The sequence below is a fragment of the Somniosus microcephalus genome, chromosome 16 (assembly GCF_052327205.1).
Source record: "Somniosus microcephalus isolate GS21.2 chromosome 16, FLI_Smic_1.0, whole genome shotgun sequence".
NCBI classification, from domain to species: Eukaryota; Metazoa; Chordata; class Chondrichthyes; order Squaliformes; family Somniosidae; genus Somniosus; species Somniosus microcephalus.
The window spans coordinates 71,104,431-71,248,609 of NC_141002.1; the positions used below are offsets into that span (position 1 = coordinate 71,104,431).

Below are 144,179 nucleotides of genomic sequence, written 5' to 3' on the forward strand. Positions count from 1 at the left end.
CTGAACTGGTTGACGCAAGAGCATTTGGCAAGTCAAACTCAGGTGTGGACTAGGTGGTACACTAACAGTTCCTTGATAAGGAGTTGAAGTGAGGGATTAAAGATATTTCTCATCAGGGTATCAATCTCAGTGTTCCCACATCACTGGCTCTTTGTGCTCTCTGAATTGGCCTAACAACCCATGCCGTTGTATACAATCGCTACAGAACACAAGAGAAATATCAAATGGAACTATTGACAACTCAGGCATCAGATCATGACACGATTATACCAACCCCAAGTCCTCTCAGTAACATCTGGGGATTGGTGCCCAAGTTGGGACGGCTGTCCGTCAGACGAGTCAAACAGCCTTAGTTGTACGCCGAATCAGATTAGCTAACATTTCAGATTCCTCCATCACCATCTATGGGTGTGTCGTGTCTCACTAGCAGGATAGAGCTACAGTCAGGTCGGCTTGGCCGTGGAAACCCTCAACATTGACTAGATTCCATGAAAGCGCATGGCTTCCGGTCAAATAAGGCTAACAAAACTTCCTGCTGATTACTACCTACCATTTCCCTCAATTGATAAATCACTACGCTTTCATGCTGACCTTACTTGAAGGAAGCACAGAGGGAAGAAAAATACTTGCTGGGTTGGGGGGGGGGGGGGAATTCAACATCCATCAAGAGTAGCTCAGTAAAATCACAAATGATTGAGCTTGCCAAATCCAGAAGGGCACAGCTTCCAGCCTGGTCACGTCAGGTGAGGGAAGAGAGAAATCTACTTGACCTTGCCCTTGCCAACCTGCTGGTCATAGACACATCCATTAATAGCATTAGCAGAACTGACCAATTACCACACAGTCCTCAAAGACAAAGCCTTGTTTTCAGTGGTAAAGACACTTATAATTAACATTTCACTTGGTAGATTAGAATATTTCCAGGAACCAAGGGATTAGCAGTAAAGTTACCCCAGCCGATATCTTTTCTCAGCAATTCCTTTTGTGTAGTTGGAATGTACGCACAAACAAAGCTGAAAATAAACTTAATTGGATATACATCATAGAGCCTTTACACTAACACAAAATATACGACCTGCTCTAAATAAATGGGCTTTGGATGGTCATTGGTCCGGATTTTGCGGTCAGTAGCGTAACTAAGGATTACGCCGCCAGCATCTGAACGGAATGTACACTTGCCTGCAGAGAACCCTCCTTCGAGAAGTTGTCAGACACTGCAGAGTTGAGCGCAGCTCAGTGGCCCATGGTTTCTTGGGCGCACCGTGTGCTTAAGCATTCCTGGGATCATGTGGGCCATTGCTCCAATCAGCAGACAGAAGGTCTCTCATTCAGCCCCAGTCTCTCACTCACGAGCCAAGAGGATATAATTTATCAGGAGAAAATCTGAGATTTGTCTCCAGAATCATCATCTGCACATTTCCGGGAGAATGAACGATTAATACTATTAGCGATCATTTTTGTGTGCTGTGCAGAAACACTATTCTGTCCGATTTCCACTTTTTCCTCTTGTCTTGCAATAAAGAAGTGCCGATCCGATACGTAGTTCGTGATGCCGATTTATTAGTACAGTATTCCTTCCAAAGCGTTAGGAATTATGGGGCTAGGCAACGAAATGATTTAGCTGCACTTTTGGTGCCACAGTCCATAACGTTGTCAAAATAAAGTTTGTAAGTATGAAAAGCCAGAACCCGTGGAGGTACAGGAAACTTTGTGCTATCCGGCACCCACGGGACCGAGCTGCTGCCGTTGCCTAAAAAGTGCCGTACTCTCCAGAGTTAATGTTGAGAGATACGGAGATTCTTATCTCCGTATTTGACAACAAACTCTGTTGCTTAGCAACAGCTTCTAAACACTCGGGTGTGGCCCTGAAGTTCTGTAGCTGAAGCTGTTGCTATAGCTACAGACCTTGCACAGCTTGACTGTTCAAACAAAGCAAAAAAAAACAAAGAGAATAAAAAACGGCTGCTGATTTTTGCCGGTGGCTCCAGATTGCCGGATAGCTCACCTCCAGATAGCACAAAGTTTCCTGTACTTGGTTTTAGTTTGAGCCCAGGCATGGAAATTCTGTCTAGTAAACTGCCAGTCCAACACATTGTCAGAAGTAAATGTGGTGAGCAATATATTACCAAAAGGTACCTCCTTACACTGTGCAAACAGGCTCCTGTGCCAGTTTGCACCAGCTGTAAATTTTTTATGCGTAATTGCTGGGCAGTTGGCTGGCAATTAGCCCAACTCTGCGCTGGCAATTAGGATTTCAATGTCTGAGCGGAACTTGACAGGTCGCAAGTTCGGGATTTAGCGCACATGGAAATCCACATGCTGTCCATTTCAAAGGCGGTATGAGGGTGTACTCCGACCGTCATACCGACCACAAATTCTGCCCAATTATAACTGCACTTCAAAGTTGTAACAATCACCAGCACAACACACAGTAGCACATGGTACTCAATGTACACAAAATGTTACATTTACAAAAGTTAAAACGAATACTTTATTTACTTGCAGTTAAAACATGACAAAACATTCAAGTGGCAGATAATCATAATGCAAGCCCTTGCATGGCAATCCAAATTTATTGAACTGATGCGAGGTTATACAAAAAAATTGCACCACTTTATGGAAATTAAGGCTTTTTAAGTTTACATTTGGCCACCTTAAAGCACTTGCAGCATTAAGTTGGTCATTTCAAATACTGTGGCTCAATTCCATACACAATCTTCTTCCCAAAAGTTAATGCGTACAAAGCATCAAGGCATTGTTAAATAAATCAGCTGAACTTAGGCCATGTGACCAATTACACTCGAATAAAAATTATTTCTCACATTCACCATCAATACCCACAGTACTCTTCCACCAGGAAACATTTCAATAAAACATTACACATGTGAAACATAACCACTAACAGGCAATGTCTAATTTAATGTATATTTGGTACTGATAATTACAAATATGCATAAGCAAGCAGAATTACAGTGAGAATCTACAGCTGCAGGAGCATTAAGAGTGATCTCCAAGCAAACTTGTAAAGTCTTAAAATAAGTATCTTAAAATATATACTTCCTGTTGTAGACCCGCACTGTACAATCCTTTATAAACATTGTCCCCCATGTAAACAAAAAGGAAACATACAATGAAAGACTTGACATTTTTTCTGAAAATGTTAACAGCTATTTGAAGGCAATTGTAGACCAAAGACAAAAGGATTGAAACAAAAACACACACTTCCTATACAGAGAAATCACCGTTTCCACAGGTTGTACTAAAATAAAAACTTAATTATTTTAATAGCTGTTGCAATTATCAGAGCGCAGTTATACACTGAAACAATGATGATCTTGCATCTCCATTTTAAAGAAGCTACAAATATCAAAGAAGCAGAGTTAGCTGTGAGAAATCATCTAGTCTAAAGAAATCTTTGGACTTCCATTTTTATTAGGCTAAAATAGTGGTGCTTTCAGGAAATTACATAACTTTATTTGCCAAAAAAGGGAATTACCAATAAGTTTATTTACCAGTTAATACAACATTGGTGAAAGGAGTACTTCCTCCAATAGGTGATCAGCATTAACACTGAATGTAGGTCCTAGTTTTAACAGTTGCCTACTATTAGAATGTTTAGAAGTAAAAAATAGCTTTCTGTTCTTGCAATGCTGAAAACATAGTTACTTTATGTGCAAAATGACTTGGGAGTTTTCATCCATTTGTTGAAGGGTACCACCACAGGAAAGTCCATTTCTCAGATGTCAATAGGTTTAGTAAAGTGGAATGCTGGCACTGTCAAAATGGGAAATAGTTCATCATATCTGCAAGTTAAAAAATGTAGTTAAATTCGTACCATCTTAAGTCTCAGACAGCTTTTAAATTTCTACTATACATATAGTTAACTATCTGTGAAGGTAATTAAGAAGTATCTTTACGAAAAAGGACATGGAGGCCCAAAAGCCCATCCCTTTGTTGACTGATCCGAATCCCACCAACTTTCTTAACATACACCTCAATCCCTTTTCTTTCTCCAGAAAGCCATCTAGTTGAACCCATTTATGCTGTACGCTCCAGTAGACTTAGCTGGCAATTTATTTTCCACCTTAAAGAATGTGTTCTCTGGGTTTATAATGTAAAACAATTTAAACTTTACTTTTCAATCTTAATACATAATTCCAGAGTTTCCAAAAACTTTTCAAGTGACAAGACAAATAAAAAAATAGAAGTCCTACCAAAACTAAGTTTACTATTCTGGCTAATTAACTTGACAAACGTAGTAGGCTGTATCCCCTCTTGCATTAGGAGTGGTATTTCATCAGATCATTTTTTTCCCCCCCACTGAACAATTCAGCTAGACTGTTACAGAAACTGCAATTTGTTTTTAAAGACAGAAATGACAATACATAGGCACATAGAAACATAGAAGATAGGAGCAGTAGGCCATTCGGCCCCTCGAGCCTGCTCTGCCATTCAATGCGATCACGGCTGATCATCCAAATTCAGTACCCGGTCCCTGCTTTCTCCCCATATCCCTTTAGCCTCAAGAAATATATCCAACTCCTTCTTGAATATATTTAATGAATTGGCCTCCACTGTCTTCTGTGGTAGAGAAGGCCACAGGTTCACCACTCTCGGTGAAGAAATTCCTCATTTCTGTCCTAAATGGCTTACCCCTTATCCTTAGACTGTGACCTCTGGTTCTGGACTCCCCGACCATTGGGAACATCCTTCCTGCATCTAGTCTGTCCAGTCCTGTCAGAATTTTATAAGTTTCAATGAGATCCCCTCTCATTCTTCTAAACTCCAGCGAGTATAAGCCCAATCAACCCAATCTCTCCTCATAAGTCATTCCTGCCGTCCCAGGTATCCGCCTGGTGAATCCACTTTGGTGGCAAAAACAGGAAGGCAGATTATTATTTGAATGGCAATAGATTGGGAGAAGGGGAAGTGCAAAGAGACCTGGGTGTTCTTGTGCACCAGTTTCTGAAGGTAAGCATGTAGGTGCAGCAGGCGATTAAGAAGGCAAATGGTATGTTGGCCTGCATATCAAGAGGGTTCGAGTACAGGAACAAGGACGTCTTGCTGCAGTTGTACAGGGCCTTGGTGAGACCGCACCTTGAGTTTTGTGTGCAGTTTTGGTCGCCTTATCTGAGGAAGGATGTTCTTGCCATGGAAGGAGTGCAGCGAAGATTCACCAGGCTGATAGCTGGGATGGCAGGAATGACGTATGAGGAGAGATTGTGTCGATTGGGCTTGTACTCAAGTTTAGAAGATTGAGAGGGGATCTCATCGAAACCTATAAAATTCTGTCAGGCCTGGACAGACAAGATGCAGGAAGGACGTTCCCGATGGCCGGGGAGTCCAGAACTAGGGGTCATAGTCTAAGGATAAGGGGTAAGCCATTTAGGACTGAGATGAGGAGGAATTTCTTCACCCAGAGAGTGGTGAACCTGTGGAATTCTCTGCCACAGAGGGCGGTGAAGGCCAGTTCATTAAATATATTCAAGAAGGAGTCGGATATATTTCTTAAGGCTAAAGGGATCAAGGTATATGGGGAGAAGGCAGGGACAGGGTACTGAATTTGGATGATCAGCCATGATCTTATTGAATGGCGGAGCAGGCTCGAGGGGCCGAATGGCCTACTCCTGCTCCTATCTTCTATGTTTCTATGTAATCTTCGCTGAACTCCCTCCATGGCAAGAACATCCTTCCTCAGACAAGGTGACCAAAACTACACACAATACTCAAAATGTGGTCTCACCAAGGCCCTGTACAACTGCAGCAAGACATCCTTGTTCCTGTACTCAAACCCTCTCGCTACGAAGGCCAACATACCATTTGCCTTCTTAACCGCCTGCTGCACCTGCATGCGTACCTTCAGCAACTGGTGCACAAGGACACCCAGGTCTCGTTGCACTTCCCCCTGCTCCCAATCTACTGCCATTCAGATAATAATCTGCCTTCCTGCTTTTGGATACCAAAGTGGATAACCTCGCATTTATCCACGTTCTATTGCAGCTGCCATGCTTCTGCCCAATCACCCAACCTGTCCAAATCATCCTGAAGTTTCTCTGCATCCTCCTCACAGCACACATGCCCACCCAGCTTTGTGTTGTCTGCAAACTTGGAGATATTACATCTAGTTCCCTTGTCTAGATCATTAATATATATTGTGAAACAGCTGGAGACCAAGGACCGATCCCTGCGGTACCCCACTAGTCACTGCCTGCCACTCGGAAAAAGACCTGTTTATTCCAACTCTTTGCTTTCTGTCTGCCAACCAGTTCTCTACCCAAGTCAATACCTTGCCCCCAATCCCATGCGCCTTAACTTTACATGCTAATCTCTTATGCGGGACCTTATCGAAAGCCTTTTGAAAGTCCAAATACACCACATCCACTGGTTCTCCCTTATCTATTTTACCAGTTACATCCTCAAAAAATTCCAGTAGATTAGTCAAGCATGATTTACCTTTTGTAAATCCATGTTGACTTTGTCCAATCCTGTCACTGTTTTCCAAGTGCTCTGCTATTACATCTTTTATAATGGATTCTAGCATTTTCCCCACTACCGATGTCAGGCTTACTGGTCTGTAATTCCCCGTTTTCTCTCTACCACCTTTTTTGAATAGTGGGGTAACATTAGCTACCCTCCAATCCATGGATACTGTTCCAGATCCCATCGAATGTTGGAAGATGATCAGCAATGCATCTACTATTTCTAGGGCCACTTCCTTAAGTACCCTAGGATGTAGATTATCAGGCCCTGGGGATTTATCGGCCTTCAATCCTGTCAATTTCCCGAACACCATTTCCCTACAAATACTGATTTCTTTCAGTTCCTCCCTTTCATCAGACCCTATGTTCCCCGACATCTCTGGGAGGTTATTTGTGTCCTCCTTTGTGAAGGCAGAACCAAAATATGTATTTAATTGGTATGCCATTTCTTTGTTCCCCATTATAAATTCTCCTGATTCTGACTGCAAGGGACCTACGCTTGACTTCACCAATCTTTTTCTCTTTACATATCTATAAAAGCTTTGAGTCAGTTTTTATGTTCCTTCAAGCTTACTCTCATATTCTATTTTCCCCTTCTTAATTAAACCCTTTGTCCTCCTTTGTTGAATCCTAAACTGCTCCCAATCCTCAGGTTTACTGCTTTTTCTGGCCAATTTATATGTCCTCTCCTTGGATCTTATGCTATCCCTAATTTCCCTTGTTAGCCACGGTTGAGTCACTTTTTTTTAATGCCAAACTGGGATGAACAAATTCTGTAGTTCACTTATAAGAAGTGTTCAAAATACAGTCAAGTTTTATGAGGCTCCTCCGATTGCTCACGGAATAAATGCTCACGTGGTATGGCACTGAGCCATGCAGACAACAAAGGTGCCATATTCGATCCCAAGTTTGACCCAGTTATCTGATTTCAGCAGGGCAGTACCATGAGCACTAATTGGTCTCAGTGTCCTGAATCTTAGGTAAGGATGGGGGCATAAGAGAAATCAACCAGGGCCACTGTTCATCATCACAATCTAGTGATGCTCTGCTTTCTGCTCCCTCTGCCAGCCTGAAAATCACCATCTAAGGTCATCTATTGAATTGTACCTCAACACGAGTCAATGCTTTAGGAACAGGCAGCGGGGAGAATTTGGGAAAATTGAAGCGTGCAGAAGTACATTGCAAGTAAAGAGAGCTGTAACTTTACACATTTTCAAACATTTAACGCTTAATGCGCCATGGGATCAATTTTATGCTTGCATGCAACTTTAAAAAGATTTCTGTATTAACACCAGCAAAGGTTCCCAGCATTCTAATTTAGTTTAATCAGCATCCAATGATAAAAGAGTTGTCAAATTTGGTTAAAATTGAATAGAAGTCTTCAGCATATTGGTAGATTGAGTCCTTTGTCTCCTCGCATAAAAAATGCATGCCTGCATAATTTCCGAAAGAGAATGTTTGAGTTTATTAAGAGGAAGACAAGTTAATATTCAAATATATGTAGCTAACACCATAGTCCAAAGTACTTCCTCTTTTCTCTCCTCCTTCCCCAAAACCAACAGGCTGCGTGCAATCATTTTTACCTGGCTCGGAGTTAGAATAGGTCTGTATTAAAGCAGTTGGCATTTTGAGGTTTTTGGAGGCCTTCCAGAAACTGGAGATTTTCTGTTGATTTGTCGGACCAGATCATAAAAAATCTGTAATATACAATATTTCAATAATAAATGTTAAGTTTTGAAATGAGATCGAATTTTCAGTGTCCTTGTAAAATGAATTAAAAAAAAAAAACACTTCAGGCTATGAAAAACAGATCTAATCCATAGTAAGATTTCTGTAAATAAGGCTTTCCCTCATTTACAGGATGGTCAGGTTACAGATTTCATCTGTGTGATTACAAACTTCTCAACTCATCAAATTTACTAACGACAGTTTGCTATATTAATCCAGTCTCTATGTTGGTGTTAAATTGGCCACAGGACCAAAGCACTGGTTGCATCATCCAAGTCTGAAATCCTTTAATCCATCCAACAGCTGAATTTACAGCAGCAGTATTGTTTGATTTGTATTTTAATAAAGTCTTTGGTATTAAACTTTTTACCTATTTAGGAGAATAAAAGACCAAAATCTTTCACAATGTCCTAATAAAGGGCTTCCATTGGAAGACACGTCACTTAAAAAACGGGTATCTTCGCAGTATAAACAGTGGCTATAATAGAATTTAAGGGGCAATCAATCCAAGCCTTGCATAATCATTGACTCCACCCATAACAATTCACATAACCTTTTGCTCTGTGCTATAAATTACTCAATTTAAATGAATCAAGTTGAATGGAGGTGGCAGAATAAATTGATAAGGCTGTTTAAAAGCATACGGGATCCTTGACTATAAATAAAGGCGTAGAGTACAAAAGTAAGGAAGTTATGGTAAATCTTTATAAATCACTGGTTAGGCCTCAGCTAGAGTATAATGTCCAATTCTGGGCACCACACTTTAGGACGGATGTAAAGGCCTTAGAGAACATAAGAACCAGGAGCAAGAGTAGGCCATTTGGCCCTTCGAGCCTGCTCCGCCATTCAATAAAATCATAGCTGATCTTCTACCTCAACTCCACTTTCCTGCCCGATCCCCATATCCCTTGATTCCTTTAATGTCCAAAAATCTATCAATCTCTGACTTGAATATACTCAACGACTGAGCCTCCACAGCCCTCTGGGGTAGAGAATTCCAAAGATTCACCACCCTCTGAGTGAAGATATTTCTCCTCATATCAGTCCTAAATGGTCGACCCTTTATTCTGAGGCTGTGACCCCATGTTCTAGATTCCCCAGCCAGGGGGAAGCATGTTCCCTGCATCTACCCTGTCAAGCCCTGTAAGAATTGTGTGTGTTTCAATGAGATCACCTCTCATTCTTCTAAACTCTAGAGAATATAGGCCTAGTCTACTCAATCTCTCCTCATAGGACAATCCTCCCATCCCAGGAACCAGTCTGGTGAACCTTCATTGCACTTCCTCTATGACAAGTATATCCTTCCTTAGGTAAGGAGACCAAAACTGTACACAATACTCCAGGTGTGGTCTCACCAGGGCCCTATATAATTGCATTAAGACGTCTTTACTCTGTGGTAAACCACAGTTTGTATTCCACTGTACATGCCTGGACATGCCTCGGCTGACTCCTCCCACAAGTCCTAGTATAAAGGTGACTGCTCCCCAGCCCCTTTGTATTCTGGACCGGTCGACCACTCGAGGCAGACCTTCATTCTTTTGTTAATAAAAGCCTTTAGTTACTCTCTTAACTCTCAGTCTTTTATGAGTAATTGATAGCGCATCACTCTTCTACTCAAATCCTCTTGCAATAATGGCTAACATACTATTTTGCTTTCCTAATTGCTTGCTGTACCTGCATGTTAACTTTGTGATTCATGTACAAGGACGATGTAGACATAGAAATAGGGCGGGGGGACTGTGATATGCTCGAACATATTAACATCGAGCGGGGGGAGGTATTGGCGGTTTTAGCTGGCCTAAAAATGGATAAATCCCCAGGCCCGGATGAAATGTATCCCAGGCTGCTGTGTGAGGCAAAGGAGGAGATTGCGGGGGCTCTAACACATATATTCAGGACCTCTCTGGCCACAGGGGATGTGCCAGAGGACTGGAGAACCGCTAATGTAGTACCATTATTCAAGAAGGGTAGTAGGGAAAAACCGGGGAACTACAGGCCAGTGAGCCTAACATCAGTGGTAGGAAAATTATTGGAAAAAATCCTGAGGGACAAAATTTGTCTCCACTTGGAGAGGCAAGGATTAATCAGGGATAGTCAACATGGCTTTGTCAAGGGAAGATCATGTCTGACTAATTTGATTGAATTTTTTGAGGGGGTGACTAGGTGTGTGGATGAGGGTAACGCAGTGGATGTGGTATACATGGATTTCAGTAAGGCCTTCGATAAAGTCCCGCACAGGAGACTGGTCAAGAAGGTAAGAGCCCATGGAATCCAGGGTGCCTTGGCACATTGGATACAAAACTGGCTTAGTGGCAGAAGGCAGAGGGTGATGGTCGAAGGTTGTTTTTGTGACTGGAAGCCTGTGGCCAGTGGGGTACCACAGGGATCGGTGCTGGGTCCCTTGCTGTTTGTGGTCTACATTAATGACTTGGATATGAATGTAAAGGGTATGATCAGTAAGTTCGCGGATGATACAAAAATTGGTAGGGTGGTAAATAGCGAGGAGGGTAGCCTCAGTCTGCAGGACGATATAGATGGGTTGGTCAGATGGGCGGAACAGTGGCAAATGGAATTTAACCCGGAAAAGTGCGAGGTGATGCACTTTGGGGGGACTAACAAGGCAAAGGAATACACAATGAATGGAAAGACCCTAGGCAAGACGGAGGGTCAGAGGGATCTGGGTGTGCAAGTACACAGATCCCTGAAGGCGGCGGAACAGGTGGATAAGGTGGTAAAAAAGGCATATGGGATACTTGCCTTCATTAGCCGAGGCATTGAATATAAGAGCAAGGAGGTTATGATGGAGCTGTATAAAACACTGGTTAGGCCACAGCTGGAATATTGTGTGCAGTTCTGGTCGCCACACTACAGGAAGGATGTGATCGCGTTAGAGAGGGTGCAGAGGAGGTTCACCAGGATGTTACCAGGGCTGGAGCGCTTCAGCTATGAAGAGAGACTGGGCAGGTTGGGTTTGTTTTCCTTGGAGCTGAGGAGGCTGAGGGGGGACATGATTGAGGTGTACAAAATTATGAGGGGCATAGATAGGATGGATGCTGAGGAGCTTTTTCCCTTAGTAGAGGGGTCGATAACTAGGGGGCATAGATTCAAGGTAAAGGGCGGGAGGTTTAGAGGGGATTTGAGAAAGAACTTTTTCACCCAGAGGGTGGTTGGAGTCTGGAACTCACTGCCTGAAAGGGTTGTGGAGGCAGAAACCCTCACAACATTTAAGAAGCATTTGGATGTGCACTTGAAATGCCATTGCATACAAGGCTACGGACCAAATGCTGGAATATGGGATTAGATTAGACAGGGCTTGATGGCCGGCGCGGACACGATGGGCCGAAGGGCCTCTATCCGTGCTGTATTACTCTATGACTCTATACCCAGGTCCCTCTGCACATCAACATTTCCCAATCTCTCACCATTTAAAAAACTTTGCTTTTCTATTTTTCCTACCAAAGTGGGTAACTTCGCATTTCTCCACATTATATTCCATTTGCCATGTTTTTGCCCACTCACTTAGCCTGTCTATATCCCCTTTTAGCCTCCTTGCATAGAGAGGGTGCAGAGATTTACCAGAATGGTACCAGGGATAAGGGACTTCAGTTATGTGGGGAGACTAGAAAAGCTGGGATTGTTCTCCTTAGAGCAGAGAAGGTTAAGGGGAGATTTAATAGAGGTGTTCAAAATTAGGAAAGGTTTTGATAGAGTAGATAGTGAGAAACCTTCCACTGACAGGAGGGTCAGTAACCAGAGGACACCGATTCAAGGTAATTGGTAAAAAATCCAGGGGGGGAAAATGAGAATTTAAAAAAAAAACGCAGCAACTTGCTATGATCTGGGATGCCTTACTGGAAAGGATGGTGGAAGCAGATTCAATAGTAACTTTCAAAAGGATATATACTTGAAAAATATAAATCTGCAGGGATATAGGGAAAGAGCAGGGGAGTGGGACTAATTCGATAGCTCTTTCAAAGAGCTGGCATAGACATGATAGAATCATTCAGCACAGGAGGAGGCTATTCGGCCTAAGTTCATTAAGCAATAAACTTGATGAATCAAAATTGAATGAAAAAAATTAAAGTTCCTCGAAGTTAAATTGATATATCGCAACAATCTCGGATATCAACATTAAAAAATATAAATGATCACAAGATAATTAGAAAGAAGAAAGGACAATCAGCCCTTCTCAATTCATCCAAATACCCAACATTTTAGCATCCAATTGCTTCTGATAAGATTCTAGGGTTTTCACCTCCACTACTCTTCCTGGATGTCTTCTATACATGGTTCACTCTTTGCATGAAGAATGCACAAAGTTTCAAATTAGATAGAACACACCACCTGAGTAAGGGTTGCAGTGCCGTATAAAATGCATACATGTTGCAGAGACCAGGAAAACACTGGGACGGGTGGTAAAAAGACTCTTAAAACTAGCAAATAGATTGACATGTTTGGATAAAGAAAACAAGGGAGATTCAGAAAATAGGGAGAAAGACTACAAAAACATGCCACTATTGAAAAAAAGTTGATTTTTCAATACTTATCTAAATATAATAAAAATGTTAGCAAATTAGATTCATTTATTCTTAGTTGGGCGTTCTGGACACAAATTATCAGTTTACTGAGACCAGATGCTAAAGACTTTAGGGTAGAATTTGGTACAGGAAACACTTTTTTTATCCGGCACCGACGGGACCGGCGTGGTGCCGGTTTATCAAAAAGTCCGGATTACAGAGAGTTATAGTTAAAAGGTACGAGAGCTCCGTACACAGCAACAAATTCAGGCTTCCCTGTTGCTTAGCAACAGCTGCAGGAACCCTGGCCACAGACCAAGCATCCCTGTTGCTTAGCAACAAGTGCAGAAACCCCCGATTACACAGCCAAGAATCAAGAAACGGCCACTAATATGAAGAAAAACTTAACTGAACCTACTCCTGAATTTTGCCGGTTAACCGAGATTTCCAGTTGTTTGGGTGCTGGTAAATCGAGAGTTTCCTGTATGTGCTGTGCCCATTTTTTGGATGCAAAACAGCCGCAATACGGACAAATTTAAGGAGTGGGACGGCCCACACCCAATCTGTCACTACTAAATTCGTCATTCATTTTTTAAGGCATCCCAGGTGACTGCCGAAAACAGGTGCTTGAACTCTGTTAATTTGGGGCCTACAGCCTGTTTAAGGACCGTTCGGGGAAATTTGTTTCCGATGAGCAGACAAAGTGCCAGACCTGTCCTGCTGAAGAATCTGTCAACGAAAGGCAAGTTAAAACCTCCTTGATGGGCCAAGAGGAGTGGTGCGCCTCCAACTCCGTTTTCGCAATCAGCCAACCTTGCTCACTCCAAACCCCCACCCTCCCAGGACTTGCCTTCAGGCCGCTGCCGGTAAGGCAAAAGGCCCTACATTCATCATTTTCAATGCGCAAGCTGGCTGTGGAGGTACAACAGGGACTAGCAACTCGTGCATAAAATGTTATAGCGGCCAGAGCCCCAATTTTGGGCAGGCCTTGGGATGCGCGCTGCCTACGTATTGCCGAGTCTGGGCCCAAAAATGAAGTAGCAGGTGGATTTAAATGTCCAAAAATGAGGTAATGTATATCGGAATAGAAAACAGCAATCACATACTTAATAGAAAGGTGGAATTATCTGGATGCATAGGCAACACTGCATTTTTTCTGGTCTAAAATCTATGGTGGCGAACAATGTTCCCTCTAATTTTTTACTTCCCTGTGCGGGCCTTGTAAATCTGTTGCAGCGGCTGCGCATGCGCAGTATCTCGTCCAGCGACAGCGCTGGTGAGCGGTTTGCGCAGGACCTCGGTGATTGGTGCGCGGCTGCGTACCTTAGGGGAAACATTGGTGGAGAAGACTTTGGATGGGATTACTGGTCATTCACTGTACTTTTCCAGTCAATATGAAACAATCAACAAAGCTGATCAAACAAGGATGCATCAAGGCATTTGGCTAGAAATTCAGACTGAGTTAACGAATCAGCATATGCATTGCTACTCCCAAGGTGCCCACCCACAGTCACCTCATCCTCTACCTGATCTATTTCATTATTCAAAGAAATACCAAAATGCATTTACAGTAACAGGGCACAAGTATAATGTATCTACACACACATACATACATTTCCCAGTGAAAAATGACCACCCACTGCTTCCCACAGGACATTCTATTTCAAGGCTAATATGCAAATAAGCTAATTGTGCCAGATATTACCAGCGGAGGTGGATAACATAAATCACAAAATGCAAGAGTCATGTATAACCTCATTTAATTTATTTTTAATAAAAAGACCTGCAATTCAACCAGCTTGTGTCTCAGTGCTGCACATATAATGAATTACTTTGAAGTGCAGAGCAAATGTGGCACCCATTTAATACACAGCAAGGAGATGAGTGGTTTCGGTGGTATTGCTTGAGGAAGGAGTTTTGGTCAGAAGTACTCCTTGCTCATCTTCAAATAGTGCCAGGGATCTTTACCATCAACCCGACTCTTCAAAATCTCTACCATCTACAAGATTCAAGCTAGGATTGCAATGGAATACGCGCCACTTTCCTGGGTGGATGCATCCAAAAGAGAAACCAAGAAGTGTGACACCATGAAAGGCAGAGCAGTCTGTTTGACTGGAACCACTGGACTCAATATCCACCCTCTGCAGCAGCAACGTACTGTGGCTGCAGTATGTACTATCTACAGGATGCATTGCAGCAACTCACCAAGGTTAATTTAACAGCATCTCCCAGCTCTGCGACCTTCACCACCGAGAAGGATAAGAGTGGGGAACACCATTACCTCCAAGTTGCACACCATCTTACCATTCCTAACACTATCATGAGTACGATCACAAGGACTGGAACAGTTCTAGAAGGTGGCCCACCAACACCTTCTCAGCACACTTTGGAATGGGCAACAAATGCAGCCCTGTAGATGTCACCCACAGCCTGAGATTGGCCCAGAAATTCGGGTCGGGGGCTTCCCGCGGGTGCAAGCCCCCGACCTGCACTTACCTTGCGCGCCGGCAGTTGAGCTGTAGGGCCCCGTGGGCCTGGTCCAGCTGCCGGCATGCTGTGCTTGCGTGTCCCAGGGGCGCAGTTAGTGCGATGCATCCCCTGGGATCACGTGAGCCATGGGCAGCCAATCGGAGGAGGGAAAAGCCCATTCATAAGATTGACAGGATGACCTATCAAGACTTATAAATACTACGGGCCCCAAAATAGCAGTAAACCTTCATATACTTTTTTTTTTTTTTTTAAATCACACTTTTTAAATAAACTATAAATTACATTAAATAACTATTTTAAACAATAATTTAAATTTTTGAAAAAGATAATTTTATATTTTACGGGGCTAAAAATAAACTTACCTTGCTTTAAAGTATTTAAAAATAATAAACCTGTGGAAAAAATGTTTTAATTTTAATTAATTGACCACTTACCTTGTAAAAAGCAGGCCTTACGCCTGCTTTTTACATTTCTAAATACTGCAGGCTTACGATCCCGGGAAAACCTGCAAAAAAAACCTAAGTTCAAAGCGCACGCGCAGCCTCTCCTGCGCGCGCGTTCGACCTCTGAACCCCTTCGTTCAGAGGATCGGAATTGCCGGTTTCCCACGCATGCGCAATGCATGCAGAAAACTGGCACTTCCATTCGGCCTACGGGTGAGTACCCCGTGCGTACTCACCCATGGAGACCCGAATTTCTGGGCCAATATTTTAAAATAAAATCCAAGTCAAACTAGTACAAAATATTGTTCTGCAAACAATAGAGCCAGAAATTAATTTCACACTTTCCGAATGTTTTTAATTCTTCAATCAGTGTGAGCTAAACTGAAGGTATTGATGCAATTTTGACATGTACAATTTGTCTGATCTCTAATCAAAAGACTGAAGATTTTCCCAACAGTATGAAATGAATAGGTAAATCCATTTAGTGCAACAAATGGCACTAATGATCAATCAGAATACTGCCTGTGTTTCTGCACATTAGTCTCACCTCATTAACGTTAATCTTCGACTTTGCAGAGGATTCTAGAAAGGCACAGTTACACCACTGCCTTGCTAGATTCTGTCCTTGCTCCTTTCCAACCACGCGCTCTTCCTCCAAGTCGCACTTATTACCAACCAAAATCATTGGCACCTGCCAGAAAAGTGAAAAGTTGAATTTATACTAGAAGCTAAAAACATTTGTGCAAATATAAAATTACAAATTCACATCCATTTCTTTAGTCTCTTTCTATAATTACTAAAATGTAGCAACTGGTAATACACAAATTAATTACATTTATGGTTATGACCAGAGGATGATATGCCAGTTACCAATATGCTACGGGGAGAGAGTGGGAACCACACATTAGCCAATACACTTGAACCATGTACAATTCTCTTAATCCATTGCCTCAAAATGGTCCCAAACACCACAATGACAGACCTGCGATAACAATGTTTCACCCAAGCAATCTCTAGCTTGAAATGTTCTGCTTGGAGACAATCTAAGTTTGAAATGGCAAAATCTAGAATTGCAGTGGTGGGCATTTTAGTAGGTCAAGTGGGCATGACACCAATCACTACTATACTTTAGAATCCTAATGGCGACAGTAGATGGAAAGGGTATATTTTTGTTGGAGGGAATGGGAAGACTGATCAGCAACTATGACTACTAAGAAATTACTAAAATTGATTTTAATATTGCAGTTCTTATTGTGAAGTGAGTTAGCGCTTAAGGTCATCTTCTAAAACAGATTTTACAAATAGAGCAAAAATGGGCGTTGTCTGATGGCGGTTTTACTTTCCAGTAGGAATTACAAACCAAGTTACAAATATATTTCAGCAATACGATGGCAAACAATTCTCAACATTAAGAGGGTCACTTTAGCAAATCCGCCATCAATTATTAATGCACTGATCTTTTCAACTATGCTAAAGCTGTGGTATCTTTCATAGCAAAAATATACAGGCCACGGAATACACATCAAAATTAAGAAAGGCAGAACTGACTTTTTAAGGAATATACATTCTGTATAAATCTTAACATACACATTTTAGAATTCTGTTTGGACTAGTTTTACTTGCACATGTCCACATCACTTTCCAAACTGAATTGAATACTTCTTTTTGGGTAGTACAAGTTTACAAAACTTCCACAGTAATCTAACTATAATACTACAAAATATTGACAAAGGATAAAAGCACCTGGGAGAGTAAAAGAGCAATGTTACTGGTGAAGGCTGCATGCATAATTCTGCATTTTATCATCAAAGGTGAAGAACAAAATTTAAAAATGCCTTCATTGATGTGATCATTGACCAGGACTAATTTCACTGGAAGTTGGGGTATGCTCAGCTAACTTTGTCTGAGCAAGAGGAATCGAGGTCTTGGCGTGTCAGAGCCATGTACATTCCACCGAAGCAGCATAGTGTTGAGCACCAGAGGTCCCTCAAAACTGTAGGCACATCTTTGATTGGCCTCGAAAAATGGTTTTCTGACCAACCGTTGTTCCTTATGGGCAACTGGAATAGATCAGTCTTCATGCTTCAAAGGCAGTGCTATTGGTCTGGCGACAGCATGGTGTGCGGAGTTTGAAGTTTTTCAATTACATGACATTGGTACAGGGGTCAGAGGGACAGAGCAACTAATCATGTAGTTGTAAAAAGCTTGGTCTGTCTTTGCTTTCCGAAGGCAGTGTTCAATACGGCTGGAAGAACCTGCCCACTGAATTGTCGCCTTCTTCACTAAGAGAGCAGCGGGACAAGACGGTATACTCATGGCAAAGAGTGACTGGAGGGAAATGAAGATCAGTGGGTTAGATTTATCTGCAATAGCATGCAATTCCACAAAAAATGAGATCAAATGATGCCACTTCCCACTTAGTTCCAGATAACTATGCAAGTCAATGCCCCAAAAGGTAAGCTGGTCCTAGCTTAATAATGGGAAGCTTAAGTTTTGAGATTTTAGCAGGTTAAACTCCTGCAGTACCCTTACACACAGTTACATTCCCCAAGCCTCGACTCTACCAATCTGCACCTCAGCTCTCTGCACCTAGAAGTGGTGTTTTTCCCTATGTTGAGTGCATGCATATTCTGTGTTGAGAAACCAGAAATTGCATGCAAGAAAGAACAAACTTACAACCTTTCACATAGCACTTCAATTAATTACTTTTGAAGAATAGTTGCTGTGGTTCATGGGCAAATGCATTACAGTACATACATTCCCCATCGCCCCAGAGCCACGTACTCTCCTGGGAGAGGCGAAAAGCCAAATACAAACCCAGGTCATTTAGGAGAAAAAAAACCCTGGAAAATTCTTCTCCAACCCACTTAGGCAATCAAAATTAGTCAGAGAGACTACATTTGCCCTAAACCACATTGCAAACCTTGTGGAACAAAGTTGAATTGATGTAGAACCATCCACTGCTGCTCCTGAAACACTAGAGCATCTAGTTTGCCATGTTTTTTCCAATTGTTTTTCCTCTAAACAGGACAACTAAATATAAATCAGTGTACATCATGTCGCTCAAGAATATTATCCAGCTCGATCTAACTGGAACTTGCTAAATATATTTACCATCCAGCAACTGCTCAATTTCAACATACTGATGAAGTCAGACATTATGGTTTAGATCCTGTTTTTTGTTAGTCACTGCCACTAAAGGACAGAGTTGGATTTATACAGCACCTCATTATATCTTTCAGAAACTCAAAAGCACTTTATATATAATGAAATATTTGGAAGCACTTCAACTATGGTGCAGGCAAATGTGGCAGTCATTTTGCACACATCAAGATCCCACAAACAGCAAGGAGATGAATAATTAGTTGCAAGATACCAGAAGTCCCTGCGCTTCTTTGAATAGGTCTTTCAAGTACACTAGAATCAAGAGAACAGCTAGATAGTGCCCTGGTTTTAAAGTCTCAAAAGCCTCTAAAAATAGTAATTTTGACCATGGCTCAAACTGTGAGTACGGCTTGAATTCCTAACCGAACTCAGGTGAGTGTGCTACCAAGCCACGCTAATGCCCAAGAAAATATGGAATTTGGATCTGGCAAGTTAAATTGAGACTACAAGATGATTTTTGATATTTATACCGAGAAGGAAGCACAGTTATTGAAGCAATCCATCTACTCCCTGTTGTGTAGGAATTACAATTTGGAGTTTGGCATATTAGAGGCAGAATCTGATACTGTCAAATCCATTATATCCGGTGTAAAATTTATTACATACAATAAACATCAGGCATATTCTTAAGTGTTATGAATACAGTGGGCCAGATATTCCGATCCCTATGGGTGTGTACGCGCTGTGGACCCACCCGTAGGGACATCGAAAATGCCGGTTTCAGGCATGCGCTGAAAACCGGCATTTCCAATCTGTCAAGAAAGCTCTCGACAGATCCTCCGGCTGCCCTGGAGAAGGGCCTCTGCGGGCGGATAGTTCCGCTTTTTGGAGACCCTCCACCCGCAGAAAACCCTTACAATTCTCACGCCTGGTAAAAGCGTAAGGCCTGCTTTTACCAGGGTAAGAGTTGAAAAAAAGTTTAAAATTTTTTTTTTTCCCCACTGATTTATCATTTAAAAATACTTTTTAAAGAGTTTATTTTTAGCCCTGTAAAAAACTAAAAAAATTATTTTTTGTTTAAAATACTTAATTTATTGTAATTTCAAGCCATTTAAAAAATGTGATTTAAAAAAAATGTATTTAAAGTTTTACTATGTTTTTCCACTGATCTCCATTCATATATTGACAGGTCTTCCTGTCAAATGTATGAAGGGAGATTCCCTTCTGTGATTGGCTCCCCATGGCCCACGTGATCCTAGGGATGCTGCGAACTACCTGCGCCTCTGGGATACATGGGCCCTGCGCACTTGCAGTTTGGAGAGGCCCAGGAGCGGAAGTGTGCGCGTCCCGGGAGCCCTCAGGTAAGGGCGCAGGGAGGCCTGCGATCAGAAAATACGGGCCATTACCATTTTACAATTACACTTAACTACGTAAGAGATCAACCTTTCCTGAAATATTGACACTCCTATAAAACTTACAAAAGGACATAACAAAACACAATTTGCAACCTTAAAGTAAAGATACTTTTCCCCCAGTAGTTATTTGTTTGTTACTTGCTGCACAAGAGCATAAGAAATAGGAGCAGAAGTAGGCCATACGGCCCCTCGAGCCTGCTCCATCATTCAATAAGATCAAGTCTGAACTTCCACAACAGCTCCACTTTCTCACCCTATCCCTGTATCCCTAGAGTCCCTTAGTTCCCAAAAATCTATCAATCCCAGTCTTGAATATACTCAGCGACTGAGCATTCACAATCCTTTGGGCTTCCCCCTCTCCAAATCCCATTCTTCTCTTTTGGACCCCATTCCCCCTCTGACCCCGTTTTCCCTCCTCCTGGCCCCCATTCTCTGACCCCGTTTTCCCTCCTCTTGGCCCCCATTCTCTGACCCCTATTCCCCAGTCCCCCCCCTCCAATCTCATTCTCTAGTCTTCCTTTCTCTTCAGCAGCATTACTACAGTAGTGTTTTACAATTATTTTCTAAAAAAAACCTATAATTTGCATTTTCACAGTTGGGGTGCTGCAGTGTTTAAAAAATAGGATGAATGGCCATTTAAAAAAGAAATTAATCAGTAACTTCTTATTGCTTTGTTGGTAATGACCAAAACCAGAGTCTGTAAACTTGGTTAGCTGGAAGAGTGAAATATGGCAATTTGAGGCATGCGACACAAGAATTACTAAAGAATTTTTAAAATTATTCACAACATAACTGAAACTGAACAACATGAAGCTGTTCATTACAGGCATCAAATCATTATACAGGAAACTCTCTCTTTTTACAGGCACCTAAATAACCGGAATCTCTCTTAACTGGCAAAATTCAGGAGTAGGATCAGGTAAGTTTTACTTCATATTAGTGGCCGTGTAACCGGGGTTCCTGCACCTGTTGCCATGCAACAGGGACGCCTGGATCTGTGGCCATGTACAGGGCTCTCGTACCTTAGTAAATATACCTCTGTAACCCGGACTTTTTGATCAACTGGCACTACGCCGGTCCCGGATAAAAAAAAGTTTCCTGTATATGTGGTGCAGTTTATACTAAAAATCATACAAATATTATGCACACCTAGAGATACGAGTTCTTCTAAAAAAAAATAAAGCCACAATAACCTCAACAGGGGCTTTGGTACTAGCACAAATTCATGAGAACACAGCAAAAAGCGTGAAATGGGCACAAAGTCCACTTCTTCTCCAGAAGGGGAAAAAGCACAAAGCTTTCTCCTCCCACCCAAACACTTTGGGTTGAAATTATGTCCATGAAACCAGGGGGAAAACCTAATAATGAAGATTCTAAATAGATTTTTATTTTGGGCCTTAACACTACTGCAGTAAAGATCAAAAATGTAGCAGCAGCCTATCTGTTTTGCAATGGGTGCTGCTGCCAGTAAAAGATTTGATCAGACTGCAAAGGGCCTGGGTACAGGTATTTGAAACAGAAGCTCTTCAACACTATCAGTAGGCAGATCAGCAGTTTCTTGTTGCAAACACTGATCTTGTAGCTGAAACAATGGGGCCAAGGGCTGGACAGCCAATTTACATCTCATTGTTGGGGGCTGAAGAGCAGCAAACCATATACACGCCAGTCCCAAATAGACAGAAACTTTTTTTTTGCCTGATGACCTTGTAGACCCCTGAAGTCCATGGATCCCAATTAAAAAAGCATGTTCGGCTGCAAGTGCAGCTTTTAAGTGTTTCTTCCCCAAATTACCTTGGAGCACACTTTCCTTTACTATACAGGACCGAAGAAGAGAGAACATTAAAAGATGTAAATAGGCTTGAAACTGAAGACGAGCAAGACGACAATAAATAGGCTGAATGATTACTTCCTCAAAGTATCCAGTGCTTAAAACAAATAAATATCCAAGATTAGATGGTACAGGAAACTTTTGATTAACCGGCCCCTAAATAACCAGAACGCTCTATCCACCGGCAAAATTCAGGAGTCGGTTCAGGTAACTTTTTTTTTTTTTTAACTTTTAGTTACTTTTTTTTAACTCCATTTGTTGCTGTGCAAGGGTGCAGCTGAAGCTGTTGCTAAGCTACAGAGACGCTTGCAACTTGTGCCGATTGTTTTGAAGCTGTTGCGCAACAGGGTTTGTTGCTTTATACAGAGCTCCGAGCCTTTTACTAGAGCGTTCGGTTATCCGGAATTGTTGATGAACCGGCAACACGTCGGTCCCGTCCGTGCCGGATACCAGAAAGTTTCCTGTATTTATCCAAGAGTGTTGAGAGAGACTTGCAAGAAGATTTGCATGATAATCATTGTGAGGGAACCGATGGACACTTGGGAGATACCAGTAGATTCAAAATAAGTAGTGATACCCATATTCAAAAAGGGTGATAAAACAGACATGACAAACCCATAGTCTTACTTCAATTCTGTGTAAAATAGTAGAATTAATCAGAGGTAAACTGGAGAGTTATCTATACAACAACCTAGTTAAATGAAGTCAATGTGGCTTTAGCCAGAAGATCCTGCCTGACCAATTTTCTTGACTTCTTTGAGAAAGTGTACAGGTCCCACAAGTCAACACAGTAACGTTTACTACGTTGTGCACTTAAATTTCAAAAAGGCATTTGATAAAGTTAAACACAAAAGATTACTAATTAAGCTCAAAGCTGTAGGGAATCTGGGCAAAACTGGAGTATGGATAAAATGGATGAAAGTGAGAAAACAATAGGTAGAGGTTAGAGAGGCAAGGGTTAGTACCAAGTGGGCTGCTCAGGGCTCAGTGTTGGGAAAGCCAAAAAGGGTAGAATATAAGTCAGAGGAAGTTATAATCAAACTGTACAGTGCTCTGGTTAGACTGTAACTTGAGTAGTGTCCAATTCTGGTCACCGAGAAACAGCGGAAACATTTAAGTGCTGAAGGCAGTGCACGGAAGAACCATTAGGCTGATCCCTTTTGCCAGGGGTCCGAGTTAAGGAAAGATTGAAGAGACGTGAGCTTTTCAGCCTGGAAAGGGAGGAGTCTGAGAAATGATCTTAGAGGTATTTAAAGTAAGTGGCATGGAAAAGGTTACAGGTTAGTACTACTTTAAATAAAACTGCACAATAGGATAAGGGGGCGGGTTCAAACTAATAAAAGGTAACTTTAGAACTGATATAAGGAGGATCTTCTTCACGCACACAGCGATAAACACTTAGAATAGACTTCAGAGCAGAGTGGTGGAGGTGAAACCCTTGAATTATTTAACTAAATGCAGCAACGGGGGTCTGGTGAAGAGTGCAAGGTTTTTCTGAAGGCATGGATTAATTAGGATGGGTCAAATGGCCTACCGCGTCCATAAGTATTGTGTGATCTGAAAGGTGTACACTATGCTTAAGGTTATTTAGTCTGGATTATCTTTCATACAACACATTTTAATAACCTCAAATGCATTATAGGAGTACATCATATGAAGCAAAGCAAATTCACGAGAAACAACTCGACATAATTTACCTCTTCTAAACAAAGAAAATTGACCAATATTTCTTCCTTTTTCTTGGAAAATAAATCCAAGAGCCTTATTTATTTATTATAAATATATACAAGGAGACTGCAGCTAATTTCTATACACAAAACCATGTAGCAAGCTCAGAGGAATAGCAGTAGGCTATTTGCCTCATTATGTTTCCTCTGCCAACTGGTTAGCCATGATAGTTCGCCGTCATTAATTTCAATTTCCAACCATTTCTCCATATCCCTCAACACCTTTAAATCCCAAGTAAGCATCCATCTCACCTTTTAAATACGTCAATTGATTCAGTTCCGACAAAAGGTCATCGACCTGAAACGTTAACTGTTTCTCTCTCCACAGATGCTGCCTGACCGGCTGAGTATCTCCAGCTTTTTCTGTTTTTATTTCTGGTTAATTGTTACTGGACTCCATCCAAGGCATTATCCTTCCTAAGGTGGGGTGCTCAGAATTGAAACGGATGTCTGACCAGTACTCTGTATAAACACAGTAGTTCTTCCTTGAACTTGTATTCTCTATTTCTTGTAATGAAAAACAGCAACCCATTAATCTTTGATAATTTTGTGCCCAAAGCTAGCTTTTAATAACTTATGTAACTGGACTCCTAAATCTCATATTTCATCAACACCCCGCAGTGCTTCCTCATTTAGACTTTATTCCCATCTCCCATTCTTAATATCTCACACTTTGTTACATTAAATGGCGTGTCATTCTGCCCACTGGTGGAAAAAGCACCTGTGGTTTAACATCCTTCAATAGATTCAAGCCTCAATTCTGTTTAGTTGAAGAGATAAGCAAATGTAGTAAACCACAAATAGTTGATTTAATTTCTCAGCACAAATTCCATTTCCTGTCAAAGCATTTTGACTGCTATAAAGCAGTTATTAATTATAAGGGCTGTTACACTGTAATACATTGACGTGATTAAGTAGTACACTTGTATCCGTGTATTATTGGCTGTTGCTTGGGCCAGAGAGAAGGATCCAGCAATGACGGAGAGCTTTATTTAAGGTGAAGCAGGAAGCCCACTTAAGTATAGAGGTGGCGAATGCCATCTGATCTAGGCACTATCAAACTGTGGGGCAATTGATGAGTATATGCTTTAGCAGTAACTATCATCAGTTGAGAAGAAGCATAGTAGTGTTAAGGTTTGACCTGGTTATATTGACTATACCAAATTGTCAACCGTCAGGTTCTGGGCTTCTGAGAGGCAGAAAGTTGTTTTTTAGTCAATCACTCTAGTAAAGAAATGCCCCCTTTCACCTCTAAAATAGACATTATGAGCAGAGAGCTTAAAGAATAGAGGCAAGTGAAACCTCTGACTTCAAAATTGAGGGGGGGGGGGGGGTGGTGGTGGGGGAGAAAGAGGAAAAAAAGAGTTACACACACACCCCATACAATAATCTGAAACAAAATCATTTTTTGTTTCTCAAAGAAAAGTTCTTCTCTTCTGACGACTCTAAACCAATATACCTCACTCCTAATTTTTAAACGCATGTTTTAAACTGTTTTCGCCATTCTTAGTTTTACTACTTCCTCATCCCCTTAGTTAATTTATCAAAACTAGTTCGCACCTCAATTTCTAAATCTGGATTTTTTTTTGGGGGGGGGGAGGGTTTTTAAGAAAAAGATCAAAAAATACCAAGGACAGAAATCAATTGACGAAACGTCATCAACCTGAAACGTTAACTCAGTTTCTCTCTCTCCACAGATGCTGCCTGACCTGCTGAATATTTCCAGCATTTTCTGTTTTTAATTTCAGAAATCAAATTGCTTGTGTAACTAACATGGACAGCAGCCAGATCAGTGTACATATACAAGACCTACCAACTTTTTTTTGTGGGGATGCAGGAAGATAGTTCAACTTGCAGCAGAATCAGTAGTGGCCAATTCTGCAGCTATATATCAGCCTCAAAGAGGGTTGTCCCCAAGTAGGTAGCCAACCTGGGGAAATAAAACCAAAACCAGAAAAGAGAAATAAAACCAGAATATGGCACCTTTATCTGGGTTAGACAGAGCTAGCTACAACTTAGACCTTTCAAAAAATGTTCCTTCAAGGTAAACCAAGTCAAAAGTGGAGGCCTTGTTTATTTGCTCCAAGTGTCATATCTATCAAGGCACAAGGTTCAGTTGGAGCACTCTCATATCCAGTCCTATCATAATATCATGGCAAACAGACCCAAAGTACACGGAAACTGTCCTGCTGAAGCCTCTTGACAAGAGGCCAAAGGTGTGAATCTTTCCAACTTCAGGAATCATTGAGCACAGAAGGAGGCCATTCAGCCCATTGTGTAGAACAAAGGATTTATTCCAAAACTATTTGACAATAATCACCATGAACTAAAATAGTCTGCATTTCTCCACTTGAATTAGAAGCGAAAGCAATACATATTCAGGAAATGGTCCTTCTGGTAACAATACTCATCCGAAGAGAGATATTTACATAGGCACTGAAGCAGCAATCAGAAACCAGCACTTTGTGAATGCACTAGGTACTGAAACAAGCTGAAATTGAACTACTCTACTTTAATATCTTCCATATGCGGGGATGTTCGCTGATGACTGCAGTGTTCAGTTCCATTCGCAACTCCTCAGATAATGAAGCAGTCCATGCCTGAATTAGCAAGACCTGGATGGCATTCAGGCTTGGGCTGATGAGTGGCAAGTAACATTCACGCCACACAAGTGCCAGGCAATGACCATCTCCAACAAGCACAAGTCTAACCACCGCCCCTCGACATTCAACAGCATTACTATCGCTGAATCCCCCACTATCAACATCCTGGGGGGGGGGGGGGGGGGGGGGGGGGTGCGGGTGGTCACCACTGACCAGAAACTTAACTGGGCCAGCCACATAAATATTGTGGCTACAAGAGCAGGTCAGAGGCTGGGTATTGTGCAGCGAGTGTCTCATCTCCTGACTCCCCAAAGCCTTTCTACCATCTACAAGGCACAAGTCAGGAGTGTGACGGAGTACTCTCCACTTGCCTGGATGAGTGCAGCTCCAACAATACTCAAGAAGCTTGCCACCATCCAGGACAAAGCAGTCCGCTTGATTGGCACCCCATCCACCACCGACGCACCGTGTCTGCAGTGTGTACCAGCCACAAGATGCACTGCAGCAACTCGCCAAGGCTTCTTCAGCAGCACCACCCAAACCCGCGACCTCTACCACCTAGAAGGACAAGGGCAGCAGGCGCATGGGAACACCATTACCTGCAAGTTCCCCTCCAAGTCACACACTGTCCTGGCTTGGAAATATATCGTTGTTCCTTCATCGTCGCTGGGTCAAAATCCTGGAACTCCCTCCCCAACAGCGCTGCGGGAGTGCCTTCACCACACGGACTGCAGCGGTTCAAGAAGGCGGCGCACCACCACTTTCTCAAGGGCAATTAGGGATGGGCAATAAATGCTGGCCTTGCCAGCAATGCCCACATCCCAGGAACGAATTAAAAAAAAATTCCTACAAAATAATGGCACAAAAATCAAGCTCCTCAAGATCCATTTTGAAGAGTAGGCTTTCCAGAGAGTGTGGCTGAATGATTATAAATGGTACTGCGAGCAGCCTCTTCAAATAGTACAGATCCAGCACTGGATAGATTTGCTGTGGCTTTTGGGGGAAACAATGCATCAATATTAAGAATTTTTTCTTTTTTTTTGGAAATATAAAAACCTTATCCTTCCCCCACCACACATTTTCTCGAACATAAGAAATAAGAGTAGGCCATACAGCGTCTCGAGCCTGCTCCGCCATTCAAGAAGATCATCGACCTCAACTCCACTTTCCCGCCCGATCTGCATATCCCTCGATTCCCCTAGAGTCCAAAAATCTATCTCTCTCAGCCTTGAATATACTCAGACTCAGAATTCACAGCCCCAGAAGATATGCAGCAACTGGTCCCAAATCAGTTGCAGGGGGAAGCATTGGGTAATAGCACAATTATTGTGATATTGTGTGGAAGTAGCCTGGTAATATTCCCCATCTAATTTCATCCCCTCTTTTTATGGGGTAATGTCTGGCTTCCACTTGGCAACTCCACAGCAACATAGGAGATCTAAACATGAGCGCAGCCCCCACTAGTTTGTGGTGTTATGCATCGATTTTACAGTGTGCTGCTTGAACAGGTTTTTTGTTAAAGGTAGGAAAAAGACTACTTCATCTTTTGTACAATCTGAAATAAATTTTGGTTTACAGTAATTTTCTCTGCTCTTTCCCTCTGCCATTTTATATTTAAAATACAAGGAATATATCTGTCACACAAACTGAAATAAGCATTTTCATTATTGGTTGGATCAAAACAGAAGCCAAGCCATGAAAATTCTGGATTAGGTTTTCCAGGAAAGGGTCGGTTGTACATACTTACATCATCAGTGTCTTTGACCCTAAGAATTTGCTCTCTTAGATCCTGCAAGTCATTAAATGTCGACTGTGCTGTTATAGAATATACTAATGCAAAACCTTGTCCATTTTTCATGTAAAGATCTCTCATTGCAGTAAATTGTTCCTGTAAATAAAATAGACTCAAATCACATCTACTGTTTCAAATTTGAGTTTAAAAAAAAAATTGTAACTTGATTCATTAATTGAAAAAATACACTGTGCAAATATAGTGCATCTTTACATATACCACTTAAATAACTGCACTTAAAAATTGTACACTATGAGCAATTACTTGTTTCAGTAGTGGCCAGCTCAGATTGCTTTGGGCTTCCAAATATTGACAAATATCAAAGCTTGGTCACCCTAATGATACAGCCAGGTTCAGATTAATTGTTTTTGGAACCAGTTTAATTAGAAATCAAATTTTACTCAGAGCAGGATGCTTGAAGTATTGTAAAATATCCAGTACAATTACATGACATTAAAAACAATGGGACAGCAGCATAACATTCCCAAATGGCACAAATGTATTCAGCCCAGAGGGTAACCAATGCATGTGGTATCCAAAAATGTGAAATGAAGCAGATAGTTAAATCTAATTGAATGATCAGTGTTAAATTAAAAGCAATAGGAAAAGAAAGTTAGCGAAAATTGCGCTTGTAAATGCCTGAAGGAATGCCATTCATGGAAAACAAAATCCAAAGTGGTGGAAGCAAGCAGGAAACAAACTGAATAATGGAAAGGAACGGAGGTTTGACAGAAAAATAAAGATGAAAAGCAGCGGATTTCCAGAAGGGGAAAAAGCTGATGGCCAGATTTATGATTTTAATGTACACGAATGACACCCTTCAAACGGATTGCTAGACCCTGGAGGAGGAAATATTTTAATAAAAATGGAAAGAATGAGTACTGTAGCAAACAACTATGGATATGGTCACTGACAAATCTGCAAAAATTAAACCAAGTATGCCCAACTGCCTATAAGAGGCCTGTATAATGTGCATACCTGGCAAATGTGATATTATGATTTCTCGGAGACTTCGAAGCCCAGTTTACAAAACCAGGTGTTAGCCATCACAACAATGTATGACTGAACTATACAAATGGCTAAAGTCATCTAAAGTAAAACAAAACACACACACATTGATTTGTTGCACACTTTACTCAAAGCCCAATTTGTGCGGGAATGTTTCCACTTGCGGGAGAAGCCAAAACTAGGGGCTATAAATACAAGATAGTTACTAATAAATCCAATAGGGAAATAAAACGAGAAATGTCTTCACTCAGAGTGGTTAGAATGTGGAACTCGCTACCACAGGAAGTGGTTGAGGCAAATAGCTTAGATGCTTTCAAAAGGAAACTAGAAGAGTACATGAGAAAAGGAAATAAAAAGATATGCTTAAAGAAAAAGGTGGAGATGAAGCTGATGGAATGGGAGGAGACTCGTGTGGGGTATATAGCCACCAGCACAGGCTAGTTGGGCCAAATTGCCTGCTTCTGTGCTGTATATTCTATGTAACTCTGTCTTACCGTTCCAGCTGTATCCAGGATTTCAAGCATACATTGTTGACCATCTACTTCAACTTGCTGCCAAAAAAGAAGAAACCGGTGTTGAAATTAACAGGGACTAGCTTAATTGTTTCTGGCAACTGACTTAAATGTCAGCAGAAATTCTTTTACAGTAATCAGACAAATTACAGAACTAATTAATGCTCTTATCTTCATCAAATCTGCAATACACAATATATTTCACAGAACCTAGCAATCTTTAAAAAAGTTTAAAACATACTGTGGCATAAAGGATTCTATAAAACAGATTTATAAACCTTTAGCCACAACAATCGGTATTACGAGCAGTATTATTAGACATTTTCAGCTGAAGACATAGGCTCACATTCTTGACACAAATCATCCATCATCACTGAAATAAAGAGTAGATTGCCTTTCAAAAGCTAGGCTTTATTAACCTTAAAAAACCAGCAAGTACATGTTGAGCACCCAGTCTCAACCAAACTGTAGAAAACTGAATTTAAGATGGCCACCACAGGTCACATGGAATCAACTAAGCAATAAGTTTACAGCATATATCTCAAGGCAGGAAAACAGGCAACCAATTACAATGCTTCTTATAAAACAAGAATAATCACCACATTCACCCCTCCTTTTAAAATATACTTCAACCTAGGTAGCCTTTACAGTTTACAATTAGTTATTTATGACTAGAGCCTTCAACAATTTTAAAATTTTACTATTAAATTATTAATTATTTTAAAAGTCCATTTTTAATCGGTCGACCGGATATCTTGTTCGTATCGACCTTCTTAGCCTTGGTGGCGTTCCTTGCCCTCCCACACCAGGAGAGACAGAAATATCTTCTGCAGGGAGGCTATCAATATCCCGATTATCAACGGTTTCCGGATTGGAAGTCCCATTAGAAGGTAGACTGGAAGGGTCATGAACATCCATCGGGGGCAGACTAAGAGAATTGTAAGTGTCTGCAATAGGATTGGAAATGTTCGTAGTATCTGTGACGACATCATTATCTGAATTATGGCTATTGTTAATGTCCTCAAGAGGGGGCTGGCCACCACAAGGAGCTAAGTCTTTAACTGAAACCGTACTTTCTTTCCCATCTTGGAATCGAATGTGAGCATATTGGGAATTTGCCTCCAATAGCTCCACCTCCTCCACTAAAGGATCATACTTTGACAGTCTAACATGGCGTCGGAGCAGCACAGGTCCCTGCATAGCAAGCCATGAAGGTACCGAATATCCCGTAGTGGATCTCCGCGGATCGTTGAAGAGCCTTTCATGGGGGGTCACATTAGTAGCCGTTGAAAGCAATAATCTAATGGAATGCAGGGCATCAGGCAGTACCATTTCCCACTGTGTATTCTTAAGGTTCCGGGATGTCAAAGCCAACGTAACTGCCTTCCAGATCACCCCATTGTATCGTTCGCACTGTCCATTACCCTGGGGATTATACGGGTTAGTTCTACTAGTAGAAATTCCCCGACTCTGGAGGTATTCCTTCAACTGGGAAGGCATAAAAGAACTTCCCTGATCCGAATGGATATACGCAGGCATCCCAAAGATGACAAAAAGTTGAGTCAGACATTTAATAACTGTAGCAGCTGATACATCTGCACAAGGAAAAGCAAAAGGGAACCACAACAGTAAATATATATCGATTCTGAGTCGTTGAAGGAAGAGGCCCCTTAAAATCAACGCTCAGGCGTTCAAAGAGAGAAGTAGCCTTTAGAAGATGAGCTCGTTGAGGCTTAAAGAAATTCGGTTTACACCGGGCGCAGACAGAGCATGACGAAGTCATCCGCTTGACGTCTTCAACTGAAAAGGACAAATTCTTACTGCGTACGAAGTGTATCATCCTCATAACACCAGGATGGCACAAAGCATTATGAAGATTAATAAGCGTATCTCCGTGAAGCACAGAACAATAAGCCCTCGACAGCGCATCAGCGGCAACATTATCCTTCCCCGGACGATAGACTATATCAAAATGGTAGCATGCCAACTCGATCCTCCACCTCATTATTTTATCATTCTTAATCTTTCCGAAATGTTTGACATCAAACATGAAGGACACAGATTTTTGGTCAGTTACTAACGTAAAATGTCGCCCAGATAAATAATGTCTCCATTTACGCAGTGCTTCTACTATTGCGTACGCCTCTTTCTCTATTGATGAATGTCTCTGCTCACTATTGCTCAGAGTACGTGAGAAAAAGGCCACAGGTCTTCCATTTTGGTTCAGGGTAGCCCCAATTGCAAAATCGGAAGCGTCCGTCTCAATCACAAAGGGAACCTGCTCATCAATAGAATGCACAACTGCTCCAAGGATATCCTTTTTAAGATTATCAAAACACATCCTGGCCTCCCATGATAGAGGATATGTCGTAACCCGAATAAGGGGCCGGATCTTCTGCGAGAAGTTTGCAATCCAATTAGAATAATAAGAAAACAGTCCAACAACTCGTTGCAAGGCCTTAGAATTAGTAGGGCAAGGTAAATCAATCAGTGGTCGCAGCCGTTCTGGACCTGGTTTAATCTTGTTTCCCGAGATAATATACCCCAGTAAATTTACCTCGGTGGTCGAAAAGATACACTTCTCTTTATTGAAAGTTAAGCCAACTTTTTCCACAACTTGAAGGAATCTTTCTAGATTAAAATCGTGCTCCACCCTTGATTTGCCACACACCGTGATGTCATCTAAATATGAGAAGGTGTCAGAGAGAGAGTTATCACTTATAAAAGCATCCATTGCCCGTTGAAAACAGGCGACACCGTTAGTAACACCGAATGGTACTCGGCAAAACTGGTACAGCTTTCCGCCAGCTTCAAAGGCCGTATATGGTTCATCCCTCTTAGCGATAGGAATCTGATGATAAGCACTCTTTAGGTCAATAGTGCTAAAAACCTTATATTGAGATACTTTATTGATAAGCTCATCAATCTTAGGCAGGGGGTACGCATCTAATTGAGTATACCTGTTAATAGTTTGAGAGTAGTCTATCACCATTCGCCTCTTATGTCGCTCATTAGTGGTGACAACTACCTGTGCCCGCCAGGGCGAAAAACTAGGTTCAATGATTCCTTCCGATAAAAGACGTTGAACTTCAGAATTAATAAATTCTTTATCCTGACTGCTATACCTTCTTGACTTGGTAGCAATTGGCTTACAGTCCGGCATCAAATTGGAAAAAAAAGTGATAATGGAGAAATGAATAAAGAAGTTAATCCACAAATAGACAAAGGTGGCTTGGTTCCTCCGAAAGAAAGACTGAGGGACTCATGTAATTGAAGCACATCATGACCAATCAAAATGTCCGCACAGAGATCAGGCAGAACGGATAGGCGTATATCAGTATACATATTACCTAGGAGAATTAATTTCACAAGGCAACAACCAGCTACTTGTGAGGTGAGAGTCGTCTGAGCCATACACACCTGATAGGAAACAGGCGAAATTTTCAAACGCTTCTCCCTCACAAACTGAAGACTTATAAAGCTCTCAGTACTACCCGTATCTATAAGGGCCTTCACTTCTAACCCATTAACTTGGGCCATAACTATAGCTTTGTTTAGGCCATGGGAAAAGGCGGCAGAAACTGGTGCAATAAACGCCCTATCTAAAGGCTGAATGGTCGCAGAGGAGGCAACCGATTTGCAAACACGTGCGTAATGACCTCCCTTGCCGCATTTACTACACACAGCCTCCCGGGCAGGGCATTTCAGACAGGGGTGCCGGGCGTTCCCGCAAAAATAACACTTCTGAATCCTAGAGGCAACAGCTGCCGAAGTAGAAACTGTTTCGGAATCTGATAAACCACTCCTATTAAATCCACGTAACTCCCTTTCATCCGGAACTGCCGAAACCACAGTCGCAGGCCGATCAAAAAGAGCATAAGAATCCGAACTTCTCTGAGCCAAATCCAATGTAGAGGCTTGCTCAAAAGCACTAAGATCCAAGATCTTATTTTCTAATAACCGCTGACGAATTGATCTAGACAGTAATCCATTAATAAATGCATCCCGTACCGACTCTTCCCTATGTTCTTCTGCAGACACGGCCTTATAATTACAGTTAGCACCAAGGCGCCGGAGTGCTTGTAAATAAGCATCCAAGGATTCTCCTGCCTGCTGCCTACGGGCAGATAAAAGGTGACGTGCAAATACCTCATTTTTGGGTTTAACAAAAATTTTTTCCAACGTAGCAATAGCCAATTCATAAGTTTCACAGTCCAAAATATACTTATACACATCCGGAGCAATGTAGTTGATTAGTATATCCAACTTATTTAGAGATTGCTGATCCAACACACCCAAAAAGTTTTAAAATGTATGATACCAATGTTTCCATTGATCATCCACTCCTGCAGAATTAGGGTCAGCATTAAATCGTTCCGGTCAAAGATATCGTTCCATTATAGCAAAAGGTTAATAAATTGAAATAAAGAGTAGATTGCCTTTCAAAAGCTAGGCTTTATTAACCTTAAAAAACCAGCAAGTACATGTTGAGCACCCAGTCTCAACCAAACTGTAGAAAACTGAATTTAAGATGGCCACCACAGGTCACATGGAATCAACTAACCAATAAGTTTACAGCATATATCTCAAGGCAGGAAAACAGGCAACCAATTACAATGCTTCTTATAAAACAAGACTAATCACCACAATCACTAACTAAGATTTACCTGTACTTACCCAAGACTGTGACATACAGCTGCTCGAAGCAGCTCAGAGGAGTACAGCACCTGTGGTGCAGAAATTCTTCACCAAATTGTCCCACTCTACATTTGAAGGAAGCATGGAAGCCTACTAGATACCCAATAGCCATCAAGATTAGATGGTACTTGCAGTTTTTGTTTCTGAGGATGTGCTTTATCATGGCCCTAGCTTCGGAGGGAGACATTAAGACTTTTGACTTCATGGTAAACTCACCTTTCTGTAGGAGTCCTCTATTGTTGGATCATACTTTTCAACAAATATTCCTTGAACAAATTGTACAGTCTGCAAAACAGTGCAATTGACTAGGCATTACTATCAAAACACATGCATGTACAAGGTGAACTTCACAGATTGCCGTCAAATTATAATATATACAATAATGACCTTTAATGGTTGTTTTAATTCCAGTGCTTGGGAAATAGAATTTGACAAATGTTCTCTGGATAAATGCACTATACTACATGCTGTGGCTGTGAGCAAGAGACCAGGAATAGTCCCATGTTAAATCTCTAGGATGTGTCAAGTTATCCAGTCTCACCCAATGGAGCGGTGAGGCAGGTACAATTGGCCTCAACACCAGTTTGGGAGAGGGGGAAAATGTCAGCCGGGGCTCTCAATTATCACCATAAAGCCATTATCTGAAGAGTGTGTGTGGACGTCAGGATCAGGTACAAATGAGAAGGGAGGGGTCCATGGCGAATTAAAGTCAAAGTTATACAGCACAGAAAGAGGTCCTTCGGCCCATCGTGTCTGCGCCAGCCATCAAGCCCCATCTATTCGAATCCCATTTTCCAGCACTTGGTCCGTAGCCTTATATGCTATGGCGTTTCAAGTGCTCATCTAAATGCTTCTTAAATGCCGTGAGGGTTCCTGCCTTTACCACCCTTTCAGGCAGTGAGTTCCAGATTCCAACCACCCTCTGGGTGAAAAAGTTTTTCCTCAAATCCCCTCTAAACCTCCTGCCCCTTACCTTGAAACTATGCCCCTTGGTTATTGACCCCTCTACGAAGGGGAAAAGTTCCTTTCTATCTACCCTATCTATTCCCCTCATAATTTTGTACACCTCCATCAGGTCCCCCCTCAGCCTTACATAGAAGATAGGAGCGGGAGTAGGCCATTTGGCCCCTTGAGCTTGTTCCGCCATTTAATGAGATCATGGCTGATCATTCAAATCGAGTACCCTGTCCCTGCTTTCTCCCCATATCCCTTGATCCCTTCAGCCTTAAGAAATATATCTAACTCCTTTTTGAATATATTTAATAAGTTGGCCTCAACTGCCTTCTGTGGTAGAGAATTCCACAGGTTCACCACTCTCTGGGTGAAGAAATTCCTCCACATCTCAGTCCTAAATGGCTTACCCCTTATCCTTAGACTGTGACCCCTGGTTCTGGACTCCCCCGCCATCGGGAACATCCTTCCTGCATCTAGTCTGTCTAATCCTGTTAGAATTTTATAAGTTTCAATAAGATCCCCCCTCATTCTTCTAAACTCTAGCGAATATAGCCTAATCAACCCAATCTCTCTTCAAACGTCATTCCTGCCATCTCAGGTATCAGTCTGGTGAATCTTCACTGCACCCCCTCCATGGCAAGAACATCCTTCCTCAGATAAGGTGACCAAAACTGCACACAATACTCAAGGTGTGGTCTCACCAAGGCCCTGTACAACTACAGCAAGACACCCTTGCTCCTGTACTCGAATCGTCTCGCTATGAAGGCCAACATACCATTTGCCTTCTTAACCACCTGCTGCACCTGCATGCTTACCTTCAGCAACTGGTGCACAAGGACACCCAGGTCTCGTTGCACTTCCCCTTTTCCCAATCTATTGCCGTTCAGATAATAATCTGTCTTCCTGTTTTTGCCACCAAAGTGGATAACCTCGCATTTATCCACATTATACTGCATCTGCCCAATCACCCAACCTGTCCAAATCATACTGGAGTTTCTCTGCATCCTCCTCATAGTACACATGCCCACCCAGCTTTGTGTCGTCTGCAAAGTTGGAGATATTACATCTAGTTCCCTCGTCTAGATCATTAATATATATTGTGAATAGCTGGGATCCTAGTACCGGTCCCTGCAGGACCCCACTAGTCACTGCCTGCCACTTGGAAAACGACCCGTTTATTCCAACTCTTTGCTTCCTGTCTGCCAACCAGTTCTCTATCCAAGTCAGTACCTTACCCCCAATCCCATGTGCTTTAACTTTGCACACCAATCTCTTGAGGATGTAACTGGTAAAATAGATAAGGGAGAACCAGTGGATGTGGTGTATTTGGACTTTCAGAAGGCTTTCGATAAGGTCCCGCATAAGAGATTAGTGTGCAAAATTAAGGCACATGGGATTGGGGGCAAGGTATTGACTTGGATAGAGAACTGGTTGGCGGACAGAAAGCAAAGAGTTGGAATAAACGGGTCGTTTTCCGAGTGGCAGGCAGTGACTAGTGGGGTACCGCAAGGATCGGTCCTAGGACCCCAGCTGTTCACAATATATATTAATGATCTGGACGAGGGAATTGGATGTAATATCTCCAAATTTGCAGACGACACAAAGCTGGGTGGGAGGGTGTGCTGTGAGGAGGATGTCGTGAAACTCCAGTACGATTTGGACAGGTTGGGTGATTGGGCAGAAACATGGCAAATGCACTATAATGTGGATAAATGTGGCAAAAACAGGAAGGCAGATTATTATTTGAATGGCAATAGATTGGGAGAAGGGGAAGTGCAGAGAGACCTGGGTGTTCTTGTGCACCAGTCACTGAAGGTAAGCATGCAGGTGCAGCAGGCGGTTAAGAAGGCAAATGGTATGTTGGCCTTCGTAGCAAGAGGGTTCGAGTACAGGAACAAGGATGTCTTGCTGCAGTTGTACAGGGCCTTCCTGAGACCACACCTTGAATATTGTGTGCAGTTTTGGTCGCCTTATCGGAGGAAGGACGTTCTGGCCATGGAAGGAGTGCAGCGAAGATGCACCAGGCTGATACCTGGGATGGCAGGAATGACGTATGAGGAGAGATTGTGTCGATTGGGCTTATACTCACTGGAGTTTAGAAGATTGAGAGGGGATCTCATCGAAACCTATAAAATTCGGTCAGGTCTGGACAGACTAGATGCAGGAAGGATGTTTCTAATGGCCGGGGAGTCCAGAACCAGGGGTCATAGTCTAAAGATAAGGGGTAAGCCATTTAGGACTGAAATGAGGAGGAATTTCTTCACCCAGAGTGGTGAACCTGTGGAATTCTCTGTCACAGAGGACGGTGGAGGCCAGTTCATTAAATATATTCAAGAAGGAGTTGGATATATTTCTTAAGGCTAAAGGGATCAAGGGATATGGGGAGAAGGCAGGGACAGGGTACTGAATTTGGATGATCAGCCATGATCTCACTGAATGGCGGAGCAGGCTCGAAGGGCCTACTCCTGCTCCTATCTTCTATGTTTCTTATGCGGGACCTTATCGAAAGCCTTCTGAAAGTCCAAATACACCACATCCACTGGTTCTCCCTTATCTATTCTACCAGTTACATCCTCATAAGAGATTCCAGTAGATTAGTCAAGCATGATTTACCTTTGGTAAATCCATGTTGACTTTGTCCGATCCTGTCACTGTTTTCCAAGTGCTCTGCTATTACATCTTTTATAATGGACTCTAGCATTTTCCCCACTACCGATGTCAGGCTTACCGGTCTAGAATTCCCCGTTTTCTCTGCTCTAAGGAAAACAACCCCAGCCTGTCCAGTCTCTCTTCATAGCTGAAGCGCTCCAGCCCAGGTAACACCCCGGTGAATCTCCTCTGCAACCTCTCCAATGCAATCACATCCCTCCTATAGTGTGGCAACCAGAACTGCACACAGTATTCCAGCTGTGGCCTAACTAGCGTTTTGTAGAGCTCCATCATAACCTCCTTGCTCTTATATTCTATGCCTCGGCTAATAAAGGCAAGTATCCCATATGCCTTTTTAACCACCTTCTCTAACTGTCCTGCTGCCTTCAGGGATCTATATACATGCACACCAAGGCCCCTCTGATCCTCTGTCCTTCCTAGGGTCCTGCCATTCATTGTGTATTCCCTTGCCTTGTTAGTCCTCCCAAAATGCATCACCTCACACTTTTCAGGGTTAAATTCCATTTGCAACTGTTCTGCCCATCTAACCAACCCATCTATCGTCCTGTAGCCTGAGGCTTCCCTCCTCGCTATTTACTACTCCACCAATTTTCGTGTCATCTGCAAACTTACTGATCATACCTCCTACATTCATATCTAAATCATTAATGTACACTACAAACAGCAAAGGACCCAGCACCAATCCCTGCAGTACACCACTGGACACAGGCTTCCAGTCACAAAAAAACCTTCGACCATCACCCTCTGCCTCCTGCCACTAAGCCAATTTTGGATCCAATGTGCCAAATTGCCCTGGATCCCATGGGCTCTTACCTTCTTGACCAGTTTCCCATGTGGGACTTTGTCAAAAGCCTTACTGAAGTCCATGTAGACTACATCAATTGCACTACCCTCATCCACACACCTCGTCACCCCCTCGAAAAATTCAATCAAATTGGTTAGACATGATCTCCCCGACAAAGCCATGCTGACTGTCCTTGATTAATCCTTGCCTCTCCAAATGGAGACTAATTCTGTCCCTCAGAATATTTTCCAATAATTTCCCTACCACTGATGTTAGGCTCACTGGCCTGGAATTCCCTGGTTTATCCCTACTACCCTTCTTGAATAATGGTACTACGTTAGCTGTTCTCCAGTCCTCTGGCACTTCCCTGTGGCCAGAGGTCCTGAAAATGTGTGTCAGAGCCCCTGCAATCTCCTCCCTTGCCTCACACAGCATCCTGGGATACATCTCGTCAGGGCCTGGGGATTTATCCACTTTTAAGCCCGCTAAAACCGCTAGTACCTCCCCCCTCTCAATATTAATTTGTTCAAGTATATCACAATCCCCCTGCCTGATTTCTATGCCTACATTGTCCTTCTCCATCGTGAACACAGATGCAAAATATTCATTTAAAACCTCACCTACATCTTCCGGCTCTACACACAGATTGCCACTTTGGTCCCCAATGTGCCCTACTCTTGCCCTTAATATACTTATAAAATACCTTGGGATTTTCCTTTATTTTGGCCGCCAGTGTTATTTCATGCCCCCTCTTCACTCTCCTAATTTTTATTTTTTTTCATTTTTATAAAAAGTACCCCCCCCCCTGCACTTTCTATACTCCGCTAGGGCTTCCACTGTTTTTAGTCCTTTTTATCTGCCAAAAGCCTCCATTTTATTCCTAATCCATTCTTGTATATCCCTCGACATCCAGGGTTCCCTGGGCTTGTTCGTCCCACCCTTGACCTTTACGGGAACATGTTGGCGTTGTACTCTCTCTATTTCCTTTCTGAAAGACTCCCACTGCTCTGATGTGGATTTTCCTACAAGTAGCTGATCCCAGTCCACTTTGGCCAGATCCTGCCATATCATATTAAAAATCGGCCTTCCCCCAATTTAGAACCTTTATTTCCGGTCCATCTTTGTCCTTTTCCATGACGACCTTAAATCTCACCGAATTATGGTCACCATCACCAAAATGCTCTCCTACTGACACTTCTGCCACTTGCCCAGCTACATTCCCTAGAATTAGGTCCAGAACCGCCTCTCTCTTGTAAGACTTTCTACATGCTGGCTCAAAGCGCTCTCCTGGATGCACTTTAAGAATTCTGCACCCTCTAAGCCTTTCACACTGACTATCCCAGTTAATATTGAGGAAGTTGAAATCCCCTACTATTACAGTATTACCCTATTATTTCTACACTTCTGAGATTTGCCTACATATCTGTTCCTCTATCTCCCCCTGACTGTTTGGGGGCCTATAGTACACTCCCAGCAAAGTGCTTGCCCCCTTTTTGTTTTTAAGTTCTACCCATATGGCCTCATTAGAGGAACCTGCCAAGATATCATCCCTCCTTACAACAGTAATTGACTCCTTGATTAATATTGAGACACCCCCTCCTCTGTCTCACCTGAAGATTCTATACCCTGGAATATTGAGCAGCCAGTCCTGCTCCTCCCTCAACCATGTCTCTGATAGCAACAATATCATACTCCCATGTGTTCATCAACACCTTCAATTCATCTGCCTTACTCGCAAGACTCCTTGCATTAAAATAAATGCCATCCAGCCTTGCCATACTCCCTTGTGCCGTTACATATTTGCTCTGTCTTCCAAGCTGACTTGTTTTTTTCCTCTATATTTTGCTGTGCATCACCCCCTACTATAGCTCCACACTGTATCCCATCTCCCTGCCAAGTTAGTTTAAACGGCCCCCCCCCACCCCCAAACAGTACTAGCAAACCTCCCCACAAGGATGTTGGTCCCGTTCCGGTTCAGGTGCAACCCGTCAGACTTGTACAGGTCCCACCTTCCCCAGCGATCCAGGAAACTAAAGCCCTCCCTCCTGCATCAACTCTTTAGCCACGCATTCATCTGCTTTATCCTCCTATTCCTATACTCACTAGCACGTGGCACCAGGAGTAATCCAGAGATTACAACCTTTGAGGTCCTGCTTTTTAATCTGCTACCTAACTCCCTAAATTCTTGTTGCAGGACCTCATCCCTCTTTCTACCTATGTCGTTGGTACCAATGTGAACCACGACCTCTGGCTGTTCACTCTCCCCCTTCAGAATGCCCTGCAGCCGTTCAGTGACATCCTTGACCCTGGCACCAGCGAGGCAACATACCATCTTGGAGTTACGTCTGCGGCCACAGAAAAGTGTATCTGTTCCCCCATCACTATTGCGCGCCCACTCTTTTTCCTCCCCTCCTGTGCAGCTGAGCCACTCGTAGTGCCACGGACTTGGCTCTTGCTGTATTCCCCTGAGAAACCATCTCCCCCATCAGTATCCAAAACTGAAAATCTGTTGGGAGAGGGAGATGGACCCAGGGGACTCCTGCACTACCTTCCTAGTTCTTTTATTCCGTCTGGCGGTCACCCATTTCCTGTCTGCCTGTGCACTCTTTACCTGCGGTGTGACCACCTCGTTAAACGTGCTATCCATGAAGATCTCAGCTTCGCGGATGCTCCAGAGACTCCAGCCGCAGCTCCAGCTCTGAAACGTGGATTTTGAGTAGCTGCATCTGGAGACACTTCCTGCACGTGTTCGCCCTGGACACCAAAAGTGTCCCCGACGTCCCACATAGCACAGGAGGAGCACTCCACGCTGCCGAGCTGCCCCGTCATGTCCTACCCTTAATTTACTCCCGTCAGCATTCCATATTTAGACTTTCATGAAGAGTCAGTGAACGAGGGCTGCCGCCAACAGCGGACCCATACAAGGGTGGTTAAAGATAGGAAATTGGAGGCACACATAAATACGACACAGCAGTTATAGAACTCACCAAAGCTGACTTTCCGACACCTCCTGAACCAAGGACCACCAACTTATACTCACGCATTGTGTAGCGTTTTCAGTGAATAGCGTTTCCAGCTGCACCAAAACAAAATCACAATTGATAGATAAATGGTGCCGTTCGAGTGGGATTAAATGTCAATTTCAGAACAAAGTTAATCCTGTTAAGGTAGGTTACATAGAATGTACAGCACAGAAACAGGTAATTTGGCCCAACTGGTCCACACCAGTGTTTATGCTACACCTTAGCCTCCTCCCACCCCTCTTCATCTAACCAGATCAGCATAATCTATTTCTTTCTCCCTCATGTTTATCTAGGTTCCCCTTAAATGCATCTATGCTATTCACCTCAACTAGCAAGTTCCCCATTCTAACCACTCTCTGGGTAAGCAAGTTTCTCCCGAATTCCTTATTGGATTTATTTATGGCTAATGTTCCTTTCAAGCTGCGCGGCCTGCTCTGGATCTCCTGTACAGCCGGCTCACCGGCTTTTAAATGGGTAAAACCGTGGACATGCGGTATTCTGAATGGGCCGCAGGCCCCCAAAAAATTAAAAAGGGAATATTGTTTACGGCCATAATTTTGGTCTCCCTCACGAGTGGAAACATCATCTCTACGTCTACCCCATCAAACCCTTTCATAATCTTAAAGACCTCCACCACGTCACCGCTCAGTCTTCTCTTTGCTAGAAAAAAAAAGAGGCCCAGCTTGCTCAATCTTTCCCAATGGGTATAACTTCTCAGTTCTGGTATCATCCTTGTAAATCCTTTTTGCACCTTTCTTTTTATAATATGGAGACCAAAACTGTTCACAGTACTCCAAGTGTGGTCTTACCAAAGTTCCATACAAGTTCAACAATTTCTCTGCTTTCCAATTCTATACTTTGGGAAATGAACCCCAGTGCTTGGGTTTGATTTTTTAAATGGCCTTATTAACCTGTGTCGTCACTTAGTGGTTTGTGTATCTGTATCTCTTAGCTCCTCTACCCCATTTTGATTCTTTTTTCCAAGGAGTATGTGGCCTCCTCATTCTTCCTACCAAAATGCACCACCTCACACTGATCTACAGGAAACTTTGTGCTATCCGGCACTGACGGGACAGAGCTGTTGCCGTTCCCTCAAAACTGCCGGACACACCAGCGTTAATGTTGAAGCATACGGAGCTTTTCATCTCCGTATCTGACAACAAACACTGTTGCTCAGCAACAGCTTCTAAACAGTCGGCCCGTACCTTGGAAGCGTCTCTCTGAAGCTGTTGCTAAGCTACAGAGACTTTGCAGAGCCTGACTGTTGGGAAAAAAAAGCCACGAGAAGAAAAAAAACCGAACAAAACAGCTCCTGATTTTTGCCGGTGGCTCGAGCTTGTCGGACATTTAGCCTCCGGATAACACAAAGTTTCCTGTATATCGGAATTAATTTGCCAATTACACACCCATTCTGTAAATTTATTAATGTCGTCTTGTATTTTGTCGCAGTCTTCCTCAGTATTAACCATACCCTCCAATTTGGTGTCATCCACAAATTTCAAAATTGTACTCCTGATTCCAGAGTCCAAATCATTTATGTAAATTGTGAACAGCACCGATCCATGTGGAACACCACTTCCCACCTTTTGCCAGTCTGAGTGACTATCCTTAACCCCTACTCTCCAGTCCCTGTTTTGTAGCCAGCTTGCTATCCATTCTGCTACTTGTCCACTGACGCCACATGCTCTGACTTTAGTCACGAGTCTACTACCTTATCAAAGGCCTTTTGAAAATCCAAACATATGACATCTAAATTTCTACTGATGCATTTGATATCTCCAATAACAATTCATGCTAAGTGGAAAACTATTTATGAACTGAAAACAAGCTGACATTTTTTCAGCACAACCCAATCTCTCCCACACTTGCAGTGTGACAAAAGTACCATTTCTTTCCAAATACTTTGTTAAGTACTCTTACATACAGGTACATAATACATACTCATTAATAAAAATGAAAAATGGCATGTAGCTTGCCATTTCATAAACTCGGACTTTCATTAGAAGGACTCACGACGATTGGGCACTACCATCAGGAAAGAATGGCAGTGACACAAATGATCAGCAAGGGTGACAAATGGGAAATCCATTTAAACACTAAAATTAAAGGCAATTATTTTTAAATTAAAATCATCACTTCCAATGAGCAACCGCTCGGAGATCTACATCAACCAAAGCCTAAATTCCCTGCATTACAACAGTGACTACGCTTCAAAATTACTTAATTGGCTGTAAAGCACTTTGGGACGTCCGGTGGTCATGAAAGGCGCTATATAAATGCAAGCCTTTCTTCCTTTTTAAACCTAGTTAGCCAGTGTAGGGTACTACCTGTATTGAGAGTATATGCAAGGTGTGGTTTTTTTTTTTTTTTTTTTTTTTTTTTTAAGTAGAAAAACTAGAATTAGCACATTGTGACTAAAACGGTGTTGTCATAGCTACAACTGTGGCTATTCAGCAATTTCTACTGAATACTGGTCTACAAGAATGCAACCAATTTCTTATCCAACCAGGATCTGCCCTCTAATCCCAAAAAACTCTGCTGTCTTATATGGTAACCTATTGCATGACACCTTGTCAAAAGCTTTTTGAAATCCAAATATACAATGTTGACAAGCTACCGTCATCCGTCAACTCAGTATGAGCCTTGAAAAATTCAACCATCTTCAAGAAGCCACGTTGAGAACCTCTAATAACTTCTCTGTCAAGGTGGTCATACAGAGCATTTCATATAATTAGTGTCAAGCTAATAAACCTATAATTTCCTCGGTTCTGACTTTTTGCCTATTTTGAATGTTGATACACGAGCCTTCCTCCAGTCCATAACAATGATCCCAGGTTCAAGCGAGCTATTAAATACATGAGCAAGGGGCTCACTCAGCACAGCTCTCATTTCTTTGAGCAATCTCAGGTAAATGCCACCTTGACCAGCAACTCAATTCGATCGGAGTTGGGCTGAGGCAAAGGTGGAGGCAGCTAATGTTACGGAGGTGGAAGTAGATGGTCTTTGTGACAGAGGGTATATGGGGTCAGAGTCTCATCTCGGGATCGAATAGGATGCCAAGATGTGAACAGCCTGGTTCAGATGAGACAATGGCCGGGGAGGGAAATAGAATCACTGGCGATGGCCCGTAGTTTCTGGCAGTGGTGAAGACGATGGTTTCAGTCTCCCCAATATTTAATTGGAGAAAATTGCAGCTCATCCACGACTGGATACTGGACAGGCAGTCTGACAACACAGAGCCAGTGGAGGAGTCAAGAGACATGATTGAGAGTTAGAGCTGTGTGTCATCAGCATATATGTGGAACCTGCCCCAATGTTTGCAGATAGTTTTGCCAAGGAGCATCATGCAGATGAGGAAGAGGCTCCAGAGGCAGCAGTGTGGGGCAGGAAGAGAAACCATTACTGGAGATGCTCTGGCTACAATTGAATAGATAAGACTGGAACCAAGCAAGGGCATTTCCACTGAGCTAGACAACAGAGCAAAGATGTTATATAATGACGATGTGGTGTACCACGCCAAAGGCTGCAGAGCAGTTGAGGGATAGTGCACTACAGTCAGTCAGAGGATGCCACCTCCTTCCTTCTCTTGGGCCCTCCTTTTGTCAGTTTAAAAGAGGATTTTCCTCCAGAGTCTAACCTCCTGAAGTAGCACTTCACTGGAGTCTGCTAGGCAATGGAATCCATATCTTGCAACAATCCTTTTAGTTGAAGAAATTTCTTTGGAACCTATAGCTTTTATGGTTACTAAGCTTTCATCAATAAAGTAATCAGAATAAACTATGATACTGCCTATTGTGCCTTTTACCTAGTTTTAGTGGAAGCTAGTAACCTACTTGTAACCCATTTTATAGTCCAATTATACAAGCACGTTATGCCACACTCAACCACAATTTTGACAGATCAAGCCTTTTTGATACTGATTCCTATCTGAATAAATAGTGACCAAACACGAGCAGTTGACCAAAATATTATTTTCCTGTTCCCCTTCGCTGTAGGGTTTATTCCAAGATAACTACATCAAATTGACTATATGCATGCAACCTACAAATCTCGAAAAATGAACAGCTTCAAAAAAAACTGAATTCAAATGTACAATTGAAAAACAGCCTGAATAAAGGCCTATGACCAAGATCACTGGTGTTAGATGATTGAATAAGTTAAATTCCTTGCCAATAAATTGGATTTGAGGATCTTTAATATAAAAAGTGTTTTGGGATCACATTCTGCAATTCAATTTAAATTTTCTGTGAAAACTGAAACCCAATGGTCTGATGTATGACATACAAGGAGTAGTTAGAATGGAATGCAGTGAGATATAAGCTTGTCATTTCTAAAGCATCAGGTAACCCAATAAGTTCATCAATTGTGTTATGGGGTAATAAAATGACATTAAAAAAGGTGACATTTTGGCAATGGTGGGGTTAGAAACTGTTGACGGTAGAACTAATGTTGTGAAATCTATTTCCTGGGGAAGGGAGCAACATGCCCACCAATCTCCCTTTTGTTGACATACTGCCCCTCCCAAGGAAATTTAGACTTTTAGCAGTGCATTTTCCAGCATTTTGGAATCTTCTGTAACTTTCTGAAGCCAAAAGTAGAGGTGGGCAGAATGCATTAGATCCTTAGTCAAGTCCAGCAACAATGCTATATATGAAAAGGAACACATTTAGAATCCCCGGAACAAATGCTCTGAAGTCATCCCTTACAATACCATTCGACATCAAATAATATGGGCGACAGCGAACACCCTTGCCTCACCCCTCTTTTGAGAGACGGATTCAACGAGTTCCCATCCACTCTTAGATGAGTCTGGGAACTGGAGTACACATCTCGGATAAACCCAAAATGTGGCCGTGTACGCCCAGAGCTTGCGACTTTCGCAACAACTTGCATTTATAGAGCGCCTTTAAAATTGTAAAACGGCCCAATGCTCGAGTGTGAGTGAAGAAAAAATAAATCAGAGTGGAAGGAAGAGTGAGGAAGGATGGGGGGGTTGGGAGGGTGGTCAGAGGCAAGGGGGAAAAGGGGAAGGGGAAAATAGAGGGAGAACAAAGGAGTTTGTTTTTGTTCCTTGGGCAATAATTCAAGCTAAATGAATTTGGAATAAATAATATAAGTTTCAGCTTTGGAGAGCAAATTTTCCTTAACCAAAACATTCTTTTATGGGGCATGTTCTTGGCGTATGCATTCCCTAAATTAAAAATACCAGTGCCCAATTTAACAATGATATTACACTACAAGTTGTGTTTACTGCAAACCTCAGGTATATATTAAAACGTTAAGATTAACTGCCTAGTTGAGAAAGCCCACTGCTAATGCATTAGTACCATTATATCCTATTTACTAATGAATAAGTTTCTCTCTGTTGAAATGAAACTAATTACAGGTTATCAAGGAATCCCCTAAATAACACCAGATCCACCTAGCACAGCAGTCATGCTAGGCATGACCTATGCATTGGCTTCTCTTGCTGAGCTGATTACATATTCCTAGGAATGAGACATTTATTCAACAGCATGAATGCAACTGACTTAACTCATGACAGTAAGCTATTAAAAATTCCTGAAATAAGGTATGGCGGAAAAGAAAATAAATTATATGGACTTAAATTTTTGACCACTAAAAACAAAATGATGACAAACGGTCATCGACCTGAAACATTAACTGTTTCTCTCTCCACAGGTGCTGCCTGACCTGCTGAGTATTTCCAGCATTTTCTGTTTTTATGACAAAATATAATATTTATTTAGTCATCCAGAATGGCTCTGTCGAAGCAGGAAAACACAATGCTAACATACTTCCCTGATGAAGGGCGTAAGTTTTATTGGAGTGCTCAGTAAAGAAATCTGGAGACAAAGTTTCTACCTAAAGCACGCAGTTTAAAAATACAAACCCAATTATAGAGATACTAGAAATTAGATCAGACTTTTAAACTTCCAATTTTGCTCATGAAACTAGAGTTCAACTTAGCAGAGCATAAGGTTTTAAGAACAGAAACTGAAAACTTTATCTACATAAGTAGACAATTTGCAATGCTCATATACCGCACCTTTAACATAGTAAAATGCCCCAAGATGCTTTACAGGAGGATAAGATGACAAAAAATTGGACACGGAGCCATATAAGGAGAAATTAGGGCAGATGACCAAAAGCTTGGTCAAAGAGGTAGGCTTTAAGGAGTGTATTAAAGGAGAAATTGAGGTAGAGAGGTGGACAGGTTTAGGCAGGGAATTCCAGAGCTTAGGGCCTAGGCAACAGAAGGCACGGCCACCAATGGTTGTGCGATTATAATCAGGGATGCGCAAGAGGCCAGAATTAGAGGAGTGCAGATATCTCGGGGGGAGGGCGGGGAGGGAGATCACAAAAGATAGGAAGGGGCAAGGCCATGGAGGGATTTGAAGACAACGAGAATTTTGAAATCGAGGCATTGCTTAACCGGGAGCCAATGTAGGAAAGCGAGCACAGGGGTGATGGGCGAACTGGACTTGGTGCGAGTTAGGACAAGTTAACTAAAGTGTTGCCTTTTGTTTCAGTATGTTTTACAGTTTCCCTAACCTTACATGGTGAACTGCCATATTCATGTATGCTACATGAACAAATTAAATTAAGATTATAAATTCATCCATACTGCCACTTCATCCTCACTAAGCCTCAAATATTGTTAGTGCGGGGATTTATAAAATGCACTTTCCCCATGGAAAACAACTAAACCAGATTAGGAAGATCCCACGGTTGATCCCAGTACTGTGTAAGCTGATCTCAGCCAGGCTGGCAATGGGGTCACTACAAGTGGTCTCAGCACCCTGGGTTAAAGAGGGGGAAAGTTAATCATGGTCCTAACTTAAGCTTCCCACTTCCAATCCGTGAGTGTATGGGAAGAAGAATGGGTTTGAATGAGAGGCCCACTGCAGCCAAGTAGCCTACCAACACTCACTATTACGGCTCAGACAGGAATAAAGGCCATTTAGATAAGATATCAGACTACAACCAACATCTGTGGAATTATGCTCCGAGCAAGAAGTCGACATATTAAGGAGGACAAGTATTTAAGAAAATTAGCAAGATTAAAAAACAAAGACAAACCATTAAAACACTAGATCAGCAAGATTAATATGGATAAAACTGCTAAGAAAAAATTAAATCCCACTTTTGGAGACATTCCCAGAAAAGTACATCTTCAACCCAGGAAATATTTCTTTTAGTTCTCAACTTGCATTTATTGTCTAATGTGCAGTGTTATAACCTCCAAATACAATGCAGGTAATTATTTTTGCAGCTAGTATTAAGTTTGGCAAAAATATGATTTTGAATCAGGAGCAAGTTTAGTTGAGTTATTAAAACCCAATTAAAGATAGGCTTGACCAGTATGATACTTTTATATTACAGATCCACAGTGAATTTCCTTGATGGTAATTCTGTCCTGTTCATACTCTAGGGTGGATTCACACACACACACAGTTGCTTGGAAGGCACAATGCAACTATATATGCACCGTTAATGTAAAGTCACATTTCGCAATTTCAACAGTCTGGTTGCGAACTTCCTTTATGTTAGCAAAACTCCATACAAACCTACAGTTGGGGAAAGAGCATTGCTGGGTGAACTGAGCTGTCAGATTGGCCATGACCAGCTCCAAGATTGCCAAACTGTGGCATGCGTCACTGTTGGAAACCACCTAGCTTTGTTGAAGTCAGTATTTTCCATTACAGGCAACCAGCAAAATCGCTGCTCAAGAAGTATTTTGCCTCTGATGGCATTAGCGGCAGGCACTATTTACTGGTTTGCACCTAACAGCATGCTTACCAAACTAAATCCCATAGTACAAAAAGGCCTAGAAAACTGCTGACATCTCGGGAAATTTAATGGCCCAGAAATTCGGGTCCCCATGGGCGAGTACGCGCTGGGTACTCACCCGCAGGCCCAATGAAAGTGCTGGTTTCGTGCATGCACTGCGCGTGCGCGGGAAACCGGAACTTCCGTTCCCTTAAAGGAAGGGGTTCACAGGTCGAACGCGTGTGCCGGAGAGGCAGCGCGTACGCCTGGAACTTCCGTTTTTTTTTTTTGGCAGGTTTCTCCGGGAGGGTAAGTCTCCAGGAGTTACACTTTTAAAAAGCAGTCGCAAGGCCTGCTTTTAACAAGGTAAGTGGTGAATTAAGTAAAATTAAAACATTTTTTCCACAGGTTTATTATTTTTAAATACTTTAAAGAAAAGCAAGTTTATTTTTAGCCCAGTTAGAAACTGCAATTAATTTTTTCAAAAATTTAAATTATTGTTTAAAATAGTTATTTTATGTAATTTAGTTATTTTAAAAATGTGATTAAAAAATTTTTTTTTTGAAATTTTAATTATGTTTTGGGGCTGATTTGTAATTATACTTTTGACAGCTCTTCCTGTCAAATTTATGAATGGGCATTCCCTGCTACCATTGGCTCCCCATGGTCCACTTCGAACTAACTGCGCCCCTGGGATACGCAAGCACTGCGCGCCGGCAGTTGGAGGAGGCCCAGGATCAGAATACCACACGGGCCCACAGCAAGGTAAGTAAGTGCAGGTCGGAGGCTTGCACCCGCGGGAAGCCTCCGACCCAAAGTTCTGGGCCAATGTTTTCACTTCACACACTGATTAAAATACACACTATTACAATACAAGCTACATTAATTCAAATTCACCCTGTAGAAACTAGATTATATGAAATACACACACATACATACTAATTGATTACAAATTGCATTGCACATGAGCTGTCAAGACGAAGTGTAATCTTCAGGTGAAGTGGGATCAGAGGCCTGGGGATATTTGGACCTAGGCACGCAGACATAATGCAGGCAGCACCATGTTTTTCATCTTGATTCTGTTCATTACCTTCAAGCATTCATTGCCCTCCTGTAACATACATGGCCCTTTCTGATCTCTTGCCACAACAGAATGCCCAGGACTCTGCCATTTAGCTCTTTTTGTGTTGGACAGTATTGTGAAGGAGCATTTTTGTAACAAATTTTACTCAACACTAAACAGCATGAAATAAACTATGCTAAAATAGCACTATCATCTTACCAAGTACAGTCAAGTTTGCATTATGTTAAGTCACCAACTGTTATAACCCGTATAATGTTATACTGCCGACTAGTCCTGCCTGTGCTCAGTAGGTTTTTGTACACATTTAAGTTTGTGTATCATTACAGCCCTATAATGTTATAATTCATTTAAGTGTTACACAATTTTGTGGTCTCAATTAGAAAACAATTGAATAATGTTCAATCTTCTGTAATTTTCATTAGGTGTACAAATTTTCATTAGGTGTACAAATTTTAACAACCAAAGATTGACCAGATTGTTTGCTCATAATTGCTCCATCTTCTTACAAGAGTGGAACTTCCTACGAGGAGTGGTTATTTAAGAGAAGCTGTTACAGTAAAGTATTGAAATACCCATAGCAGCTGTTACTTGTGTAGAAATTTAACCACATTTTTTAAAAAAGGCAGCTATCTGAATTTGAGCCCCAAGTGCGATATTATCACTGCTCTGGGCATGAAATCAAAGTCATAGATTGAATTAGCAAAAGAATATGGTGTCACTCAGGAAGTCATCAGTAAAATCGGTCAGGAACAGGGTTCTGTCTTGAAAAGGGTCAGGAGCATAGACTTTAGAAGGGACATGAAATGGCTATGCACTTCTCAACTCGGTCACATTGGAGCAGCTTGAATGGTTCAAAGTAGAATGCGATAAAAATGTCCCAGGAATTTCAGAACAAATTTTGTTGAAAAAGCCATAAAAAAATAATTTGGCTAGTGATTTCTCTGAAGTTAACCCAGGATGAATCAAGAGATAGAAAAAAATTCAAGCCATAACCCAAGAAAATGGTCAGAGTCAATGAAGTGACCCCAGAAATGACAAAAAAGTGTTATTCATTATGGATAGCTGCCCTGCACATTTGGAAATTTCTTGCCTAAGGGATGTGGATCTTGTCCATCTTCCAAAGAATACCACTTCTAAGCTTCAGCCGATGGACGCTGGAGTTATCAAGTTTTTCATGGGTCACTATCAGAAGTTCCTGGCTTGAAAAAGATTAGCTGCTTAAGAAACCAGGACTGAATTCTCCATTAGTTTGCTGGATGCAATGAATTTTGTTGCTCGAAGTTGGGATCTTGTGACGTTGAGCAGCACTGCAAACGACTTTCGCCATGAGGGGATGGTTGGTAAAGGACAGACCTTGGAGGAGAAATTGAAGCGGACCCGGAGCTACAGAACGTTTAGGGGTGACTTCAGCAAGTAGCACTGATCCCTCTGATGTTCCTCAGTCTGACTGAATCGCCACTGTTGACTCTTTGAGCACCCGAACATCCAATGGAGCGTTCAGCCCACCCGAGCCGGAATTAAATAATGAAATTGGTGAGGATAGGGACAACTTTGAAGATCCTGATCCTTGCTCCTGATCATCCGACTCTAGCAGCCTGTCTCAGGATGCTCTTTGAGATTATACACAATGCTCATCTAGTAACTTAAGTTTGACTCATGCGAAGATTCACCAGACTGATATCTGGGATGGCAGGAATGATGTATGAGGAGAGATTGGGTCGATTGGGCTTATACTCGCTGGAGTTTAGAAGAATGAGAGGGGATCTCATTGAAACTTATAAAATTCTAACAGGACTAGACAGACTAGATGCAGGAAGGATGTTCCCGATGGTGGGGAAGTCCAGAACCAGAGGTCACAGTCTAAGGATAAGGGGTAAGCCATTTTAGGACAGAGATGAGGAGGAATTTCTTCACCCAGAGAGTGGTGAACCTGTGGAATTCTCTACCACAGAAGGCAGTTGAGGCCAATTCAGTAAATATATTCAAGAAGGAGTTAGATATATTTCTTAAGGCTAAAGGGATCAAGGGATATGGGGAGAAGGCAGGGACAGGGGATATGGGGAGAAGGCAGGGACAGGGTACTGAGTTTGGATGATCAGCCATGATCTCATTGAATGGCGGAGCAGGCTCGAGGGGCCGAATGGCCTACTCCTGCTCCTATCTTCTATGTTTTCTGTTTCAAAAAAGTTGACTAGTCTGGCAAAAAAAAGCAATTGCTCATTATTTCATTTCAAAGAGAACGCAGTCCAAAATAACTGATCGTTAAAATAAACCGTATTAGTGAAATGAAAGTAAAATTTTGGATGTTTACTTTTTATCTTTTGAAATATAAAAGTCTTCAAAACAGTCTGGAACTGTTTGCAAGTGTTTATAAGGAAAGTTCCCCTATTGTTATAGTATTTAGAATGTTAGCAATGCTGTCAGACCAGACAAAATGATATGTACAGCAAAAAATTGATTACGACAATCGGTATTAGGGTGTAAAAGGATACTGGATTACGCATCAGCTTTCTAACTGCATTAAAAAAGGAATTCTTGCTGGAAAGCAACCAAGTAGTTATACACGTCAAATGCAGCAATTTCCTTCCTCCTCGCATTAGTTGTATAGGATCAAAAAAATAGGCGGTAAAGATCATAGTAAGGCAAAACTGATCTACCAATCCTGAATTACTTCAGAGAAAAAAAAGCAGTCTTAATTTTTTTTAAATATAAAACAGATCCAATTCTCAACTTGCTCCATCAGCCATTAAAATGATGGAATTTTACCATTTTGTACTGCTTTATAAATATTATACAAAGCACAAACTTCTGACCCCTGATTTTTTGGATAAATCACTCGTGGGCAAAGATGCTCCCCAATTTCCCATATGGAAGGATCCTCCAATTTTCTTTTTTTTTGGGTTGGGGGGGGGGGGGGGGGGGGGGGGGGGGGGGGTTGGGAGGTGGAAGAAAAAATAAGTTGCTTCCCCCCCAAAAAAAGGGGAGGAGGAGACAATATTAAAATACAAAAGGAAAAAGTCACCTCGTAGTATTTTTACACTGGTGGTCAGTCACAAAGGGCTGGAAACAGTTCAACTGTACTGGAGCAAGCGCATTACTCAGATAAATTAAAACACACATTATTTATGGGATTTAAATCAGCACTATCAACTTACAATGTCAGGTGCTCTGCCGGACAATATCAAAGTCCAAAGGGATGAAATTGGACCTGGGTGGGATGGAAAACACGTGGTATCGCATCAGTCGCCTGTTTTTCCCTCCGCCCAATATTCAGTTCCATTTAGAACCAGATATCAGACATGGCAAATAACAAATTGGCAAATTTGATTCTGCCCGATTTGTGTCCCGCCCATGTCCAAATTCATCCCACAAATATCGAATTGAAAATGCAATTATTGCGGTGTAAATGGTTCCACCATAAGCTTGGTAATTTTTAATTTTATTTATTCTGTTTGACATATTGACATTATCATACTAAATCCTGTTGGATCTTTAGACCCCTCATTTGTATTGGGGACGAACCTGCCAAAAATAGAATAAAGCTAGATGCACCCTAATTTTAATAAGTTATGCTTCCCAATTTTCTTTCTTACTCTCCCGAAGGCAACTCATGCTGGGTCACCATTCCATGTGCCGCTGACCTCCAGCACCTTTATCAAGTGACTGGTTCATGTGCAGGCCTAGACTGCAATTGTCAACAGACTAGTTAACTACTTTGGCAGAGAATGGTGCATCCTATCCTCAGGAGATGTAGAGAGACACAGCAGTATTAAGGATGCTGTGCATGGCATGGGAAGAATTGCTTTCTCAGCTGGACAATGCCATATGGTAGGAAGCAACTTGAGCAAGAGGAGTCATGTAAACACTTTATTTCTAGTGGTACCCCAAGGAGCAAATCTTCAACAAGCAATTCACAAGTAGTAAAAACAGCAAATTGTGAAACTGCACAGCAGGAAAAAATAAATCAGGAACCTTTCTGTCAGAATATCTCGAGCTGTAAATCAAGCTTTTTTTCAGATGCTGATAATGCTGAAAAAACACAGGACCATCAGTTTTCTTTTGATTTCTAGCAGTTTTCTTGTCGCCTCTGCAGCTCAGTCAGTAACTTCCATCTTCAAAACCAAGAATAATTTTGGATATTATACTGTACTAAAAAGTACTGATCAAAAAAGAAAGTTAAGGCAGCTGATAAATCGCATCCAGACTGATAACCAATGAATCCATCCACTAACCCAAGTAAAATTTGAGGAAACACTGGCTAAATGGAACTGCCCCATTTGCATCGAATATTTGTAGATTGATCAGCAAACCTTAAATACAAAAATAAAATTCTGAAAACTATCTCCCACTAGGGCTCAGTACTTCCTATTGAAGCTGATCAGCTCCCACAATCATCATTCTGGTAGCTGCCATTTAAAAAAAAATATATTACTGGCAAGTAAGTCTGGTGGTGTCATTAGAAAACATAGAAACAAAGGAAAATAGGAGCAGGGGTAGGCCACTTGGCCCTTCGAGCCTGCTCCGCCATTCAATGTGATCATGGCTGATCCTCTCTCTCTCCCCATACCCCTTGATGCCTTGTGTCCAGAAATCTATCTATCTCCTTCTTAAATATATTCAGTGACTTGGCCTCCACAGCCTTCTGTGGTAGAGAATTCCACAGGTTCACCACCCCCAGTGAAGAAATTTCTCCTCATCTCAGTCCTAAATATCCTACCCCGTATCCTGAGACTGTGACCCCTCGTTCTAGACCCCCCAGCCAGGGAAACATCCTCCCTGCATCCAGTCTGTCTAGCCCTGTCAGAATTTTATATGTTTCAATGAGATCCCCTCTCATTCTTCTAAATCTCTCCTCATACGACAGTCCTGCCATCCCAGGAATCAGTCTGGTGAACCTTCGCTGCACTCCCTCTATGGTAAGTACATCCTTTCTTGGGTAAGGAGACCAAAACTGCACACAGTACTCCAGGTAAATAATAATAATTCTAAAAGGTCTAAGTGTTAAAAAAACCAAGCCAGAAGGCTTTGTGTCTTAATGCGAGGAGCATTCATAAGAAGGTGGATGAATTAGCTGCACAAATAGATGTAAACGGATATGACATAATTGGGATTACGGAGACATGACTCCAAGGTGACCAAGGCTGGGAATTCAACATCTAGGGGGATTCAATATTCAGGAAAGACAGGCAGGGTAGCATTGCTGGTTAAAGAGATTAACACAATAGTAAGGAAGGGTATTAGCTCTGATCTTGTGGAATCTGCATGGGTAGAGCTGAGAAATACCATGGGGCAGAAAACGTTGGTGGGAGTTGTATACAGACCCCCAAATAGGAATGCTGAGGTTGAGGATGGCATTAAATGGGAAATTAGAGACGTGTGCAATAAGGGCACAGCCGTTATCATGGGTGACTTTAATCTGCATATAGATTGGGCTAACCAAATTAGTACCAATACTGTGGAGGTGGAATTCCTAGAGTGTATACGGGATGGTTTCCCGGACCAATATGTCGAGGAACCAACTAGAGATCAGGCCATCTTAGACTGGGTATTATGTAATGACAAAGGATTAATTAGCAATCTCGTTGTGCGAGGCCCCTTGGGGAGGAGCGATCATAATATGATCGAATTCTTCATTAAGATGGGAAGTGAAATAGTTGACAGAGAGACTAGGGTCCTGAATTTAAATAAAAGGAAACTACGATGGTATGTGGCGTGAGTTGGCTAGGATGGATTGGGAAACGTTACTTAAAGGGTTGACGATGGATAGGCAATGGCAAACATTTAAAGATCGCATGGATGAACTACAGAATTTGTTCATCCCTGTTTGGCATAAAAATAAAAAAAGTGACTCAACCGTGGCTAACAAGGGAAATTAGGGATAGCATAAGATCCAAGGAGAGGACATATAATTTGGCCAGAAAAAGCAGCAAACTTGAGGATTGGGAGCAGTTTAGGATTCAGCAAAGGAGGACAAAGGGATTAATTAAGAGGGGGAAAATAGATTATGAGAGTAAGCTTGCAGGGAACATAAAAACTGACTGTAAAAGCTTCTATAGATGTGTGAAGAGAAAAAGATTGGTGAAGTCAAGCGTAGATCCCTTGCAGTCAGAATCAGGGGAATTTATAATGGGGAACAAAGAAAAGGCTGACCAATTAAATACATACTTTGGTCTGTCTTCACAAAGGAGGACACAAATAACCTCCCACAGATGTCAGGGAACATAGGGTCCAATGAGTGGGAGGAACTGAATGAAATCAGTATTTGTAGGGAAATGGTGTTAAGGAAATTAACGGGATTGAAGGCCGATAAATCCCCAGGGCCTGATAATCTACATCCTAGGGTACTTAAGGAAGTGGCCCTAGAAATAGTAGATGCATTGCTGGTCATCTTCCAAAATTCTACAGACTCTGGAACAGCTCCCATGGATTGGAGGGTAGCTAATGTAACCCCACTATTTAAAAAAGGTGGTAGAGAGAAAATGGGGAATTATAGACCGGTAAGCTGGACATCAGTAGTGGGGAAAATGCTAGAGTCCATTATAAAAGATGTAATAGCAGAGCACTTGGAAAACAATGACAGGATCGGACCGGACAAAGTCAACATGGATTTACAAAAGGTAAATTGTGCTTGACTAATCTACTGGAATTTTTTAAAGATGTAACTGGTAGAATAGATAAGGGAGAACCAGTGGATGTGGTGTATTTGGACTTCCAGAAGGCTTTCGATAAGGTCCCGCATAAGAGATTAGCGTGCAAAGTTAAAACACATGGAATTGGGGGTAAGGTACTGACTTGGATAGAGAACTGGCTGGCAGACAGGAAGCAGAGAGTTGGAATAAACGGGTCTTTTTCCGAGTGGCAGGCAGTGACTAGTGGGGTACCGCAGGGATCGGTGCTAGGACCCCAGTTATTCACAATATATATTAGTGATCTAGACGAGGGAACTTTGCAGATGACACAAAGCTGGGTGGGTGTGTGTGCTGTGAGGAGGATGCAGAGAAACTGCAGTATGATTTGGACAGGTTGGGTGATTGGGCAGATGCAGTATAATGTGGATAAATGCGAGGTTATCCACTTTGGTGGCAAAAACAGGAAGGCAGATTATCTGAACGGCAATAGATTGGGAAAAGGGGAAGTGCAACGAGACCTGGGTGTCCTTGTGCACCAGTCGCTGAAGGTAAGCATGCAGGTGCAGCAGGCGGTTAAGAAGGCAAATGGTATGTTGGCCTTCATAGTGAGAGAGAATGCGAGTACAGGAGCAAGGATGTCTTGCTGAAGTTGTACAGGGCCTTGGTGAGACCACACCTTGAGTATTGTGTGCAGTTTTGGTCGCCTTCTCGGAGGAAGGATGTTCTTGCCATGGAGGGAGTGCAGCGAAGATTCGCCAGACTGATACCTGGGATGGCAGGAATGATATATGGAGAGAGATTGGGTCGAATGGGCTTGTATTCGCTAGAGTTTAGAAGAATGAGAGGGGATCGCATTGAAACTTATAAAATTCTAACAGGACTAGACAGACTAGATGCAGGAAGGATGTTCCTGATGGCGGGGGAGTCCAGAACCAGGGGTCACAGTCTAAGGATAAGGGGTAAGCCATTTAGGACAGAGATGAGGAATTTCTTCACCCAGAGAGTGGCGAACCTGTGGAATTCTCTACCACAGAAGGCAGTTGAGGCCAATTCATTAAATATATTCAAGAAGGAGTTAGATATATTTCCTAAGAAGACTAAAGGGATCCGGGGAGAAAGCAGGGACCGGGTACTGAATTTGGATGATCAGCCATGATCTCATTAAATGGCGGAACAGGCTCGAGGAGCCGAATGGCCTACTCCTGCTCCTATCTTCTATGTTTCTATGTGTGGTCTCACCAATGCCCTGTATAACTGTAGTAAGACATCCTTGCTCCTGTACTCAAATCCTCTTGCAATGAAGGCCAACATACCATTTGCCTTCCTAACTGCTTGCTGCACCTGCATGTTTGCTTTCAGTGACTCGTGTACAAGGACACCCAAGTCCCTTTGTACATCAACATTTCCCAATCTATCACCATTTAAATAACACTCTGCCTTTGTTTTTCCTACCAGTCATTTATCCACATTATACTGCATCTGCCATGTATTTGCCCACTCACTCAACTTGTCTAACTCGCCTTGAAGCCTCTTTGCATCCTCCTCACAACCCCACCTAGTTTCGTGTCGTCAGCAAACTTGAAAAATATTACATTTGGTTCCCTCATCCAAATTATTGATATATATTGTGAATAGCTGGGGCCCAAGCACTGATCCCTGCGGTACCCCACTAGTCACCGCCTGCCACCCCGAAAAAGACCCATTTATTTCTACACTCTGTTTCAGGAAAATCATGTTTCCAAACAAGAAGTTGCAGTACAACAACATTCTTAAACATTTATATTGCCCAGCACCTGTAACATTACTTTGACCAGAAACTGGTTCAAATGTTTTTCTAAACTTTACCTAGGTAACAGCCTAATAGATCTCTGTACACAAACTGTAGATTAGCAAGTGCCAACAAGGTCCAATGTATTAAATGTTCACAGGTACAATTTTATTCAGTTTATGTAAATACTGGCACTTCATACTTAGAAGACAACCATTACATTTCATTTATCATGGATCTTAGTAACTTACAATTCTTCAGTCCCCTGCTCTTCAATGCAGTAGGTTTAATGATGCAGGATCTTGACTTCAATGGTTTCCACCTACAAAGTTAGAGATTTGTAATGAAATACATAACTTTGATGTTCCAAGAGTTTATTCTATAAATATCATTTGAGTTACTGTTGATTAACCTTCACAACTGTCAAAATATACCCTTTCCTAGAAGGTAGGGGAAATCTCCCTTCCCAAAACCCAATACAAACAAACTTTAAAAAAAGTACAAATATGCAGTATTTCTTATTCTGAAGTGCAAATGCAAAATTCTAGAGTAAGTTCTTGTGGTACCAGTACTTTCTTCAGTCTCACATACTTGCCCTTCTACATGAAGTACACGTGGCAGAAACTTTCTGGTCAGAATTGCAGTCACAGAATTTACATACATCGGGGCAATAAACTGGGTAATTCCATGTACTTTTCCCACTACAAGCAGCATCAATCCAGATACAACAAAAATCAAACTGTGCAGGGCTAATTTTCCCTTTTTTTTTTTTAAAAAAGATACTATTCCATTATTATGAACTGTCATTTTGAATTTGATACTTGCATCAGTTGTAGTGCAATGTCGTTTTTTCTTTTTATTCGTTTGTGATGTGGGAGTCGCTGACAATTGCCCATCCCCAATTGCCCTCGAGTGTGGTGGTGAGCCCCCTTCTTGAACCGCTGCAGTCCGTGTGAAGGCACTCCTATGCAGGTATAGACTGCTTCATTATGAAGAGTTGTGAATGGCGCTGAACACTGCAGTCATCAGCGAACATCCCCATTTCTGAACTTATGTTGGAGGGAAGGTCATTGATGAAGTAGCTGAAGATGGTTAGGCCTAGGACACTGCCCTGAGGAACTCCTGCAGCGATGTCCTGGGGCTGTGATGATTGACCTTCAACCACCACAACCATCTTCCTTTGTGCTAGGTATGACTCCAGCCAGTGGAGCGTTTTCCCCGATTCCCATTGACTTCAGTTTTACTAGGGCTCCTTAATGCCACACTTGGTCAAATGCTGCCTTGATGTCAAGGGCAGTCACGCTCACCTCACCTCTGGAATTCAGCTCCTTTGTCCATGTTTGGACCAAGGCTGTAATGAGGTCGGGAGCCTAGTCCTCTTGGCAGAACCCAAACTGGGCATCAGTGAGCAGGTTATTGGTGAGTAAGTGCCACTTGATAGCACTGTCGATAACACCTTCCATCACTTTGCTGATGATTGAGGGTAGACTGATGGGGCGGTAATTGGTCAGGTTGGATTTGTCCTGCTTTTTGTGGACAGGACATACCTGGGCAGTTTTCCACATTGTCCGATAGATGCCAGTGTTGTAGCTGTATTGGAACAGCTTGGCTAGAGGCACGGCTACTTCTGGAGCACAGGTCTTCAGCACAATAGCCAGGATGTTGTCAGGGCCCATAGCCTTTGATGTATCCAGTACGCTCAGCTGTTTCTTGATATCACATGGAGTGAATCGAATTGGCTGAAGACTGGCTTCTGTGATGGTGGGGACCTCAGGAGTAGGCAGATATGGATAATCCACTCTGCATTTCTGGCTGAAGATAGTCGCAAACGCTTCAGCCTTGTCTTTTGCACTCATGTGCTGGGCTCCATCATCATTGAGGATGGGGTTATTCATGGAGCCTCCTCCTCCTGTTAGTTGTTTAATGGTTCACCACCATTCACGACTGGATGTGGCTGGACTGCAGAGCTTTGATCTGATCCGCTGATTGTGGGATCGCTTAGCCCTGTCTATAGCATGCTGCTTCTGCTTTTTAGCATGCATGTAGTCCTGTGTTGCAGCTTCCCCAGGTTGGCACCTCATTTTTAGGTACACCTGGTGCAGCTCCTGGCATGCTCTTCTACACTCCTTATTGAACCAGGGTTGGTCCCCTGGCTTGATGGTACTGGTAGAGGGATATGCCAGGCCATGAGGTTACAGATTGTGGTGGAATACAATTTTGCTGCTGCTATGGCCCACAGCGCCTCATGGATGCCCAGTTTTGAATCTATCCCATTTAGCGCTGTGTCAGTACCACACAACACGATGGAGGGTGTCCTCCACAATGACTGTGCAGTGGTCACTGCTACCAATACTGTCATGGACAGATGCATCTGCGACAGGTAGATTGGTGAGGACGAGGTCAAGTAGGTTTTTCCCTCGTGTTGGTTCGCTCACCACCTGCCGCTGGCCCAGACTGGCAGTTATGTCCTTCAGGACTCGGCCAGTAGTGGTGCTACCGAGCCACTCTTGGTGATGGACATTGAAGTCCCCCAGCCAGAGTACATTCTGTGCCCTTGATACTCAGGTGTTTCTTCCAAGTGGTGTTCAACATGGAGGAGTACTGATTCATCAGCTCGGGGAGGGCGGTAGGTTGTAATCAGCAGGAGGTTTCCTTGCCCATGAAGCCATTAGACTTCATGGGGTCAGGAGTCAATGTTGAGGACGCCCAGGGCCACTCCTTCCAGACTGTATACCACTGTGCCGCCACCCCTGGTGGGTCTGTCCTGCTGGTGGGACAGGACATACCCAGGGATGGTGATGGAGGAGTCTGGGACATTGGCTGAAAGGTATGATTCTGTGAGTATGACTAGGTCAGGCTGTTGCTTGACTAGTCTGTGGGACAGCTCTCCCAATTTTGGCACAAGTCCCCAGATGTTGGCGAGGAGGGCTTTACAGGGTCGACTGGGCTGGGTATGCCGTTGCCGTGTCTGTAGCCGGTGCAGAGGTCGATGCTGGGTGGCCTGTCCGGTTTCATTCTTATTGTTTTTTGTAGCGGTTTGTTACAACTGAGTGGCTTGCTAGGCCATTTCAGAGGGCAGTTCAGAGTCAACCAGATTGCTGTGGGTCTGGAATCACATATAGGCCAGACCAGGTAAGGATGGCAGATTTCCTTCCCTAAAAAAGGACATTAGTGAACCAGATGGGTTTTTGCGACAATCCGATAGCTTCATGGTTACCAATACCAATACTAGTAAATATTCCAGATTTATTTAATTAACTGAATTTAAATTCCCCAGCTGCCGTGGTGGGATTTGAACTTACGTTTCTGGATCGTTAGTCCAGGCCTCTGGATTACTAGCCCAGTGACATTACCACTACGCTACCGTACCCCAATAATAATAATTTAGAACCATAAAAGATGAATACTGAAAAACGAGAGTTAACAGCAATCCGTTACTGTGCACTAAAAGCAGCTCCGATTGGTCCAACCTTCACTTTAGAAATCATCGGGAATTCAAACATCTCGAGCTGTGCGGAGGTGTCCTCACGCGAGACTACATTGGTGAATACTTTTTCTTTGAAGTTAAACTTAAATTTGTTCAGTCACTTTTTAGAGAAAATCAGACTTTTCATTGCCGGTCTTCCACAATAAAGCAGGAAAGTGCGATTAGGCTGCGCCGGTGGCAGCTACAGACATTCAGCAGTAAGCGGTGTCTTTTCACAAAATGATAATTTGCTACCAGTCCAAATAATCCTTGCCTGAATTGATATCTACACTGATATTTCAAATTGAAGCGTACCGAACATGCTGTTTCTCCCCCCCACCCCCACCATATAACTGACATGACTCGGCTATTTGGCATTCAATAATTGTGAAGAAAAGCAGCATTTTTTGAGGATATAGATCCTGTGGACGGAACAAGTAGAGTTGGTGAAAAGAAATATAGGAAATGTAATCCTTCCAATTGGACTTGGGATTCATCGACCGTAATGTGAAGTCCTTGCTCAGGATAGTGAAGCCAAGCAAACTAAAACACCACTTGGAGACAAAACATCCTGTCCTCAAAAGATAAACCACAAGATTTTTTCAAAAGGACACTTTTTCAATTAATTTCACGTCCGTTCAGTTGAAGAAGTTTGATGGCAGTCACGTGATAAAGTTCTGGCAAGAATATGCAAACTCAGGTAGGAAGGCCGTGTGTTTTTGATCGACTCTCAATCACCACTTCATTGTTTCCCCAACCAGCACTTGCAGGTTTTACTGGGCTATTTGGCCAATATATTTGACATGCTCAATGAACTTAACCTTTCGAAGGCAAGAAATAACATTTTCATTATGCATGAAAAAGTAGAGCTTTGCTAAAAAAAACATTTAGCTATGGAGTAGCTATGTGCTACAGAGCAATGTGACAACTTTCCCCAAGATTGTCTTGCTATTACAGACTGTGAAATGTCAGTCCTAAAAGTTAATGTAATTCTGAGGCATTTGTCTCAGCTTTACACAAAATGCAGTGAATATTTTCCATAAAGAGACACAAATGAATTGCAGGATTTCACCTGGGTTCAAAATCCATTTGGAGAGGACTTCTTGCAAATGCCAAGATTGTCACTGCCATGAGTCGAAGAGAAGATTTGATCGACGGTGCTGGTGACTTTTGTGGAGACAATTTCATGCCTTTTGATCAATGCGGACTCTCAATTGAATTAAGAGTTAAATTAACAGCCACCTGGGCACAGTGACTCATGTGGGGTACATTTGAATTTCTCATGCCATATTACTTCTCTCTGGTTCTAACCCGATCGCTTCCTCTTTCCCCGCCCCACCAACCTGGCGAAAAAGGTGAACCAAAGCACGTTCCAGACACCAAGGAAAGATACCAAGCTCTTTGTTTAAGGGTGTACAAGAGCAATCTGGGGTAACTACTTCTCCCCATTTTCTTTCCCTTCATTAGATCTTTTAGTATTGTCTTTTTTTCTGTTTTAGAAGAGCGACCTCTTTCCTGTGTTATGCACAATGTTGGGAATCGGTCTCAGTATGTGGACTGAGCTACTCTGGTCTATTTTGCAGACCCATGCACTGCCTGGTCTTTGCATTAACTTCACGTGAACAGGCAATTCAACCCGACAGCAGATTTGAAAATTCACATTTTTGTAAACATACAATGTTGTTAGTTCCCTTAATGTCAAGTCAGTTACACAGAAAAAAATGGAGGAAAGGTAGCGCTGTGTGTTCACTGTCAGCTATACTTCTCTAATGAAAAACCACCTAAAGGGAAGGCTAACCTTAGCTTAGCAACACAGTTAGGACAGACGTTAAGATACAGAACTTTGTGTGGGAAATTACATGAGAAAATCCATTATTAAAGTACAGTCCTATGTGGCAGTTAAGGTCGTTTACAATTTAGCCTGGAAGAAAGCAACCACAATGCCCCTTCAGCATTTGCTGCAGAAACCAATCTATCTTGTGAGGAGCTTTGGGCATGCAAATTTTCTTTTCTGTCTAAAGGTCGGTGTTGCATAATTCCACACTCCTAATACAGCTGCCTCCAGAAATATAACCATGCTTAATTATCTCCATAGCACTTCCAACAATTGCAGGTGAAATCTTTCACACAATCTCCAAGTATGATTCAATAAAAAAAGGTCGGGATGGGAATAGGGCCACGAAGGGATGGAAAGGATACCACAGGCAGCAAGAGAGAGATATGGTAGAGCTATTAAATAATTACATTGCTTCAGTATTTACCAGGGAGATAGAACAGGTGGAGATGACATTGGGTGATGAGATTAGTAATGAGTTAACTGCATTTAAAATAAAACAAGGAGATATACTAAATAAACTAATGAAACTCAGGATAAAACAGATTACATCCACGCATTTTAAAAGAATCTAGGGAAGAAATAGCAGAGGCATTACTTCGCATATTTAATAATTCGTTAGAAAAAGGTGTAGTGCCAGAGGACTAGCAGATATCCAACATAATATCTATATTTAAGAAGGGAGATAGAACATGTCCAGGGAACTATAGACCACTCAGCTGAACATCGGTGGTAGGAAAAATAATGGAATCCCTACTAAAGGAGAAAATAGAAGAACATTTAGAAACGAAAAATATAATGAATAGTCAGCATGGATTTCAAAAGGGAAAGGCTTGCTTGACCAACCTCATTGAACTTTCTGAAGAAAGAGAGAGAGTAGACATGGGTAATGCAGTAGATGTAATTCATCTAGATTTTCAAAAGGCCTTCGATAAAGTACCACATAATAGACTAACGAATAAGGTCAGGGAATGCGGAGTCATGGGACAAGTAGCAGAATGGATAGCTAGCTGGCTTCAAAACAGAAAGCAGAGAGTCGGGGTAAAGGGTAGCTATTCAAAGTGGCAGAAGGTGGGAAGTGATGTTCCACAAGGATCAGTGCTGGGATCACTTGTTCACAATGGGTATTAATGATTTAGACTTTGGAATCAAAAACACAATTTGTAAATTTGCGGACGACACCAAATTGGGGGGGCATAGCCAATACTGAGGAGGACTGCAACAAATTACAATTACAAATTGCAAATGAAATTCAGCACAGATAAATGTGAGGTATTACATTTTGGTAATAAAAATAGGGAGGTCACATATTATTTGGAAAATAAGAATCTAAATGGGGTAGAGGAGCAAAGGGATCTTGGAGTACAAATACACAAATCACAAAGTATCAGCACAGGTTAACAAGGCCATAAAAAAAGCAAACCAAGCACTAGGGTTTATTTCTAGAATTGTATCAAACCTTGGTAGGCCACACTTGGAGTACTGTGTGCAATTCTGGCTGCCATATTATAAAAAGGATACAGAGGCACTGGAGAGGGTGCAGAGAAGATTTACAAGGATGATACCAGAAATGCGAAAGTATACCTATCAGGAAAGAATGATCAGGCAGGGTCTCTTTTCTCTTGAAAAAAGGCTGAGGGGTGACCTAATAGGAGGTCTTTAAAAATCATGAAAGGTTTTGATAGAGTAGATACAGAATGTTTCCACTTGTAGGGAAGAGCAAAACTAGAGGCCATCAATATAAGATAGTCACCAAGAAACTTCTTTACCCAGAGAGTGGTGAGAATGTGGAACTCGCTACCATAGGGAGTGGTTGAAGTGAATAGTATCGATGCATTTAAGGGGCGGTTAGATAAGCATATGAGGGAGAAGGGAATAGAGGGTTATGCTGATAGGGTTAGATGAAGAAAGGCGAGAGGAGGCTCGAGTGGAGCATAAATACCGGCATAGACTGGTTAGGCCGAATGGCCTGTTTCTGTGCTGTATATCCTATGTAATCCTATGAATAGGGACCATAACTGTAGTGCTAAGTACTTACCCACTTACATGTTCAACATACTTGAGTACTTTGTATCAGTGTTTACTAAGGAGGTGAATGCTGACAAAATATTGGTAGAAGTCGAAAAGGTAGAAGCAATGGAAGGGGTGAAAATTGATAGACAGGATGTACTAGAAAGGCTGGGTAGAGTGGACAAGTCGCCTGGTTCAGATGGCTTGCATCCCAGGTTGCTAAGGGAATTGGGGGAGGAGATAGCAGAAGGGCTTGCCATCATTTTCCAATCTTCCCTAGATGTGGGGGAGGTGCCGGAGGATTGGAAGTGGCAAATGTGACACCATTGTTCAAGAAAGGGTGCAAGGACAATCCTAGTAACTACAGGCCGGTCAGTTTAACAGTGGTGGGTAAAGTTTGAGAAACAATAATCAAGGAAAAAATTAACGGGCACTCGGAGAGATTTAAACTAATTGAGAGCCAACATGGATTTGTAAAAGGCAGATCGTGTTTGACTAATCTAATTGAATTTTTTGATGAAGTAACAGAGGATTGATGAAGGGAATGCAATGGATGTTGTCTACATGGATTTTTGGAAGGCGTTTGACAAAGTACCACATAGAAGGCTGGTTAACAAAATTGAGGCTCATGGAATAGGTGGGTCAGTGGCAGCTTGGATAAGGAATTGGCTTAAGGACAGAAAACAGCAAGTTGTGGTAAATGGCTGTTTTTCAGACTGGAGGATGGTAGACAGTGGTGTTCCCCAAGGGTCAGTGCTGGGGCCACTGCTTTTTTGATATACAGTAAACTCTTGTTTAAATGGCACTTAATCATCCGGAATTCTTTAATAACAGGCAAAATAGATAACCGGTAATCTTGCCGAATCCATCCAGCACTCGTTTTGCTGAGTCCGAGTCTCCCGCGGTGGCCGAGTTAGTCAGTGGTTTTTTTTTTTCTTTGTGTTTAAAAAAAAAGCCTACCTCCGATCCAGAATTTTATCAACCGGCACCATCCTGGTCTTGTAGGTGCCGGATAAGAAAGAGTTTACTGTATATATAAAAATGACCTGGATATTGGAATACAGAGTAGAATTTCTAAATTTGCCGATGACACCAAACTTGGGGATGTGGCAAACAGTGAGAATGATAGCAATCGACTACAACAGGACATGGAAAGGCTAGCAGAATGGGCAGATGGAATTTAATACAGAGAAGTGCGAGGTGATGCATTTTGGCAGAAGGAACAGGGAGAGGCAATATACACTTAATGGCACAGTTTTAAAGAGTGTGCAGGGACAGAGGGACCTGGTGGTTAATGTGCATAGGTCCCTGAAGGTGGCAGGACATATTGAGAGAGTGGTTAGCAAGCCATATGGGATATTGGGCTTCATAAATAGAGGTATTGAGTACAAAAGTAGATAAGTTATGCTGAACCTTTATAAAGCCCTGGTTAGGCCACAACTGAGTATTGTGCCCAGTTCTGGTCACCACACTTTAGGAAGATGGTGAAGGCCCTTGAGAGAGGGTGCAGAGGAGATTTACCAGAATGGTTCTGGGGATGGGTGATTTTAGCTACAAGGACAGGTTGGAGAAGCTGGATTTGTTTTCATTAGAGCAAAGGAAGTTGAGGGGCGACTTGATAGAGGTGCACAAGATTATGATGGGTTTGGATAGGCTAGACAGGGAAAGGCTGTTCCCACTAGTTGATGGTACAAGGACTAGGGGACACAGATTTAAGGTTTTGGGCAAGAGATGCAGGGGGGAGGAATTCTCTGGTGGAAGTGGTGGAAGCGGAGGCACTCAATGTTTTCAAGGGGAGACTGGATAGGCACTTGAGGGAAATAAACTTGCAGGGCTACGGGGATAGAGCGGGGGAATGGGACTGACTGGATTGCTCTACAGAGAGCTGGCACGGACTCGATGGGCTGAATGGCCTCCTTCTGCGCCATACGACTATGACTCTATACTTATTCAGGAAACTCCTTAGTTGAAGGACTCTAGAGCCTACATAGCAAGAACAGCAGATTCACTTAAAGCCAAAACTGGGAAAGGAAGGGGAAAAGAAAAAGCTTAGCACATCAAGTAGTTGATATTTATTACAGACTCGTGGAAGCAATGTATTCTTAATTAAAGCTAAAGGATCCCAATCACTAAGAGACTAAATAAACTGGTCAAAATGACAAAGATGTCATAAGACAGACCAATCCCGCAGACTACGAGTAAAGTAGACCTTGGGTCCAATTTACACACAGCTGGGTTTTTCCTCAAACCAATCTGTTTGCGGTTACAGGATTAATGTTAAGGAAAAGCTTCCTTTAATGCCATTTTCCAAGGATTCCCATTGTTGTAGTCCTCTCTCAAATGTGCACCCGAGAAGCCAATTAGATTAATACAGTATCGGAGGTGGTCATTCAGCCCATCATGCCTGTGCTGGCTCTTTGAAAGAGTTATCCGATTAGTCCATCTCTTTCCTCATAGCCCTGCAAATATTTCCAATTCAAGTAAGTATCCAATTCCCTTTTGAAAGTTATCAATGGATCTGTTTTCACCACACTTTCACGCAGTGCACGCCAGATCATAACTTGCTGCATTATTTTTTTTATTTTTATTTCCTCATCTCCCTGCTGATTCTTTTGCAAACTTTCTAGTACAGGTAGACTACCCTTTATCCGGACTTCCGAAAACCGAAACCCTCTAAAAACCGAAGGTTTTTTCGGTCAGCGTAAGTCGTGCGCACGACATGACCAGAGTGGCGCACGACTTACAGGCCTAGCCGGATAAGGGATAGTGTAGCATTTTTCCGCACTTCTGAAAACCGAAATCGCTCAGCGTAAGTGTACCAGCTTTTATCCGCACATCCGAAACCAGAAAACCTCTGAAAGCCGAAAGTGGCGCAAAGCATGACTTCTGAAAACTGAAATCGCTCAGCGTAAGTCGTGCGCACGACCCCGACCCCCGCCGACCACCACCCCCGACCCCCCGGCCGAACCCGACCCCCGCCCTTGCCGACCCCCACCCCCGACCGACCCCCACCCTTTCGGATAAGGGATAGTGCATCCTTTATCCGCACTCCCGCAAACCGAATTACTCTGAAAACCGAAGTGTTTTCGCGCACCTTCCGAAATTTTCCTAAAACCGAAACACGGCTGGTCCCGAGGTTTTCGGATAAAGGATAGTCTACCTGTATTGGAGAATTACTTCCTTAACGCCATTTTGTGTTGGTTTGTGGCAGTTTGCAATACTTGCAGAAACGGACCTGGTTTGGTGCACTTGTTTATTCTGACTAGTTTTTTTTTAACATTTTGGGAGAATTTTTTTCATCTCACATTTCAGACTTAAACATCAAGGACAGGTATTCTTATGGCAACTCCCCTTGACCTCAGGGAGCTGGAAGATCAAGAGGAATGATCAGAGAGATAGGTCGACTTGCATCGGAAGCAGTATGCACACACCATTACCCAAGTGTTAAGTATATGGCACTAAAAAATTTGCCAGAGCTACCTGGGAATGCTACAGATCTGCCTTTGCCACCTAATTTTCATGAGGTAATCATCAAGTAGATAGGCCATCTTCTCTCATGCAACCTGCTGTCAGGAAGAACCCTTCACCTGAATGCAATGGACAACAGAGTATGGTTAGAATGTGAAGCTCACTACCACAGGAAGTGGTTGAAGCAAATAGCTTAGGTGCTTTCAAAAGGAGACGAGAGAAAAGGGAATAGAAAGATATGCTGAAGGCTGAGAGGAGGTAGATAGAATGGGAGAAGACTAAATCGAGCATAAAAGCCAGCACAGACTGGTTGGGCCAAATGCCCTGTTTCTGTGCTATGTAGCCTATGTAATTCTATTAGCATTAGCTAAGTTGAGATGACTTCCATGCTTCAAATTTTTGAAGGAGCTACTCCTTAACTTCTGGCTTCACTTTTCACCAATCACATTCATCTTAGTCCACCTGATGTACAAGTAGGCTGACAAACTTCCTGGTGGCTTGGCTAAATCAGTTGTTCACAAATCTAGGACGCCAAAGACTATTGGGCTAGGTCCCTCACTGCTTGGCTAAGTTTAGATCGTTTGTACATGCCCAGGTGACCATGGAGTATTACCATGCATTTCCGCCCGTTTGCTTGAAGTCTTCTGGATCAAATGGATGCTGCACTGGACTGACTGCAGTATTAATCCAAATTGAGCAAATGTTGTTTCAATTACAGGATATGGGGAGAAGGCAGGGACAGGGTACTGAATTTGGATGATCGCATTGAATGGCGGAGCAGGCTCGAGGGGCCGAATGGCCTACTCCTGCTCCTATCTTCTATGTTTCTATGTTTCCTCAATATAGATTTTAGTTTGGAAAGATTCCCAGTTTTCTTTTATTACTCACGTGCTCTTTTCAGGGCAGGGCTTTATAGATGATCACTCAATCACTAGTCTGAACAAAACAGGACACTTACTGAAGTAACAGAACTTCAAAAAAGAGACTGCACTGTTCTACTTGTGAAAGATCCCCTATGAAACATAGAAACATAGAAGATAGGAGCAGGAGTAGGCCATTCAGCCCTTCGAGCCTGCTCCGCCATTCAATGAGATCATGGCTGATCATCCAAACCCTAGCACCCGGTCCCTACACCGACAACCATCCCACCCAAGCCCTATCCCCGTAACCCCACGTATTTAATCACCCCTAACACTAAAGGCCAATTTTTTATCATGGCCAATCAACCTAACCCGCACATCTTTGGACTGTGGGAGGAAACCGGAGCACCCGGAGGAAACCCACGCAAACACGGGGAGAATGTGCAAACTCCACACAGACAGTCACCCGAGGCCGGATTTGAACCCGGGTCCCTGGCGCTGTGAGGCAACAGTGCTAACCACTATGCCACCGTGCTGTAAACTGTTTATAGATTGTGAGTTGTTCCTTTTCAAGTGGGTCCCTTACAGGCTGAGACAGGAGAAATTATAATGGGGAATAAGGAAATGGCAGAGAAATTACACAAATACTTTTTGTGTCTTGTCTTCACGGAAGACGCAGAAAACCTACCGGAAATAGTGGAGAACCAAGGCTCTAGCGAGAATGAAGAACTGAAAGAAATTATTAGTAAAACAATAGTACTGGAGAAATTAATGGGACTGAAAGCCAATAAATCCCCATGACCTGATGGCCTACATCCTAGGGGTTTAAAAGAGGTGGCTATAGAGATAGTGGATGCATTGGTTGTCACCTTCCAAAATTCCATAGATTCTAGTACGGTTCCTGCGGATTGGAAGGAGGGAAGAGAGAAAACGGGGAACTACAGACCAGTTAGCCTGACATCAATAGTAAGGAAATGCTAGAATCTATTAAGGACATGGTAACAGGTCACTTAGAAAATAATAATAGGATTGGGCATAGTCAACACAGATTTATGAAAGGAAAATCATGTTTGACAAATCGGTTAGGAGTTTTTTTTTTTTTTGAGGTTGTAACTAGCAGAATAGGAGGGGGAAACCAGTGGATGTGGTGTATTTGGATTTTCAGAAAGCATTCGATAAGGTGCCACATAAGAGGTTATTAAACAAAATTAGGGCTCAAGGGATTGGGGGTAATATACTAGCATGGATTGAGGATTGGTTAATGGACAGAGAACAGAGTAGGAATAAATGGCTCATTTTCAGGTTGGCAGGCTGTAACTAGTGGGGTACCGCAAGGATCAGTGCTTGGGCCTCAGCTATTCACAATCTACATCAATGATTTGGATGAGGGGACCAAATGTAATATATCCAAGTTTGCTGATGATACAAAGCTGGGTGTGAATGTAAGTTGTGAGGAGGTTGCAAGGAGGCTTCATGGGGATATAGACAGGCTAAGTGAGTGGGCAAAAACATGGCAAATGGAATATAATATGGAGAAATATGAAGTTATCCACTTTGATAGGAAAAATAGAAAAGCAGAGTATTTTTTTTTATATAAAAAAGGTGAGAGATTGGGAAATGTTGGTGTTCAGAGGGACCTGGGTGTCCTTGTACACAAATCACTGAAAGTTAACATGCAGGTACAGCAAGCAATTGGGAAAGCAAATGGTATGTTGACCTTTATTACAAGAGGATTTGAGTATAAGAGTAAAGGCATCTTACTGCAATTATATAGGGCCCTGGTGAGACCTGGAGCATTGTGTACAGTTTTGGTCTCCTTACTTAAGTAAGGATATACTTGCCATAGAGGGAGTGCAATGAAGGTTCACCAGACTGATTCCTGGGATGGAGAGATTGTCCTATGAGGAGAGATTGAGTAGAAATCACAGAAATCACAGAAACCCCACAGAGCAGATAGAGGCCATTTCGGCCCATCAGACTAGGCCTATATTCTCTAGCTTTTAGAAGAATGAAAGGTGATCTCATTGAAACATACAAAATTCTTACAGGGCTTGACAGGGTAGATGCAGGGAGGATGTTTCCCCTGGCTGGGGAGTCTAGAACCAGGGGTCACAGTCTCAGAATAAAAGGGGTCAGCCAAAGATGTGCAGGTTAGGTTGATTGGCTATGATAAATTGACCCTTAGTGTTAGGGGGATTAAATACGTGGGGTTACGGGGATAGGGTGGGATATGTGTTGGTGCAGGGGTTACAGGGATCGGGTGGGATATGTGTCGGTGCAGGCTCGATGGGCCGAAATGGCCTCTATCTGCACTGTGGGGTTTCTGTGATTCTGTGATTTAGGACTGAGATGAGAAGAAATTTCTTCACTCAAAGGGTGGTGAATCTCTGGAATTCTCTACCCCAGAGGGCTGTGGAGGCTCAGTCGTTGAGTATATTCAAGACAGAGATCGATAGATTTTGGGATATTAAGCGAATCAAGGGATTTGGGGGGGGGGGGGGGGGGGGGGGGGAAATAGTGCAGGAAAGTGGAGTTGAGGTAAAAGATCAGCCATGATCTTACTGAATGGCGGAGCGGGCTTGAGAGGTTGAATGGCCTACTCCTGCTCCTATTTATTATGTTCTTATATCTAACCTTCTTCCTCTCCGTTCTCTTTATAGGGGTACATTGGTAAAAAGGAGCATATGTACACCAGCTCTCCATGGTACAGTGAAGGTGGCCTACTTAAGAGGCTAAAACGATCCAGCTTAACTGTCATTGACAACAGCAGCAGATTTGGTACAAGGGTGGATTTAAGTTTTGATTGATTTTATTTCACCGAGAGTTTTTCCATTTTAAGAGATTAAATCCAGGTGAAAAATCTTATTTTGTCTGTTCAAAACCAGGAAATGATCATTTCATGTTACAAACATCCTTCTATACTTATTCACTGAAGTTATCTTTAATACTAAAGTTTAAAATATCTGAAATATACTGGAAAGAATACAGCATAAAATTGCTGACAGAGCTGGGTAGCAGCAGAGATGTCATTAACTTAGTGCTTCAGATATTGGGCTTGAATTTACTGTCAAAATAACAATGAAGCGAACGCAAATCAATGTTATTTATGCGCAAATCGCACAGTAACTTCAGGCGAGGACAGATACGTGGTTAAATGCGAAAACCCTAAGTTGCTGTCCGAGATGAGCAGCTCCACCGTTTGCTTCAGGAAGATAGTATCTAACTCACCATTCAAATACGTTGAACGGCGTGAAGTTCATGTACTTACATGGTCGACACCAACTAAACTCAGAGAAAGTTAGGGTTGTCCATTTCAATCAAAGTACCCTTTTTAATGATAAGTCTTAATTACTGTCAAACTACCTCTCTGGCACTGAAAATTAACTATTACAAGTGTGGTGTCTCATTTGTTCATCTTTTAATTGTTGGAATTTTTTTTAATTTAAAAAAAAAATGGTAAATGATTCTTTACTTTTGTCTTTTTTTCCTCTCTCTCCAATCTTTCTTTCTCTCTTTATTTTGCTTTCTACACCTAATTTGACATTGAATTCACTATTCTAACTTACACTTCCTGGTTCAGAATGTGCGCTGCACATTTCACAATACTTTAATCTGATTGGCTAAGGATATACAGTGGCTTGCTCTGTTCACACAGATTCCAGATGCCCTGTAGAGGGCGCCGCACTATTTCGCCCTCCCACGGTAAAGTCTTATGGAAATTAAACTGGTATGGGCAAGTCTAACCAACAGCAGGCATTGTTCGTTCACTGGCTACAATAAATTCTGGGCCATTACATGATTTTAGCTCTGTACGTCGGCTTACCTCCTCTTGCACTGTTCGGCTTTTGTCTACAATTGCAAATCAGTTACTGTACCCAAAATAACACTTGCACAGGGGGCTGCTTTGAAGTGTGCCACTCAGGTTGGTTTCTTCCAACTGCAAAGAGTTAACCTCTTAACAATCAATTAAGAATTGAAAGGTATATTACAAATCAAAGGTAGGTATATTACAAATCAAAGGTAAAATGTGGGCTTTGGTCTAGCGGCAGTTATGAAGAAAGACCACCTCTCATTGGTGATCACGCTTGTGCAGATGCCAGTCTGCACCGGTAGCAAAAGTATAGAAGTAGCATTTTAAAAAGTACCAGAGGGAATTCAATTAAAATTCCTCAAAATGTTTTCATAATGCATATTCCCACGGAAATGGCATGTCCAACTTTCACTGTTTTCTCCAAGGCTACAAGAATCTTGTGAATATCCTTGCTCCTATCTTATCCTGCATCAAGACCCATTCACCCATCAGCCCCTGTCCTCACTAACCAACATAGTCTCCTGGTCCTCCCCCTCCCATCTCCACAATGTCTCAAATTTAACATTTTCATCCTTGTGTTTAAACCTCTCACCCCTCACTATCTCTAACTTTCTCCAACACTACAACCACCTCTCATACTCTCCGTTCCTCCGAATCCAGCCTTTTGTGCATCAACCCCCCACCCCTCTCCATCATTGGCAGTCATGCTTTCGGCTACCTAGACACCACCATTTGATAATTTAGGGCTCCATACATGAGCATGGAGTTAGCTTCCCTATGTACACTGCTGACTATCAATTCCACTGCTTTTGTTACCCTATCCAACTTCCTGTGTGATATTAAGACCTGGATGATTCATAACTTTTGGGTTAAATGTTGGTTGAACTAAAGTCACCCTCTTTAGCTCCCGCTAACCACTCTGCCTGTGGTCTGGACTCTCATCGAACTTCTTGGCTGCCACCTTAAGATTCCTCAGCATCTCCAGAGAGCTCCTTCTTTAACTTGCTATCCAATTTTTTCCCCCTACACCTCTAAAATGCCCTGGTCATTTTTCTACAACAGTAGAAACTTGCATTTATGTAGTGCCTTTAAATATCCTAAAGTGCTTCATAGAGGTGCAATCAAAAAATGGATGCCAAGCTAAAGGTGGAGATATTGGGATAGGTGTGCAAAAAAATGGTCAGAGATGGGTTTCAAGGATGGTCTTAAAAAAGGTGAAGTGGAGAGACTGAGGGGTTTTGGGAGGGAATTCTAGAGTGTGGGGCCAAGGCAGCTAACGCACAGTCACCAAAGGTGGAGAAGAGGATACACATCTAGCCAGAGTCAGAGGAACGGAAAGTGGTTGCGGGGTGGGGGGGGGGGGGGGGGGAAAGAGAGCGTAGGGCTGGGTTACAGAAATAGGAAGGACCAAGGCCATGAAGGGACTTAAACAGAAAGATGGAGAATTTTAAATTTGTGTTGTGCAGACATGAGTCAATGTAGATCAATGAGGCCATGATATAGGCAGCAGCATGGGGGGTGGGAAGTCATCCAAGAGAGCACTGGAATAGTTGAATCTGGAGCTGACAAAGGCATGGATAAGGGTTTCAGCAGAAAATTAGGTGATTTAGAAGCAAAGATGTTAAATATGCTACATAAACCCAAGGCATAAGCACCATGTTGAAAATTTAGAAAATAAATCACCAGCCCTCTGCTACAACCATTCTTCTCATACTGGAGTTCCCATTTTCCACCAGCAAGAACTTGGCTTTCTGGCCACATCAATATTAAATCACTGCAACTTGAATCTTCAACAATATAAAATTATGCTCCAATCCACAGATCACAAGTGCATAACAAGTCATACCAGATGTTAAAGTTAATATTTCATAAGAGATAGCACTCAATTTGACAGTGCTAAGTATAGGATCAACAATATATATATTTGTGCAATACTCCTCACATTTGTGATGCGCTCGGAGACATTCCTAAAGAGTAGTGAGAAGATAAAAAAGCAAAAGACAGCAATTGGCAGCCAAAAATCAAAGAACTGTTTTAAGGAAGGCTTTGCAAGCAGATAGGGAAATGATGAGGCAGCTCCATCCCAAAAGATAAATGTCTGGAAAAACAGGGACCAACAGTGGAGCATATGAATATCAAGTAATCTGATAATGGAGGAGCAGAGAGTGAATATAGAGGGATATACAGCCGAAATAAAAATCACAGAAATAGTGGTGCCAGGCCACTGAGCACAGGAATGCGGACGTTATCAAGCCATTAGGCATGGGGAGTCAGTGGAGCTTGACAAGGACAGCAGAGGAGACCAGGATATAGGACAGGATTTTGGGCAGGAGGAGACAGAGGCTATGGAGTTCTAGATAAATGGTAGGCCAGCAAGGAGCACTTGAGAAAATCAGGCCTCAAACCAGTAAAGCCAAAAGCTGGAGTCTCAAAATGTGAGAGCGAGAAGTGTAGGGCGAAGGGCAGGCAACATTTCAAAGTGGAGGAAAGTCATCTCGCTACCTGATCAGGTGCAGGAAAAGCACAATGTTGAGCAGAATGCCAAAGCTTCGTACTTCCAGGCTAAGCTTAAAGTGGCAGCCAAGAAGATCGCTGAGAGTCCATACTACAAGCACAGAGTTGTTAGTGGGAACTAAAAAGAGGACTTTTGTTCGGTCAACATTTAACCCAGAAATTTTGAATCATCCAGGTCACATCATCACACAGGAAGTTGGATAGGGTAACAAAAGCAGTGGAATGGATAGTCAGCAGTGTATATAAGGAAGCTAACTCCATGCTCATGTATGGAGCCCTAAATTAGCAAATATATTTCTAAAGGTTTCAACAGTAGAGTGCCAACTCACCAAAGCAGTGCACTACAGAAACATTCCACTCCATTTACACATAGAACATATGAATCAAAGGCAGACTGTGGATCTCAAGCCAAGATGTCATGGCCTGGAATTGCCACTTCTGTGTAATCAGGGTGGAATCAAATTAAATAGCATTTAAAAAAAAAATGACAATTCTAAACTCTGCACCCATAACTACTTTACACCAAGTATCCATGGTCTTTTATGCTGGTTCAAAAGACCATTCGCCTGAAGCAGTCCCCGCCCACAAAACTAGCCATGCCCCCAGGTCACCATGGCGAGTATCCACCAATCCCGCCTATTTGGGGGTGTACATCACATTGCGCCTGGATTCTCGCCAGATTCTTGGGCGCACGCGCACCAGCGTTCACTACCTGTACCTGTAGTGACCAGTCAATTGAAGCCCGACCCTATTGTGTTACTCCTGCTGCTGCTGTAATTACTTCAAATTCTGTTTAAATTAGTCTAAATTCAGTCAATTACAGCAGAGCAAGACACACCTGTGGCTTTAATTGACTGCTGGTCACTGGTCTTGTGCACCAAAGGCAGATCAAAGCAGTCAACTGAAACCAATTAAAAAGCAAGACTATTAAATCAGCCAGTTGATGATGGCTCATTTCCTGGCAATCCCATTCCTCCGTGATGCTGGAGAATGCCCTGTTCCAGTCACAAATCAACTAATCGATTATGCTGCTTGATTGCACTGATTCATTGATTCATGGAAGTGTGTGTGTGTGTGTGTGTGTGTGTGTGTGTGTGTGTGTGTGTGTGTTCGGGCTTATGCTAATGAGATTGCATGGAAACTTGAGCATAACTGCACCTCAGCAGAACTGGCGCAGTATCGAGCGCATTCTGCCGATTGCACCCCTAGCAAAAACTCCATGCCCATTTGTACATTACAGACAGATGAAAGCAGCTATTTTTTCTGGGGGTGGGGGCAAGAGAAATAGGGAGTTTTCATACTAATATGAAAGTTATGAGGATCACTAAGAGTTTTCTAACTAATTGATTCTGGCGCATTTAATGTGAATATATTCTACTTGAACATGTGGCGGTTATAAATCGCAGCCAGAGAATCACCTGAAACGGCTTCTCATCTCACCCCCGCACCGTTACCTCTGGAGTCCCCCAAGGATCTATCCGTAGTCCCTTTCTATTTCTCATCTACATGCTATCTCTCGGCGAGATCATCCAAAAACATATCAAGTTCCACATGTACACCAACGACACTCTCTCAGTACCACCTCTCTGGACCACTCCACTGTCTCTAATTTGTCACACTGCTGGTCAGACATCCAATATTGGATGAGCAGAAATTTCCTCCAACTAAATATTGGGAAGGCTGAAGCCATTGTCTTTGGTCCCCACCACAAACTCCATTCCCTGGTCACTGTTTCCTTCCCTGACAACTGTCTGAAGCTGAACCAGACCATTCACAATCTTGGTGTGTTTTTTTTTAAATTATTCGTTCATGGGATGTGGGCGTCGCTGGCAAGGCCAGCATTTATTGCCCATCCCTAGTTGCCCTTGAGAAGGTGACGGTGAGCCACCGACTTGAACCGCTGCAGTCTGTGTGGTGAAGGTACGTACTCCCACAGTGCTGTTAGAGAGCCAGTGCCAGGATTTTGACCCAGCGACGATGAAGGAACGGCGATATACTTCCAAGTCAGGATGGTGTGTGACTTGGAGGGGAACTTGGAAGTGGTGATGTTCCCATGCGCCTGCTGCCCTTGTCCTTCGAGGTGGTAGAGGTTGCAGGTTTGGGAGGTGCTGCGGAAGAAGCCTTGGTGAGTTGCTGCAGTGCATCTTGTAAATGGTACATACTGCAGCCATGGTACGCCGGTGGTGGAGGGAGTGAATGTTTAAGGCGGTGGATGGGGTGCCAATCAAGTGGGCTGCTTTGTCTTGGATGGTGTCGAGCTTCTTGAGTGTTGTTGGAGCTGCACTCATCCAGACAAGTGGAGAGTATTAGATCATACTCCTTACTTGTGCCTTGCAGATGTGGAAAGGCTTTGGGGAGTCAGGAGGTGAGACACGCACCGCAGAATACCCAGCCTCTGACCTGCTCTTGTAGCCACAGTATTTATGTGGCTGGTCCAGTTAAGTTTCTGGTCAATGGTGACCCCCCCAGGATATTGATGGTGGGGGATTCAGCGATGGTATTGCCGTTGAATGTCAAGGGGCGGTGGTTAGATGCTCGCTTATTGGAGGTGGTCATTGCCTGGCACGTGTGTAGCGCAAATGTTACCTGCCACTTATCAGCCCAAGCCTGAATGTCGTCCAGGTCTTGCTGCATGCCGACCAGCTCTCCCAATTTTGGCACAAGTCCCCAGATGTTGGCGAGGAGGACTTTGCAGGGTCGACTGGGCTGGGTGTGCCGTTGTAGTGTCCGTAGCCGGTGCCGAGGTCAATGTCGGGTGGTCCTTCCAGTTTTATTCTTACTGTTTTTCGTAACGTTTTTTTTTTACAACCGAGTGGCTTGCTAGGCCATTTCAGAGGGCAGTTAAGAGTCAACCACATTGTTGTGGGTCTGGAGTCACATAGGCTAGACCAGGAAAGGACAGCAGATTTCCTTCCCTAAAAAGGACATTAGTAAACCAGATGGGTTTTTACAGCAATTCGATAGTTTCATGGTCACCATTACTGATACTAGCTTTTTCTTCCAGATTTATTTAATTAACTGAGTTTAATTTAAATTCCCCAGCTGCCATGGTGGGATTTGAACTCACGTCTCCGGATCATTAGTCCAGGCCTCTGGATTACTAGTCCAGTAACATAACCACTATGCTACTTTTACCTAAAGGTTCGACCCCGAGATGTGCTTCCGACCACATTATCTGCTCCCGACCACATTATCTGCTCCATCACCAAGACTGCCTACTTCCAACTCCGACCCTGCCTCAGCTCAACTGCTGCGGAAACACTCATCCAGGCCATTGTTACCTCTAGACATGACTATTCCAATGCTCTCTTGGCCGTCCTCCCATCTTCCACTATACATAAACTTGTGCTCATCCAAAACTCTGCTGCCCGTGTCTTAACTTGTTTTAAGTCCCGTTCACCCATCACCCCTGTGCTTGCTGACCTACACTGGCTCCCTGTCTGACAACACCTCAATTTTAAAATCCTCATCCTTGTTTTCAAATCCCTCCCTGGCCTTGCCCCTCCCCATCTCTAACCTTCTCCAGCCCTACAAGCCTTTGAGATCTCCACAAGCCTTCAAGATTTCTGCACTCCTCCAATTCTGGTCTTTTGTGTATCCCCGATTTTAATCGCTCCATCACTGGCGGCCGTGCTTTCAGCTGCCTTGGCCCCAAGCTCTGGAATTCCCCCTTTAAACCTCTCCACTTCTCTCTCCTCCTTCAAGATACTCCTTAAAACCTCTCTCTTTGACTAAGTTTTTGGTCATCTGTCCAGATATCAAAAGTGGTTTTATTGCTACCACTCTTGTTAAGCATCTTGGGACATTTTGCTACATTAAATGCGCTATAAAAATGCAAGTAGCTGTTGTGAATCACATCCCTAAATGTATACAATTTAAAGTGAAGTAGTACCATGACTATTTGAAAGATTACTATGAACAAACACGTCTCGGTTTTTACCTAAAAAGGTAAATGGGAACAAAATAAAGTGGCAGATTACAAACCTCCCATCCCACCACATTATATCTTCCCCTCCTTTGCCCAACTCTCCCAGGCCATAGTAGTTTAAACCGCCATTGCCCATCCCCCGACCATGCTTTCCTCAGTGAGCTTGGGATCTTTTCTGAAATTTGGCTTCCAAATTTCTGGACTTCTCTGGACATCAAGACTACACTTCTGCATTGAACTACACTGCAAGACTCAGCTGCTGTGTCTCTGATCTGCTCAATTGCTTAAATTTTGAAATAACTGATCAGCTTACAGCCTTTCCCCCAGCTCTGCTGTTAGCTGCTGAGCCTGTGACTGGCCTACTGGTTCCTGGGCCGAAGTACATTTCTCCGCCACGTCGGGATCTTATGGTGACCTCCAACTTTGCCATCTTTTTGTCTGCCCCACAACAGATTCTGCAAATCTCCTGGATCTTCATTCCCAGAGAAGTACCTCCATCAGAGCATCCTCCGATACTCCCGCACCGTTACCTCTCGTGTTCCCCAAGGACATATCCTTGGAGCCCTCCTATTTCTCATCCAAATGCTGCCCCTCGGCGACATCACCGAAAACACAGTGCCAATTTCCACATGTACACTGACGACATCCAGCTATACCTCACTACCACCTCTCTCGGTCCCTCCACTGTCTCTAAATTGGTAGACTGCTTGTCCGGCACCCAGTACTGGGTGAGCAGAAATTTCCTCCAACTAAATATTGGGAGGACCGAAGCCATTTTCTTCGGTCTCCATCACAAACTCCACTCCCTAACCACCCACTCCATCCTTCTCCCTGGCAACTGTCCGAGGCTGAACCGCACTGTTCGCAACCTTGGTGTCGTATTTGACCCCGAGATGAGCTTCTGACAACATACCCGTGCCATCACTAAAACCGCCTATTTCCACCTCTATCATCACCCGACTCCGCCCTACCTCAGCTCATCTGCTGCTGAAACCCTTATCTATGCCTTTCTTATCTCTAGACTTGACTATTCCAATGCACTCCTGGCCAGCCTCCCACATTCTACCCTCCGTAAACTTAAGGACATCCAAAACGCTGCTGCCGTGTCCTAACTCGCACTAAGTCCCATTCACCCATCACCCTTGTGCTCGCTGACCTACATTGGCTCCCGGTTAAGCAATGCCTCCAATTTAAAATTATCATCCAGGTTTTCAAATCCCTCCATGACCTCGCCCCTCCCTATCTCTGTAATCTCCTCCCCTCCCAAGACATTTGCGCTCCTCCAAAGCATCCCCAATTTTAATCACGCCATCATTGGTGGCCGTGCCTTCAGCTGCTAAGCCCCAAGCTGTGGAATTCCTTCACTAAACCTCTACTTCCCCCTTGAAGATGCTCCTTAAAACCTACCTTTGACCAATCTGCCCCAATATCTCCTTATGTGGCTCATTGTCAAATGTTGTTTGATAACGCTCCTATGAAGTTACTTGGGCGTTCTACTACGTTAAAGACGCTATATAAATACAAGTTGTGGTTGTTGTAGTTGAAGCCCAGTTGGCAAATAAATTGGTCTGAGGCTGTTGCAAGTGAGTCAGTTGCCGAGGGATGTACAACATTCCTGATTATCACCTTTAATGATCAGATTTGTTGAGGGAGAATAGCAATGTGTAACTATCATTGGGGTAAATATTAACAGGGCCTTAGTCATAATGCACAACGTGCAAAATGGTCAGAAAAAGGATTCTAGTGTTCTAGAATTGGGGCTCAAACAAATCATGCATTTTGTACAGTGGCCCACAAATCAAACAAGGACCTCCCACCCCATAAGTACATTATATATGCTGTGATCTAATTGCATGAAAGAGGAGGTAGTTGACATTCTGGATGGGATAAAAGATAGAGGAGGCACTAGAAAGGCTGGCTGTACTTGAAGTAGATAAGTCACCAGAACCAGATGGGATGCATCCTACGATGCTGAGGGAGGGATGGGTGGAAATTGCAGGGGTACTGGCCATAATCTTCCAATCCTCCTTCAATACGGGGTGGTGCCAGAGAACTGGAGAATTGCAAATGTTACACCCTTGTTCAAAAAAAGGCTGCAAGAATAAACCCAGCAACTACAGACCAGTCAGTTTAACCTTGGTAGTGGGGAATCTTTTAGACATGATAATCCAAGACAAAATTGTCACTTGGACAAGTGTGGATTAATTAAGGAAAGTCAGCACAGATTTGTTAAAGGCAAATAGTGTTTAACTTGATTTAATTTTTTGATGAAGTAACACAAAGAGGGTTGATGAGGGCAATGCGGTTGACGTGGTGTACATGGACTTCCAAAAGACATTTGATAAAGTGGCACATAATTGGCTTGCCAGCAAAGTTGAAGCCCATGGAATAAAAGGGGCAGTGGCAGCATGGATATGAAATTGGCCAAGTGACAGGAAACAGAACGGTTGTTTTTCAGACAGGAGGAAGGTACACAGTGGTGTTCCCCAGGGGTCGGTACTAGGACCGCTTCTTTTCTTGATATATGTTAATGACTTGGACTTAGGTGTACAGGGCACAATTTCAAAATTTGCAGATGGCACAAAACTTGGAAGTATAGTGAACAGTGAGGAGGATAATGATAGACTTCAAGAGGACATGGACAGGCTGGGGGAATGGGCGGACACGTGGCAGATGAAATTTAATGCAGAAAAGTGCGAAGTAATACATTTTGGTCGGAAGAACGAGGCGAGGCAATATAAACTAAAGGTACAATTCTAAAGGGATGCAAGAACAGAGAGACCTGGGGTATATGTGGACAAAACACCGACGGTGGCAGGGCAGGTTGAGAAAGCGGTTAAAAAAAGCATACGGTATCCTGGGCTTCATAATAGCGGCATAGAGTACAAAAGCAAGGAAGTTATGATGAACCTTTATAAAACACTGGTTCAGCCTCAACTGGAGTATTGTGTCCAATTCTGAAAACCGCACTTTAGGAAGGATGTGAAGGCCTTAGAGGGTGCAGAAAAGATTTACAAGAATGGTTCCAGGGATGAGGGACTTCAGTTATGTGGATAGACTGAAGAAGCTGGGGTTGTTCTCCTTAGAGCAGAGAAGGTTGAGAGATGATTTGATACAGGTGTTCAAAATCATGAGGGGTCTAGACAGAGTAGATAGAGACTGTTCCCATTGGCAGAAGGGTCAAGAACCAGGAGGTCACAGATTTAAGGTGATTGGCAGAAGAACCAAAGGCGATATGAGGAAAAACTTTATGCAGTGAATGGTTACTATTTGGAATGCACTGCCTGAAAGGGCGCTGGAGGCAGACTCAATCGTGACTTTCAAAAGGGAATTGGATAAGTACCGGAAGGAAAACAATTTGCAGTGCTAAGGGGAAAGGGTGGGGGAGTGGGACTAGCTGAAGTGCTTTTGCAGCAAGCCGGCACAGGCTCGAAGAGCCGAATGGCCTCCTTCTGTGCTGTAACCATTCTATGATTCTATCTAATTTCATGGCTTTAAATGTGTTATAAACCACTTTGGCTCAGCTAAAAAAACACAATGATATTCATGCTATATGGAAAACACTTCCACTTTTGGCATTCAGTTTTATCAAAAGTGTTGGATCAGAAGGTAAAACTTCATTAATATACCAAACAATGTGCTTTTATTGCAACTTTACAAAGCACACCCTATTGCACAAAATCACATTATTTTCTACACCAGCTGTTATTTTGGTTTCTCTCAAGTGAGGCCGATTTAGACCTAAATTAGAGGCAGTTGTGTGCGGTGAGCTAATACCCCATAGGAAATGAGCTAAAAGTGTCCGAACTAATTTAGTTAAGATAGGATCCCCAAGCCAAAGAGATTTCTACCCACTATATTAATTTGAGATGCATTAAAACCAAGGACCTAGAGGTGAAATTATACTGCTCTCACCCACTGCAACACCATGACCAAAAATCAAAATTACTGATCTGAAAATATCTTAACCCCAAACTTGATAATCCAGTTACAGGGGTGCCAAGTGTATAACTTTACTCCAATGGCAGATGGCATGAGCAATTCTCCAACTTTTACACATAATTATTTGAGCATATTATACTAAAAAAAGCCAGTAACTCAACTATGATTTTATATGTTACTATTCAGAACATCTCACCATCTTGATGCAAACGCGCCAATGCATTTGCTACATTCATTCTAAATCTGACATCTTGAAGCCCAAGAGTAATCTTTGGCAGCCTCTTACAGCCCATTTAAAAAATGAGGAAAACTTAAAAACAAATTTGTACAAGTACACCTTGCTTTTTGTTGTTCTATTTAACTATAATCTTAAAAATATCTTCTGTAAGTACCCAGCAATGAGCCATTAGTTTTTATACTATTGTAACATTTTCAAACCATTAGTTTTTCCAAGTCAGAATCTACCACAGATCTGAAACTATCTACCCATCATAACCCATCTCCAGGATAAAATTGCCAGATCGTTGCTCTATAAAGGTAGCCAATTCGAGTCAATACTGAATTTTGTTCAATGGAGCTCAGCCGATTTCAACATGTTCAGAGTAAAACAAAATAGGTCAGTTTAAACTACATCAACAAACCTTAAAGATCGGCTGTTGCTATTACATTCTTCACAGAGTAAGCATACAAGACATGTCATGCCTTCATCACTTGGGTGACATATTTCATAAACTCGGATTACCGAAATTACGTCATTTTTGACAACGAAATGCGCGAGTTTGGCAAGGCTTTTCCACATTTCCCAATAGGACAAAAAAAAGGCTTTATTTTGCAATACTAACTTGATATTCTGACAAAACTCTATGGCCAGTCTTGCAGTGTTTCACAGGCCTTTCCCAGACTCAATACATTTGAGTAGGCGTTTGAAACAAGGCAAAACAACATCCCTTTAGCAACATGAAGCACACTGTACACATACAACAACAAAAACCACAGCACACTAAAAGGCTTTCAGTACAGTACTTCTCATTTTGGGAGAAATTCAAACTTGTGGCAGAAAAGCCATATTGCGAGGCCAAGCGATTAGGAAGTAAGAGTAGATTAAAGAGTTAAAAATCGTCCTGGTAAGCTAATATTTTAGCATCCAAGCTGGGATCCGGGTGAATCTGCGGGTTAGTGTGTGTGTGTGTGTGTGTGTGTGTTGTGCGTTTAAACGGTACAAAGCGTGCGAACAAGCAACAGCCGAGTGCAGCATCCGCCCTGGCTGGGTAGCGACCTCGGGGGATACACTAAGGCGGGGCTCTCGCCTCACATCAGCTTGTCAACGGCACCAATATAAATTACAGTCGAATATATAAAGTATCCTGAAAAACAGACAGACAGAAGGAAAACAGCAACATTTTTTTTTTAATGACCCGGTTTCTCCGGAGCGGCCGAGACATCTCACGAATAGAAAGTACAAGTTTCCATTTCCGCTCCCTAACTTCAAACCCGTCGGCGCTGCCATCACCAGGGCCCAGCGGAGGGAGAGGAACGGGTCCCAGCCGCCCTTCCTCACGCCCCCCGGCCCCGCGTTTAATAAAGGAGCCCCGGCCCCGCCCGGGTCAGCCCCAGCCAGCTGGAGCAAACCGCGGGGGAAGAGAGGCAGGGTGTCTGAACAACCGGCATCGGCTGCCCCTCGACCGCGGCTCCCCTGTGGGACACGGGGCCGGGGCGGCACTCGGCCACTTTCAACCTCCGTTTCCCACACACAGTCGCCGCTCCGCCATCTTACAGGCAGCAAGCGCCGCTTCTTCCGCAAACCGCGCCAGACGCTGCCTCGCCTCGCCGCCCCCCGGCCCCGCCATTCGCTGCTATGTGAAACTGGGTTTTCGGTCCAGACTTCGGCACCCTCTGTAATTGGCGTGCGAACGACTCACCGATCGGAGGCAGACCAAAGGGATCCAGCTGCTCGTCCGTCGGTCGGATGTACTGTGCGCGGCGGCCGGCTCGGGTTCGGGTTCTGCTTCTGTCGTCAACGCCGCCACCGGCCGCAGTGCGAGGAGTTACCTGACGTCACCCGCACGCACAACCCCGCCAGGCTGCTCAGTCTCGCCAGATCCTCTCTTTATCTCTCTGTCTCCATATCTTCTCTCTCTCTATCTGTCTCCCTATCTTCTCTCTCTCCATCTGTCGCCCTATCTTCTCTCTCTCTCCATCTCTCTCCATATCTTCTCTCTCTCTCCATCTCTTCTCTCTCTCTCTCCATAACTTCTCTCTCTCTCCATATCTTCTCTCGCTCTCTCCATATCTTCTCACTCTCTCTCCCTCTCCATATCTTCTCTCTCTCCCTCTCTCCATATCTTCACTCTCTCCCTCTCTCCATATCTTCTCTCTCTCTCCATATCTTCTCTCTCTTCCTCTCCATATCTTCTCACTCTCTCTCTCCCTCTCCATAACTTCTCTCTCTCTCCCTCTCCATATCGTCTCTCTCTCCATATCTTCTCTCTCTCTCTCTCCATATCGTCTCTCTCTCTCTCGCTCTCTCCATATCTTCTCTCTCTCCATATCTTCTCTCTCTCTCTCCATATCTTCTCTCTCTCCATATCTTCTCTCTCTCCATGTCCTCTCTCTCTCCATATCTTCTCTCTCCATATCTTCTCTCTCTCCATATCTTCTCTCTCTCCATATCTTCTCTCTCTCCATATCTCTTCTCTCTCTCCATATCTTCTCTCTCCATATCTTCTCTCTCCATATCTTCTCTCTCTCCATATCTTCTCTCTCCATATCTTCTCTCTCCATATCTTCTCTCTCTCCATATCTTCTCTCTCTCCATATCTTCTCTCTCTCCATATCTTCTCTCTCTCTCTCCATATCTTCTCTCTCTCCATATCTTCTCTCTCTCCATATCTTCTCTCTCTCCATATCTTCTCTCTCCATATCTTCTCTCTCTCCATATCTTCTCTCTCTCCATATCTTCTCTCTCCATATCTTCTCTCTCCATATCTTCTCTCTCTCTCCATATCTTCTCTCTCTCTCTCTCTCCATATCTTCTCTCTCTCCATATCTTCTCTCTCTCTCCATATCTTCTCTCTCTCTCTCCATATCTTCTCTCTCTCTCCATATCTTCTCTCTCTCTCCATATCTTCTCTCTCTCTCTCTCCATATCTTCTCTCTCTCTCTCTCTCCATATCTTCTCTCTCTCTCTCTCCATATCTTCTCTCTCTCCATATCTTCTCTCTCTCTCTCCATATCTTCTCTCTCTCCATATCTTCTCTCTCTCCATATCTTCTCTCTCTCCATATCTTCTCTCTCTCCATATCTTCTCTCTCCATATCTTCTCTCTCTCCATATCTTCTCTCTCTCCATATCTTCTCTCTCTCCATATCTCTTCTCTCTCTCCATATCTTCTCTCTCCATATCTTCTCTCTCCATATCTTCTCTCTCCATATCTTCTCTCTCCATATCTTCTCTCTCCATATCTTCTCTCTCTCCATATCTTCTCTCTCTCTCCATATCTTCTCTCTCTCCATATCTTCTCTCTCTCTCTCCATATCTTCTCTCTCTCCATATCTTCTCTCTCTCCATATCTTCTCTCTCCATATCTTCTCTCTCTCCATATCTTCTCTCTCTCCATATCTTCTCTCTCCATATCTTCTCTCTCCATATCTTCTCTCTCCATATCTTCTCTCTCCATATCTTCTCTCTCCATATCTTCTCTCTCCATATCTTCTCTCTCTCTCTCCATATCTTCTCTCTCTCTCCATATCTTCTCTCTCTCTCCATATCTTCTCTCTCTCTCTCTCTCTCCATATCTTCTCTCTCTCTCCATATCTTCTCTCTCTCTCTCCATATCTTCTCTCTCTCTCTCTCCATATCTTCTCTCTCTCTATTTCCATATCTTCTCTCTCTCTATCTCTCTCTCGCTATCTCTATCTCCATATCTTCTCTATCTGTCTCCATCTATTTCTCTCTTTATCAAGAATCGACCAAGTGTCTGCTTCTCAATTTCTGGTTGCACTTTCTCAAGCTTACAGGATTGTCCTGGAGCTTCCCAGAATTAAAGATTAATCTCCAGGATACTGCTGCCACCAACTAGGAAGGAAAATCATTGAGATATTAAAAATGTGTTTTTTTTTCATTTTCTTTGAACACTTTCATTTATAAGTTTAAAAATAGTGGAGATGGGGGGGGCCAAAAGGGTTGTTTGACTGATAATCAAGAGTCATCCAATTGGGTAATGAAGAATTTGCTTTTCAATTGATGTGGTAAGGCTGTGCGCTATGAGGATGGACGTCTTGGGCAATGGGTGGAGCAGTGGTTGGAGGCTGGAAGCCATGTGATGAAACCTCCGGGAATACATCCATCCAGAGTTGGCAACCCTACGACAAACAGGTCAGGTCCTTCTGGTCAGTCTGTTCCTAGGCCTAGCAAAAAACCGCCATCCATGGGTCGAAGAAGCACGGGATTAACGGGAGGCATTGCTCTGACTGCTTGCCACTCTTCCAAGGCCTTGTGCGTGCCCAGGTGGCCTTGGAGCTGGATCAGGTGGTGTCACCGGTTTGCTTCAAGTCTTCTCCAGCTGGTGGGCACCACATGTTATATCGTGTTTCACTAACAAGGAAAATCAAATTATGTTTCAACGCTATGCACACATTTTTAGTTTCCCCCATGGGAAAGTGGTCTATGCTTTTTGTTCAGTGGGGTGTGCTCACTGTGAGCACTGGATTGTGGAATCTCCCCTGTAGAGCTAACTTATTATTTGTTGACCAGCGATGTTAGCACATCCATCAAGATACGAAAAATTCACGACTTATCCATTGGTACCGCAGTATAATTTCTCCTAACCTTTCTTTGGTCTCAGCAACGATCAATTTCACACTTGTGAAACATCTGTCATGGTCCCAGCTGCCTTTGGTTGCTTTCAGTTATGCTACCCAACATATAAAAAATAATGAGCTGAGCAGGGCTCATTTGTGAGTGGCTATGGATACCAAGTTCACAGTCCTTACTAATATTGTTTATTTAATTAAATTGAAGGTAAGCAACTTGCACACATTTTTGAGATGAGCCATTGAATTTTGAACAGTGCCATTTATTATTACATCTACTTTATTTGCAGGACTCAAATGGGAAGTTACATTTTCCTTCTATACTGGAGGATAGCGAATATGTTTTAAGCTAAACAATGGAATAGAAAATGAAGAGGTATGTTATTACACTATTAATAAACTAAGAATGAGAGACGAGGAAGGAAATGGTTGTAAATAAAGATAAAGGTTCTGAGATTAAATGAGGCTACAGGATTATTCTGTACTGCATTTCTCAGGCTCTCCAAATCCTCAGGTCAATATAGCTACATTTCAGTCTATCAAACAGTAATATTAACTCCTCTATAGTCATGTAAATTGAAAAAAATCAGGAAGTTGAAAATTGCCATCCAAAATCTCCTGAGTCTAATTTCTTAATTCTTAAACTTAAAAAAAACTGCAACAGTCTGTAAAGCAGACATTAAGAATTTGGCTGAATTGAAGAATGGTGTTCAGGAATGTGTGAAGCAGATAAAGATAACTAAACCAGATCTAACTACAATTTAACTAAGATATTGATGTATCTGTCTAGAGAGCAGTAATAGAGAAGACAATGTAAGATGTAAAATTAAATGAGGTGTTGCCACTATTGTAGTTTTTGGTTTAGCTTTTCAAAGTATGAAATATAATGATATTATAAAAATAATTCATCCATGAAAGCAATAGTTGCATATTAGTCAGTTGAATTCCTTTGATTGGCTTTCTTTACAGATTTCTTCAATAAAAGATAGAGAAATGTATCTCAAAAGCAGTGCAACTGATCCCTAACAGTTACAATCTTTCTTGCAATTATGTAGGCATTTCTGCCTATGAAGCAGCGTCTTGCCTCCAAAAATCTGCACCTAACTAATACATTAAACGTCTGATTCTAAATACAATGTATCTTCTTTTTACTCTCTGTTATTTTAAACACAGTGGGGGTGAAATTGGTTCCAGTTGTACCTGATTTATGGGCAAGAAAGAGGAGCTGGGGGGATCAATTTCTGGGCACGTGAGATAGCCTGGAATTGGCAGTCAGTGATTTCTGACTGCTCGTCTAAAACAAGAGGTGGGCCCTTGAATAAATGCAACAAGTGAGTTAGATGCACAAATTCAGCTTAAAGGGTATGATGTAGTAGTCATTACAGAGCTACAAGCTGGGTGTTTTTGGGAGCTAAATAGTCCAGGCTACAGGATCTTTAGAAAGAGCAGGGAAATTGGGAAAGGAGGAAGTGTAGCAATATTGATAAAGGACACAATTAGAAAGAAGGGATTTCAGTAAGGTTAATCAGGTAGTGGAAACACTATGGGTAGAGTTATGGAACAGCAAACAATGCAAGACTCTGGTAGGAGTAATCTACAGACCACCTGATAGTAGTGATGTGGTGGGATATATAAATATAGATAATCAAGGAAGCATGTAGCAAAAACAATGTGGTTATAAAGGTAAGATTTTTAATTTTCACATAGACTGGGAGAAGCAAAACTGCTCAAGTAGTAAAGACAATTAATTTCTAGAATGTATTTGGGACAGTTTTCTAGAACAATATGCTTTAGAACTGATAAGAGAACAAGCTGAACTGAATTTAGTGATGAGTAATAAACCAGAATTAGTTAAGAATTTGACGGTAAGGGAACATCTTGCAAATAGTGACCATAATGATTTAATTTAATTTTAAGATTGAGAGGGAGATGGGAGACTCACAAACCAAGGTTTTAAATTTAAGTAGGGCAAACTTCGAAGGGATGAGAAATGAATTTACAAGAGTAAACTGGGCTGAGTGATGGATAAATCTACAGACAAATGGTGATAATTATTCAATTAAGTATTTGGTATGATACAAAACCATTACATATTCCTAAAAGGAAATGGCTTCACTCTTGTAGTTCAGCAGCTATGGTCAAAAGATGAGGTATTAAGCTAAAAGAAAAGGCTTGCACAAATGCAAGGAAAAGAGGAAATCCAGCAGATTGGGAGAGCTTTAAAAAGCAACAAAGGGATACAAAGGAAGTAATAAGAAGTGCAAAAAGGAACTATGAAAAGACTTGCAAGGGTTATCAAAGCTAACAGCAAAAGCTTTTGTAAATATATTAAGAGAAAGAGAGTGGTAAAGGGGAGTGTAAGCCTATTGGAGACAGATGTAGACTAGGCAAGACTATATTGGACAATATGGCAGACTTCTTAAAAGAGTACTTTGTATCTGTTTTCACAGTGAGGGATAGGTGTCAAAATACCAGAGGAACAAGGGAGCCTAAAATAAATCAAGGGGAAGAAATTAGTGGACTTAATACAAGTAAAAAATGGTAATAGAGAAAATAATAGGATTTACGAAAGACAAACCTCCAGAACCTGAGTTTCCACCCCAGAGTATTAAAAAAAAGTGTGAAAATTGCAGATGCAAATTGTCAGGTTTTTCCAAGGCTCTCTAGATTCAGGGATTGTGGCTTAGGATTGGATAATTGCAAAAGTCACTCCATTATTTAAGAAGGGATGGAGGGAGAAACCAGCTAACTATAGATCTGTCAGTTTAACATAAGTTGTGGGGAAGTTACAGCAATTTATCATCAGAGACAGAGTGACTGTGCACTTGGACAAGTACGAGTTGATCAAAGAAAGTGAGTATGGATTTGTGAATAATAGGTCATGCCTGTTTCATCTAGTTGAATATTCTGAGGAGGTCACTAGCATGGTGGATATGAGTGTCTATAGATGTTGTCTATGTGGACTTCCAGAAGTCATTTGATAAAGTTCTCCAGAAGAGATTATTAGCAAAAATGAAAGTGCATGAAATTGGAGATAACCTTGTGACATGGGCTGGTAATTGGTTGGGAGATAGGAGATAGAGTGTACTCTTCTGGTGTAACCAAAAAAAACTGTAACTTAACAAAAACACATTAAAGGAAACTTAACAACTTAAACTAAAATTTTGTTCTCAGGTGATGATGCACTCCAGTCCTTCCGGTGCCCACTGGTTGCGGAAGGCCTCGAGCGCGCCAGCGGACACCGCGTGCTCCTGGGCGCGAATGTGGCCATGGAAGAGAGGCAGGCAGTTTGGCCAAATGACCCCCCTCAACTGCCTGTTGCCTGGACCAGTTAATGGCCACTTTGGCCAGGCCCAGGAGCAGTCCTACGAGGAGGTCTCCCGACCTGCCCGCTCCTCTCTGCACTGGGTGACTAAAGATCAAGAGCGTGGGATTAAAATGCAGCCAAAAATCGAGGAGCAGCCCCTTCAAATAGTGGAAGAGGGGCTGCAACCTCTCACACTGAACATAAACATGGAACACGGACTCCTCCAGGCCACAGAAAAAGCAGGCGGCTTGGGAGTCCGTGAACCAACTTAAAACCTTATTGCACAGGACTGCCCCATGCAACACCCTCCAGGCCAAGTCCGGAGACAGAGGGGTCGATTTTCTGGCAGCCGTCGGGCGGCTTTTCATGCGGGCGGGGGCCGAAAATCGGCGAAAAAGCGGGTCGTGACCCCCCCCCCCCCACCTGATTCCCCGCCCCGTCTGACTTTCGGACCGCCGTTTCTCTCCGACCCGCTTCAGTCCCGGCCGCCGCTGGCGTGTCTGGTCGTCGGAACACTAATGACCAATTATTACCTTGTTGAAGTAGATTTTCTGGGGCCGTTGCGAATTTGGGGCTTTCCCCACCTGAAACACGCCTGCGGGGAACCCCGCTGATGAGACCTGGTGTGAAAACAGTTGGCTTGCTTGCTTGCAGCTGCAGGTCAATCGGAGAAGCTGCGATTTAAAGGGACAGCACTTGTATGTTGAAGGACCTTGTTGTTGCAGGTTTGGGGCTACTTCTTCAAGGCATAGGCACAGCTGTGGAAGGTTGGAGCCTCACACACTTCTCCAATGTGATCTCCTGGGAAGCCCCTCTCGCCACCCTCACTCAGCGCTTCCTCAGCGGAGGCATCTACGAGAAGCATGGGACGCCTTTTTTTCCTTCCCTTCTTGCCGTTAGAGGATCTCCAGCAGCAGAAGCGGCAGCCGCAGAACCAGGAACAGCAGGATCAGCAGCAGGAGCACCAGGCTGCTGCTCACTCACCTGAAGCTGCACAGGCCAGAAGGGGCCAGCGCTTGGAAGTGGCTTGAGGGCACCTTGCTGCGCTTTAGGGGGCCATGGGGACCCGTTTCTGCACTGGCAGTCCTACTCAGAAGGAGTTCCATGAAGATCTCGTTTCTCTGTTCAACAGATGGCCAACGCTCCTCAAGAGATGTCATTCTCTTATGAGCACTCACCATGTTTTCCGTACCCTGGCGAGTTATCTCCTCCATGGAGGTTGCCAACCTTTCCATGGTGATGCGTTCATGCGCCAATGACTCCACAAAGGCTCTGCTCATGGTCGCTATGGACTCCTCCATTCGCTCCACACTCGCAGCGACCCTGGAGACAAAACCTGCCAGAGACTCCTGCATCTGTGCATGGAGATCCATCACCTCTTCTCTTGCGGATGGACCCAGAGGCAGAGGGTCGACATGCAGCGCAGCTGAGCTGAGCTGGCAGAGTCCTGCGCCCTCCGACGAGGACTCTCCACTGCTGTCCCTGTCTCCAGAATCTGCTGAGGCTCACTTGTGAGCTGTGAAACACCAGGTGACAACACTACTCTATGTCCCGAAGGTCCCCCCGAGGTGTGAGTGTCTGCGCTGGTGCTGGGTGCACTTACTTCTGCTGACGCTGCGCCCTCAGAGGCTGGAGCTTCCTCTGAGGAGTCTGGCTGCACAGCCTCTTCCTCCTCCACAGTGAGGACGGGGGCTCTGGATGGTACTGTGGGGGAGTAAAGGAAGGAGTTAGAGATGTAATGCCAAGGTTCTTCTGGTGACTCCCAGCGAGCTGGCATCTGCTGACACCTGCATCCATGCAGCATTGGTCTCAGTGGGAGGCCTCTTCCTCCCTGACCTAGGGAAGAGGACCTCCCTGTGGGCCCTAACCCCATCCAATAATGCCTGCAGTGAAGCCTCGTCGAATTTGGAGGCAGCTCGGGGTCTGGCACTGGCCACAGCTGCTGCAGGCTCCACTGCCATCCTGTATGGTTCATTTGGAAGCCTTCAGAGGATGCAGTGCTTGCTATGGACCTTGAAAGCACCACGAATGATGACATCATACTGTGGGGATTTCTGACTCGAATTGGACAATTAGCAAGGCTTCCCACATGCTGGGAATTAATTGGTCACTTGAGGGAAAATTGCGTGGAGCTGGCTGACACTTTTTTATGTGTGTCAGAAACCCCACATTCGGGGAAACCCGAACATTTCCCACACAAGCCAAAAATCGGGGCCAGAGTGTAGAGATAAAGGAAATGTTCTCTGATTGGCAGGATGTGACAAGTGACCTTCCCCAGGAACTTGTACTTAGGCCCCAGCTTTTCACCATATATATATTAAATGAATTTGATGAAGGAATAGAGTTGTATATCCAAGTTTTCAGATGACTCCAAGTTAGGAGACACAATAAATTGCCTATATAGGAGCAAAGAGTTATAAAGGGACAAAGAGGGACTAAGTGAATGCGCAAAACTATGGAAGATGGAGTTAATCCAAGAAGCGTTGGATCCAAGAAATAAAAATCAGAATATTGTCTTAACGGTGAGAGACTGGGAGCTGTGGTGGAACAAAAGGATTTGGGTATTCATCTGCACAGATCACTAAAAGCTAGTGCGTAGGTACAAAAAGTAATCAAAAAAATTAATGGAATGTTGCCCTTTATCTCAAGAGGGTTGGAATTGAAAAGTAAGGAAGTGATTCTTGGTTGTACAGAGCCTTGGTCTGACCCCATCTAGAGCCATGTGTTCTGTTTTGGGCACCGAACCTTAGGAAATATATACTGGCCTTGGAGGGGATACAGCGCAGATTCACTAGAATGATACCAGGCCTTAGAGTCATAACAGCACAGAAGGAGGCCATTTGGCCCATCGAGTCCATGCCGGCTCTCTGTAGAGCAATCCAATCAGTCCTATTCCCCGGAAGTTTATTTCCCTCAAGTGCCTATCCAGTCTCCCCTTGAAAACATTGAGTGTCTCTGCTTCCACCACTTCCGTCGGCAGCGAATTCCAGGTCATCTCCGCTCGCTTTTAAAACATTTTCCTCACATCCACTCTGTATCTCTTGCCCAAAACCTTAAATCTGTGTCCCCCTAGTCCTTGTACCATCAACTAGTGGGAACAGCCTTTCCCCATCTAGCCTATCCAAACCCATCATAATCTTGTACACCTCTATCAAGTCGCCCCTCAACCTCCTTTGCTCTAATGAAAACAAATCCAGCTTCTCCAACCTGTCCTTGTAGCTAAGATCACCCATCCCCAGAACCATTCTGGTAAATCTCCTCTGCACCCTCTCAAGGGCCTTCACATCCTTCCTAAAGTGTGGTGACCAGAACTGGAAGCAATACTCCAGTTGTGGCCTAACCAGCACTTTATAAAGGTTCAGCATAACTTCTCTACTTTTGTACTCAACACCTCTATTTATGAAGCCCAAGATCCCATATGGTTTGTTAACCACTCTCTCAATATGTCCTGCCACCTTCAGGGACCTATGCACATTAACTCCCAGGTCCCTCTGTCCCTGCACATTCTTTAAAACTGTGCCATTAAGTGTATATTGCCTCTCCCTGTTCCTTCTGCCAAAATGCATCACCTCACACTTCTCTGTATTAAATTCCATCTGCCACTTGTCTGCCCATTCTGCTAGCCTTTCTATGTCCTGTTGCAGTCGATTGGTATCATCACTGTTTGCCACACCCCCAAGTTTGGTGTCATCAGCAAATTTAGAGATTCTACTCTGTATTCTAATATCCAGGTCATTTATATATATCAAAAAAGCAGTGGCCCCAGCACTGATCCTTGGGGAGCACCACTGTCTACCATCCCCCAGTCTGAAAAACAGCCATTTACCACAACTTGCTGTTTTCTGTCCTTAAGCCAATTCCTTATCCAAGCTGCCACTGACCCACCTATTCCATGAGCCTCAATTTTGTTAACCAGCCTTCTATGTGGTACTTTGTCAAACGCCTTCTGAAAATCCATGTAGACAACATCCACTGCATTCCCTTCATCAATCCTTTCTGTTCCTTCATCAAAAAATTCAATTAGATTAGGCAAACATGATCGGCCTTTTACAAATCCGTGTTGGCTCTCCTTAATTAGCTTAAAACTCTCCAAGTGCCCGTTAATTTTTTCCTTGATTATTGTTTCTCAAACTTTACCCACCACTGATGTTAAACTGACCAGCCTGTAGTTACTAGGATTGTCCTTACACCCTTTCTTGAACAATAGTGTCACATTTTCCACTTTCCAATCCTCAGGCACCTCCCCCACATCTAGGGAAGATTGGAAAATTATGGCAAGCCCTTCCGTTATCTCCTCCCCCAATTCCCTTAGAAACCTGGGATGCAAGCCATCTGGACCAGGCGACTTATCCATCTAAGCATACCCAGCCTTTCTAGTACATCCTGTCTATCAATTTTCACCCCTTCCATTGCTTCTACCTTTTCCACTTCTACCGATATTTTGTCAACATCCACCTCCTTAGTAAACACCGATACAAAGTACTCATTGAGTATTCTAGCCTTGCCCTGCACCTCTAAGCATATCACCTTCTTTGTCTCAAATAGGCCCCATCCCACCTCTTAGTACCCGCTTACTGTTTACATGCCGGTAGAAGATTTTTGGGTTCCCTTAAACGGTTAAATTACAAGAACTGATTGCACAAACTTAGCTTGCATTCCCTTGATTTTAGAAGGTTGAGGGGTGAATTAATCGAGGTGTTCAAAATGATAAAGGGATTCAATAGGGTAGATACAGGGAAACTATTTTCTCTGGTGGGGGAATCCAAAACAAGGGGGCATAACCTTAAAATGAGAAAGGTAGAAAGTGGTTGTAGATGGATTTGGTTCTGCTTGGAGATGGGCCAGCAGTCATGGCCTGCAGGGATCGGGGTTAGGACCATTGCTATTTATTATTTTTGTTAATCTAGATATAGGTATTGGGGAACGATCTGCAAGTTTGCAGATGGTACCAAGATATGTGCAAAAGCCAGGATTGTAGACAATTCTTGGCACTGCAGGCAGATCTAGTTGTGCTGGGGGATTGGGCGTGTGTCTGGCAAATAAAGTTTAACTTGGAAAAGTGCAGTATTATGCAAGTGGGCAGGGCGAATGCTAACATATCCACACCCTTCAGGGAAAAGTACTAAAGCCAGTGGAGAAAGAGATCAGGGCGTTCTAGTGCCTAGATCTCTAAAGGCTCACAGCCAATGCTGTGAAGTAATAGCTAGAACAAATATGGTGCTAGGATGTATTTATAGGACAATTCACTATAAGACAAAGCATACTACAGGTAGACTATCCTTTATCCGAAAACCTCGGGACCAGCCGAGTTTCGGATAAAGGAGAATTTCGGATTTCGGAAGGTGGGTCGGCGGGGGTCCGCGGGGGGGGGGGTCGTGCGCACGACTTACGCTGACGCTCAGCGTAAGTCAGTCGGGGTCGGCGGGGGTCGGGGCCGGCGGGGTCCGCGGGGGGGTTGGCGGTTGTCGGGGCCGGCGGGGGGGTCGGCGGTTGTCGGGGCTGGCGGGGGGGATCGGCGGTTGTCGGGGCCGGCGGGGTCCGCGGGGGGGTCGGCGGTTGTCGGGGCTGGCGGGGGGGTCGGCGGTTGTCGGGGCCCGCGGGGGGGTCGGCTGTTGTCGGGGCTGGCGGGGTCGGCGGTTGTCGGGGCCGGCGGGGGGGTCGGCGGTTGTCGGAGCCGGCGGTGTCCGCGGGGGGGGGTCGGCGGTTGTCGGGGCCGGCGGGGTCCGCGGGGGGGGTCGGCGGTTGTCGGGGCTGGCGGGGTCGGCGGTTGTCGGGGCCGGCGGGGGGTCGTGCGCACGACTTACCCTTTATCCGAACTTCCGAAACCGGAACCCTCTAAAAACCGAAGGTTTTTTCGTTCGTACGCACGACTTACGCTGAACGAAAAAACCTTCGGTTTTTAGAGGGTTTCGGTTTTCGGAAGTCCGGATAAAGGGTAGTCTACCTGTATTTTGATCTTGGTTCGGCTTGTTAGAATACTGTGTCCAGCTTTGGCCTCCTCACATGGTGGGTGATATTGAGGCTTTGGAAAGGGTGCAAAGGAGGTCCACAACATTAATTACCAGTTTAAAGCATCTTAGTTACCAAGATAGGTTCAAAGAGCTGGAACTCTATACTTTAGAGAGGCATAGACTTGGAGATGATTTGATCGAGGTTTATAAGATGATGAAGGGAATAGATTGTGTTTGTGTAGACAGTTTGTTTCAATTAAACAGGTTAGGGTGGGACCAGGGGTCACAATCTCAAGTTGTGTAAGGCCAGAACTAGGTTAGATGTTAGGAGGTGGTTCTTTTCACGGAGAATACTGGACCTCTGGAACAGGCTGCCGGCTTGTGCGGTGAACGTTCATTCGCTGAATTCCTTCAAGTTAAGAGCTGGACATGTTTCAGGTTGGGGCAGAAATCACCTCATACAAAAGGTAGGTACTGTATAACATTAATCAGGGCTAGAGTGGTCTCCTGGACTAGTTTCAAGCACCTAATTAGGTCGGAAAGGAATTTTCCAGATTTCTTTCCCCCTATTTGGCCTGGGTATTTATCTGGTTTTTCACCTCTCCCAGGAGATTACATGGCATTCGGGCAGGGCAACGCATTGCAGTTGGGGGGGGGGGGGGACACAGGCTGGATGGGCCAGTGGGTCTTTTCCAGTCTCTCATTGTTCGTACGTTCATAGAACTTGGCCATTTAAGAAGGGGTCAAACTAAATTTGATTAGTGACTTGGGGGATAACTAAACACAATACATCTGATGTTATATGTTTATACATGTGTGATTCCATTTAGTTCTATATCTTGCCACGTAACTGCCAGTTAAGAGAGCTACTTAAGAATTCATATCACTGTGACAGACAGAAATATATTTGTAGAAATATAGCTTTAAGAAAGTTTGAATGTGCTACAGTTATTGACTATTTTTTGCACACAATATGCAGTTACGAGAAGGCCTACAATTAACCGAACCTAGGAAACAAAGAACCTGCGGGTCATGCTCTCAAAGGCAAGGTGCACAAGTTGTGAAATACTGCAGGTAGTGAAGTTCTAGGAAGAGGACTTTCTATGAAGGGAATTTCAAATACACACTTAATTTGCATTTGTATAATTATGTCAGGAAATTCAGTTAAAGGAGGGTGACCATACTTCCTCATTTTCTGGATGAGGTACTGTGTCCCCGGGCAAACAATGTCCCCAGAAGATTCCCTGGTTTACGAAACTCATCCCCGAATATCCTAATTTTTAATTTCTCATTGGAATATGACGTACAACACACACATACTGTACCGTTCACCCTAACTTGATTACAGGTTTCCTTCCCGGGCGCCCCCTGTCAATCACGCCCACCGTAAGCGCCGCCTGGTTGGGAGACCAGCCCCGAGGTGGCCTCGGCAGTGTAAGTGGCTGGTAAATTGGTTAGCATCCACGTCAATCGAGCGCCAAGGGAGCGAGCACATGCCGCCAGCGAGTTTGGCTGCGCTCCCGACCCAGCCTCGCTCGACAACCAAACCCCACTTTTATTTCCCCCTCTTTCTTCGCTGCGGGATGCACCAGTTTGAATCATTGGCGGGCTTCTGACTTTGTCATCCCCTTCCCCCTTACCCCCACCCCACAATTCAAAATGGTCGCAATTCAGAAGCCGATTGTTCGGTCGGTGACGGTTACACCCAATTATTCCATTAATATATGACGTATTTATTTTTGAAAACAACTGTCATCGACGTTCGAGCACAGCGGACACAAAAGGACAGGTGTCAGCAAGAGCCTGCAGCAGTGTTAGCAGCCGAGAGTGAAGGGCAACTTTAGAGAGATGGAAGGCCCTGCAAAACCAAACAGTGTTATTGTATTATTTATAAACGGTATCTGAATGCGCTTAAATAATATGATGTCACATCCGCAGTAATTAGATGCACATTTGTTTTGCATTTGTAGTGTATATGTTCAACTGTGAAAATATAGGCTGCTAAAAACTTTTGCCTTACTATGCTGCCCAACCTACATTATATGTCCTGGCTGCTTTGCTGTGCTCCTACACTGTGTCTCCCTGGATTTGGTTTAGAAAATTTGGTTACCCTAAATTAAAGTCATTAGACCAAACCGTAACACACTTTAATTTTGTGTCAGACTTCAGAGACTAGGAAGATATTGGCCCGGATTTTGCGGTCAGCGGCAAAGGAAAGGCGCTTGCTGTTCCCTACGCTAACAGCTGCCCACAGACTATTTGTGGGCATTTGAGTGGCAACTTGCTGTCATCGGGCATCCGATCCAGCACGGCGCCCTCTACAGGGGATCTGTGGCATGTGTAAGCAGCGCAAGCAACAGTGAGGCTCTTCAACCAATCAGATTGAAGAATCCTCACTGAGGCACGCAGTCCAAATGAGGAAGTATAAACCAGGAAGTATAAATTAGATTTAAATCATGCACAGAAAGCAAAATAGAGAGGGGGGATAAAAGGGATTAAGAGAGAGAGATAAGAGAGACAAAAAGTTAAAAACAATTTTTATTTTAATTAAATCTCCAACACGAATTAAATTCTGAAGGAATGAGACTCCACACTTGTGAAATTAAATTTTCAGTGCCAGATAGGTTGTTTGGCAGTAATTATGATTTATTACGCTGTTAAAAATTCATTTACACCTGAATGCATCAACCCTAACATTTTCTGCTGTGTTTAGTGGGTAAGTCTTGCAACTTCATAGCCTTACATGGATTTCAATGCCAAGTCTCTCGGCAAGATACTGTTATATCACAGTCTGTGGAGGAGCAGGTTAACTCAGACAGCAATTTCCGGATTACCATGTTTAATTGCACCGACTCCGGAAGTTGCTGTCCGATTTACTCCATAATAAGTGAGCATTGTTAGCCTCACAGTTATTCTCAACACAAAATCTGAGCCATTAACATTACCTGGAAATCTCACTAGGATACAAATTTCATAACATGGATTAGGGAATTATGAGAGATTATATAACTTTACAAAGTTGCATGAATAATAAAAAAAAATAGTCCTTTGTAAGAAAAAATATGGGCTACATTTTACGGTGTTTGAGGCGGAGATATTAGACATTAAAATGAGTAAATAAAAAGAAACCTTAATTATTCACATCCTCTAATTACTTCAGAGTAGAACATACCAAATTAATTGCAAAAAATATTCTTAAATTGTAGTTGCAAGTATACTTATAATTACCTGTTTGCAGCAGGTTGAAAATTATATAACAAGTTTTTAATACAGTTGAGTTTGCATAATGTTAAGTCGCCTATATTGTTATAATCCGCATAACTTTTTATACTGACGGCTGGTCCCGCTGTGCTTGGCATATTTTGTATACCTTTGAGTGGACATATTATAGCCGTATCGGCTTACTCACTTCTTTGTTTGCTGACTGAGAATTCTGCCTTTTGATTGGCTGCTTAGACAGCCTGCTGACATCACAGCAGTTCGCACAAGGGAATCCCCATTAACTTCCGTTGATTTGAATTGAAGGTTGGAAAACCCGAAGTTCTCGACACAGGGATCACGAGATTCTTATATGTAGCATACTTCGGGGCCAGCAGCGAATGCCTTCGCTTCGCTGCTGACTGCAAATTCCGGACCAACGTTATAATTTGTCTAATGTTATGCGAATTTACGGTCCTGAACAACAAAAGATTGAATAATCTTATATCGTATTTCAACCCACAGCTCACATTGTGACGATTAGAAGAGACATGTTCTAGCCCTAAACAGAGGATCTTCCCCCTTACTCCAAGGGCCTTGTGTTGGGTAGATCAAAAAATTGTTATACTCCATACACTCGGTACCCAAGTGTTACAATAAAATGTTACAAAATAGCTAATTAACCAACAGTCAGCCTGATGTGCCTTCAATAACTCAAAGACAAGGAGTTTAAAGGATTCAACTAAGGCTTTTAATCACTAAGAACATTGCAGCATTACAGGTCTTCCCACATCGGGTTCGTCTGGTAGGAATGACTCATACAGCTCTTGAGACCTTTATATGGCAAAAGACAGGGGCGTAGCCAATACACACAATAGGAACAAAAGGGGGCGGTTCACACAATACAAGCAGGTAAAACACATGGGCTGATGAAGACATATATTTCATCACATTCACCCCTTCTACAGATTTAGTCTGTCCGGGGGTGTGATAGTCCTTCCTGAACGTCGCAACAGTACCTCGGGTTCCGACCGGGGGTCCGTGGTGCCCTCCTGGGCATACCCATGTGCTGGGGGTGTTGCAGGTACTGCTGGGGGTGGTGAGGATACCTCTGGGGATGGTGGAGGTTCTTCTGGGGGTGGTGGCGATGGGTCGTCGTCGCTTCCTGCCGAGGCGAGGTCCTTTATGGACACGGTGTCTTCACGCCCGTCGGCGTGCTTGATGTACACGTACTGTGGGTTTGCGTGGAGTAGGTGTACTGCCTCCATGAGGGGATCTGTTTTGTGGCCCCTCACATGCTTCCGTAACAGGACTGTCCCTGGGGTGGAGAGCCACGAGGGTAGGGATACTCCTGAGGTTGATTTGCGGGGAAAAACAAACATCTTCTCGTGAGGAGTGGTGTTAGTAGCAGTACACAGTAGCGACCTTATCGAGTGGAGTACGTAGGGAGGACCTCCTGCCAGCGGGAGGTGGGGAGGCCTTTAGACCTTAGTGCTAAGGTGACCGCCTTCCACACTGTCGCGTTCTCCCTCTCCACTTGCCCATTACCCCGGGGGTTATAACTAGTGGTCCAACTCGTGGCTATCCCCTTTGACAGCAGGTATTGGCGCAGTTCATCGCTCATGAACGACGCCCCCCTGTCAGTGTGGATGTAGTTGGGCATACCGAACGTGCAAAACAGGTTGCCGAGGCACTTGATGACCGTGGCACTGGTCATATCTGGGCAGGGGTAGGCGAATGTGGACGAGTACTCCCGCTTCCCAATGTTGAGAAAGTACACATTGCGGTCGGTGGAGGGGAGTGGTCCCTTGAAATCTAAGCTCAGGCGCTCGAATGGCCGTGTAGCTTTGATCAGGTGGGCTCGGTCGGGCCTGAAAAAACGGGGCTTGCATTCCGCACAAGTGCGGCAGTCCCTGGTCATAGACCGGACCTCCTCGACGGAATAGGGCAGGTTACGGGATTTTATAAAGTGGAATAGCCGGGTGACCCCCGGGTGGCAGAGGCCATTGTGGAGGCCCTGTAGCCTGTCCCCCTGGATGCTGGCACACATCCCTCGTGATAGGGTGTCGGGGGATTCGTTGAGGGCCCCCGGCCTATATATTATGTCGTACTCAAACGTGGAGAGTTCGATCCGCCACCTGAGAATTTTGTCGTTCTTGATCTTCCCCCTCTGTTTGTTGTTAAACATGAAGGCTACCGACCGCTGGTCGGTAAGCAGGGTGAAGCGTTTGCCGGCTAGGTAGTGCCTCCAGTGCCGCACTGCCTCCACTATGGCCTGGGCCTCCTTCTCTACCGAGGAGTGCCTGATCTCGGGCCCTTGGAGGGTTCTTGAGAAAAAGGCTACGGGCCGCCCATCCTGGTTTAGGGTGGCTGCTAAAGCGAATTCGGACGCATCGCTTTCGACCTGGAAAGGGATGTTTTCGTCCACTGCCCGCAGCGCGGCCTTCTCAATGTCGTGTTTAATGCTGTTGAAGGCGGCGTGGGCCTCGGCCGTGAGCGGGAAGGACGTTGATTTCAGGAGGGGACGGGCCTTGTCGGAATAATTGGGGACCCATTGGGCGTAATAGGAGAAGAACCCCAGGCACCTTTTCAGGGCCTTGGGGGTGTTTGGTAGGGGTAGTTCCCGTAGGGGGCGCAGTCGGTCGGGGTCCGGACCGATTTCCCCGTTTTCCACCACGCAGCCCAGGATACAGAGGCGCGTGGTGCTAAAGACACACTTATCCTCGTTGTAGGTGAGATTGAGTCTGAGGGCGGTTTTCAGAAATCTCGCGAGGTTCGAGTCGTGGTCTTGCTGGTCGTGGCCGCAGATGGTGACATTGTCTAGGTATGGGTAGGTGGCTGTTAACTGGTTCTCATCGACCATGCAGTCCATCTCCCGCTGGAAGACCGAGACCCCGTTCGTTACCCCAAAGGGGACTCTGAGGAAGTGGTAGAGACGTCCGTTCGCCTCGAAGGCGGTGTATGGACGGTCCTCCGGCCTAATGGGGAGCTGGTGGTATGCCAATTTTAGGTCGATGGTGGAAAACACCCGGTATTGCGCGATTTGGTTAACCATATCCGCTATGCGGGGCAGAGGGTAGGCGTCTAGCTGGGTGTATAGATTAACCGTCTGGCTATAATCTATCACCATCCGCTTCTTTTCGCTACCCTTAACTACTACTACCTGGGCGCGCCACGGACTGGTACTGCATTCGATGATACCCTCCCGCTTGAGTCTTTCTACTTCCGACGCAATGAACCGTCTGTCCTCCCAGCTGTACCGCCTACTCTTGGTTGCTATGGGTCGACAGTTGGGTGCGAGGTTGGCGAACAGAGAGGGCGGCTTGACCTTCAGGGTAGCCAGACCGCACACTGTGAGGGGCGGCTGGGACCCACCGTAGGTAAGCGTGATACTTTGGTGGTGGCACTGGAAGTCCAGACCCAAGATCACGCTCACACAGAGATCTGGCATTATCAATAGTTTAAAATCTCTGTAATCATTGCCTTTTACCGACAACATAACCGCGCAGAAACCTGTAATTTTTGAGGTATGAGTCTTATCGGCCATGGCGATTTTGCCCTGTGTGGGGACTATCGTTAGTGAAAGTCGTTTTACCAGGCTAGGATGAATAAAGCTTTCGGTGCTCCCGCAGTCAATCAAGCATTTAACCTTGTTCCCGTTTACCTCTATGTCCATCATCGATTTAGACAACGGATGCGGCCTGGACTGATCGACTGTGATCGAGGCCACCAGTGGGTCCTGGAGGTCCGTGTAGTCGGGGCAAGATGGTGGACTCCATGAGGGTGGACAAGATGGCTTCCAAGATGGCCGCTCCCACGGCGCGCACGCGGCGGTGGTGGAGTTGGAGGCGGGGTTCCCTCTGCAGACTTTGCTGAAATGTCCTTTCTTCCTGCATTTAAAACAGGTGGTGCCCTTCGCTGGGCACAGATGCCTGGAGTGTTTGTCCTGGCCGCAGAAGTAGCATTTCGGGCCCCGAGGCATCGCGGCAGTAGTGGGGCTCCTGGGTGGAGGCCGGGGCTCCGATGGTGCTGGGCTGGCCTGAGACCTGGGAGGTGAAGATGGCTTCCAAGATGGCGGCCCCCACGGCGCGCATGAGGCGGAGTGGGCCGCGTGGCCTGGGGAACAGGATTCAGAGTTCTTCTGGGCCATATCCAGCGATCGCGCTATGTCTATAGCCTGTTTTAAGTCCAGTCCCTCCTTTTCAAACAGTTTCTGCCGAATGTAATTTGAACTGAGGCCCGCAATAAGGGAGTCTCGAATCAGCTCCTCCGTGTACACGATGGCAGACACGGCCTTACAGTTACAGTCTCTGCCCAGTACTTTTAGGCTTAGTATAAAGTCCTCTAGTGACTCACCATGCCGCTGCGTGCGAGTAGTCAGAAAATGCCTGGCGTACACCTCATTTATTGGCCGCACGTAGTGGGCCTTCAGAATGGTGCAGGCATCCCCGTAGCTGGTGGCATCTTGGATGAGAGAGGAGACCCGATGGCTCACCCAGTTTCGCAGGATTCCCAGTCTCATGTCTCCGGTAGCGGTTGCGGCTGCTATGGTGGTGGATGAGTTTGCAATGAAAAATTCGAAGCATTGGAACCAGTGTCTGAACTGCGTGGCTGCGTCTGAGGCATGGGGGTCCAGATCCAAGCGCTCTGGTTTCAGGAGTCGATCCATCCTGGTGTTTTAGTGATTAAAATTGATGTGCCTTCAATAACTCAAAGACAAGGAGTTTAAAGGATTCAACTCAGGCTTTTAATCACTAAGAACATTGCAGCATTACAGGTCTTCCCACATCGGGTTCGTCTGGTAGGAATGACTCATACAGCTCTTGAGACCTTTATATGGCAAAAGACAGGGGCGTAGCCAATACACACAATAGGAACAAAAGGGGGCGGTTCACACAATACAAGCAGGTAAAACACACAGGTAAAACACATGGGCTGATGAAGGCATATATTTCATCACACAGCCCACAGGTGCAGAACGTCACTGGATCAACAACTGCACCAAACATTAAAGCACTGCACAAAGCAAGGCCCACAAAACCAACAGAAGCTGTGCTTTTTTGAAGTGAGTCTCCCACTGCGGGTTCAGTGGTCTGCTTTGATTCCCTGAAGGTTTAATGGATAAAGGTACCTCAGTGTTTAGCTCTGACTCAGTGTATAACTCTGTGTAGGTGTGTAGCTTTCTCTCTCGCACTCTCTCTCTGCCAGTTTGTAACTCTCTGTTGGTTTGTAACTCTCTCTCTCTCTCTCTCTCTCTTTGTCAGTGTGTATCTCTCTCTCTCGGTGTGTATCTGTCCGTGTGTAGCGTTCTCTCCCTAGCTCTTCTCTGTGTGTAGCGCGCGCTCTCTCTCTTTTGCTGTTTAGCTCTCTGAAGTTTTCATTGCATGTACAAATATCAATGACCACAGAATGACCTGACCGGAAGTTGGGGCTTCCTGTAAAGGGTGGTTATTTAGGACAGTGCAGTATTTTAGCAACCGTAGCAGCTGTTAATTTTGAGAAAATGGAATTAAATGAGAAAAGAAAGCACACATCTGAATTTGAGGTACAAGTCTGTAATTATCACTACTCTCGACAAAAAGTCATAAGGGGTCATTTTACCCGAACCCACCAGTCACGAAACGGGCGGGGTTCAGGTCGGACACCAATTTTACATCCCGCTTCATTTTACTTTCCGTTGACTTCAACAGAGAGTAAAGTTGGGGGGGCTGTAAAACGAGTGGCTGACCCAAACCCGCCCAGTGGCTTAGCAAAAGAATACGGTGTCACTCAAGCGGCATCATCAAAATCTACAGAGAACAACAGGATTCTGTTGAAAAGGGTCAGACACAGAGATTTAAGAAGAGACACGAGCCAGTTGTACATTTCTAAACTCGATGACGTCGTAGCAGTACATTTTTACGGCCGCATGCAATCAAAATCTCTCCCAAATTTCAGAACAAATTTTATTGTAAAAATGCTATCAAAATCACAGAAGTAATCGGGTTTAGCGATCTTTCTAAAGTCAACTTGGGAATGGATCAAGAAATGGAAACTGTTCATGATTTAACTCATAAGAAAATAGTAGGAGAAACCAGTGAAATGGCCCCTGAAATGACAAACAAATGGCTTTCACCAAATCTGCCTGCATTACTTGGAAAAGTGCTGGCCTTGTATTTTCAATTTCGATGAAGCAGGATTTTCTAGAAGCTTTTTGTGGGGGGCTCATACCTTTCGTGACAGGAAGCGTATTGGTGGGAAATAGAGCAAGCAGCACGTGACTTGTTTTCCAGGCACTAATTTGGAGAATCTGAGAAACTGCCTCTTCTGTTTATTAATAAAAGTGAGCGGCCAAGATGTTTAAAAAATATTCAACATTTCCCTGGTCATTTACTGTTTCAACCGTCAATCTTGGATGACTTTTACAATTTTTGAGGACTGTGCTGCCTCTCCCTCTAACTTAACCTCACTGTATGTATTTAACTTACTTATATATGTATAACCTACCTGTTGGGGCCGTTGCCCCTTTAACTTACCTTTTAGGGCCATTGCCCCTTTAAGACGCGCCTTAGCGTGCTGACGTCACGTCACGTACAACGTAGCGTGCTGACGTCACGGCACGTACGACGTGACGTGCGTGAGGCGGCTGCCGGCCCGACTCGGCCTTCCAGAAAGGCTGCCGGCACAGCCCGGCCTAGCGTCTTTGGCCGCATCTACCAGCCGCCGGGAGCGACGCGATCTTCCGCTCCCGCGGCAAGCATCGGCTCAGCCTGGCCTCCAGCTCCCGCTCCCGACTTCGGCCTCCACGGCCAGAAACGCGACCACGCGCATCACGTGACGCCCCAAGCGCGGACAACGCTACCGAGCGTGATGAGGTCATCACGCTCCCCACAGGACTGCTACGTAGTCCTCGTGGAGTCCTCGCTGGGACACAGACCTACACCACGGTGCTCCTACAGCAGCACAGGCTCCGGGCAGTTGTATTGTCCCCATGCTTGAGTCTTGGAAATTGTTTGTCTGTAAGTATTTTAGAATGCTATGGATGATTAATGTGCACTGTATGTTGTAGAAAATGTTTAGTTGTAACTTTTCTCTGCCTAGCTGATTAACTAGTAGCTGTATTTTCATACACTATGTACAGGGCTAATTTAAAGAGAATGCCTCCCAGTTTACTAAATGTACTGTGTTGCTCAGGCGTACCTAAATCTGTGTATACATATCAGTTATGCGCCTGTATACTAATGTGTGCTTCCATTTCTGTGTTGTATTTCAGTTTTACAATTAGAATCGTTCAGTAAAGCGTTACAAGAAAAGTCAAGCCTTGTGATTTTATTGGAAGATATCGAGTTGTTCGCTATCTGTCTAGCTCTGCATAGAATCGCGTTGCGAGGGCAGAACAGTAAAAAGACAACAGCACAGCGGGCTCAAGCGCAGGAAGATACCACTCAGCTACCATGAGTCTACGCTCAGGAAAACAATATACCCTAGAGGACGTCGACCAGTCAAGCGAGAAGCATGAGCCTCTCCTAGCAAACGATGCCAAGTCACAGCCCTCTAAAGTATCCCCTAGGTCATCTCGGCGGTCCAGCAGACCGTCGTCATCGACAGCTTCTGCAGCCGCCAAAGCACGTGCCAAGGCAAAAGCTGCCCAGGCTCAATTGTCCTTCGCTGAAAAAGAAGCTGACCTTATGAAGCAGAGAGCCGACCTCGAAGCTAGTATGATGAAGCAGAAAGCTGACCTTATGAAGCAGAGAGCCGACCTCGACGCTAGTGTGATGAAGCAGAGAGCTGACCTCGACGCTAGTGTGATGAAGCAGACAGCACAGTCCTCTAAAGTATCCACTAGATCATCTCGGCAGTCCAGCAGACTGTCGTCATCGACAGCTTCTGCAGCCGCCAAAGCACGTGCCAAGGCAAAAGCTGCCCAGGCTCAATTGGCCCTTGCTGAAAAAGAAGCTAGGGTTATGAAGCAGAGAGCTGACCTCGCTGCCAGTCTCCACATTCTCCAAAGCCAGAGAGCTGCCGCTGCCGCTAAAGCTAAAGCCGCAGCTTATGAAGAAGGTGAGGAGAACGAAGGCGGGGAGCCCAGCCAGGAAACATATGTTCTGGGACAGCCCCTCAGTCCAGTGCAACGTACAAGTGAGTGTGTCCAACAACACTCCAAATTGTTCTCCAAGGAAACATCCAACTATCTCAACGCAGAACCAGCTACTCAACACAGTAGCAAACAGCCTGTTTTTGGAGACACTGAGCTTAAAGGAGAAGAAACAAGCAAGACTTACCTACAGAGACCTCCACAGCACTCGGCCAATCCAGCCAAGCAGTCCTCACCCGAGCCACAGGGTACACAGGACCTCGCTGGGTGCCTTATCCGCCGAGAGTTGTTGAGTTCGGGCCTTCTGGAGTTAGATGGCCGTCCTGAAAGTTGTTGGTCATGGAAAGAGCCCAACCTGAGACTACACAAGGTAGCATCGAACAGTGGACAGGTGATGGAAGCCTTCCCTGCAGAGGACCGTGCCAAGGATCTGAAGGATTTGCACCTTGGAGTGGATCCTCCCCCCCTTCAACGGAGCCTGGGGCTCTCCTGGAACCTGGAAACAGACAGCGTCACATTCCTGGTGTCCCGTGAAGAAAGGCCATTCACACGGAGAGACATCCTGTCCACAGTCAACAGTTTGTACGACCCTTTGGGGTTCGTAGCTCCCATAACAATGCAAGGAAAAGCATTTGTACGGGAACTCTCATCGGATCAGAGTGAGTGGGATGCTCCACTCCTCCCTGAAAAAGAAGCAAAATGGAACCTACAGTTGATCAGAGACAAGATTGACATCGATGTGGGCGCCGTCAAGTTCTTCACGGACAGCAAGATTGTACTTGGTTACATCCACAACTCCACAAGAAGGTTTTACGTGTATGTTTCCAACTGGGTGACTCGTATCAGACGATCCACTCACCCTGACCAGTGGTGCTATGTCCCCACGGACCTGAACCCTGCAGACCATGCTACCAGGTCTATACCAGCAGCACACCTACAGCAAAGCAGTTGGTTCTCGGGCCCCTCTTTCCTGTCTAATGTCAACACAGAGGAGACTCCTGAGTCCAATCCCTTCACCCTTGTGGAGCCTGAAGCTGATACCGAGATTCGGCCTGAAGTTACGACCCTGGTCACCAAAGCCTCAGAATCTCAGTTGGGCTCACAAAGCTTCGAGCGATTCTCAAGCTGGAGAACACTCTGCCGAACCACAGCCCGACTCATTCATGTAGCAGCATCCTTCAAGGGGAATTCGGACAACATAGAACGCAAAGGATGGAAATGTTCTAAAGAAGTATCCAGCACAAGTGAGCCATCACAAGCCAAAGGTGTGATCATTCGCTCTGTCCAGCATGATGTCTTCAAGGAGGAATTCAAATGTCTTGAAGAGGGACAGACATTCCCCAAGCAAAGAGGAGAGTATTTGTCCACCCTACAGAGCCGTAGGAAATGGACAGAAGACAAGCCAAACGTCAAAGTGAGAGACGTTGTCTTGCTGAAAGACAGCCAAGCACGCAGAAATGAATGGCCAGTGGGCCTGGTTGTCAAAACTCTGCCGACCAGGGACAAGAGGGTCCGCAAGGTGGAGGTGAAGATTGTCAAGGAGGGGCCTATCAAAGTGTTTCTGAGGCCAGTCTCAGAGATCCTCCTTTCTGAAGTAACCTAGAGAACGAACTCTGAGTATGTTGCAGCCAAAGGACGTTTTCTTCAGGTTTATTTTGTATCTGTAGTGGTACAATGGAATTGTACCAAGCGGGGAGTGTGCTGCCTCTCCCTCTAACTTAACCTCACTGTATGTATTTAACTTACTTATATATGTATAACCTACCTGTTGGGGCCGTTGCCCCTTTAACTTACCTTTTAGGGCCATTGCCCCTTTAAGACGCGCCTTAGCGTGCTGACGTCACGTCACGTACAACGTAGCGTGCTGACGTCACGGCACGTACGACGTGACGTGCGTGAGGCGGCTGCCGGCCCGACTCGGCCTTCCAGAAAGGCTGCCGGCACAGCCCGGCCTAGCGTCTTTGGCCGCATCTACCAGCCGCCGGGAGCGACGCGATCTTCCGCTCCCGCGGCAAGCATCGGCTCAGCCTGGCCTCCAGCTCCCGCTCCCGACTTCGGCCTCCACGGCCAGAAACGCGACCACGCGCATCACGTGACGCCCCAAGCGCGGACAACGCTACCGAGCGTGATGAGGTCATCACGCTCCCCACAGGACTGCTACGTAGTCCTCGTGGAGTCCTCGCTGGGACACAGACCTACACCACGGTGCTCCTACAGCAGCACAGGCTCCGGGCAGTTGTATTGTCCCCATGCTTGAGTCTTGGAAATTGTTTGTCTGTAAGTATTTTAGAATGCTATGGATGATTAATGTGCACTGTATGTTGTAGAAAATGTTTAGTTGTAACTTTTCTCTGCCTAGCTGATTAACTAGTAGCTGTATTTTCATACACTATGTACAGGGCTAATTTAAAGAGAATGCCTCCCAGTTTACTAAATGTACTGTGTTGCTCAGGCGTACCTAAATCTGTGTATACATATCAGTTATGCGCCTGTATACTAATGTGTGCTTCCATTTCTGTGTTGTATTTCAGTTTTACAATTAGAATCGTTCAGTAAAGCGTTACAAGAAAAGTCAAGCCTTGTGATTTTATTGGAAGATATCGAGTTGTTCGCTATCTGTCTAGCTCTGCATAGAATCGCGTTGCGAGGGCAGAACAAGGACTATATCTGATCACTGGATAGAAAATTTCAAGCTCGAGGTATAAGCATGTTAAACAATATGGATAGCTGCCCTTGGCATCCTGAAATTTCTGGCCTAAGGAATGTGGAATTTGTCCATCTTCCAACGAATACCACTTCTAAGCTTCAGCTGATGGAGGCTGGAGTTACCAAGCTGTTCAAGGGTCATGATCGGAAGTTTCTGGCTAGAACTTACAAAACCAAGACTGAATTCTCCATAAGATGATAAGAAATAGGAGCAGGAGTGGGCCAATACAGCTGCTCGAGCCTGCTCCACCATTCAATAAGAACATGGCTGATCTTTGACATCAACTCCAATATCCTGCCCTATCCCTATATCCCTTGATTCCTTTGGCACCCAAAAATATACTCAACGACTGAGCATCCACAGCACTCATAGGACAACCCTCTCATCCCAGGAATCAATCTAGTGAACCTTCGTTGCACTCCCTCTAAGGCAAGTATATCCTTCCTTGGGTAAAGAGACCAAAACTGTACACAATACTCCAGGTGTGAACTCACCAAAGCCCTATCTAATTGGGGGAAGACTTCCTTACTCTTATACTCCAACTCCCTTGCATCAGTTTGCTGGATGCAATGAATTTTGTTGCTAGAAGTTGCGATCTTACGACATTGCCAACTACTTTTGCCATGTGGGTATGGTCGGCAAAGAGGAGAACTTGGTGGAGAAATTTGAAGAAATTGAAGCGGACCCTGAGCTGCAGAGCATTTTAGAGTGACTTCAGCAAGTGGGACTGATCCCTGCTGATGTTCCTTAGTCTGACTGAATCGCCACTGATGACTCTTTGAGCACCCGAACACCCATTGGAGCTTTCAGCCCACCCGAGCTGGAATTAAATAATGAAATTTGTGAGGATAGGGGGAATTTTGAAGATGACAACGTTGCTCCTGACCGTCCGACTCTAGCAGCCTGTCTCAAGATGCTGTCTGAGATTATACAAAATGCTTATCTAGCAACTTCTTTACCCAAAGAGTGGTGAGAATGTGGAACTCGCTACCACAGGGAGTGGTTGGAGTGACTAGTATAGATGTATTTAAGGGGAGGCTGGACAAACATCCGAGGGAGAAGGGAATAGAGGGTTATGCTGATTTAGATGAGGAAAGACGGGAGGAGGCTCGAGTGGAGCATAAACACCGACATGGACTGGTTGGGCTGAATGGCCTGTTTTTGTGCTGTATATCCTATGCAACTTAATTTTGACTCAAAAATGTTGGCTAGTCTGGCAAAAATTGAAGGAGCAATTGCTCATTATTTCATTTCAAAGAGAAAGTCCAAAATAACTGATCTTGTTAAAATATTGTATTTTTGTATTTTTTTTCTTACCCATAAAATTGTAAAGTCTGCATTTTCTGCGAGTGGTTATAAAGAAAGATCCCCTATTGTTATCGTACGTATAATGTTATAATTTTGTCTGGTCCGACAGCGTATAACATTAGACAGACTCGACTAATTTGTTTTTTTAGATACTGAAAACTATATTGTATGCTTGAATAATTTTGTATTATATATGTCTGGAATTAAGAATATATATTTTTTTACACCTTTTTACTTATTAGACCAATTGCAAAAATTAATAAATTACTATTATCAAACAGAATAGCAGTGTTATAACAAAAATTCAATCGTAATCTGTTGATTTGGGTGTAGAAAAATCATGGAAACTATAAATGCAGATAAACTGTCATTATGCAAAATTAAGCAGCCAATCTGTTGAGAAAAGCTTGAGTATACTTAAAATATAAGAAACGAGAACAAAAGGGTAAATTATTTTCTAGAAATTATTTCACCATATCACAAACATGTTTCAAATTAAACCTTGTATTGCACACCCACTTAATGTTGTGCCCTTCATAAGGCCAGTACTATTTGTAGTCACAATTATTAATCTAATTAGAATTTCAGCCTAGTTACAGCAGAACGAGGTATCTACAGTATTAGTTTCTATGCAGAAGAAAGGAGGAAAGCAACCTTTTATGTTGCCATCTACCATCATTTAAAATTCTATCACTTCATTGAATCATGCAAATCACACTACTGAGCTATTATTTGAAGAGCTCATTGTATAAGGTGCGTTTTCAGTTTGGGCAAACCAAGCACAAATGTTGCCTTTAGGGATCACCATACAGTGACATCTGAGTTACCTTAGCTTTATATTTTTCTATATTTCTCTCTCTACTGAATATTTCAATTATGTTTCTTTAATATCACTGTTAAACACTGGGATATAGGGCAATGGGGGAGATTAATAATAGAGAATGGCTCCCTGGTGCTTCCTTTATTGCCTTAGGGGAGTTGGGGAGGAATTTCACATGCAGAGGTAATGCTAAATCTACACCTATCATTGATTAGGCTGCAATTTGAATATTTTATCCCGTTTTGGGTGCTCTGCATTAGCAAGGATGTCAAGGCCATGGAGAGCATGCAGAAAAAGACTTGCTAGGGTGATTCCAAGTATGAAAGGCTTTTGTTATGAGGAGAGGCTTGATAGAAGTGTTCAAACTTATGGTGGGTTTTGACAAGGTAAATAGGAATAAAAACCTATTTCCACTAGTCGATGAGAGAGCATAAATTTGAGATCATTACCAAAAAAACCAAGGGAGAGGTTAGGAGAACTTTCTTATGCAGAGGTCTGTTAGGACATGGAATAACCTACCTGTGGTAAACCACTGTTATACCTGTCTGTATGTGTATGTGTATTCCACTAGGTACAGGTCTGGACATGCCTCGGCTGACTCCTCCCACTATTCCAGGTATATAAGTGACTACCTCCCAGTCCCTTAGTATTCTGGACGGGTCGACCACTCGAGACAAGACCTTCATTCTTTAGTTAATAAAAGCCTGGTTGTTACTCGCTTAACCTCAGTCTTTTGAGTAATTGATGGCGCATCAATTTTATTAACTAAATTTTTTATAATGGAGAAGATCCTCACACCAGCATGCCTGGACCTGGACAGTCGGGAAGCGGACGCTTCCACCAAGTTTGCTCACTGGCTCATGTACTTCGAGACATTCCTGACTGCCTCCACTGCGGTCGTAACGGATGCGAACAAACTGTCTGTCCTGATCTCCAAGGTGAACCACCAAGTGTACTCAGTCATCCGGGACGCGACCTCATACACAGCCGCCCTCCAGCTCCTCAAGACCAAGTACACGCGCCCTGTGAACGAAGTATACGCCAGGCACCTACTGGGGAGTCGCAAGCAACAACCTGGGGAATCGACTGAGGAATACCTCCAGGCTCTGTCCGTGCTTGGCCGGGCCTGTGGGTGTAAGGCGGTAACGCCCACTACGTACACGGAGGAACTGATCCGGGATGCCTTCGTAGCGGGCCACAGGTCCAACTACACCTGACAGCGACTGCTGGAGCAGAGTGACCTCACCCTCGACAAAGCCTCCGAAATTGCACTAACACTGGATGCAGCCTACCGGGGCATGGATGCCTACTCCTCTGCACCGTGGACGCCGCGGGGAACGACAACCTGGGACACGGTAGGACAGCCCCATAGCACCGTGCCACCCCAGCCACAGCCCAACGACGGCCCAACTACCGCAGCAGTGTCCCAAAGCCAGACAGCAGTATCCCAAGGCCAGAAATGCTACTTCTGTGGCCAGGCCAAACACCCCAGAGCGCGCTGCCCGGCGAAGAATGCGACCTGCTCGGGCTGCGGGAAAAAGGGACACTACGCCAGCGTCTGCAAGGCCAAAGCCACCCCGAACGCCAGCAGCGCCGCGTGTGGGCCGTGCAAGCCGCCATCTTGGGCCCCCAACAGCGCCGCGTGTGGGCCGTGCGGGCCGCCATCTTGGGCCTCCCCAGCCATGTGCGAACCACTGCAGCAGCAGCCATCTTGGACGACTCCAGCCACATGGGAATCATGGACGCCGCCATCTTGGACACCAGCCGGGACGCAGCAGGCTGCCAACCCCCCCCCATCTGATACCCGCAGCGACACACCGACCCCTACGCTGGCCTCTGTTACGCTGGACCAAACGAGACCGCACCAACTAGCTCGGTCCAAAATGGACATTAAGGTAAACGGCCATGCAATAAACTGCCTTTTTGACTCCGGGAGCACAGAGAGCTTCATCCACCCCGACACGGTGCGGCGTTGCTCTCTCCCAGTCCTGCCTGCGCACCAGCGGATTTCTATGGCCTCCGAGTCCCAGTCAGCGGACATTGGCGGCTACTGCGTGGTGACACTAGTAGTAGACGGGACTGTGTTCAATAATTTTAAACTCCTGGTCCTGCCCGACCTCTGCGCTGCCGTTCTACTGGGGTTGGATTTCCAGTGCCACCTCAAAAGCGTTATGATGGCGTACGGTGGCCCCCTCCCCCCACTCACAGTCCGCAGCCAGCAGCCTCCAAATTGCCCGCCACGCACCAGATGCAACCTCTCCACACTCAGAGTCCCACCCCCCCCACTGTTTGCTAACCTCACCCCCGACTGTAAGCCCATCGCCACAAAGAGCAGGCGATACAGTGCCGGGGACAGGGTTTTCATCAAAACCGAAGTGGAGCGGCTCCTGAAGGAGGGGATTATTGAGGGTAGCTCCAGCCCCTGGCGAGCCCAGGTTGTGGTTGTTAAGACCGGCGAAAAACAACGCCTAGTCATCGACTACAGCCAAACAATAAACCGCTACACCCTGCTGGACGCCTACCCACTCCCCCGCATAGCTGACATGGTCAACCTGATCGCGCAGTACCGCGTCTTTTCGACCATTGACCTGAAATCAGCGTACCACCAGCTCCCCATCCGCCCTGAAGACTGCCAGTATACTGCTTTTGAGGCAAACGGCCGCCTCTATCACTTCCTTAGGGTTCCCTTTGGCGTTACCAACGGGGTCTCCGTCTTCCAAAGGGAGATGGACCGGATGGTCGATCAAAACGCGCTGCAGGCCACTTTCCCTTACCTAGACAATGTGACCATCTGCGGCCATGACTTGCAGGACCATGACGCAAACCTCGAGAAATTCCTCCACACCGCCCAACTCCTGAACCTGACATATAACAAGGAGAAGTGCATATTCCGCACAGACCGCCTCGCCATCCTTGGCTGTGTTGTGGAACACGGGGTCATCGGTCCCGACCCGGACCGTTTGCGTCCCCTTATGGAACTCCCACTGCCTAAAAGCTCTGAAGAGGTGCCTAGGGTTTTTTTCCTACTACGCTCAGTGGGTCCCCTACTATGCAGACAAAGCCCGTCCGCTGATCAAGTCCACCTCTTTTCCCCTGACGGCAGAGGCCCGCTTGGCCTTCCACCGTATCAAGGAGGACATTGCCAAAGCCACCATGCACGCAGTGGACGAATCCACCCCTTCCAGGTGGAAAGCGACGCGTCCGACTTTGCCCTGGCCGCCACCCTTAATCAGGCGGGGAGACCTGTGGCCTTCTTCTCACGAACCCTCCAGGGCCCGGAGACCAGACACTCCGCGGTCGAGAAGGAGGCCCAGGCCATTGTGGAGGCTGTGCGCCATTGGAGGCACTACCTGGCCGGAAAACGATTTACTCTGCTCACTGACCAGCGTTCAGTTGCTTTTATGTTCAACAACAAGCAGAGGGGCAAAATCAAAAATGACAAGATCTTGAGGTGGAGAATCGAACTTTCCACCTACAATTACGAGATCTTGTACCGGCCTGGGAAGCTCAATGAACCCCCAGATGCCCTATCGCGTGGCACCTGCGCCAGCGCGCAGATCGATAGGCTGAGGGCCCTCCACAATGACCTCTGCCACCCGGGGGTCACCAGGTTCTTCCACTTCATCAAGGCCCGCAACCTGCCTTACTCCATCGAGGAGGTCAGGACCATGACCAAGAACTGCCAAGTCTGCGCTGAGTGCAAACCGCACTTTTATAGACCAGACAGAGCCCACTTGATAAAAGCCACTCGCCCTTTCGAATGCCCGAGCGTCGATTTTAAAGGGCCTCTCCCTCCGACCGCAATGTGTACTTCCTCAACATCATTGACGAGTACTCCCGTTTCCCGTTCGCTATCCCCTGCCCGGACATGACCAGTGCCATGGTCATTAAATGTCTGAACAGCCTCTTCACCCTGTTCGGTTTCCCCAGCTATATCCATAGCGACCGGGGCTCATCGTTTATGAGCGATGAACTCCGCCAGTACCTGCTCGCTAGGGGTATAGCCACAAGCAGGACCACCAGTTACAACCCCCGGGGGAACGGACAGGTGGAAAGAGAGAATGCAACAGTTTGGAAGGCCGCCCTACTAGCCTTAAAGTCTAGGGGCCTTCCGACCTCCCGCTGGCAGGAGGTGCTCCCCGATGCGCTCCACTCGATTCGGTCACTGCTCTGCACTGCCACCAATGCCACCCCTCACGAGAAAATGTTTGTCTTCCCAAGGAAGTCCACATCGGGGACATCGTTACCGCCATGGCTGACGTCCCCAGGGCCGGTACTACTGAGAAGACACGTGAGGACCAATAAAACGGACCCCCTGGTCGAGAGGGTCGACCTCCTCCACGCCAACCCCCAGTACGCTTACATTGCGTACCCGGACGGGCGGGAGGACACAGTTTCCATACGAGACCTCGCACCCTCGGGGACCGCTGTAACCCACTACCCATTACCACCACCCCCCACGACCCGATATCCAACCCCAGCAGCCGGCACGCCTGAGCCCGTCACCCACGAGGACTACACTCCGGTGCACCAGCCTACACGGGACGCGACGCCGGAAGCTCCACCACCCCTGCCGTCGCCACGTCGATCACAGCGGCAGATAAGACCTCCGGAGAGACTCCAATACACGAACTTTTAAATACACTTCACCCCGCCGGACTCATTTTTAAACAAGGGGTGAATGTGGTAAACCACTGTTATACCTGTCTGTAAGTGTATGTGTATTCCACTAGGTACAGGTCTGGACATGCCTCGGCTGACTCCTCCCACTATTGCAGGTATACAAGTGACTACCTCCCAGTCCCTTAGTATTCTGGACGGGTCGACCACTCGAGACAAGACCTTCATTCTTTAGTTAATAAAAGCCTGGTTGTTACTCGCTTAACCTCAGTCTTTTGAGTAATTGATGGCGCATCACTACCATAAACTGTATTAGAAGTCAAGCCCATATTAGCTTTTAAATGGGAAGTGGATAAATATTTGGGGGGAAATGGTATGGTCAAGGGCAGGTCGATTGAGCTAACTGGATAGCTCTTTCAGGAAGCTGGCACATGCATGATCGGCTGAATGGCCTCCTTCTGTAATTAAACAAAAACAATGTTTTCATTTTGGTAAATATCCTGGAACTGTTTTATGACAGTAGGGGAAATTTTAACTGGGAGTGGGATTCGGGCGGTCGGAAGCAGGGTGAGCCCCAAATGTGCCGGACGTCAGCATCATGAGGCCCGGGTGATCTGAACTCCCAGGCCTCATCTGCATGTCAGTTGCCCGCTGGAAAAGTGGCAACGGGCTGGTAGGTGGGAGCAGAAGTTCGAGTGGCAGGAGGCTATCGGTTGGCACCAAAAGCAGCCTTGCCAGCAAGAAGGTAAGTCACGGGGAGGCCTAAGCTTAAAAATGTTATTATGAGGAAGGATGATGTAATGGCTTTGACAGAAACTTGGCTTCAGCCAGGGCAGGGTTGAGAGTTAAACATTCCTTGCTACAAATTTTTCAGAAGATATTTTTTATTCATTCACGGGATGTGGGCGTCGCTGGCAAGGCCGGCATTTATTGCCCATCCCAAGTTGCCCTTGAGAAGGTGGTGATGAGCTGCCTTCTTGAACCGCTGCAGTCCGTGTGGTGAAGGTACTCCCACAATGCTGACTTTGTCATAGCGGTTTGTTACAACTGAGTGGCTTGCTCAGCCATTTCAGAGGGCAGTCAAGAGTCAACCACATTGCTGTGGGGTCTGGAGTCACATATAGGCCAGACCAGGTAAGGACGGCAGATTTCCTTCCCTAAAGGACATTAGTGAACCAGATGGGTTTTTCTGACAATCCGGTAGTTTCATGGTCACCATTACTGATACCAGCTTTTTAAAAAATCCCACATTCATTTAATTAACTGAATTAAAATTCCCCAGCTGCCGCGGGTGAGATTTGAACTCACGCCTTTGGATTACTAGTCTAGTAACATAACCACTATGCTATCGTATATATAAAGCAAAAAGGGAGGAGATGAAGGACTTGATTATAGAGGAAGAATATCATCCAAGTTAATGTTCAGACGAAGGCCTCGAAATTCTGAGTCCTGTGATTGGCCACTGGAAGTACAGCAGGGTGGGACTTCTGCCAGTCAATGATCATGGCGCTGACCTCACTAGAAATCATGGGGCCAGCTCATTTTAATATTTCTGGGTAAGACAAATGCACGAGTGAGATGCGCCTGATAAATACATGGGGGGGGGGGGGGTGGCGGCGGCAAAGGGATTGATTGAGGGTACAGCTGCAGCAATTAAAGCAGAACCAGCAGGCAACAAGTTGAAGGCATGGCTCCAACAGAAACAAGTAAGAAGAAAGCAGCAAACTTCTCTGAGTGATATGAATCTTCTTGCTGAAATTAGGCACAAGGGGGGCCAGATGCATTAGTTGGAGTGGGTGGCAAGTGACCTGGTGAGTGTTATGGCTGCAAGCCGCCATTAATTTATATTTTGTAGACATATTGTGGGAGGAATTCTGGCGCGTAATGGGCAGCACAATTGGACAAGTGGCCAAAGACGTCGACCTGAGGGCCGATCAAAATTGGGCCTCGAGCCTCATTTGCATTAAACAGGCAAGCTGTGGATGCAATCGGGTGACCTGACACAGTTCATCAGTTAAGAGCTGACCAATTCCAGCTAGAATTTACAGCAGATTATACTCTGAGGAGTAAAAAATGTAATTAAGTAAAGTTTCAGTATATACAGTGTAAGTAAGTTAATATAGATACCTACAGGATATCGCACCAATTCCGAAGCTTTATGGGAGTTTTCACAAGTGTTAACCACTGCAACCAGTAAGTGCCACAGCCAAGAAGGATGCACGACTGAATTTCTCATCACAATAATATTTTTACCTTTACTGGAACCAGTCAGCATTTTCTTAGCTAGTGAATATGAATAGGCAAAAACAATCTAGCACATATGTTAATTAAAAGAAAGAACAGTACTCTTTAACTGTTATACATTTTTTTGTTTATTCTCACATTTCTAGGTTTTTTTTGCAATATGACTAGTAATATTTTAAAATATATATAGTTCTTAATTACTATATGGAACTACTTGGCCTCAGATATTTCATTAGTTCAGGGATAGATGTGCCGGTGAGCCTATTAAAGTCTGTCATCACAAAAATGGGGTCAGGTTGCAGCTGGGCATGAGTTTGCAGCTGCAGAGTCCTCAGCGTGCCTACATTAAAGCAGATAGTCCTGGAGGAGTGCCACGTGAGCTCCTTATATTTATTTTTAATTGAAGCTACTTTTTAAAAATAAATATGCTCATGAACGGAATTGCAGTATTAACCACTGCACTGCAACTGCTAATGCTAAACATTCCTCAAATAGAAACCTATGAACATTACAAACCAACTAGATTCAATGACACTGCAACAGGATGAGGTTCAGCTAAGTTAAAAATGTAATTAGAGGAGTGGAGCACTATTAATATTGAGTGCCTGTCTTTCAATCCAGCTTTTAATCATTGCTTGCCCACAGTAATTAGAATTACAAATACAGCAAATCTATTTTGGAGTCCATATTTAGTGCACTTCTGATAAAAAGGTTGACTAATATATAGGTGGCTGTGAATGTGCATTATTAGCAAGCACCTGAATAAAACATCCCATTATGATTAAAGATCTTAAAACTCCCATTTTGAAGTAATTTCAATATCAGTATATTTTCAACCTTTCTGGACACTATTCATAAAAAGCAAGAATTCTTAGGAACAGGAAAAGACCATTAGGTCCAACCACCCTATCCCTTTTCTGGCAGCTTGGCCTATGAATGTTGCCATAGAAACAACGGTAGAGCACAGACGAGACCAGCTACCACAAATCAATCTGGATTCAACTACTATGATTCTATGAAATGACAGAGAAACATTTCAATAATGGTTAGTGAAAAGTAAGCTCATCACATGGGTGTAAATTTAGAGATTTATGAATAGGATGTACACTCTTATGTACCATACAAGACAACATTATGTAATCCTATTCAAAGTTAATTTCATTCTGCAATAACTTTTTTAAAAGTTGTAAAACTCAAAACTAAACAAAAATAAAGATAATTATTATTGAGTACAAGAAGTATAACTACCAAATTTTTAAATTGTTGTACAATCAAAACAACAAAAAATTTTTGCTGAGTGCAAAAAATTTTATTGCTGGTATCAGGATTGCCACAAGAGGCAAAAGATAATGTACTGGACAAACAGCAGTTGTATTTACAGCACATCAGCATTAAATGTGCTTTCCTGAAAAATGTGTCAATTGAACAAACCAGTGATAACTTCTTAGAATCTTCAAATATCAAGAGGCTCATAGTAATGCAACACTGTATTGCAAACTACTGAATAATTTAGTATTTAGCAGTAAACAAAACTAGCATCACAAGAAAGAACAGGAAAAAACTTAATTGCAAAGTATTACAAAGTATTTTTCGCACAGAAACAGACCATTCAGCCCAACATGTCTATGCTGTGTTTATGCTCCATACAAGCCTCCTTCCACTGCTCTTCATCTAAGTCCATCAACATATCCTTCTATTCTTTTCTCCCTCATGTGCTTAATCCTTTTGAGGCATCTATGCTATTTGCCTCAACTACTCCCTGTTGTACCAAGTTCCACATTCTAACTACTCTCTGGGTAAAGACATTTCTCCTGAATTCCCTTTTAGATTTATTAGTGACTAGCTTATATTTATGGCCCCTAGTTCTGGTCTCGCCCACAAGTGGGAACATCTTCTCTACGTCCACCCTATCAAACCCTTTCATAATCTTGAAGACCTCTATCAGATCACCCCTCAGTCTTCTCTTTTCTAGAGAAAATATTTAAGAGCAATATTTAATATATTTTTAAATACATTCACACCCTTCATGATCGCCTAACTTTAATTTTCAATTGAGTTTAAACTTAAAATTTTAAATTATTCTAATGAACCAGCTGACTTTATACTCAGCACTTTAACCTAACTATTGGCCTACATCTGGTTATATGATTGGATATCAGCCAAACAGTAGCTAACCTTATAGCTGGTTTCTTGGAATATTTGGGTGTTATTTTGGTGGTACTAAGACATGCCTGTTTTAGCATGCAATTTTGGTGCTAATTGCTGATTACTGTAATTTGAACTTGCCTGGAGGTGCTAAAACAGAGACACCTGCAGGTTTAGCACTGATTAGAAGCAATTTTGAGAGGAGCCGTATATATGAGCTCCACGCACCCACTTCCACTGAAGGTGTGGAGTGGCCTGGCTGTCACACAGCAGCACATTTCAGGATGGCTCAGGTACTGAGTGAGAGGGCGTACAGGTTTCTGGACACGGCACTGAAGGTCCTGGTGGAGGAGGTCCAGAGGAGGAGCGATGTCCTGTAGCCGCAGGGGTGAAGGAGTTCACCTCGCCCTCCTATCCCTCTCTCCTGCAGCAGCTGGTGCTGCTCTGCCTGGCCTCATATCCTCCTCCTGTAGACCAAGGGGGACCCCTAGCAAGAGGCTGGTGACCAAGCACTCCCTTTCTGCTGGTGAGTCGAGGAACCAACCAGAGATCAAGCCATCTTAGACTGGGTATTATGTAATGAGAAAGAATTAATTAGCAATCTTGTTGTACGAGGCCCCTTGGGTCAGAGCGATCATATGATAGAATTCTACATTAAGATGGAGAATGAAGTAGTTGACTCAGAGACTAGGGTCCTGAATTTAAATAAAGGAAACTATGATGGTCTGAGGCGCGAGTTGGGTAGGATTGATTGGGGAATGTCACTCAAAGGGTTGACGGTGGATAGGCAATGGCAAGCATTCAAAGACTGCATGGATGAACTACAGAAATTGTTCATCCCAGTATGGCATAAAAATAAAACAAAAAAGGTGACTCAACCGTGGCTAACAAGGGAAATTAGGGATAGCATAAGATCCAAGGAGAGGACATATAAATTGGCCAGAAAAAGCAATAAACCTGAGGATTGGGAGCAGTTTAGGATTCAACAGAGGACAAAGGGATTAATTAAGAAGGGGAAAATAGAATATGAGAGTAAGCTTGTAGGGAACATAAAAACTGACTGTTAAAGCTTTTATAGATATGTGAAGAGAAAAAGATTGGTGAAGTCAAATGTAGGTCCCTTGCAGTCAGAATCAGGGGAATTTATAATGGGTAACAAAGAAATGGCAGGCCAATTAAATACATATTTTGGTTCTGTCTTCACAAAGGAGGACACAAATAACCTCCCAGAGATGTCGGGGAACATAGGGTCTGATGAAGGGGAGGAACTGAAAGAAATCAGTATTTGTAAGGAAATGGTGTTAAGGAAATTGATGGGACTGAAGGCCGATAAATCCCCAGGGCCTGATAACCTACATCCTAGGGTACTTAAGGAAGTGGCCCTAGAAATAGTAGATGCATTGCTGATCATCTTCCAACATTCGATGGAATCTGGAACAGTACCCATGGATTGGAGGGTAGCTAATGTTACCCCACTGTTCAAAAAAGGTGGTAGGGAGAAAACGGGGAATTACAGACCGGTAAGCCTGATATCGGTAGTGGGGAAAATGCTAGAGTCCATTATAAAGGATGTAATAGCTGAGCACTTGAAAAACAGTGACAGGATCGGACAAAGTCAACATGGATTTACAAAAGGTAAATCGTGCTTGACTAATCTACTGGAATTTTTTGAGGATGTAACTGGTAAAATAGATAAGGGAGAACCAGTGGATGTGGTATATTTGGACTTTCAGAAGGCTTTCGATAAGGTCCCGCATAAGAGGTTAGCGTGTAAAGTTAAGGCACATGGGACTGGGGGCAAGGTATTCACTTGGATAGAAAACTGGTTGGCAGACAGAAAGCAAATAAATGGGTCTTTTTCCGAGTGGCAGGCAGTGACTAGTGGGGTACCGCAGGGATCGGTCCTTGGACCCCAGCTATTCACAATATATATTAATAATCTAGACGAGGGAACTAGATGTAATATCTCCAAATTTGCAGACGACACAAAGCTAGGCGGGCGTGTGTGCTGTGAGGAGGATGCCGAGAAACTCCAAGATGATTTGGACAGGTTGGGTGATTGGGCAGAAGCATGGCAGATGCAATTTAACGTGGATAAATGTGAGGTTATCCACTTTGGTGGCAAAAACAGGAAGGCAGATTATTATCTGAATGGCACTAGATTGGGCGAAGGGGAAGTGCAACGAGACCTGGGTGTCCTTGTGCACCAGTCGCTGAAGGTAAGCATGCAGGTGCAGCAGGCGGTTAAGAAGGCAAATGGTATGTTGGCCTTCATAGCAAGAGGCTTTGAGTACAGGAACAAGGATGTCTTGCTGCAGTTGTACAGGGCCTTGGTGAGACCACATCTTGAGTATTGTGTGCAGTTTTGGTCGCCTTATCTGAGGAAGGATGTTCTTGCCATGGAGGGAGTGCAGCGAAGATTCACCAGGCTGATACCTGGGATGGCAGGAATGATGTATGAGGAGAGATTGGGTCGATTGGGCTTGTACTCGCTGGAGTTTAGAAGAATGAGAGGGGATCTCATTGAAACTTATAAAATTTTGACAGGACTGGACAGACTAGATGCAGGAAGGATGTTCCCGATGGTCGGGGAGTCCAGAACCAGGGGTCACAGTCTAAGGATAAGGGGTAGGCCATTTAGGACAGAGATGAGGAGGAATTTCTTCACCCAGAGAGTGATGAACCTGTGGAATTCTCTACCACAGAAGGCAGTAGAGGCCAATACATTAAATATATTCAAGAAGGAGTTGGATATATTTCTTAAGACTAAAGGGATCAAGGGGTATGGGGCGAAAGCAGGGACCGGGTACTGAATTTGGATGATCAGCCATGATCGCATTGAATGGCAGAGCAGGCTCGAGGGGCCAAATGGCCTACTCCTGCTCCTATCTTCTATGTTTCTATGTTTCTATGATTCCTACAAGATATCCAATAAAGTAGAGTAGCACAGCACTCACACTTTTTAGGTGAAGAATTTCCAGAATAAATATTGATAGTGTTGTTGAAGCCTTGACAAACTCCCAGAAAGTCTCCTGATGTATTTCAAAAGTCCTCTTCAAATCGCCAGCAGGAAGTGAACAGTAAAAGGTGACATAATTTTAAGTAGTGCTCAAAATCTTCTGCAATGACTAGTTTACTCCCAATCAGCTGGTCGCGGTTAGGAGGGGGAGTTAGGTCAAGCTCCAGCCACCAAAATGGTCTGCAGCCTCCTGAATGCCACTTAAATTGCCTGCTAGCGCTCAATCAGCTGCTCAACGAATCTCTGGGTGGCCATTCCTAGTGCAAGCTTCAACTCCTTTACCAAGATGGCGTCTTGTGCTAAACGTGGGCTGAACCGGAGTTTTAGCTTAAGACCCCATCTTGGCCACCTCGGAGGCTCTTTAGCACCTAAAGTACCCAGGAGAAATCGTCCCCATTATATATCAAGCCAGTCTCTCACAGGGTATAGACATTGAGCCCTAGAAATTTAATTGCGATGCGCCCGTTTTACAGGTGTAAAATAGACACCTAAGGTTGCAACATGTTAGGTGACATGCGCGCGCTCATTCCGTGCTGGAATTCAGGCTCCTTAGTAAGTGTTCAGGGTGTGTGCTGGAAGCATTAAAAATGTTCATTTTTAATATTAAAATAAGGATCCTACACTTGGCATAGAACCCTTTCGTGAGATTGGTCTGCCACAAAGCTTGACTTGTCATGTGATAAACCTACTCCGCAACTCGTGGCGCTAACAGGCGGGATGGCCTTTTAGCATGGCTATATAAAGGGCTCATCCACTCCATACAGGTTAGTTGCTGGTTTGTTCTTTTAGGCTGCTGGTTAACGTCTGGGTGTTTTTTGCTCATTTTCTCCGTTCCACAACAGACTTGTGACTTCTGCTAACAATGTTTTAATGGTACAGGACTGCTTTTGTCTGCCTTAAAAACAGTTTTATTGCAGCCATGGAGGTCTAGTAGATCTGTGTTTGCTACTCCTCCCTCATCCTCCAGCCCCAAAGAAGACAGGAGAGAGCAGGAGCAACTGTGTGAAAAGGCGGGAGGAGGCCACTGCACAGGAGACCATACCCACAGTGGGTCTTCAGGGAACACTTCTACCTGAACTTCTCGGAGGAGGAATGTGTCAGGTGTCTTCGCTTCAGCAAGGAAGCCATCACCGAGCTATTTCACCTGCTGCAGCCACAACTGGAGCCTTGAACCAAGACATGGTTAGCACTACCTGTAGCTGTCAAGGTCACCATGGCCCTTAACTTTATGCCACGGGGTCGTTTCAGGCTGCAGCAGGTGACATCAGCGATATCTCCCAATTTGCTGTACACCGCTGTACCAGAGAAGACACCGAGGGTCTCTATGCTAGGAGGAACAGCTACTTTCCCAATGGACAGTGAAGCAGGATGAGAGAGCACAAGACTTCACCCAAGCAAGCACCTTGCCATGTGTGCTCCCCATCACCATCCTGGCAACTTTCTGAAGGAAAGAAATTCCACTCCCTTAATGTCCAGCAGGCGGCATATCATGCCGGTCTGTGGCCGGTTTCCTGGCAGCAGTCATGATGCATTCATCCTGCTCCAGTCCTGTGTGCTACCTTTTGTTCCAACCAGACTGTCAGGTCACAGGCTGGCTACTGGACGACCGGGACTATCCCCTTCAGAAATAACAACAGAAAATGCTGGAAATACTCAGCAGGTCAGGCAGCAGCTGTGGAGTGAGAAACAGAGTTAACGTTTCAGGTTAAATTACCTGTCATCAGAACCTATCCCCTTCAGACATGACTCGTAACTCCTGCCAGGAACCCTGGCACAGCCGTAGAGCTGACGTACAATGAGAGCCATATTGCCACCAGAAGAGTCATTAAGCAGGCCGCCAGCGTGCTCAAGCACTGCTTCTGCTGCCTGGACTATTCGGGAGGAGCTCTGCAGTACAGCCCTGACTATGTTTCTAGGTTTGGGTTGTGTGCTGCATGCTGCATAACATGGCGATAATGGTGGGACCAGCCCATACCACCACCTGGGCAGCATGAAGTTCAGGAAGTTGCCAGAACTGTCAACAAAGGCTCCATCATGGTGGGCGCCACTGCCATGTTCATGGAGCTGACCACTCGCTCCACGTAAGACAGAATGGTCTTCACGCTTTGCGCATCAATTTGTACCATAATTTAAATGTTGTATTACTTTTTGCAAATAATGGCGGAAAGAAAAGATATATTTCCACTGTTATGGCAGCTCACATTTCAATGACCAAAACACCATCTAAACCACTTTAGATTATTTTCTGGTGTTACAAAACTCTTTCCCAACAAAGCTCTCTCGTGCTGAATGATTGTGGAAAATATTCTATCCTCCGTCAGCTGAATAAAAAGGCCTCATTTCGTGCAGCCACACTTCAAAGGCTAAACGTGTCAACAAGGTCCTACTGGATACTACACAATGGGGGAGAAATTCGGTACCTTCGTGCCTCCGGGGGTGGGGGGGGGGGTTAATGGGACCTGACTGGGCGCAGTGATTGTACCGACGGCCGCGAAATTGATGTGAAGGTTTGCGGCAGCGTTAACCACTAGCGCCACACTTTCCTGCACCCGGAGATCATGACGTCATTGCCGTGCGCATCGCCCCGGAACCAAACTTCGGTTCCACCCCCCTGCAGCATTGCCGGGCGACAACACCGACAGCTGGAGGAAGCATTGTTCAGGAGGCCGGAAGCTTTGGAGGCGCAAATAAAAGGGGATGTTGGCGCGGATAGGAGAAAAATGTTAACAACGCTTCAAGTCATTTTTTTCGATTGCTCCTGGGCCGCGATCGATCAGCCCGGCACTCTACTGGAGTGCATGGTGCTGATCGGGCCGGATTGTGGCTGCCGTTGGGGACCAGCTAACTGATCCCAATGCAGAGCCTGCAGCGATGGCCCTTCCCTTTAAAGGAGGGAAGGAGCCTTGGATTGCGACAGCGTTTCATGGGACATTGTGCAGTGCTGCACCACTATCGCCCCGCCTGCGTCCTTTAGCGCTCCAGGAAGGAAGCGGAGCCCTTGATTTAGCGCTCCACTTCCTTCCTGGAGCGCAAACACCGAATTTTGAAAAAGCTGGGAATCTTTAGTGTCTGGTGCTAAGTTTCCCAGCTTTCAAAAGTTACCGCCCCCAAACAGGGCGATGCTGAATTGCTCCCCCTATAGTTCACAGAATCACAGAATCACAGAAACCCCACAGTGCAGATAGAGGCCATTTCGGCCCATCGAGCCTGCACCGACACATATCCCACCCGATCCCCGTAACCCCTACACCAACACATATCCCACCCTGTCCCCGTAACCCCACGTATTTAATCCCCCTAACACGAAGGTCAATTTATCATAGCCAATCAACCTAACCCGCACATCTTTGGACTGTGGGAGGAAACCGGAGCACCCGGAGAAAACCCACGCAAACACGGGGAGAATGTGCAAACTCCACACAGACAATCATCCGAGGCCGGATTCGAACCCGGGTCCCGGCGCTGTGAGGCAACAGTGCTAAGAATTGCCTAATGTAAGGACATCACATCTTTCAGGAATAAACCAAATCAAATTAATGACTGGAATTTGTTCACAGATTTTAATTTAAAATCAAATTGAGCACTTTGGAATATACACAAACGCCTGTATCTTGAGGTCTTTATGGCTTGTCTGTTACTCCTCAGAAAAAAAGTCTATAGCTTATTGACATTCTCAAATAGTTATTACAGAAGTACCCACAGCACAGCCTTAGTATCAATTTGGACCCATTTTACTTCATTTATGGCCCTTAGAATGCCTCCGGTTTCGTGCATCTGTGTTATCTTTCACAGCCTGTCAGTACAGATGGATTCTGACTGAATACATGTAAATGTTATAATTTAGCGCCCTGGTTTAGAGCTTTGTGTGATGAGAGCAAATATCAAGAGAGAGCGCGAGAGGCAGGTACCTTTGATGAAAAGTAACCCTGCTTTCATATTAAATCAATGCTCTGTGAGAGAGTTGCCTTTGCAGTTTACATAAATCAAGAATATACATTTTATGTTGTAAATAGGCCTCGATCAACAAATAATTAGTGAAGGGCTCATAACCGAATTATGTAATTTTGGAAAAGAGTGTTTAATTCAGGTACTTTGTTAGTACACCTAGCAGCTTTACATTAGTTTCCAAGTGTTGGCAATGGGGAACAGAAAATGTTATTCTGCTATGTACACAGACTTATCACAGTAACCACAGGCAACACAAAAAGGATATTTTTTCACAGCAGGTAAGATCATAATATGAAGCATGAATAGTTAAACTCTAATTAAAAAATATAGACACCAAATACCATTCATTAACCATTGATTTCATAACTATCATTTTATTTAGCATGTGCCATATCAACACATTGACCTGGCTTATGGTTTACTAATTACATAGGATTTATCCAGAAATTAAGTTGAAATTTAAGTTGGTTTCTGCACTGAGCTTGCCAATGGAAACTTACGCCAAAATTTCCTGCGATGCTTATTTGCCTACCAGAAGGCAAAAACCAGCATAAAACAAATGCAAATGCAGCCCCAACAATTCCCAGTTCTGACGAAAGATCATCGACCTGAAACGTTAACACTGTGTGGGAAAAATTCGTGTGGTTTGTGTCACATGTTCACGGCAGGAAATGGCGCTGAAATGGCGTTGACAGCTCTAACGACAGCTGATGCTGTTTCCAGCACTGCATGCCATTTTGGTCTTACCGGTAGCGCTGCCGGTAACCTTGATCACCAGGGACCTCACCATCATGAAGACATATAAATTGGCCAGAAAAAGCAGTAAACCTGAGGATTGGGAGCAGTTTAGGATTCAACAAAGGAGGACAAAGGGATTAATTAAGAAAGGGAAAATAGAATATGAGAGTAAGCTTGCAGGGAACATAAAAACTGACTGTAAAAGTTTTTATAGATATGTGAAGAGAAAAAGATTGGTGAAGTCAAGCGTAGGTCCCTTGCAGTCAGAATCAGGGGAATTTATAATGGGGAACAAAGAAATGGCAGACCAATTAAATACATATTTTGGTTCTGTCTTCACAAAGGAGGTCACAAATAATCTCCCAGAGATGTCGGGGAACATAGGGTCTGATGAAAGGGAGGAACTGAAAGAAATCAGTATTTGTAGGGAAATGGTGTTAGGGAAATTGATGGGATTGAAGGCCGATAAATCCCGAGGGCCTGATAATCTACATCCTAGGGTACTTAAGAAAGTGGCCCTAGAAATAGTTGATGCTTTGCTGATCATCTTCCAGCATTCGATGGAATCTGGAACAGTACCCATGGATTGGAGGGTAGCTAATGTTACCCCACTATTCAAAAAAGGTGGTAGAGAGAAAACGGGGAATTACAGACCGGTAAGCCTGACATCGGTAGTGGGGAAAATGTTGGAGTCCATTATAAAAGATGTAATAGCAGAGCACTTGGAAAACAGTGACAGGATCGGACAAAGTCAACATGGATTTACAAAAGGTAAATCGTGCTTGACTAATCTACTGGAGTTTTTTGAGGATGTAACTGATAAAATAGATAAGGGAGAACCAGTGGATGTGGTGTATTTGGACTTTCCGAAGGCTTTTGATAAGGTCCCGCATAAGAGATTAGCGTGTAAAGTTAAGGCACATGGGATTGGGGGCAAGGTATTGACTTGGATAGAGAACTGGTTGGCAGACAGAAAGCAAAGAGTTGGAATAAACGGGTCTTTTTCCGAGTGGCAAGCAGTGACTAGTGGGGTACCGCAGGGATCGGTCCTTGGGCCCCAGCTATTCACAATATATATTAATGATCTAGACGAGGGAACTAGATGCAATATCTCCAAATCTGTAGACAACACAAAGCTGGGTGGGCGTGTGTGCTGTGAGGAGGATGCCGAGAAACTCCAGGATGATTTGGACAGGTTGGGTGATTGGGCAAAAGCATGACAGATGCAATATAATGTGGATAATTGCGAGGTTATCCACTTTGGTGGCAAAAACAGGAAGGCAGATTATTATCTGAATGGCAATAGATTGGGAGAAGGGGAAGTGCAACGAGACCTGGGTGTCCTTGTGCACCAGTCGCTGAAGGTAAACATGCAGATGCAGCAGGCGGTTAAGAAGGCAAATGGCATGTTGGCCTTCGTAGTGAGAGGGTTCGAGTACAGGAACAAGGATGTCTTGCTGCAGTTGTACAGGGCCTTGGTGAGACCACACCTTGAGTATTGTGTGCAGTTTTGGTCGCCTTATCTGAGGAAGGATGTTCTTGCCATGGAGGGAGTGCAGCGAAGATTCACCAGGCTGATACCTGGGATGGCAGGAATGACGTATGAGGAGAGATTGGGTCGATTGGGCTTGTACTCGCTGGAGTTTAGAAGAATGAGAGGGGATCTCATTGAAACTTATAAAATTCTAACAGGACTGGACAGACTAGATGCAGGAAGGATGTTCCCGATGGTCGGGGAGTCCAGAACCAGGGGTCACAGTCTAAGGATAAGGGGTAGGCCATTTAGGACAGAAATGAGGAGGAATTTCTTCACCCAGAGAGTGGTGAACCTGTGGAATTCTCTACCACAGAAGGCAGTAGAGGCCAATACATTAAATATATTCAAGAAGGAGTTGGATATATTTCTTAAGGCTAAAGGGATCAAGGGGTATGGGGCGAAAGCAGGGACCGGGTACTGAATTTGGATGATCAGCCATGATCGCATTGAATGGCGGAGCAGGCTCGAGGGGCCAAATGGCCTACTCCTGCTCCTATCTTCTATGTTTCTATAAGTTTGTGACATCAGTGAGTATGCAACGCTCACTGGACGCCCGATCTCCCAACTTCCTTATAGCCAAAGGACTTACTGGCTGGAGTTAACAGGTTGAGGTGGCGAGCAGCACCAGGAAGTCATCTCCAGCGATGCTATTTAAAGGGATCATCACCAATCACTTGCACCTGACAGGTTTGTGTAGTTTGAGTGGCTGTGTGTTAGGTCCTGCTTCTGCAACAGTTTTCTCTAGTAATTTCAAGGTTCTTTGGTAACAGGAGTGTTGTGGCAAGTACAAAACTGTACAATTATTTCTGGAAAGATTCAAACTACAACACTTGCTAACATTAATGGGGGCTGTACTGGCAGTCGACCTTGCCCTCCGGGATCTATGGCAGAGGGAGCGGAGGCAGCGAGAAAGATGGGAACATGTGCGCAGAGGGAGGAGGAGGGCCATCAGGGCTCTCAACAGGAGGCCTTACCCTCTGAGAATATTCCAAGAGCACTTCTCCTACCTTCAATTAAGCAAGGAGCAGTGTATTAGAGAGCTTTGCTTCACCAAGGAGGTGGTCACAGAGCTCTGCTACCTCCTGCAACCAGACCTCCAGCCTCAGCCCAGGGCGACCACGACTCTCCCAGTGGCAGTCAAGATCACGGTGACCCTCAATTTCTTCGCCAGCGGATTGTTCCAGTCTGCAACAGGAGACATAGTTAACATCTCACAGTTCACCGTCCATTGCTGCATCCGGGAGATCAGTAAGGCTCACTACAGCAGGAAAAGGGACTACATTGGCTTCCCGATCACCAGAGAGAAGCAGGACGAGTGTGCACGTGGCTTTGCCAGGATAGCGGGCTTCCCCATGGTGCAGGGCGCCATCAACTGCACCCACATGCCTTTGCGGGCACCGCATAACAATCCTGAGATCTTCCGTAACCGCAAAGGCTACCATTCACTTAATGTGCAGTTGGTGTGCGATCACAGACAGCAAATCCTCAATATAAATGCCCGCTATCCTGGCAGCAGCCACGGTGCCTTTATTCTGCACCAGAGTGGTGCGCCAGCACTCTTCCAGCCACCACATCAAGCTCAAGGGTGGCTGCTCGGAGACAAGAGCTATCCGCTTTCCACCTGGCGTATGACTCCCCCCCGCATCCCGAACACTCATGCCCAGCACTCGTATAATGAGAGCCATGCTGCCACCAGGATCATCATCAGCTTACTAAGCAACGGTTCCGCTGCCTTGACCGCTCGGAAGGAGCCCTCCAATACTCGCCAGAGCGGGTGTCCAATTCCGTGGTGGTCTGCTGCATGCTCCACAACTTGGCCATCATGAGGGCGCAGTCCTTGCTAGCAGGGATTACGTGACCACCTCAGGAGGAAGACGAGGCAGATGAGGATGAGGAGGAGGAGGATGAGCAGGAGGGAGGGAGGAGGCAGTGAGACAATTGTCCTTCTGGACAGGCTGTTCATGACCAGCTCATTAGCCTCTGATTCACATGAATGAAACCCCAGATCCCTGTAGCTCACCACATCCCCATCACACAATCCCTGGCTCATAACGTCCTCCTGGGTGCAAAGGTGAAATGAGAGAGATCACAAAATATTCCAAACAACATTAATAAATTTATCTATAAACATATCACACACATCACATGAATTTTAATAACTAATGACCCTTGTGCCTGCCATAGATGAATAGCTGTCATTGTGTGCAAGGTGTGAGATGTGGGTGTGAGTGTTGCTAGGTATAGATTGTTGGTGGGTGAGTGCTGGGGGTGTGGTACATTGAGCTGTGTGTGAAGCTTGTGGTACAGATGCTGGTATGTAGCATTTGTTGATGTCTTCACTCACGCTGACCACCCGTGTGAGCTTGTTAAACTTCCTCCTGCACTGGGCGTGGAACCTGGGGACCACAGTGCTGCCCGTGACGTGGTGTGCCACCTCTCTCCACATAGTCCGGCAGACTAGTAGTGAGGGCCTCCTGCCAGTTGGTACAGGACTGCCCGCCTTCTCTCCACCACTAAAACCAATGCCTCTGAAGCTTCCTCGGAAAACCCCTGGGCTCTCTGGCTGGGGTGGCGATCTGCCATCGGCATTTGTAAGTAAGTGCTCCTTCTCTTTGTCCTTTTTATGTTTGTTGGGGCAACTGTACATCCAACAATGCTGAGAATGAGGTGCTGCAGCATTAATGGACCTCCCCTTTAAGCAATGAAAAAAGCCTGTGGCAATCATTACTTGTATTTAGACTACATCCAATATTGGTCCATCTTTTCGGTGTAATGCCAATGAGCTTGGGTTTTTGGAGCCATAAATCTAGTCCAATCATTTTAAAGAGGAGCGAGGACAAATTTTGCGTGCAGCCTAGATGATTTTCCCCTGGCGCTAATTCACCATTTTTAGTCTAAACACTGTCCATTCCTTGGCTATAACAAATTTCTAGCCGTGTTTCTTTCTTCACAGAAAAGGGCTAGAAATTCGTTATAGCCAAGGAATGGGCAGTGTTTAGACTAAAAATGGTAAATTAGCGCCAGGTGAAAATCGATATGGCGTGCGCCGCTGGAACCAGCCTCAGCTGTCGATACTGCTGTCAACGGCATTTCAGCGCCATCTCCTGGTGCTTACGTGTGGCGCAAGCCATGTGAATTTTTCCACAAAAGTATTTTGTAAGCTATTTTTAAAAATGGTGTATTTCCCTCATAAAATACTGCAGGTGTCTGCATTGCTGTTTAGTGGATTTTTATTGTAAAATCAGGAAACTTGCATGTATGGAGTATGGATAGATGATTCTGACGTTTCACAACAGCAGTGCTGCATCATTAAGTGGTCTGGCAGGAATGACCAAAACTTGCATAATAAGGGTAAGGAAATGTGAATCTCAGTTAAATCTGGGTTTGAACTCAGTTGAGATCCTGACATTTTTCCCACTAGGCAAACTGGAGAGGGACTTATTTCTGGTTTAGCCTTTTATTTCTACATGCAACTGAAAATACAGCTCCATTGCTGTGTCCAATTTGCACTTTAGTGTCAATAAGGCAGCACCCAACACTCATCTCAAAAAGCCATTGTTAACATTGTTAAAGTCTGAATTAATTCAGAATTACCTCCTGAGATCAACATCCCTACCAAATGATGTTTCACTTTTGAGTGATAATGGCCACGAACCAGAGTACATAACATCTATTTTTAACTGATGGAGGAAAAATTGGTAATTTTCACATAGGCGACATGGACAGTTTTCACCCAATTGGTCTGCACATCCCAACAGGAATCTATGCCCTGAGTGTTTTGAGGCTGAGTATTTAGCAGGTCTATAAACAAATTAAATAGCTTTAATAAAATGCAGAAATCCGTTAAACAAAAATGCACCCAACAGAATTGATTTTAGGGGTGTAGAAAGGAATGATTAATTTGTGATGTATTCAGTTACATTCCTCATAGCCACAGGCAGTGGGGTTAATTCAATTGTAATTTATTTTGTTAAATAACGTGGTTCCCGAGCTGCGTGAATCCCATGGCCATGGAGGGAAATTGATAATCATCTGAATTGGGTCGCCCGCCGCTGCTGGTCGGGCCGGCTCTGCGATGACAGATGTGCCTGGGGGAAAGGCTGGTGGGAGCGAGATGACAAGCGGGTTCCCGACCTGTTCCCAAAAACAACAACTTTCCTACCCGACCCGCCTCCGATCGCACTCACTACCACCCTGGGAAATTCTGGCCAACTTAGTATCAGATGAAAGGTACGGTTTCTTCCCTTGTTTGAGGAGGTTAATAGGAGAGTGCTGCACTGCTAGCAGAACCATCTTTCGGATGAGACATAAAACCTAGGCTCCATCTGCCCTCTCAGGTGAATGCAAACATTGCCATGGCATTATTTCAAAGAATAGCAGCGGAGTTCACCCCTGTGTCCTACCAATTGGCTGCCACGTTTGCTACATTACTACAGCGACTACATTTTAAAAGTACTTCAGTGACTGTAAGGTGCTTTGGGATGTCCTAAGGTTGTGAAAGGTGCTATATAAATGCAAATCAATCTTTCTTTTTCTGTTTCACAATTTGCAAAAAAAAGTAAGTTTAAAAAAAATTGCAAACCAAAGACCAGGCCTTACAACTGTTTCACACTTCTACATTCATGAACTGTCATCAGTAAAATACTGCTTTATCAAAAATAAACATTAGTCATTAAACAAAGCAAAATATATACAAACATAGTTTTAAATATATGTACATGGTAAGGTCCTAATCACAGTTCAAAGTCACTTTTGACGTACATCAGTTCAGGTAGTGTTGACATTGATACACTCAAATATTACTGGATAAATATCAACGGGGCGGATTTTTGCAGTAGAAATAACGATGAGGCTAACAGCGCTCACCGCTATTTACATGGAAATCAGATAGCAACTTACAGTGAATACACATGCATAGTTAAACGCGGAAATCAGGAAGTTGCTGTCCGAGATGCCCTGCTCCAAAAGTGGCTCGACAACGGTATCTCACCGAGAGACTCACCATTCAAATACGTGAAGTTGCTGCACTTACCTCATAGATACATACTAAACTTGTCAGAAAAAGTTAGGACTTGTCCATTCCAATGTAAGTACTCTTTTAATGGTGTGATAAGTCTTAATTATTGCCAAGCAACCTCCCTGGCACTGAAAATGAACTTTTACAAGTGTGGAGTCCCATTCCTTCAGATTTTAATTATTGTTGGAGATATATTTAATTTTTAAAAACTTTTTCTTTGGATTGAGAGAGAAAAGAGACAATCGTTCTTTCCCACTCTTCATTATGCATTCTGTACATGATTTGACATTGAATTAATTATAACTGACACTTCCTGGTTCAGACTCTGCGCTGCTCATTAACGATTTTGCAATCTGATTGGTTAAGGAGCTACACAGTTGCTTGTCCTGTTCACACAGGTCACTAATCTTCTGTAGAGGGCGCTGTGCTTTTTGGCTCCCTAATTTACAGCAAGTTCCAGTCCAAGAGTCTATGGGCAAGTGTGCTCTTTGGAGCAACCCATAAACAAATAGACTGTAACTAATAAAACATTAAATTAAACTTAACAAATTACATTTGAAATTTGGTTGTCCGGGGTGATGATGCACTCCAGCCCCTGCGGTGCCCACCAGTCGCAGAAGACCTTGAGCGTGCCGGCGGACACCGCATACGGGCAAGTGTACTCTTTTGATTGGGTGTTTAAACAAATTGACTGCAACTAATAATACTTTAAAGGAACCTTAACAAATTCAATTAAAATTTGGTTGGCTGGGGTGATGATGCACTCCAGTCCCTGCGGCACCCACCGGTTGCGGAAGGCCTCGAGCGTGCCGGCGGACACCGCGTACGGGCAAGTGTACTCTTTTTGGTGGGTACATTAACAAATTTGACTGTAAATTAAACAAACTTCAAATGAAACTTAAACAAATTAAATTAAAATTGTATTGTCCGGGTTGATGATGCACTCCAGTCCCCGCGGCGCCCACCGGTCGCGGAAATACTCAAGCGTGCCGGCGGACACCGCGTACGGGCAAGTGTACTCTTTTAGTTTGGACCAAAAACAAATTTGGCTGTAAATTAACAAAAGTTCAACTAAAACTTAACAAATCAAATTAAAATTTGGTTTTCCGGGTTGACGACGCACTCCAGTCCCCGCGGCGCCCACCGGTCGCGGAAATACTCAAGCATGCCGGCGGACTCCGCATACGGGCAAGTGTACTCTTTTGGATTGGGTGGTTAAACAATTGGTCTGTAAATTAATAAAACTTTAATTAAATTAGAATTTGATTGTCCGGGTTGACGATGCACTCCAGTCCCCGCAGCGCCCACCGGTCGCGGAAATACTCAAGCGTGCCGGTGGACTCCGCGTACGGGCAAGTGTACTCTTTTAGTTTGGACCAAAAACAAATTTGGCTGTAAATTAACAAAAGTTCAACTAAAACTTAACAAATCAAATTAAAATTTGGTTTTCCGGGTTGACGACGCACTCCAGTCCCCGCGGCGCCCACCGGTCGCGGAAATACTCAAGCGTGCCGGCGGACTCCGCATACGGGCAAGTGTACTCTTTTGGATTGGGTGGTTAAACAATTGGTCTGTAAATTAATAAAACTTTAATTAAATTAGAATTTGATTGTCCGGGTTGACGATGCACTCCAGTCCCCGCAGCGCCCACCGGTCGCGGAAATACTCAAGCGTGCCGGCGGACTCCGCGTACGGGCAAGTGTAACGTTCGCTGCTAAGAGCAAAATCCATTTAAATGAGCCTTGTGGTGGCGGCGGTGGTCCCTTTAAGAGCCAGGCGCTGAGACAGCCGGTCGTTGATTGGTTGAAAGTCGGCCCCGCTGTCAGTGCGCCTGCGCGTGTCGAGGGACGCTGCATTCGCCAAGGAAACGGGGAGAGAAACAGACGCAGGAAGGAGTGAGATCGGCAGGACAGAGTCATCAAACCACACACACGGATCCCGGGCAGCGGCAGCGGCAGCGGCAGTGGGGAAAATGCCCGTGCAATTCAAGGTGAGATCTCTGCTCTTTGAGTTTAAACAGTCGGATTTTACTAACACGCCCAGACGATCTGGCGGCGGGTGGTCCCGCGGCCGTGCCAGCCTCCAGGCCCGGCTCTGGCTGGCTTTTCTTTGACAAGTGATTTATTGTCGGTACAAAGAATAATCCCGACGGAGCGCAGCTTCCAAATCCTCTTGTATTTTGTTACTGCACTGCTGCAGTGTTTATTCGTGTACCAACACTCAATATGAAACAGTGTTGTTTTTGCAAAAATGCGTGAAACGAGGAACATAACTTGGTCCTGACGAAGGGTCTTCGACCTGAAACGTTGACTCTGTGTCTCTCTCCACGGATGTTGCCTGGCCTGCTGAGTTTTTCCAGCGTTTTCTGTTGTTATTTCGGATTTCCAGCATCCGCAGTATTTTGCTATCATAACTTGGTTGTTATTGAACATTAATACAACAGCAACTCTGCCAGAGGTTTGCAGACCCAATTTGGATTATTTAAGCAGGCGAGAGAAAAAAATCCAGATATTTTGTAAGGGTTTACAGATGTCAGACAACAGCCACGAAAAAGAAAGAAAATCCAGTTTTCAGTCCCCTGTTTTAAAGAAAAACACTTCCTATAATCCTGCAAAAACCATGCCTCTGCAGATGAGTATAATTATAGCTGTCCAAGATTATGTAACAAGCCCAGCAAGGATTCAATGCGAAGTACGTTACTGTTGCAACACAATACCTATATATACACACACCATCTGGCTGTACTTCCGGTCTAATGACCGTTTTAAATTAATAGTTTGGATTTGATTTTGCCTCAAAGGCGATTGTTAAAACAGATTACTCCCGAATATTTCACTTATAAATTATAGTTTAACTTTCCATTGCACCGTATGAAGTGGTTGAGCCAGTTATAAGGGACCGAATGTGGAGAGGGCACCAGATTTAAATAATATTTATTACTGACGTCTTTGAAGACAAATATAGCCCAATAAACGTTCTGTTCCTATCCTAAACGGAGATCAAGATTATGAAGGGATCAGGATGTTTTTGCACTACAGATTAAAATGGAAATTCATCTGAGCACGATTTACAGCTTGGTTTAGTGCTAGCACTGCAGACGCTCGAGTCAGAAGGCTGTGGGTTCAAACCCCACTCCAGGACTTGAAGACATAGGCCCTGAATTTGCCTTTGTAATTGACCGCAAGTTCGGGACTACGCATATGCTAAATCCCAAATTTGCAATCTGTCAAGTTCCGACTGCACATAGGCTTCGCTGCATGTTTCACCTTCTCATTCAACTCAATGTGCTGGTGAAAAGTTGGGCTAATTGTCCACCTTCTGTGCATTAATTACCCTGAAAATGTTTACATCTGGTGCACACAGGCGCAGGAGCCTATTGCACAGCGTAAGGAGGCGGGGGGATGAGAAAATTGTATTAATGTTGAGCTAGGTTTATGCTATAGCCCATAACAATGAGGCACTGGTTTGTGTCTGAGCGGATACAAACTTTGAAAGAAACTTTCATTTGTTTGAGTTTGAAAAGCCTTTTTGCTGCCCAAAAGCCTTTTGTAGTTTCGGTTTAATTATTTCCCAACTTCTGTTTAGATAGGATTTAATTCACTTTCATGATTTCCTCATGAAAACTCTTTTTTAGATTATTTAAATTAATCAAAAGTTATTTAGTCTAATAGAGGAGAAACAAATTCGATAGGACTATAAGACTGTAATTATAGGTTTATGTTGTCATGGCCCAGAATTAAAGGGTCGATGTTAATTCAACTGCATGCTTTGTATAAAAAGCATCCTAATCGAGTTTTACGGTTTTAAGGACACCTTCAGTAAAAAGTATCTCAAGACTTTTCAGTGTTTGATTGAATTCTATTAATGTTGAAATATTGGTTTGTGTATTAATAAATTACAATCATTGCAATAGTATTTAATAAAATAGCATTTTTGGCTGCTAAATTATTTTAAATGAGTTATGGGAAAATCAGCAATCTCCTCTGTTTCCTGATTGGCTAAGAGTCAGGAAGTGAAAGGAGCAGCACCCCCATGTGACCCCAGGTTCGTATACGCGCAAGGGTGTGCTCCTGGGATCCGCGGGGTGCTGCGCTGCGCACAACTCTGCAGCATTTGAAAGCAACTTCTCAAAGGGGGATTCGCAGGCGGTAAGTGCGGATTTCATTCGGATGTCGGCCGCGTAATCCTTAGCTACACCACCAACCGTGAATTCAGGGCCATAATCTGGTACTCCCGTGCAGTAATGAGGGAGTGCTGCATTGTCTGAGGTGCTGTCTTTTGGATGAGATGTTAATCTGCCTATTCTGATAGATGTAAAATTTCCCACAGCACAATTCAAAGAGCAGGGGAGTTCTCCCTAGGGTTGCCAACTGTCCCAGATTATCCGTGAGTCTCCCAGAATTGAGAATTGATCTCCTGGGCAGTGCTGCAAACAATGTGGGAGAAAATAGGGAAAATTGAGTTGATGCACAGCACTAGTGTACCAGTGAGAGATGACAAAGCTTTGACGGACAGACGCAGAGGGTAGTGCTGATTTAGTACGCATGAGTGGGCCAGTGAGCTACACCAACATGGCAGGTATCAAGCGAAATTGGAATTTAAGATAACCAAGCAGCCCGTCATTCATCGGCTGGGATCGGAGAGCGCAACACTCTAGGACAGTGGGGCATCAGAGAGAGCATCCCTCAGGGCGGGAGGGAAAGGAGAGATCATCTCTCGGGCCGGGAGAGAACGGAGAGAGCATCTCTCGGGGCGGGAGGGAAAGGAGAGATCATCTCTCGGGGCGGGAGGGAAAGCATCTCTCGGGGCGGGAGGGAAAGGAGCGATCATCTCTCGGGGCGGGAGGGAAAGGAGAGATCATCTCTCTGGGTGGGAGAGAACGGAGAGATCATCTCTGGGGGCGGTGGGGAGATTGGAGAGAGCATCTCTTTGGGGTGGTAGGGAACTATTCATGGGGCACTCTTAAAATTTCCAGTTTTTTTTTTTTTTTCCCCCCCGCCCCCTAATCCCAGTACACTTCTGCCAGTGAGTAAAAACAATCTTTATAGGCTAACTGGGAGCAAAAGTACTCCACTACAGGGGACCCAACTTTTATAAAGTAAATGCAATAATGTTTGAAAACTGTGTCGTGATCAACCCTTCAGGAATATGTCCAACCAGAGTTGGCAATCATAGTTCTCGCGTGTCCTAATCAACAAATATCTCAATCAATGCCACCAAAAACAGACTAACCAATTCTTCATCCTAGTGCTATTTGTGGGACAATGCTCTGTGCAAATTGGCTGTCACGTTTGCCTACATAACAATAGTGACTACACATTTTAAAAGTACAGGAAACTTTGTGATATTGGCACCGACGGGACCGAGCTGTTGCCGTCCCATCAAAACTGCCGGACAAACCAGCGCTAATGTTAAAACATACAGAGCTTTTGAGCTCCGTATCTAGCAACAAACCCTGTTGCTTAGCAACAGCTTCTAAACAGTCGACCGTAGCTTGCAAGCGTCTCTGTAGCTTAGCAACAGCTTCAGCTAGACCTTGCAGAGCCTGACTGGTGGAAAAAAAAGCAACGAAAAGAAAAAAAAACTTACTGAACCGACTCCTGAATTTTGCCGGTGGATCGAGCATTCCGGACAGTTAACCTCCGGATAAACCAAAGTTTCCTGTAATGTTTTGGGACACCCTGAGGATATGAAAGGTGCTAAATTCATTCTCTTTCACATCTTGTATAAATATTTGGCAGTCAGTGTTCAAGAAGAAGGTGGTTAAGGCGACATACAGAATACTTGCCTTTATTAACCGTGGCATAGAACACAAGAGCAGGGGGGCTATGCTTCAACTGTATAGAACACTAGTTAGGCCTCAGCTAGAGTA

General features: G+C 44.2%; 2 protein-coding genes across 10 annotated transcripts in view; one reads left to right on the plus strand and one right to left on the minus strand.

Moving 5' to 3' along the window:
• Nucleotides 1-2,473: 2,473 nt before the first annotated feature.
• Nucleotides 2,474-86,938, minus strand: LOC147106260 (ras-related protein Rap-1b). 3 transcript variants are annotated; one of them, XM_086009222.1, is made up of 10 exons: nt 86,783-86,938; nt 59,282-59,352; nt 54,606-54,745; nt 41,741-41,829; nt 34,562-34,630; nt 29,630-29,686; nt 28,083-28,223; nt 16,205-16,348; nt 8,063-8,176; nt 2,474-3,803 (listed from the first exon to the last, which is right to left on the minus strand). In XM_086009222.1, exons 4-9 carry the CDS (start codon nt 41,795-41,797, stop codon nt 8,090-8,092), a joined length of 555 nt encoding a protein of 184 aa, XP_085865348.1. In that variant the 5' UTR covers nt 41,798-41,829; nt 54,606-54,745; nt 59,282-59,352; nt 86,783-86,938; the 3' UTR covers nt 2,474-3,803; nt 8,063-8,089. The 3 variants fall into 3 exon arrangements, with proteins under 3 accessions (XP_085865348.1, XP_085865349.1, XP_085865350.1); XM_086009223.1 differs by lacking the exon at nt 54,606-54,745; XM_086009224.1 differs by lacking the exons at nt 54,606-54,745; nt 59,282-59,352.
• Nucleotides 86,939-140,266: 53,328 nt separating this feature from the next.
• saxo6 (stabilizer of axonemal microtubules 6) overlaps nt 140,267-144,179 on the plus strand; it is a 24,491-nt gene continuing 20,578 nt past the window's right edge. For all 7 annotated transcript variants that reach the window (XR_015081400.1, XM_086009225.1, XM_086009228.1 and 4 more), the window contains exon 1: nt 140,267-140,297. Coding sequence is in view for 6 of the 7 variants with exons in the window: in XM_086009225.1 (XP_085865351.1) it covers nt 140,280-140,297 (18 nt within the window). In the remaining variant the exon portion in view is untranslated. The remainder of the gene's footprint in view (nt 140,298-144,179) is intronic.

What these genes read in the sequence shown, in the direction of transcription:
- LOC147106260 (XM_086009224.1), bottom strand. Translation starts at nt 41,797, where the DNA reads ATGCGTGAGTATAAGTTGGTGGTCCTTGGTTCAGGAGGTGTCGGAAAG. An exon ending in TAGAGGACTCCTACAGAAAG is followed by an intron (nt 29,687 to 34,561) that starts GTGAGTTTACCA and finishes CTTTTTTGGCAG; the next exon opens with CAAGTTGAAGTAGATGGTCA. An exon ending in CGAAGATTAACGTTAATGAG is followed by an intron (nt 8,177 to 16,204) that starts GTGAGACTAATG and finishes TGTATATTACAG; the next exon opens with ATTTTTTATGATCTGGTCCG.